At 43.5% G+C, this 144,179-nt stretch overlaps 3 protein-coding genes and 1 non-coding gene across 7 annotated transcripts; 3 read left to right on the forward strand and 1 right to left on the reverse strand.

Annotated features, from left to right (window-relative positions):
• Positions 1 to 28,023: 28,023 nt before the first annotated feature.
• On the reverse strand, positions 28,024 to 66,100 carry USP12 (ubiquitin specific peptidase 12). 2 transcript variants are annotated; one of them, XM_075084076.1, is made up of 9 exons: positions 65,712 to 66,100; positions 52,373 to 52,453; positions 46,644 to 46,857; positions 43,526 to 43,752; positions 38,281 to 38,357; positions 37,895 to 37,978; positions 35,232 to 35,429; positions 32,592 to 32,670; positions 28,024 to 29,853 (listed from the first exon to the last, which is right to left on the reverse strand). In XM_075084076.1, the coding sequence occupies exons 1-9, from the start codon at positions 65,757 to 65,759 to the stop codon at positions 29,752 to 29,754; spliced, it is 1,110 nt and encodes a 369-aa protein (XP_074940177.1). In that variant the 5' UTR covers positions 65,760 to 66,100; the 3' UTR covers positions 28,024 to 29,751. The 2 variants fall into 2 exon arrangements, with proteins under 2 accessions (XP_074940177.1, XP_074940186.1); XM_075084085.1 differs by lacking the exon at positions 65,712 to 66,100 and adding an exon at positions 65,256 to 65,510.
• A 17,400-nt stretch (positions 66,101 to 83,500) lies between these two features.
• Positions 83,501 to 88,950, forward strand: RPL21 (ribosomal protein L21). 2 transcript variants are annotated; one of them, XM_075084165.1, is made up of 6 exons: positions 83,501 to 83,647; positions 85,153 to 85,231; positions 85,867 to 85,928; positions 87,040 to 87,152; positions 87,815 to 87,965; positions 88,817 to 88,950. In XM_075084165.1, exons 2-6 carry the CDS (start codon positions 85,165 to 85,167, stop codon positions 88,904 to 88,906), a joined length of 483 nt encoding a protein of 160 aa, XP_074940266.1. In that variant the 5' UTR covers positions 83,501 to 83,647; positions 85,153 to 85,164; the 3' UTR covers positions 88,907 to 88,950. The 2 variants fall into 2 exon arrangements, with proteins under 2 accessions (XP_074940266.1, XP_074940258.1); XM_075084157.1 differs by having other exon boundaries at positions 83,553 to 83,676.
• Positions 87,210 to 87,342, forward strand: LOC142052201 (small nucleolar RNA SNORA27). The gene has a single exon (XR_012658770.1). It is a non-coding gene; the product is annotated as a small nucleolar RNA SNORA27 (small nucleolar RNA).
• Positions 88,951 to 94,298: 5,348 nt separating the features above from the next.
• On the forward strand, positions 94,299 to 97,653 carry RASL11A (RAS like family 11 member A). 2 transcript variants are annotated; one of them, XM_075084145.1, is made up of 5 exons: positions 94,299 to 94,619; positions 95,431 to 95,638; positions 96,391 to 96,447; positions 96,526 to 96,605; positions 96,807 to 97,653. In XM_075084145.1, exons 2-5 carry the CDS (start codon positions 95,605 to 95,607, stop codon positions 97,257 to 97,259), a joined length of 624 nt encoding a protein of 207 aa, XP_074940246.1. In that variant the 5' UTR covers positions 94,299 to 94,619; positions 95,431 to 95,604; the 3' UTR covers positions 97,260 to 97,653. The 2 variants fall into 2 exon arrangements, with proteins under 2 accessions (XP_074940246.1, XP_074940238.1); XM_075084137.1 differs by lacking the exons at positions 94,299 to 94,619; positions 95,431 to 95,638 and adding an exon at positions 96,015 to 96,309.
• Positions 97,654 to 144,179: the final 46,526 nt, after the last annotated feature.

A 144,179-nucleotide genomic window follows, 5' to 3' on the forward strand; every position in this document is an offset into this window, starting at 1 on the left:
GGGGGTTTTTTTAGCCTGGAGGAGAGAAGACTGAGGGGGGATCTCATCAATGCCTATAAATATCTAAAGGGTGGGTGTCAAAAGGATGGGACTAGGCTCTTTTCAGTGGTGCCCAATGACAGGACAAGGGGCAATGGGCACAGGTTGGAACACAGGAAGTTCCACTTGAATATGAGAAAAAAACTTCTTTCCTGTGAGGGTGCCAGAGCAGTGGCACAGGCTGCCCAGGGAGGCTGTGGAGTCTCCTTCCCTGGAGACATTCAAAACCCGCCTGGACACGTTCCTGTGCCCCCTGCTCTAGGTGTGCCTGCTCAAGCAGGGGGGTTGGACAAGATGATCTCCAGAGGTCCCTTCCAACCCCTACCATTCTGTGGTTCTGTGATTCTGTGACTTCTCAGAGACCCCCCCCCTACTGTTTTTCTGGCTAGGAGGTGAAGTGGGAGGGGCCTGGGGTCATCTCCTGCTTGAGGACATCAACCCAAACTACTGTGGAAGGTCTGGGGTATACAGGGCATGATGCATACAAGCAATTTGGTGTTGCTGTTGGAGGCTGGTCTGTGCCATAGCCGGGTGCATCAGGAGCACGCAGCGCACACCAGGAATGGGCCACAGCAAGCAGAACCTTGCTGTGGAGACCAGTGCTGTGATGGAGCTGAAGGCCATGTGAGCTCAGTGGTCCTGCTGGCACAAGGATGTCAATGACGGGCACGGGATGTCTGTAGAGGTCTGTGCATCCTCCTGGGCTCCCAGCCAGCACGTTGCAAGGCACCAACATGGGGGTGTCCTGAAGCAGGGTGAAGGAAGAGAGAGTGAAGAGTTGATGGAGATGACAAAGTGATTTAGATAGTGCTGGAGGGAAGGGGACAGGTGGGAACAGACAAGCCTGCGAGCCTGAGCGGTAGGGTTGGGGAGAGTAAGTCTGCTTGAGCAGGAGGGTGTGCAAATAACTGTGTACTGGACCAGGGAGGCAGGGATGCGCACACATGTGCAGGCTAGCTGGTTTGATGGTGAAGGTGAGGGAAAGCAAATGCCAGCTTTTGCAGAAAGGGAGAAGGGTGAGGAAGAAGTAAAATGGGACCAAAAGGGGAAGCAGAAAATGTGACCAAAAGGGGGAGGCAGAATATGTTTCCCAAAAGCAAGGGCTGGGGCCAAGGCTAAGTGGGCACTGGAAAGCTGCAGGGAGGCCAAAGTTGGAATTTTTGAAGTGGGGCTTTCTAGAGTGTGGGGAGGAGGTGAGTGGCTGCTGTTGGTAGATTTGCCCCAAAAACTACTTTATGCTCCTTGGTGCTTCTTTGGCAAAAGAAAGGGTAAGTTCATCTGAGAGGAGGTGCCAGGAGGCTGGTATGCATGTAAGGGGTGAGACACTCTTCTGTTACCCTGGACATAGATCCCCATGCTCCTCCCTAGGCTGCACTGGCACAAAATTATATCAACACAACTGCAACTCCAAGTACTTGAGAGACCCATTTTTCATCCTCAGGAACTGGGGCTCTTTTCTTGAGAATCGTAAAAACTCGCTGAAGATAAGGCCTGGAGATGTTACCATCGGTCTTTCTGCCAGTGCTGAATTATTCTTAGAGCACATTCTTATAGCTTTATTTAGTTGCATTTTAAATGCCCAATAAAACAAATTCACTGTCTAATCTGTCTTCCAGAAAGCTCTGCTGATATACAGATTAAGTTTTAATTTTGCAGATCCCACAAGCATTTCCTGTCCTCTCTGAGATGATTTGGACTTAAGTTTAAGCAAAACAAGAACTAAATTAGTAGACTCATAGCTCTCAGTCAGTTTGAATTTTCAATATTGGCAACACACCACTGTTGTTTAAGTTCAGTTTGGTGCAATAACTCTAGCTAACGTACAGTAATATCTCTAAAAACATTCAGTGTTACAAATACAAGCAATAGGAGAATGAGCAATAAAAAAATCAATCATAGCTCTGACTCTCTTTGCTTCTTTGGGGAATTGCCTATTAGCATGGAGATTGCACTTTGCATAGTACTTGATATATCCCGGGCTTTGAAAAGCCCAAGAATAAATGGGCTTAAACTTGACTAAGTTGGGGCTGACAATCAGAATTTTAAAAGTGCTTTGAAAAGTGAGAGCCTGGGACAGAGTCTTCCTGGACAAGCAGGAAGACCAGACCCAAGTTGTCTCCCTTGATGACTTGAATGACTTATGGAAACGATGAGGAATTTGTCAGCCATGGCAGCAGGGAACGTGCTTTATGTCTCTGCTCCTGGAACCACTCAGGTTTGCTGATTAGAACAGGGGGTTAGTCAAATAAGGAATAAAATGAGAAAGCATTGTTCCTACTCTCTGAGGAATGGAGAGGAGGTCACATGGATGGTGGCACTTCCCAGGTGCTGTCAATGTTCTTAGCAATGTCTTCCCTGTCATTGCACAAGGTTTGTAGGACAGCAGTATGTACAGCCTCCTCCCTCTTCTTCCTTCCTTCCCTCTCCAGAGCACGTACCAGCAGGAATTGTCCTCTGCTGAACCCCAGGGACCTCACACAAGATTTCACTGGGGACGTGGCAACTAATTGCATGGCTTTGTAGCCAACAAGCTGCTGGAGAAACCACAGGGGATGTCCATCCACCAGTGCTTGTGCGTCCCAACTGCTAACCCCACACCATCTCCACCAGCTGATGGCAGAGATGTTGCTGGTTGCAGAGGAACGTGAAGACTTGCCAGTGCTGGGTCCTGTTCCAGGTTGCAAGAAAAGAGCATGCTGTACTGGTTACAGGCTGTTCTTCATCTGCTTATCCCCTCCAAGCTAGCTTGACCCCTTCTGCTCCTGCTGTCTCCAGTCTGTCTGTCTCCTAATGCCCTCCTTCTCCTCCCTCCTTTTATCCTTGGATGAACTTATTTCTGTCTGGCATTCAAACAAAGACCCTTCCTTTCCCTCATTGCTCCTCTGTGCCAGTGTGAGAAATACAAAAAGCAGAGGGTTGAGAGGCTTTCTGGCCATGGCACCCAGAAGCTGAAATAAACTATCGCTGAGGAAGTCCTGATCCAGCTTTGACCTGTGGATGAAGCACGGGCTGTTGTCCTATAGAGGTGGCCTGTGTGCGGGATGGGCAACACACCAGGGATGTGCCAGGAAGGCAGGCTTAGCACCGGCATAGAGCATCCACAGAGCTGCTGAATTCAGAGAAGTCTCTGGGGAACATCTAAGATCTGAGAAAGCAGAGGCTGATAAATTTCAAAAGCATTGATGGTTTGTGGTGGTGTTTTGAGTGCAGAACTTCTACTGTTAAGTCCTGCAATGTACAAAACCATCATCTGCAAAACATTTCCGCCTAATTTAGTTCTCGGAAACAGCTGAAACACTACAGTCCTGTTACTAATAACGAGTTCAAGGCATACCACCAGCATGGGAAAACTCAGTTCAAATGGTGCCTTCATGGCAGAATTGTAAAGCCACCAAAATCACAGGGATGGTGTAAATGAAAGCCTAAACTACAGGTGGCACCATGTGGAGCATACTTTGAAGTGACAGCTACAAGTCTGCTAGATAAGCTAGTGCCATCATGCTCCGTTCGTCCTTGACATCCACTAGCAATGAGTCAGTAACAGCAATTATTTAAAAAAAAAAAAACAACTAAACAACCTTTTATTAAGTCATCAAAAAAAGCACATTTTCCCAAGCTGAGTCACCCCAGCATGACTGTCCCTCTGACTAATGAGGCTTTCATGCCACAGCCCCTGCCACAGTATCCCTGCTCTGATGATCTTCCTGCTGCCTTGTTCATTACTGCTTTATCCTTTGCTGGCTTTCATGTGTAACAACGACTGAAGCAAGGCTGAGGGAATGATGTGCCTGCATTTAACATCAAACAGGGTGTAGTTTGTGGTGGTTCTTATCAGTCAGGTGAGGCATATTTTCTGGATGGGACTGAGAATTAAACAATAGAAAGAAAATAAACCTAGTGCAAGCCTATGTCTAGATACTTCTCCAAGATGAAATACAGCACAGCAAGTAACTTCCACAAGGAGACAGGGCAAAGTGGCATTGCTCGATCTGCATCAGTGCAGTTCACTACATCCTTCTTCTACTCATTTGGGGAGAGATGGTCCCCAGCTCAGGACAATCCTTTTAGGCAAGACTGAGCATTACCCTGCTGTACAGACTCTTCCTGCAATGAAGATTTTATTTGTGTCTAAATTTATCAGCTTTAACTCTTCGCTGGCTTTTTCCAGGGTAGGTATTAGCTGCAGGTGGACTTGGAACAGACTGAGCCAAAATTGATTCACTCCATTTCCAGGCGTGAAATAAGGGGAACTACCATGGTTTCCAGCAACAGAAGCTTCAGAGGACCCGCTTCTGGAGAAATGTTTGCACCCCTGAGGCTGCTGGCTGATGTGACTGGCATGCCACGAGTACTTATGCTGCTTTTGAATCCCGCACAGCTTTGGCCAGCTTCTAAACCTCAGTACACATTTGTTTGGCAGAGAGGTCTCAGTAGCCCCATCTCATTCCTCCCTGAGCCTGCTACATTCAGAGACATCCCTCTGCACAGCTTCATTCCCTGCCACATCCACATACAGCTCCAGTCTCCATCTGCACTGCTGGGCTTGAGCTCCGAGGTGCTGCTGCTGCAGGAATGAACTGCCCTAGCACTAAGCAGGGCTGCAGGCAGGGGTAGGTGGGCAGCCCTGGGAACTGGGCAGGAGATGGGTAAAGTGTCTGTGAGAGGCAAGTGGTGCCAGTGAGATGGGGAAAGTAGAGCTGGTGGGGTAAGATGGGCAGAGACACTGAGCATGGAGGTGTATGATGGCTGTGGGATGCTGCAAAGGAATGAGGGGCTCTGGGAGGAATGGGGGCTGATGGGAGCTGTTGGCACAGAGAACCCTCAGGGTGATGTTTGCCGGCTTCTCAGGAACTCGAATGTCCTTTTACGACAGTGGGTTTAGTACATGTTGTTTTTGCATAACAAATTTTCCCAAATGATCTCTCAGGGTATTCCTGTAAGGCCTGAGTGCGGTGGGTTGAGTGCCCCTTAATAGGACCAGCTTTTGAAGGGATAAGATGTACTTTCAACTAATTGCCTGTGTGCTCAGTCACTCCTCACTTCTCAACTCCTCGAGCCTTATCAGGAAGGCAGAAGCACTTGCTAGAACTTTCAAGGAAATTATACAGAAAATGGACTAACATTGTTACCATTCATAGAGAACAATCTATTTAAAATAACATAATTAAAGGCCCCAGTTACTAATTACACTTTATTAGTTGGTGGATATGAGTTTTCTGAAGAAGCAGCATATGTAGATCTATTGCTTATACCAAATCCACAACTTGAAGCGTTACTATGAATATTATATTATTGGGTATGTACCTGTATATGTGAGCTCTGTGACTGAAGTTTGTCAGCAGCTACTGGAAATGTAGTCATTTTGAAGACAGACAAATCTTGTTCTTTTTCTCCATCTTTTACCCCAAGCAGGGAAAACATTGGTAGCAATGAAGGATACAGGCACTGGGGGCTGCCTGAAGTGGTGGTAAATCTTGAAGGGTGCAAAAGAGATGGTTGGTTATGGTGGGTGCTAAATAAGCCCAGCGTCTCATAATTGAATCCCTGTCCTTGCCTGAATCAATAGTAATTTCCATAAAACAGAGAAGTGTGCAGCTTCCAGTAGCCTGCCATGCAATCCCAGGCACTCCCACTTGTTTGCTTAAGGTCATAGAGCTGCTGGAAGGCTACATCTCGCACCTTTTGCAGGAGCTGTGTCTGTTTACCTGCAGGAGGGCTTTGCTGTTCCTGTATGGCTTGGCAGGGCTGCATTCCCCAACTGCTTGTGCATCCCCTACCTTCTATCCAAGGGCTGATTTGGTGGGGTGAGAGAAGGGTGGCTCTGGCTCCTGAGACCTGGGAGAGGCTAATGTGGGGTTCTCCTATCCCCAAGGGAATGAGGGAGGAAGTTGTGTGGGGCAAAAAGAGATGCATCCTGCCAACAGCCCCTGGAAAGCCTGGCCGCTCCCCACTGAAGGCCAATTCCAGTCCTCAACCCCCTAGAATATGTGCCCCACCATCTCCCCCCACACTCCTCCCTCCCTACTGCTGGCCTGCTGCCTGCAACAGAAGTGACTTTGCCTGCGCAGCTTACCCTTTCTTACTGAATAGATGTGCTTATGAAAGCAAAACTGTTACCTGGATCCCCGAGAACCAGGAGACACAAGCACAGTTTAAAGTCCCCTGGCTTGTGAGTGATGTACTTCACACCTCCAAAGAATGTGACTCTGGGCTTGTTTCTGAACCCAGAAAGCTCAAAGGAGTATTTTCTACAGCCTCATATTCTTGAAACAGTCACATGTTCCCCTGCCCCAGTCTTTGCTAATTCTCTTTTGTTCTGCTTGTGAAAATCGTTACTGTAAAATACAGTTTAAAAAAATTCTAAACAGACAAATGGAAGAAAAAAACTACCCATGACATTAGCAAAACAGATACTAATAGCCAGATATCAAAGGGATGCTGCCTTTGGCTACACACTTGAAGTACTGCTGACGTCAGTCTGGGGCACATTTTAGCCTCCTATGCTTTGCATTTAGGAAGCTGAAGTACATTACATGTAATTGGTTCCACCTACATAAAATTTGCTGAGGAGAAAAGCAACAAGGTGCAGGTTCTCACCATGACTGTAGGCACCAGGCATATTCCTGACACCCCAGCAGCTTTTCTGCAGGCTGGCCTCAGATGAGCGTCCACAGAGGAGTGCTGGTAGGAGCTGTCACGACTCCCAGCCACCACCTCCCGGTCCTTCCCCACCTGAACCACAGACACGGACTGACTTCAGTGTCTGCACAGGAAGGACCAGGGTCCCATACCCACACGCCACATCAAGCAGATGATGAGGAGCACATAACTTTTACCAGGGGCTGTAGTGACAGGACAAGCAGCACTGGTTTTAAACTGAAGGAGATTTCAGTATAGACTGGACATAAGGAAGAAATTTTTTACAGTGAGGGTGGTGAGACACTGGAACAGGTTGCCCAGAGAAGTTGTGGACACCCACAACTTCTGGAAGTGTTCAAGGTACAGGTTGGATGGGGCTTTGAGCAACCTCATCTAGTGGAAGATGTCCCTGCCCATGGCCTGTCATGGACTAGATGATCTTTAAAGGTCCATTCCAACCCAAAATACTCTATGATTCTATGAACTTTCACTTGCATTTTCAGCCCAGAAACTGAGCAGGTGCTATCCTGGACATTACAGATTGCACCAGAAAATACAGATATTGCTGAAGAGAGTTTTTCCTCACAGCTGTCCCAGTGCTGATGGCACTGGCGTACTGACTCAGCTGGGTGCCAGAAAACACCTATGGTGGACACAGGACCAAGAAGGCAGCAAGGCCAGAGCACTTCAGCACTTGGATCTCAGGTTCCTGTGACTCAGCCAACAGCGTTAGCCATGGAAAAAATATGTTGAAGGCCCTTTCTATGAAATGTGTGACTGCTGGCTTAATTACTTTAATCAGAAAACAGGTTAATTTAAATAAATAATATTGCTACAGTATTTATAGTTGCACTAATGCTAGCCCAGCAGCCAGGTCAGGATCCCATGTGAGATGATGGGAGGAAAGGGAGGCAGACAGGAGCATCCTGCTCTTCTGGCGGAGAGGAGCAGGGACTCCTTCTTAGCAGGAGCCTTGCAGTAAGAGGCTTCATGCTGGCAGACAGTTGGCAGCGGCTCTGGCTTGCCAGTGCTCCCACCATCCTAGAAGGACAGGGCATAAATGTTTTTCACCCCTCTGGCACATTGCTGGGCCCTCCAGCAAATTTGTATAGCAAGTTATTGGCCCACTCTTGTGCTGTCTTGTACTCCCCATGTAGAGATGGTAATGCCAGAGGGTTTCATAAAAACTTCATGTTTATCTGTACATTTTAAGAAGCGAATGCCCAGTTCTCTGATGTGGTCCCACTGAAGTCATTCTCCCAGAGGGGTGAGGGACGCTGAAGTGGGCTGTATAGAGGTAGCATAATGATGTTCTGTCTTCTCACTGCTGTGCTGCTCCTCCAGTTGAACTGTAGTGAGATATTTCACTCACGTTGACTCATTTTAAGGTGCTCCTCCTCTTCCCTCTTTCCAGTTGCTGTTTTTCCCAAGCAGAAAACCCCCCAGCACCTCTCCAGCTTCCCAGTAAGAGCCTTTCTTGGAGGAGACACTAGCAGTGTGACTCGGGGAACGCCCAGATGGGTATCTGGACTGAGCGGACAGAACCTAGTGTTTGTGTGCTTTTTTTCCAAGTTATTCTGCAATACCCACCAAAAAAACCCAGAGTGGTCTATGGTTTGCTTGCAGCGATCAGCTCACGTAGCACTCATGCCAGCAGAGCTTCTCCTTCCCTCCACACCCCTTCCAAGCATCCGTGTATGGATGAGCACTCCTCCACCCTTCACACACGCCAGCTCAGCACAACCAGCGGAAGAGCAGGACAACAAAGGACAACCCCGAACCAGTCATTGAATTGGATGAACCCTTTGCTCTGTAGGGATCTCGCATGACAACTGATTTCAGGCCCTTGCAGACCTACAGAGAAAAGGCTGTGTGTGCCATGTACTGGGGCTCTGATTCTTCATGCACAGCAGGAGCTCCTGATCTTTGCTGAAGGCAGCAGGCAGTACAGGTAGGTTGGACCTTTGGAAATCAGATCTTTTACTCTTCGACTGTATCTAAAGGGAAGTTGGCCTATATCTGAAGACAGCAGACAGAAGAGGGAGGAATGAAATTACATTTGTGCTCAGTCTGACCTACTAAACTAAACAGCCCTATGCGTAATGTAATATCTTCGCCTCCTACAGACTTAGATTTAAAAAAATGGTTTCCAAAACCTTCCTGTAGGTCTTGTTGTATCTTTTTCTTGTCTGTGCCTTAAAATAAACATGCTGCTTTAGCTAACACAAGCTGGGTCTGGCTGCCTCTTTGGGGAGATCCTAGCTGACCCTCTGGAAGGGAATGTTAACTCTGCCCTATCTGCCAGGGGATGTGAATACCCTTGTCTAGATGAGAGGTTGGCTACCAAGCTGTGGGCCCAGGGCAGCAGCTGGGGCTCTGCAGAGCCATAGGGAGATGCCTAATAGGTGCCCACCTGCAGCCAGCCCCGTCTGCCCCGTGTCAAGCTCCTCCGGGCTCCCACAGCTGCAGGCAGCACCTCCTGCTCTCCCCTGCAGGCACTCATTGTCACACCGCCATGTCTGGATGCCTCTCATTCTTTAATTACTTCACAGAATCACAGAACCACAGAATGGTAGGGGTTGGAAGGGACCTCTGGAGATCATCTTGTCCAACCCCCTGCTTGAGCAGGGACACCCAGAGCAGGGGGCACAGGACTCTGTCCAGATGGGTTTTGAATGTCTCCAGGGAAGGAGACTCCGCAACCTCCCTGGGCAGCCTGTGCCACTGCTCTGTCACCCTCACAGGAAAGAAGTTTTTTCTCATATTGAGGTGGAACTTCCTGTGTTCCAGCTTGTGCCCATTGCCCCTTGTCCTGTCGTTGGGCACTATTGAAAAGAGCCTAGTCCCATCATCCTGACACCCACCCTTTAGATATTTATAGGTATTGATGAAATCCCCCCTCAGTCTTCTTGTCTTCAGGCTGAACAAACCCAGGTCTCTCAGCCTTTCCTCATAAGGGAGATGCTCCAGGCCCCTGATCATCTTGGTAGCTCTCTGCTGGAGTTGCCCAAGGTGTTCCACATCCTTCTTAAATTGGGGGCCCCAAAACTGGACACAGTACTCCAAATGTGGTCTTACACTTCTCTCACATAATATACCTGAAATAAGCATGTCTCTTGTGAAGCAGGAATAATTCACAGAAAGGTCTGGTAAGTGACAAAGGCATTTGCAATGCACACTTCCAGCTCCTGTACCCTCTTATCTCTCTTCCCCCAAGGGAATAAAATACTCCATGGTGGGGTGGCATAGACAGAGCAGGGAAAAGACATGCAAACCCAGAGTCATGCCCTCTGAGCAGGGACCTGCACGGAGCATGCCAGCAAAAATGCTTCAGCGAGCAAGTGACCCAAACCTGCCATCTCTTTTCAAGGCTTCTGTCTCTAACCTGAAAGGTGATGCACGTCTCCACATGTCTTCATGCTTGCACTGAGGCACTGGCCAGGGAATGGGAGGCTGGCTGAGCATGTAGCCTGAGCGTTCCTCCTGCTGAACAGGGGCATGGTACAACACATAAGGCAGCACACAGGTGGAAATGGAGAAAGGGGAAATCTTCTCATATCCAACCAGTGTTCTCCTCTCAGCCAGAGGGACAGGGGTCCTGTTCATCATCTCTTTGTATAGTTTATACATAATAGACCTGGACAGAAATAAATCTGTAAGGGATGCAGTGGTTGACTATCACTGGTCCCTGCAAAAAACTCTGTCAAGCTTCTGGGACACAGGGCAGAAGCTCTTTGAGGTGGAAGCCCTCTTCACCCCAGCCCCTAAGGACTTTTCATCTCATTCCAGATTGAGCACATCTCTGCTCAAGTTTCAGTCTCACTGTCAAGACTGACTGAAAGCAGTTTTTAGCATTTTCAACACAACCTATTCTCTGCCATGGTTTTAGCTGAGATAGAGTTAATTTTCATCACTGCAGCTGGCCTAGTGCTGTGCTTTGGACTTAGTATGAAAATAATGTTGATAACACACACAGATGTTTTGGTTGTTGCTGGGTAGTGCTTGTACTAGTCAAGGACTTTTCCAGCTTCCCATGCTCTGCCGGGTGCACAAGAAGCCAGGAGGGGAGGGGGCACAGCTAAGAGAGAGCAGATTCAAACTGGCCAAAGGCATATTCCATATCATGTAACGTCATGCCCAGTATGTTAACTGGGAGGAGCTGGCTGGGGGAGGGAGACAGCAGTCGGGGCTCAGGGATGGGCAGCGTTGGTCGGCGGGTGGTGAGCGGTTGTATTTTTTGTGCTTCTGTTTTTTTCCTTTTTTTTTCTTTTTAATTTTATTATATAATCATTATTGTTATTATTATCATCATCATCATAATTATTATTATTATTTTAATTAATAAACTGTTCTTATCTCAACCCACAAGTTTTTTTGTGCTTTTGCTCTTCCAATTCTCCCCCCATCCCACAGGGGTGGGGGGAGTGAGCAAGCAGCTGCGTGGTGTTTAGTTGCTGACTGAGGCTGAACCACGACATTCTCCCAGAGGCTCTAACTGCTATGGGAAAACACAGCTGGCAGCTGTATACCCACAGCTCATCGCAGCTACTTATATACCTCCTGCTCATTGCAGCCTAGAGGCCTTTTCTTGCTTTTTTTCTGGTATTTCTACCTTTAATAATAGAATCATCCATCTTGATAGTTTGGCAATTTGTAAAACATCAATCAATTAAGAGATGGGTTAACCACACAGACCTGAGCCATCATGGTGCTAACGTGCCTGTCTACTCGCGCATCTGCCGTATGGTTGCCTGGAGAACTTCTCTCCCTGGTACTTCCCTGCAGTCACTGCTTTCCTAGAAGTATTTGCCAGAAGAACAGGTTATATTTTTCAGAGTTAAAGAAGAGGGGGGCAGTCTGTTTTGCTAACAACAGCACACAATCCTCAGCTGCTTGGGAGTGATGAAGAGCCCTGGTTTTCAGTCTCTGCTGTGCTGAGTTCCCCCTCCTCCCCACCGATGGCAATGAGCCCACAGACCACTTGTATTTCCCTTGACTTAGCCAGACGTACTTGATGGGCCGACCCAAGCCCATCACCCAGCCAGCTGGTGTAAACCATGCTGGGAGGGATCCTCAGACATGGCAAGTGAAGGTTTATGACTGAAAGTCCAAGTCACTGCCTACTCCAGACAAGCAAACTGTGGCAGAGTGGGTGAATAATTCATATTAAGTGGAAAGATATTCATGGACACAACTGTAAAATCGTTTCCACGGGTTTATCATCAGCTCTGCCTACTCAGGTCTTTCTGCCTTTGATGACAGCTGTAATATTTGTGGGACTTTAATACACGCATCTAGCCTCAAAGCAGAAGTACGATTTAGGGGGTTAGGGGAGCACCTAAAGAAATGCAAACGCTGGCCAGACTTGGCTGCTTCGGATTGCTGCCCAGCACAGCTGGGTGGGAATTGAAGCTGGCTTTCAGCTTTGTGCATAGCTGCAGCACCATAGCACAGCCTTGGACTACCCTAAAGCAAGTGGGCTGGTCTCAGCCAAGGTGTCGCACTTGGATGCTGACCTTAATTTTAACCATGTTGTCCACAGCAGGGGGCTCAGAGGTCAAGCCAGCTGTAGAATCCTGGGATATTTGCTTAAACCATGAGTATGCCCTAGTTTAGGGTGTTTCTAAGAGAGCTACACACCGGCAGAGCACTGCAAGGTCGATTGATGAGAACTAAGGCCCTAGCACTGATACCAGGGCTAATATTTTCATATCATACCTGGAATCAAAACATCCTGCCATTATTTAACCCTGCCCCACCTCTGACCATCCTCCCTGTGCTGAGGCCCCTAATGGAAGCTTCTCAGAAAAAACCCAGCGTGAACGTAATGAAGGACTATAAATAATCAGCAAAAATGAGCGCTGACGTGTGTTTTGACAGAGCTATTGGAGGAAGAATTATTTTTTAATGGAAAATATGAACTAGGATGGAAGTAAAATGAGATTCAGCCTAAAAAAATGCATAGTCCCCTCTGTACAGGGGCAGTGCTCTAATAAAGGACTGAACTATTTGAAGAGCTTGGGAGGGCAATGAGTTAAGGAGACATTCCTGGGATTTGGGGCAAAGTCATGGACACATGGCAGGGAGCTGTTTTTTCCATCTTCAGCTCTTAGAAATGGTTTTCGCTCCCCAATATCTCAAGGAAAATGAAAATTATGAAAACTTTAAAATAAATAACTAGTAGAAGAAGGACACTGAGTTGTTGGAGTATGTCCAGAGAAGAGCAATGAAGCTGGCAAAGGGTCTGGAGAGCAAGTCTCAGGAAGAGCAGCTGAGGGAGATGGTGTTCTTTAGCCCAGGGAAGAGGAGGCCAAGGGGAGACCTTATCGCTCTCTACAACTGCCTGAAAGGAGGCTGTAGGGAGGTGGGTGTTGGTCTCCTCCCTAGTAACAAGTGGTAGGATGAGAGGAAGTGGCCTTAACTTGCGTCATGGGAGGTTTAGATTGGCTATTAGGAAAAATGTCTTCACCAAAAGGGTTGTCAAGCACTGGAAGAGGCTGCCCAGGGAAGTGGCTGAGTCACTGTCCAGGGAGGTATTTAAAAGACGTGTAGACGTGGTGCTTAGGGACATGGTTCAGTGGTGGACTTGGAAGTGCTGGGTTAATGGTTGGACTTGACGATCTTAAATGTCTTTTCCAACCTAAATGATTCTATAAAGTATAAACATGAATCCCCAAATAACATCTACTTCACAGGAAATTTTAAAATCTAAAAATTGGCGTGTTGAAGCTTTCTGACTCAGAGGAAGTTTCCAACATTTGTGTATTTGTTCTCAGCTGGGATAGAAAGGAAATAAAATCCAAATATCAAAATCTCCTGCAAGCTGTTTGCATCAGTTTTTCCCAGCGTAATAACCACCAAAGCAAAGCAAATCTCTGTTAAAGGTAGGACCAATGTCCAACATCTTCATCCTACCTATAAATTAGAAAGTGTGGTGTGCTTGTCTCTGCTTGAATTAATACCAGGTAATTAGCACATCCCTACAGTAATGCTGCACAGGCACCAGCTGGAGGGATAAATTACAGCTCGGGAGCTGATTTCCCAAACAAGCCACTGCAGGCATGCAGCACAGGCTGGGGCTGGAGCCCGGCCAAGCAAGGAAGCGGCGCTACTGCCATCGGCTGTGGGGAAATAACAAGTGCAATTTTCAGTAACTGTTTATAAAAAATAGCAATATTTTTTCATGTTTCAGTGTAATTGGAATGAGTCCCCTTGACTTTGCCAGACTGCTCTTAGACGTGTAACAGCTTAAAGTGAATGGGTTTTGCCATAACTTTAGGTGTTTATAAGCAAACGTCACTTTACTGATTGGTCAAGGGGGATTTGTCAGGGGAGGAATACCACATTTTGAATTATCACTGGGGAGAGAGGTGCTAACAACTGTGCTCAGGTTTTTAGTACCTAATTAGCAGCATGCTGGAACTGTACCTCCTCTCATTACGCCTGATTACAGCCTCATGCCGTTTTGTAAAGAATTAACACAACGTTTATGAAACCCTTCCCCTAGAGTTTGTTTCTGAGTTTTTTTGCCTTGCTGCCAAGCTGTTCACCTCCCATGGGGGGGACAAGAGCTGATGTTTTGACAAGGAAAAGGGAGGTGGGAGTTCTGGGGAGATGTGCCCCCCCAAGGTGGCGGTTAGCCCTCCTGGGGGAGACACCATAGCAGTGGGCTGGAGAGGCAGCTGCCGCCTAAGGCAGGAACAGTAGCAGCCCATGAGCAAGCAACTGGGAAAACTCCTTCTCTCTTCATTGAAAACCAGTGCATCAAACTGGAGCGTTGTTTGGATGATAATAACTCACTCCCCATCATGAACACAAAGGCACAACTTTGCAGGGATCCATCCTGCATCCCCTCATTACCTGTCAACAGAAAAACAGAAATTCTCAGCACTGGTCGCATGCTCTCCCTTAGGCAGAAAGCACTCCTCTAGCAAGCTTGTTTCTTACTGCAGAAGAGACGGGACAGGCCTGCAGTTAAACCCAGCAGCGGTATGACAGCTGCATGCAGTAAAGCTGTTGTAACACAATTTTAGTGCATCTTTTCCTCCTTGCCTTACCCGCTGTCTGCTGGGTTTCATGGGTGATGCTGGTTGGGCAAGCTGCCTGGCCCTGAAGCTGAGGATCGCAGGCAGGACAGCTGGAGCACTGCACCCCACAGCTGCCTCCCCAGGAACCCCTCGTCAATGCCCCTGGCCTCCACAGCCTTGGCTTAATTAGAGCAGCAGGAAAGACCAATGTCTCTGCTCTGCAGGCCAAAAGGTGAAAATAGCAATGTATTACATGGAGCTGAGAATGAGGAATCCCATGGTAGATGGAAATTACCACCACCAAAGGAAGAAAAAAAAAAGAATTAGAAATAATATTTAACTAATGATATCACAAAATAAAAAAAATGTCATTTCCGTCACTGTCACAGGGAATGCAAGTATGAATCTGAGCTCAACAATAATGAATGTCTCCTATTTGAGTGCCTAATATCCTCCATACATAATGATTGCTATGATTGCCCTTCCACAGCATATAGGGCACCAGCCCAGCATATAGAGATCAGCCTGGTCCTCCCTATAATTTAGGGATAACACAGTAACTCACTGGGAGTATAAATGGATGTGAGAGGTGCAAATTTAAAATTAGAAAATAAGAAAAATGATTATAGTTTTAGCAGCAGACACAGTGCCTCAGATGATTTTACAGGTGAGTTTCAGGGATAATTTTGCTTAGGAAGAAGGCAATGAAGTGAAGTCATCTTGCCAAAGCTTTTAGTTTACAAATTACTAAATTTTAAGAAGAGGACTCATACTATACATAAATGGAGATGAAGGGAAAGGTATTGTGACTTTGTTAGGAAAATCAGCTGACACGGTTGTCCAAGCTAGAGTGCAGATAGCGATGAGGAGCAGACCACTGATAGGTAGGGACTTATGGAACTAAAGCATGTAGCTTTTGTATAGTACAAAAACACTGCACAGGAGGGGGGTATCCAGGCTGAAAACAGAATAAGTAGTAGTGTCCTTTCTGGCAGGCAGCTTTGCTCAGGCCCTGGTGAAGGGTAACCCAACGTTACACAGACTGGAATCATAGAATCCTATCTACCCTGAGTCTGTGAATCTGCAGGTCTCAAAGGTGGGACTCATGAGTCACAAGCCAAATGCTGGGGTTGGTGGTTAGACTTGAATCTGCAGCAGAAGCATCCTGCTGCTGAGCCCAGGCAAGGAGAGGCCAAGCTCTTCCAGTCTGAATGCAGAGGGAACAAGTCTGAGACCAGCTCCAGAGGAGGAGGGAGAGAGAACAAGAGAAGAGGAGAACAGGACTAGAGCCAGTAGGACGAGTCAGGTTGGGAGTCGAGGCTGAGGAAGGCAGAGGGAAGAATGGAGAGCAGAACCACATGGGTACAGACATCTGCCCTGAGACGCAGGTAGAGAAGGGAGGTGGGGAGCAGGTCATAGAGAAACTGAGACTCACAAGCACAAAGAAATGGGGACCAGATTCAGGGAGAGTGAGATGAAGCAAAGCATGGGGAAGGAGACTAGTCGGAGGGCAGGGGAGGAAATGACTGGTTCAGACTGACCATATATGAGGTAACATAAGAAGTGTGAAGGCAACAAGAGAGAAGGGTACTGAGATCAAATAAGTAACCTAGTTAGAAATGCCAGCAAAAGGGACCTTGAACAAAGAGTTGTGTACCACAGGAGCAGCTGAATGAAATTTATAGCTCAGTGATACTGTGGTGGGTTGACCTTGGCTGGATGCCAGGTACCCACCAAAGCTGCTCTATCACTCCCCTCCTCAACTGGACAGGGGTAAAAAAACACGATGAAAGGCTTGGGGTTGAGATAAGGACAGGGAGGTCACTCAGCAATTACTGTCACAGGCAAAACAGATTCAAGAAAATTAATTTAATTTATTGCCAATCAAAAGTCAGAGTAGGGTAATGAGAAAATAAAAACAAATCTTAATAGCACCTTCCCCTCACCCCTCCCTTCTTCCAGGGCTCAGCTTCATTCCCAATTTCTCTACCTCTTCCCCCCGAGCGGCACAGGGGAATAGGGAATGGGGGTTGAGGTCAGTTCATCACACAGTGACTCTGCTGCTCCTTCCTCCTCAGGGGGAGGACTCCTCACACTCTTCCTCTGCACCAGCATGGGGGTCCCTCCCACAGGAGACAGTCCTCCATGCACTTCTCTAACATGGGTCCTTCTCACAGGCTTGCAGTTCTTCATGAACTGCTCCAGCAGTGACCCCACAGGGTCACAAGTCCTGCCAGGAAACATGCTCCAGCGTGGGCTCCTCTCTCCATGGGGACATAGGTCCTGCCAGGAGCCTGCTCCAGCACAGGCCCTCCACGGGATCACAGCCTTCTTTGGGAAGATCCACCCACTCCAGCATGGGGTCCTTCATGGGCTGCAGGGGGACAGCCTGCCTCACCATGGTCTTCACCACGGGCTGCAGGGGAATGTCTGCTCCAGGGCCTGGAGCTCCTCCTCCCCCTCCTCCTTCACTGACCTTGGTGTCTGCAGGGTTGTTTCCTCTCACATATTCTCACTCCTCTCTCTGGCTGCTGTCATGCAGCAGTGTTTCCCATTCTAAAATACATTACCCCAGAGGCGCTGCCACTGTCACCTATGCACTCAGCCTTGGCCAGCGGCACGTCTGTCTTGGAGACGGCTGGCATGGGCTCTATTGGGCATAGAGGGAGCTTCTGGCATCTTCTGACAGATGTCACCCCTGTAACCCTCCCCGCTAGCAAAAACTTGCCACACAAACCCAATACAGATACACAAGAGGTCAGATGAATAATAGCTCTCTGGTTTTAAAACATGGAAAATGGAAGCCAGACTATTCTCTGTGGTACATGGTGGGTGGATGAGAGATAAACACCATAAATTGAAGAGAGGGAAGTCCAGACTTGCAATGAGGATCTTCCATATTGAGGACAGTCAAGCACAGGTTGCCCAGAGAGGTTGTAGAGTCTCTGCCTTATGCATTTGCAAGACCCAAATGGAGAAAGCCTTGAGCAACCTGGTCTGACCACAGATGCCATATGAACACAGCTTTGGGAAGGGAATAGTTCCTGATCTTTCACTAACCAGTGGGTTAATTCCCCAGAGTTAAAAACAAACAAGAGGCTGGCATGGGAAAACAAAAAAACTTGCCCTGGGCATGTGTGAGACAACAGGGGGTTAAGTGGGAAACAATCTCCTCTAGCCTGGGGAGTCAGAAACTTGCTCCAAGGTCACCTATTTTCTTCAGAAAATCTCTGTGAAGCCTGCTTGCAACTTCATATGACTCCTCTTTTCATACCAAACTGTTCAGAAGATAATAAACCTATCTCTTGCTCTGTTAGCTCAAATGCCATGTTTTTTAGACAGACCTAAAGTTTCCATTCCTTCTAAGGACTGATAAATTACCTGCATAAGAAAACACCTCTGCTTCTCCCTCTTACCTGTCATTAAAAACCGGAAAGCTACAAATTCCAATGAATATTATCAAGTTTGTAATGTCAAGCATGCAAAGGGCAGAAATGGGAGGAAGGTAATCTGGTAGTGGTCAATGGCTCAACATGCAGATGGAGACTGGTGATGAGTGGTGTCCCTCAGAGGTCTGTACTGGGACCGGTACTATTTAATATCTTTATCAATGACATAGACAGTGGGATCAAATGGACCCTCAGCAAGTTTGCAGATGACACCAAACTGAGCGGTGCAGTTGACACACCAGAAGGATGGGATGTCATCCAGAGAGACCTAGATAAGCCGGAGAGTTAGGCCGGTGAGAACCTCATGAGGTTCAGCAAGGCAAAGTGCAAGGTCCTGCACCTGGGTTGGGGCAACCCCCAATACCAACACAGGATGGGGGATGAAGGGATTGAGAGCAGCCCTGCAGAGATGGACTTGGGGGTACTGGTGAACGAAAAGCTGGACACGAGCCAACAATGTGCGCTCGCAGTCCGGGAGGCCAACTGTATCCTGGGCTGCGTGAAAAGAAGCGTGGGCAGCAGGTTGAGGAAGGTGATTCTGCCCCTCTGCTCTGCTCTGGTGAGACCCTACCTGCATCGCTCAGCACAAGAAGGACATGGAACTGTTGGAGCGGGTCCAGAGGAGGGCCACAAAAATGATCCGAGGTGTGGAGCACTTCTCCTACAGGAACAGGCTGAGAGATTTGGGGTTGTTCAGCCTGGAGAAGAGAAGGCTCCAGGGAGACCTTATTGTGGCCTTCCAGTACTTAAAGGGAGCTGTAGGAAAGATGGGGGCAATCTCTTTAGCAAGGCCTGTTGTGACAGGACAAGGGGTGATGATTTTAAACTAAAGGAGGATAGATTTAGACTGGATCTAAGGAAGAAATTTTTTACAATGAGGGTGGTGAAACACTGGCACAGGTTGCCCAGAGAGATGGTAGATGCCCCATCCCTGGAAACATTCCAGGTCAGCTTGGACGGGGCTCTGAGCAACCTGATCTAGTTGAAGATGTCCCTGCTCACTGCAGGGTGATTGGGTTAGATGATCTCTAAAGGTCCCTTCCAACCCAAACCATTCTATGATTCTATGAATCTTAATCCAGCCTCCTGATGCACATGCAGTAACACCCAAATGCTTAGACTGAAGCACTGTAGCATCTGAAGACCTTACACAATTACAGCAGCCTCAGATGTTTATGTTGTCTTAAACCCTCACGACTACCCAGTAGCCTAGTGGGATCTCCTGCTACTGAAGAATTCACATAGCAAAGTTACACCTGAATCCTAAAATCTGTGATCCCCATAAACCTATCCCATGAACCAGAAGGCAAGCAAACCAACTGTGCTCTTTCCTCTGCGGCTGTTTCACCACAAATTGGAGAATGACATTCCTACAAAGCATTTAAGTTTTGACAACTCACTGATTTCTGACAAAATTATCTTTTCTGGAAAACTCCTGCTCAGTTGTAACTCTGAAGACACAACTGCAGAATGCAGTAGGAGCTGAGCTGACCCTCTTCAGAAAGCGCCATACCCCACTAGTGGATTTTACCCTGGATTTTACTGGTTTGATGATATCCATTCTGTTGACTCTAATCAGAGAGTGAAGGATGGGATTTGAGAAAGTTGAGGTGGATTCCGTTGGCAATCAGGAGTAGCACAATAGAACCAGTATTTTACTGGAAGCTTGCACAGGGCTCAGAGCGCCAGGGTGCTATGTTTACTGTGACGAGTGCAGCTTGGTTGATGGCCCACTGCATGCTCGACAAGCTGGAACTTCTCCAGAGCACTCTCCTGCAATCTCATGGTTTGCCCAAGCAAATTGCTGAATTTCATTTTTGACACAGAGAGACATGTTTCAACAGAACTAGGTTCCCTTTTCTCACAAAGCTGCTCATGCAGCCCTGCCTTTAAAAGCATGTATCACTGACCTGAATGCAACTACTTTTCCTCACAAAAGCGCTCTAAAACAAAAATTCCCATATACACCATTAGCCTTCAGTGAAATTCCTGACGACAATCAAATACTGAACACATATTGTATGTGCCATTGCCTTGAGAGTACTGGTTTAACAAGAGTGTTTGAATTCTGCAGCAGTGTAATGTACTTCCTCCAACAAGACAGCCAGAGCTGTACAAGACAGCAGTTTTCAAAAAAACTATTTAAAGAAGATAGAGCTTCTCTCCCACGTTTAGTATGTGAAAGCTCTGCTGTTGATGTTAGTATGTTTGTATGAATAGCGTTGATCATCGATAAATCCGTGCTCACATAGGTTTGAATATGCTATGCTGTCACACCGTGCTTAGAACATTGCTATGACAAGCTCCAGTGATTTTAAGAAAACTAACACTTAATAATGCAAACATTTCTTTTCAATTATATGGAACTGGAGATTTTCACCACCATCCATGAGATGGATTCTTTACCTTCTGTGAAGCTACTGAAAACTTCTATTAATAAATCAGGCCAAAATTGTCAACTCTATGTAAAAAAATTAGGCTTCCAACTCTGTATTAGGCTTCTCCATTAAAATGACCTTTCCAAAGACATTGAGATCATGTAGCTCCTTTTAATTTTAGTGGACTTTTACTGTTAACACTGAAGAAATATTCAGAAGACAAGTAGAATTTTAAATCACATTGAAACAATTAGCTTCAGGCAGTTGCATTTCAAAAGTTTTTGTTTTCAAATACATCGCCTGCTTTCCAGAATAACAGTAGCAGTTTGAAAACATCCACACTTAGCTACTGCAGAGTTTAAGCATTTGCATGTCTACGTTCAGCTTACATTTGCACGAGTATGTCAAAATGTTTTTTAATTCCTTCTCACACTTTAGGAGAAACATGCAAGAACTGACAGATTTGTGGGAAAAAACCCTCACGTTGGCCATTAGCAAGAGTCGGTGATTTACACATAATTATCTAGACATCCACAACAGACCAATCTGCCAAATAAATGGAATGCTAATGTGACAGCTGACTTCTAATCTCCACATCTTCCTTACTACAATTTAAAAAATAACACAAACAATGGGAAACCAACATTGATATAAGGACACTTAGAACTTTAATTCACCTAACATAATCATCTATGAGAAGTATTTCAGTAGATTATGAATCACAAAATATCAAACTAATTTTCAATGAAAAACTTCTCCAGCCTCAAAATTCACATAGACCTTGCTTACAGAATGGGGAAAACGCTTCATTACCTTTAATTTCACCAGAAAAGGTAAGTCATTTGCATTAAATCAGCATCTCCAAGATGATGCTTAGAGAGAGCTGTTGCATTTTGAGGGTCCATACACTCTTTTGGAGCACATGGGTTTGTTCCCTCTGATATTCAAGACCGCAAACTTTCAGTGCTCCTTGCTTCCACAGCAATTACTACAGCTTTTGCACTATACTATCTGTGGTCCTTATCAACAAAGGTACTTAAAATACATAACTCCTGTTAAATTTAATGATTAATTGGAGTTTTGTAATCTTCCTGCATGCTGACCCCTACAATCTTATCCAGCCCTTGAGGCGACTAAACAGAAAATGCAGTGCTGCTTTTCATACTTATGTAAATAGCCATGATACATCAGGAAGTGCTTTCTATCCATGCTCTGCCAACAATGGAAACTGGAGTCAGATCATGGCTTAACGAGATAATCTTCATGAGCAGATGCTAAATGCCCCTCAGTTAGAAACCACCAAACATGGCAAGTTAGAACAAGGATGACTTGAATACAGAAAACTCCAAGTATGTGCCCGAGTCCTAGAAGCTGCTGTACCTGTTGCACACAAGTGGAAGAGCTGGCAACCAGCTTACGTAGCCCTCTACCCAATCTTATCTCTAATTTTGCAAGGAATATTTTAGAAGATAGAATTTTAATGTGCACTTCATGTAGGGGAACAGTGCCAAATTCAACAGTGTCTGCAATGCGAGGCTATAGCAGAGTAAGTGGCAGCAGGCAGGTCTCCTCCAGGGAGGATTCACGGCGGCTCTCTGAAACACGTATTTTCTTGAAGGGAAACACTGATGCAGGCCTGAATTATGCAGGACTCTGGCGAATGACACTCATCGCCCCCATAAACCCAAGATTTCTCTTTTTTGGGGACACACGGCAGCTGTGTTTTCACATTATCCCTTCTCACTTTCCAAAACTGAAGTTGATAGTTGTGCAGTTAAAGACAAATATTAATGTGCTGTAACTATTATCATGGGTACGTTCTTTATGGAAGTCTTCAGTTGCACAAACAGCTGTGTTTTCTGATGTGTGCAGATGTATCTGCCATACAGCATAAACACTAGGAGATGCCATTTTTTAGACATGCAGGCTCACAGTGCAGGCTGATAATCTGTATAATACAGACTGTCCCTATCAGCCTGCACAAACAGCCTTTTTTTTTTTGTCTTCTTCCAGTCTGGGAGAATGGTCATTGTTTTTAGAAGATTTCAAGGCTCTGGAGCTTTTTTTCATCTCATTCTAATCTTTATTAATAACCTTTCAGTATGCTACTTAGCTTTATTTTTAAAAGTTACCAAATTTGGCCAAAAGCAGTGGTTCACTGCTTTGTATTAACAATTACTATTACTCACTGAAGCACAAAATTGTCATGCATTCTATTTTGAATGCCCAAGTTCTTTTTTAACCTTTTCTTCTCCCAAATATATACATTATCTTGCACACGATCCCATAATGAAGAAAGACAAAAGACAGCTTAGGAACTTAGTCACTCTTGTTTCATTTCTCTGAATTATGAATTTTTCTATATGTAACATACAGGAAAAAAGAGGCTAATTGGTGTTGAAATATACATGTGGAACGTACTTCTTGATCTCAGCCTGTATCCCTTCCCCTAATTCAGAAAAAGTTACCCAATTTCATTGAAGAAAAAAAATAGGGTGAGTGAATACATAGCCTATACATATCAAAGTTGTACCTTCAAAATGGTCTCCCTACTATTCAAAGAAAGGGAATAAAAAGGAGCAGTGGCCTATCTCAGAGCCTTGCATGTGCTTATCAAGTACAGTCCTGCTGAACGTAGTTTTTCTCTAGACATTGGCTGAAGGTTCGTGGTGGCTGCTCTGCAAAATTTGGGTCCTGCTAGAATACACTGGGATTAGCACACACAGCAATACCTCCCTGGTATCTAGCTACTAACGGGTCTTAACACAAGCTGCACTCATTCTGATAGATCTCTGTGTGATATTGCCTCCACACTGAACCCCAAGCAAATTCAGAAATAATCTATATGTTATCTTCTATAAAGCAAATGTTTCCTTTTTCAAATGTTTATGGTTGTGTAACAACCCTAGGGAGAAACATGGAATGCCCTTCAGAGTCTCCTTAAAAAGAGGAAGAAAGGCATACATCAAGGTTGCATCTGTTCAATCCAATGACTCCAAAAGAGTGTTTTTGATATTGAAGAGTACTTTCACCAGAGGGGCATGAGGAGTAGAAGACAAAAAGCTCCAGATATTTTCAGTGCAAAAAATCTTAAACATTGGTCTCATCTCTGACATACAGCTCAGTAATTTAGCAAACATTGCCTGTAGCTGCCTATCAGCAGTCTTCCTTGGCATGAAAGATGCAGACAGAAGACTGACGTGACATAACATTAGGATGATCAGCCTCTAGAAACACAAATAAATGTGCACGCATGAAAGTATGTAACTCGAGCTGAATGTCGTGAGCATATCTCATGAGAGCCGATTAAAGCGGCCATTACAATAAAGCAACATTTAGTGAGAAAGAGCTGAAATAACGTAATGATCACAGCTCAGAGCGGTTATGTGTATCAACTTGTGTTATGATGTGATGGCATTCAAATTCTGAGCAGGCGATACTTGACAGCAGTGAGATTTTCAGGCATCCATGGATATTGAATCACTTCATAACGTAGCATGCTAATAAAATATTTGGAGATCTTCAATTTTTTTCTAACTTAAAATCAGTAACAGAAAATACAGAAAGCGGTCCTAGTGAATAGCTGAAAATGCTTTGTAGATCAGACCATTAAAAGATTATATTCCATTTGATTGACATATATGCATAAATTGTTTCTGGAGGAGCACTCATTAATACAATCACATCAACCTAACAAATTCGTGTACAGATAGAAATTTCAAATACAGGCTTAAATAGCAAACTAAACACACTCAAAGGCACACACTTCAATACACTCTTCAATAAACAACAAAAGCCTAGCACGGCAGGACATACGGAGCATCCCCTAAATTCTCCGAACACCAGAAATCTGCATTAAATGTAATTTATTGTCTTTTGGGGAAGTGCTGCTTTTATATCCAGCGTTAGCAAATAATTGTAAAGCTGCTTCTCTGTATTCTCTGCCAGGTCCTGCCGTGCGTTTTCTCTCCCAGATTACATAACCTGCAGAAGGCAGAACACGGGCACGACTGATGATCCTTCTGTAATTACAAGCTCTCTAATGCTGCCAACACGAGTTCCATACAAAGAGCTAGGTAGAAAGTACCTTGCCCTTTTCAGAGCCCTTACAATCTCTTATGCAGGCAGCAATCACAAGCCATTAGAGGGAAAGAAAGAATATAATTTATTTGTACTTTTGGGAAGAAACTGGAAAATATTACTCAGTTCAATTCAAAACTGGTGATGTTTGCAAATAATCCCCCTTATATATCCAACACATTCTTACACAAGTTTCCCCAAAGGGATTAATCAACTATAATAGCAGATTCTTAGGTTTAGCCTAAAAATTAACTCGCTTAAGAAGAAAAAAATGGTAAGAGGCAGGCAATTTTGCAGAAATTTTTTAATATAGACCAAAGAAAGTTTATTTCTGCCTCAACACACTCTATTATTATGACTGGAAACATCAGATTCCAGAGATCTCTGTATTTAAAAGATTAAGCCTGTGTTTGTTTGCATGGTAGTTGACTTGCATAGTTCATTTATAGCAATCAGTCAGCAGCAGAGCTGCTGCAAAATGAACAACCCTTGAATACAGATTATGTAGAATACTAATTTCAGTAATAATTGAGTACTTGGACACTTGCACGTAAAGAGACTAATGTATTATACATCTCACATTATGCTGTGAGAGGTTAGGACTTTGAAGCCTTACAAGACAGAAACCGTAAGCGTGCATATTGCATTATCAAGAGGGAAAACAAAGACTGAATTTCTAAGATACATAAACTTAAGATCAACCCAGACAAATGTGGGGTGCAAAGTGGACAGTTTACACTGTAAAACCACTCTTTGAAAGCAAATGAACCGTATCTGGATTATTTAAACTTCTAGAAAAAAAAGTCACAAGAGTATCTGCAATATAATACTGCAACCCACAGATTATTAACATGTACTGAAATGAAGTTCTCTCCTCTTACAGATAAGGTAATGGAAGAGGTGCATGTACTGCTGGTTTAATCTACAAATACATCTAAAGGGATGACACGCCAGTTTCAAATAACTGCTCTCAGGCAACTTAAAAAAAAGGAAAAAAGAAAAAAACCCAACCCAACCAACCAACCCACCCACCACCCAACCCTTTTTGGCATCCTCAGCCGTTGATGCATTTTCAATGCTTTCTACAAGCTCCCACTCTCAGCCTCTCAGCTCAAGCTGAATTCTGTCATTGAGCAAAGTCAACAGTTAAACAGAAAAAAAGATGTCACCTCTTCATGTGTGTAAGTAGACAAAGCTTTGTGTGTAAGAGGATTCATCCCTGCTCTTCTGTAATCCACCTTGTGGAGGTATACTCTACTAAGGGACAACTACTAATTTTGAATTAACAGTTATGAAGAAAGTTATGAGGATCTGTTGATGACATTAACTGTACACAGGTAAGATTTATCTGTAAGGGCAATTGGAAATTTCTGTAGAAAAAAGGTAAGAAGAAACAAAGCTAAGTAAGTTCTGGTAAATGAAGGCTGAAGATTTCACATATCAAAATTTCTTTCAGTTACAAGCACTTAGTAGTAAGTCTATACATCATCATAAACCTACAGCTGAGAGCCCGGACCAAATAGCACAAGATAAAGTTCCTTTAATACGGAAATTACAAAGGTAACTGTAGGCCTCAAATACTTCAGGTTTTAAAATTTACAAACATCACCACAAAAAAGTAACCAAGTGATACAGACTCTCATCTGTATATGATCCCAACAGTGCATATGCAATAGTGTTTGTGGAAACACTGAAACAGACACGGAGAACAAGCCAGGATGTCCTGTCTGGCTTCAAGCTGCTGCTCCAGAAGGATGCAGATCATCTGTGCACCTTGTGTTATACCTGCCGTCCCACACAGCTGTCAAAGGGTATGGCAGAAGATCCGAAGTGGCATCAAATCCCTATGTGCGAACATCTGAATATCACCTGAAGATATACGATCTGATTTATGAAAACACAATTCAATTTAACCGTTTGTACGTGTACCTGAACACCTAAAAGTCACTATTTTCATGCAGTTAAAGGTTATGGATGTGGGCGTCACAACTACAAATATGGCAGGGTATGAACTGTAAAACCGTCAGTACGTACACTCATTACAAACAGCAGCATATACTCCAAGTGAAGAACAACTTGATACCAAATCATACACGGACATTGTAACCAGTGGCATTGTTTTCTCCTGATGCTGGACCCCCATCTTTGGTCAGACTCTCTGTTAGGTTAGTGCTGTAAACACTGCTATTTTTCTTTCCTTCTCTTTTCCATCCCACAAGGTGGCGACCCAAGAAATCCCTTAGGCAACTTGGCTGCATATTTTATAGCAAGGTGCAGATTTTTTTGAGGAAATGGAAGTCATGAAAGAACAGTATTTCACAACACTCCCTTCTCCTCTACGTCAGAAACCAACAACGTCAAAACTAATTCTAGAGAACTATACCACCAAAAATATGGTCCTCACCAAACTATTTTTGTAACAACACACCTAGGAAGATATATTGTGTATTTGAACACACTTCTCCCTCCACGGCTGAGGGCAGCTAGCTTAAAATGGGAAATTCCAGATACTTTTTAGGCTTGAAAACAATGAAAAGCACAAAAGGCAGCTGACTGACCATTCAGGCTCCACAAAGGATACAGTACTTACCTTTAGAGAACATACTTTATTTAATAGAAGTTTTTTGCTCCAATATACAAAATAGGGGACTGTAGTCCCAATTAACATTTACATAGTTACACAGCGAATAATTCCCACCATTTACAACTGATGACTTCCCCACACTCCCCAATGTATTACAGCCAAGAAAAAAACCACGCTATCATGTTTTACATACCAGTTATATTTTGCACTTCCCTGCTTCTTTTCATTGAAGTTGCAGTTTCTGATATCAATTTAATCAAGAACTTACAATTATTTCAGCTGCACTAAAAGAAAATGAAATATATAATTTGAAATACTATCTCAAAAACCCTATACAAAATAAAAGTCACTATCTTATAAAAATACATTGCAGGAGTAAAACCAGTGACACAACAAAAATGTTTTAAAATTTGTTAGGGTATAAAATATTTAGCAACTAGCCTCAGCTTTTAAATACACCAAAATTAAAAAAAAAAAGAAGAAAAAAAGGACCAAATATTTTCAATTAGCAAAAAGTAATGTGAGAGTTCTTTTACAATACTGTACCTTTAGTATGCAAAGGACTTCATCCTTCTAATGTGCACCATTATCCAACGGATTCACCCCTCAACCCTTTTCCCACTGAAACCTGAAAAAAGTTTTTAAAATACTTCGTAACCTTTAAGAAAAATCCAATCAGTTTTTCTGCATCTCCCACAATATTTAAGCTTTACTTTACAATGCTGGTAGTTTAATCATGACACATAATTCTCTAGAAAAGAATTGTAGCCAAACCAAGGCTTTAGAAACCTTGCATTTTACAAAAGCCATTTGTTACAATATGACAGTTGCTGAATAGCCCACTTTATTTTGTGACCCTGTTAAAGATTTGTTCAACTGAGTGAATAGGTGAAGTCGTTTCCTGAGCTAAAAGATACAAGTAAGTAAATAGTCAGTTATAGCAGCAGACAGGAGACATTCTTTTTAAAAGTTGGAACAGTATCAATAAAATAACCTTAGAAAATCACAATTATGTAAAAATCACTAGCAGAAGAGGGAGTGACAAGGACATCCAAGACCTGATTGCCATAATCTGGAATGCACATCTCATGACTTTCCAGAAATTACATTCAGCTACTGTCAAACAACGTACTGGTAAGTGGAAGAATGTCATATCACAATAGTTCACATTTCTTACAGATCAGGTGTTTTGTCAAGATTTAATTCTTAACGCTGTTTCACAAAGCTAAAGCAGAAATTTTCACCCTACAGGACTTAAACATTATTACTTTTAAGGGAATGTGGTATCTTCAATCTCATGAAATTCAAAACCTATTTCTTTTCATTACTCAGGCATAATTTACACTTGAGACCCTGAGTGGTTTTTAGGATAGTTGCCCATGCCACTGGCAACACAAGTGGATCCATTTTAGGAGAGGGAATAATATTCTGAAAATGGTTTACATCCATTCAAATCATTCTAATTTGCTTAGAGTATAAAACATTAACAAATTATTAAAGAGCTCTAATGACCAGTATACCACCACTGCACCATCATTTTCTTACAATATGCATTCTTAAAGTCTTCTATGTAATAGTCTGATCACTTTTTTCACTCACTAATGGAAAAACGATATTCTAATTTAATTAAATAAAGTACCTCACTTAGATACCAGTTCCTCCAGAAGGAAATCTCTCTTCTGCGTTATTCATTTTTTACAGACATTGTAGGCATTGTTTTTAGAATTTATATTGGCTCTTCTTTAACATTTAAACATAATTAGTTTTAATTCAAATTAATATATAAAATTTCCAATACTTGTTAGAATAAAGGACAGTACACAAGATCCTAAGTTACAATAATTTATAAATAAAAATAAACTATTACAAACCAAATCTTTCCCCATACGGAGATTAAAAGCCATAATCTTGACTGATTGTTCCCGATCATACATTATAAATAACGTAAGCTTCTTCAGAGAAGCAAAACATACTTGCCCCCCTGACACCAGTTTATATCTTTAGTTAAACTACTACCATCAAGAAGGCAATTGTGTTGGGCCCAGATATATCTTTCTGCTTACATGTTAACCCTCCCAGCCTCATTCTTTTAAACTTAAGCACAGGAAACTAAGTTCACAAAGAGTCCTTTACCTTTTATACACAAAGTCTGTATGAAATACAGAGTTCTAATGCTCCTATTGCACCAATCTGGCAGTGCAGTTAGAACCTGATTCAAATTCCACTGAATTCCATGAAAGGCTCTCCAGTGACCTTAATGGGCTTTGAATTAGGACCACAGAGATAGTACTACCTAACGGGAAGCTCCTGCAAGAGTGGCTGGTATCTCTCTTTTTGCTTATACGATGCAGTGGAGATGTGTAGTCAGCATGATACCTGAGCAAATAAAATGAAAATGATACAAAGGTTTTAAGAATCCCAAACTCTTTGCTTAGTCATGTGCAAACTGTGCTACTGCCCCTGGAGCTCCCTGCTTTCCTTTTCTTCAGTGCTTGCTCCATTCCAAGATAGAGAAGATGTGAGGCATAAAAATCTCTCTTCACTACAGTTTCCCCTCAATCCCGAGACTGATAGAAGAGGATGTAACCAGACTCAGAGTTCTTTGAGATGTCTGATGTCAACCCGTAGAATTCTTCAATAGCTTGTGCATCAATTTTCTGTATGTAAAAACCCAAAAATTAAGTAAAAATATCTTGTGTAACATATACATGGCATTAAGTTCCACTGTAAAAACTATTGTCAAACAAAAATCACTTTCACATCATTACATAAAGTAATAACATCCAAATAATTTTTAAACTTGTTATGTTTTGATTTTCCCTCTGCGTCAACTGCACAGAGGGTAGTAAATATATACACATTTCTGTGAAACATTTTATATACAAGTGTATATAAACATGTATAAAAATGTATATAAACATTTTATATAAAAATTTTTAAGTATGACGTGAACCTACTACGAGTGCAACCTTACGTGCATTGCTTGCATGCATTTCACACAGAAAAGTTTTAAAGACAACAATATCCCATTGAGACTTTAAATTCAGTATGAAGAATGCAAGTACAGACTATCATTTCTAAATCTAAGCAGTGTAAACCAATCAAGTGCTCAGGAGAATAAGGAGGAGGCAGAGAATGAAGGCTAATGTTTTCTATGTTTTCACACAGAACGTTTGCCTCTGATCCTCTTAGCTTACAAAGCCTCCTATAACCAAGATTTTTGTGAAAAGATGCAAAACTTCTGCTAAGATGACGAGAAGAGTACTGCCTGGTTTTCATTGTCATCATTTTCAGGTACAAAAGAAACTGAAAGCAAGCTCTCTTGCCACATTTTAAATCAAGGGCAATTAGGCTACAAACAACAAAAAAGTGGAAAGATAAATTTTTCTTCACTTATGCAGGTTTTATTGAATTTCACTCCCATTATTTGGAATAAAACCTCTCTCAGGAAGGAGTGAGCCATTCCAACTTGATGAACCATGGGCCTAAATGTCAATGAGATGTTTTAGATCTAAGAACAAAGAAATTCTTTCCTTCCTTTTTAGAAGGGCTAAGAGAAAAAAATACATTACTGCCAGGTGTTACAGCTTTGGTACTGGACAGATTGTCCCTGATGTTTGTGAAATGATACAAGATCTACTACAGCATACTCTGTTCTTCCTGGAGGAAAGTGGACTTTTGACCCTATCAAGACATTTCAATTTACTGTGTATCTTGATAAGACACAGAGGCAATCCCTTCACTTTGCCAATAGCTCTGCGTATTTCTATGTTTCTCGTTTCCTGTGTTAAAAACTGTCCATAATGTGGCTTGGAGAGAAGAATTCTTCAATACCCATACTCATTCTGCAATTAACAATGTACATCTGTGCTGGTTTTGGCTGCAGTAGAGTTAATTTTCTTCATAGTAGCTAGCATGTGTTTTGGATTTCTGCTGGAAACAGTGTTGATAACACAGGGACATTTTAGTTACTGCTGAGCTGGGCTTACACAGAGTCAAGGCTCTTTCTGCTTCTCACCTCACCCCACCAGCGAGTGGGCTGGGGGTGCACAAGAAGCTGGGAGGGGACACAGCTGGGACATCTGACCCCAACGGACCAAAGGGATATTCCATACCATATGACGTCATGCTCGGTATATAAAGCTGGGGGAAGAAGAAGGAAGGGAAGACATTCAGAGTGATGGTGTTTGTCTTCCCAAGCAACTGTAACTGTTATGTGTGATGGAGCCCTGCTTTCCTGGAGATGGCTGAACACCTGCCTGTTGATGGGAAGTAGCAAACGAATTCCTTGTTTTGCTGTGCTTGTGTGTGCAGCTTTTGCTTTACCTATTAAACTGTCTTTATCTCAGCCAATGAGTTTTCTCACTTTTACTCTTCTGATTCTCTCTCCCACCCCACCAGAGGGGAGTGAGCGAGTGGCTTAGTGGGGCTTAGTTGCTGGCTGGGGATAAACAACGACAAAGTCCAATGCCTGTCTCACTCATTTTTCTTCTTTTCAATTATGCAGTTCTTGTGTATTGTAAGGAAAATGTAAACTATTCATTTTATAGATTTAATTAATTTGAAGTCAGGAAAAAGACTTGGACAGCACAGTTCTACTTCTGTTCATGCATAAGCATAGACAAGGGGGGAAAAAAGAAAGACGACAGAACAAGCGAAAAACCTGAGATGCTATAAGGACACCAGCAGTTTCTGCCCTTTCTCTCAATAAAGAATAAATGATGAAACAGAAGATCATAAAATCAAAACTGGTGAAGGGAATTCTGCTGTTCCAAGAAATTAGTTAGCAGCTTTTTTTTTTCTTTTAATAATAAGAATTCCTGGAAGCATGGCTAATTCTAGCAAGAACACCACCAGAGGCGAAAGGCTCCTGTTTCAGGGATTAACTTTTAAACTTTAGGGTGAAATACCAAAAATCTGAAGTTTCTTCCTGTTTTGATACTTGTTATACTCTTGTCTGAAACAATCCGGAACACTTGATAAAACAGACTACCAGACTGACCCATTCCATTAGAATAATAGAAAATATGAACAAATGGCTTGCTCCAATTTCTTGCCCTCAGAAAAGAACCGCAGTAAAATAAATTTATTTGTATCTTCATCTGCCATGTCTTGTGGCCACAGGAATAGCTTATTAAACAAAGGTGAAAGACAGTGGCCATAAACAAAGAAGCTTCTTTTAAGAAGTATGAAAAATAAAATGCAATTCAAAGTATTGTATAGTCAAATTGTAAGGCACAGTTCTGCACTCACAGTTATTGCTCATTTAGACTGGGGTTGAACTCTCTTTTCATTAGCACACCAGTCCTTTTACTTCAAGTAATCGTATGCACAAGGGTGGGTGCATGTGCTCTGGTTGGTATGAGAAAAACGTCCAGGGTTACATGGAGCTTACCTCAACAATATCATCATCAAAAAGCAACCAAAAATCATGACTCTTCACTATTGCAATATAATGTCCTCTGTTAGGGCCACTGTAAAATAAAATTAGAAAAGAACACAGACAATAACACTCATATATGTAGAAATGTATTTCTTTTTTTTTTTTCCCTTGAAGAAAAGCAATACTTAACAGTAATTAAAATAGCTACCAGTACAACTTCCGTTTGGATGTTTCTTTTCTTTTTTCCCTCCACTTACGTCATCTTCATAATGCAGTCTTACTGTCTTTATATAAATTGATCTTGATTACTTATCTCTGATTGACTTTGGTTGATTTGATTGACTCGATTGATTACTTAAATCTTACTTTTTTTATACATTAATGTTGTGCTTTATACATTAATATTGTGCTAAAAAAAGGATTACAATTTCAAATGAGGAATAAGCAGCACAGTCATTGAAAATATCAATGAAATTGAAAAAAAAAAAAAAGAGACAGACAGAAGTGCAATCAAGAAAACGTTCTGATGTTTCATAAGGACAGAACAGACCCCAAACTATTTCTGATCGTCAGAAAGAAAGAGCTGTAGAGCTGCTGTTCATTTACAGTCTCAATCAGGAATCTCTTTATCTGGTCCACTGTAAACAAAAACTGAATTAAACTGACAGTCTCAAGAATCCTCACAGCAATGAGAAGGACTCCCAGTTACATTAAAACTGTTATAATACACAGTTCTTCAGTTTATGGCAGACAATAAATTGCACCACAACTACGACAGAAAAAAAATACAAGTTTAAAAGTGTTCTACTTCTAGTCAGATTTCAAGTAAATAAATAATACACTTTCTGAAATAGCTGAACCTTACAACTGAAAGTGGACAACTAATTGAAGCAGTTCTGGAACTGTCTTAACCAGCTAAAAGCACTCATACAATTATTATGCCTAGATCAGGGAGGGAAGGTTGCCATCTGTGAGGGACATGTCTGTGTACCAAATCACATAGCCCAGTGAAAACTGGGTTCATCTTCTTCCACAGCTCTGAGAATGGGTAAGTTTCCAAGACTGCAGCTTGAATGAAGGAGAAAGAAATGGTCAGAGTTGGACAGAACAGTCAGAAATGGGCAGGTTCTATTTTCCCTAAGATCCAGAACAAAAGTTTCCCAGAAGACTATGGCACAAAGGCTTATTTTCCAAAACTGTCCTGGCCAACTTGAGATCTAGTCATCTTACCTCTGTTCTAATCCTTGGTCTATCTAGGTAGGAACGGGAATCGGGGTGGAACAGAGGGCAGTAGCTGGCAACTAGAGGGCAGGTCTGCCATTTTGAGGGACTTCAAGAAGTTGGAAGAATGGGCTGATAAGGACCTCATGAAGTTTAACAAGAACAAATGCAAAGTCTTGTGCCAGACTAACTCCATCCACCAGCACCAGCTGCAAACCAACTGCTGCCTAAGTGGGACCAGGAGATCAACAAGATGAGCTGTTAGCCAGCAGCACATCATTTTGGTGAGAGCGATGAGCACATATGGGGCTGTACTGTAAAAGTAGAGCCATCAGTAAAGTGATAATTCCCACCACTCTGCATTCTGTGACCCAAAACTGGACGGGGGATTCCAGACATGACCATGTCAGTTTAAAGGAGAGACTGATAAACTGGAGGAAGTTCAGTGGCAGGCCACTACATCTGTCAGAGGGCTACAGCACCAGATGGATGAAGAGAGGCTGAGCGAGCCAGCTTTATTCAGCCTGGAGAAGACTAAATGAAGAATCCAACTACTGTCTTCCTCTACCCAAAATGGAAAAGTTATAAAGAAATCACAGCCAGGCTCTTCTCCGAAATGCACAGTGAAAGCAGAAGAGGCAGTGGTCACAAATTGCAGCAAGGAAAATTCTCACCACATTGGGGGGCGGGGGGAATAAATCACTGTGAGATCATAGGTGGAGTGGAACAAATTGCCCAGAGAGGCAGTGAAATCAGCATTCCTAGTCATTAAACTGAGCCAAGTGCAACCTAATCTAACACCAGTTAGCTCTGCTTTGAGCTTTAAGTAGTAGACCTCACAATGTGTATTATTCTTTGATTCTAGATGTTAAATTGTAGTTTTCCACTTCGGGGCTTTTATCTACTCAATCATCAGTTTGTAGAACAGCCTTGATTTTAAGGCATGAAACCATAAGAAAGTTTGCTGAATACAGAAAAATCAAATACAAATCTAAGTCATATTCCTTCCTAAAGCAAGGAAACAAAGTAATCAACAAAACTCATAATTTACGGATTACAGAAAATGTTGCTCAAGCCTTAAAAAACCCCACCCTAAAGGAAATGCTTTAAAAAGGAATCTGTTCTATAACACTTTCCTTCCTAAGAAAATTATCTTTAAATGTTATTACAGTTATATGACACTGCATGAACTTAGCTAAGTTCATACAAGATCCATCATGTGAAATACAGTTATCACCTTCCACAAAGAATTATGATGGCAAGAAAGCCATACGTTCTGTCAGGATTGGTAGCATCCCCCCACAATGCTTTCTTTCCTAAGAAACTTTTCGAGAGGTCTTTAAATGCTATTAGAGTTATGTGATGGGTGTTTCGGTTTTTAAACCTAGTTAAACTTATACATAAATCCCTTGCATAAAATAGAGTCGTTACCTTCCACAATGAACTACCACAGCAACAAGGTCGTACATTCTGTCAGGATTGGTGGCATCTCCTGAGGTGTTAAATAAACGAAGCTCTAAAGGAAAAACTACTCTATAAGAGAGTTTTGTGTATCGATGCAGCTGATCCATGTATTTAAATCTCTTCAAATGGAGAGCTAGAATCATAGGCAGCTTTTTTACTTTCATCCTGGGGAAAAAAAAAACAAACAACAAACCAATGGTATTTCCAGTATCCAGCCAAAATGTTCAGTTGATATCAACAAACAGGAAACCTGTTTTACTGAAGTCTTTAAAAAAGTTTTGCAAGCATTAGAAGAAGCTCAAATAATCATCCGTTTAACGAATATTGAACATGTCCTGTGTTGCTAAACTAAGGGTGGATTTTAACAACTGAGACAATTGCAAATGTATTTAAAATAATAAGCTATAATATATAATAATAACAGCCATGATGAACCCACATAATAATTTAGACACAATGACTGCATAGCACTGAATTAAATTTTTAAACATACCTCCCCATAGCTTTCCTGAGTTCCCAAAAGCAAAACCTAGATCCCACTTGGTATAGGGCAGAGGTATTGCAACAACGTTGTTCCAGAGATCCTGTTCCAGCTGAATTTCTCAGTAAACTAGCCAAGTCAAACAAGCTTTTTAAAATAAGTTTTGTTACACCACTTTGTTACAATATGCATTACTCCAAGTTTTCCTATCAAGCTATTAATTTAATATTGCCAAGGGATACAAATAGCCCACTGTTACGCACCTTACCTCATGCTACCCAAACCAGATACTGCTGTGCTCTAGCACAATAATTTTGCACAAATGTTGCAGCATTTTTTTTACGGCAGTCAAAGCCAGAAAGTGATAATCTAATTTTACTGAGGGCTCACTGACCGCTTTCCCTAGTTTGAGGTATTGAGATCTCGCATCAATGCCTACAAATCCTGACACAGCTGGCCTGGCAGCAAACAGACTTCCACTCTCTGGGCAATAAATTTGCCCATACTAACACAGCAACCCAGCTAGGATGCTCCGCTTCTTGGCACGGCTAACTGCCTTAGATGAGCACTCTGCTGAATTTTTCAAAATGCCTTCAGCCCTGAAAGGTAGCTCAAAAGTCTCAACAACACAGCCCAGGTTTCAGACACGTCTACTCGGACCATGTTTTCAGAACATCAGGAAATGTTTGTACAGGACAACCCTTTTTCAAAAGATAGGGGGATGGAGACAAAATCCTTGAAAACCCACTTTCCTTCCCTTTTTCTCATTCAACTTAAACTGAGAGTAACCTGTAGGAAACCCTGCTAGACTCAGATTTTCTCCATGGCTCACAAGCAAACTAGGAAATGAAAAAAGCTGGAGAAGAGCAGAAAGATGACAGATGCAACCATTTTTAGGGAGAGTTACATTTTTATTATATTACTGAGATATGGATACAATTTCTGCTCTATTTCTTTTTTCAAAATGAAAGTCCTCTCTTATAGTGCAGCTGTGTTTGATAATAGCTCTTTCACTGGTGAAGAAATTCAGTACACCACTTTTGCTAGTTGAGTAGACACTATCACAGATAAGCTCCATGTTACAGAGATGGAAGAAAATTATGACCATAGTGAAAGTGAACTTAAGCCCCACATGAAAAGCAAAATATAAACAATAAAAGCTGTGTTTTGCCAATATGGCAGTGCCTGCAGTACAGGCTTATGTCAACACAGCTTATATTTGTCAGGTATCACATTACCTCCCACACAGAAAAAGAGCTACGGCAACAGAAACCAACAGGACAGACCTGGCCTCACAACCCTCTAATACACACCAATTAGTAAGCTTAGGCAATGTGTGAAGGCAGACATTGCAGATGAGATATGCCAAAAGCCATGTACTCAATCTATGGTAAACCAAACAACCATAATTAGTGGTATAACCAGTAAAGCATGTCAGCGTTCCCATCCCTTCAACTCATCTACGAGCAACCAAATACTTTCTCAGATAATAAAGACCACACAGTACACAAAATCAGAGGTTTTTTCAAAGGTGTAAACTAGACTAAAAGAATGATTACGGCAGACAAGTATTGTTTTTAAACATAATGAATTTCAGGTTTCCATGGAACTTCTGATGCTTTTCAGGAGCACTGTCAAGCAGAAGTTTAGCATGACTAATTACACTTTTAAGAAACCAGAAACTCACTTAACAAAAAAAAGTTACAAACCTCATTCTGACTGAATCAGAAAAACAGTGCTATCAAACTGATTCTTACAGCAATTCAAAAATTATTTTGTTACCAAGACAAAACCAACTTTAAAAAGTCACATGAAATCAGTGACTTTTCATCATTACCCATAATCTTTGATTAGTCACTGGCAGTTTGTTTTAACTTGTCTTTTAAACTTATTTTTGGTCTTAAGACCATTCTTTTTCTCATTTGTAAAATAACTAATGATCAAAGGAGTCCCAAAATGCTTTACATGGATTCTCATTACTCATGGAAGTAGGCTCATCCAAGTTACTCTTAGGTGGAAGAAGAGTGAGAAAAATTAAGGGAAAAAGAACGTTCTCCCCCTGCCTCATAACATACGCACACAAGGAAATACAAGAGTATTTTCACAAAATGCATAGGTGATTTTTTTCCCCTCCCTGAGTCTGATGTACCTTTTATGTGCTTCTTGCTTACTGCGACATTCTTCACAGTAATACTTGTATTCACTGCACAGAGTTTCTGTATTGCTGAAACCCCTGAATAAAAAAAAAAAAAAAAAAGCTATAAATACTAGTTTCTTATCTGAAATAGACATATAAACATGTACTATATAAACATAATTTTATACTCTTAAATCTACATAAGCTAAAATTTGCTAAGCTTGTGAGCTTTTAGTTTTACTTCCTGCTTTCTAGGTAACATATAGATAAGATAAACATAAGATAAAAGACAAATTATGAACATTTTTGTCGTATCTTAGTAAAACTAAGTAAAACTACGCAAAAAATAAGGAAGGTAGTTTTTCTAAGTAAAAACTAAGGTAGATTTTTGCATCTACCTTAAACAATGAGTGATTGAAGTATTCTGCTCCACATCAACTGAAAGGTCTAAGAAGTCTTCATCTTTGCTGCTTATCTGCAGGAAAAAAAAGAACCAATAGATTACAGTTAAAACTAGTTATACTAATATACCTCTGTTTTTCAGTACCATTTTCTGTTGACAGAATGCATCTTTTACTTTATAACAGCCTTTTAAAAATTGTTACTGGTGGCCTTTCTATTTCAGAGATTTGCTAGATCTGTCTCTGATTTTGCTCAGAAAAGGAAGAGGGAGGTGTGTATGTGTCCATGGGGTATATAATATCAGTTGTCATCATGATGTCATTTCAGCTTAACAGTATTAATGCCAAGTTCCCTCTACACCTCACTCTTTTCAAAAGAACACAATCACTGGGATTCTTCTAGTTAGTGCTCTCACCTCTGTTCTTCCCGTATGATGCCCTCCAACTGAAAGTTATGTATTTGTATATCCTAATGTCCCTCATAAAGAGCACCAGTATTCTCAATCCTCTTGTCTAGATTCATACTTTGAGCAGCAGATAGCAAATTTGTTGGTAAATGAGAGCGTGGGACTTGGTCTGATAGAGGCAGAAGAGTGCATAGCCATTTCTTACAAAAATGCAAGAATAACAATTAGAGTAAAAAAGAAAATCCTAGAAGCAGAGAATAAATTCCATCACAAATACTCCAAAATGGTGATGGACAAAATCCACAGCTGCCCTGAAAACCAATTCTGTTATTAAAAGGTTTAGGAAATAGCAATCTGCAGCCTTAACTTTTGTCTGCTGTTCCTCTCTTTATTTAGAGATACTCAGTGCCACTGATGGGAAGGTCCTCTGCCTTTTACAACTCCTAGGTACAAAAGTAAATGCTTTCAGAAAAGATGCTTAGCTGCAGTTTCTTGATGGAAAGCAGGAAAAGTTAAACAGCTACAGGAGAACTAATGTAAGTTCATCTTTAAGACCTGAGATTTATGTTTTTTCTTCAACTCAGAATAAAAAAAATTTAGAAAGTTTTCTCTGATTACCAAGAGATGAAAACCACACAGTTCCTAAGGGCAGCATACGTGGAGAACAAAAAGGAAAAATACAGGTGGCCAAGACAAATATTTCTGAAAATTAATACCATTGAGCAAATCCAAAAACTTATTAAGTTGAAAGCTTCAGTTAATATCTGTGAGAGGACTGGGCAAGGATTCTTCCCACCCTTCTGTAGCTGATCTTACCAAGAGTAAGTGCACATGTACAAAAAATACGTCACTATGCCGATTTACATCACATCTACTACATTATTTAGATGCTGAAGTGTAATGTTTATACTTTTAAAGGGATAACAGAAATATATGGAAAACTTCCAAGATGTTTTTAGGATGGAAAGAAAAAAGCCACCTCCTTCAGTGTGCACTGCACATTTCTTGTCTTTAGCGGTGTACTACTGTTTAGCTGTGTGGACAATTCTTCAAAATATCCCACTGCAAATCACTTTTGGAATTATCAAATTTGAGTTCGTAACACTAAGAACTTTGGTGGAAATAATTTAAGCCTAGGGAGTAAGAATGGATCAGAAAAAAAAGAAAATAGTTCTAGAAATCACTGTTCACTGTGATCACTGTTATTCAGACATGCAATTAGATAATTCTTCCTCTCAGTATAATCAAAGAAAATTCCATGAAACAATAAAGATTTCACAGGCAGCCTTACCCCATGCAGAAGCTGTAAGGGAGGGGAGGATGTGGAGAAGAGGAAAGGGATGTGTTGTACTTGGTTAAAAACAGATTGGGACTGAAACCAGAAGTTTGCAAAAAGAATTCTTCCATTCTTAGTGATAATACTGATAATACTACCTTAAAGAACCTCTCTCAGGTTATCCAGACCATTGTACACTTAGGATCATGAGGAACTGCTAAAGGCTTTATTGAAAGAATAGCCAAGTAGATTTTTTCCATCTATGTTGACAATGTAGAAATTGCTATTCTGAATTTTCAAGATTTTTTGAACATTACTATTTGAACAGTACTTTTTTTTTTCAGCATTAACTCATAGTTTTAATAAAAAAAGATAAATTATTAAAAAGTCACCCTCCACTCTAACCAGCTCCCTTCCTCAACCTCTTCTGTAGACAGGGATGTTTATTTGAACAGAACAAGTTCCTTAGGCTAAAGTCGCCAATATTATATATTTCAATCATCTATAGAATGAAAAAAAGATGGATGCAGTGAGAAAACCTCATCACTTGCAGAATCAAGTCCTGATGTGTTCAGAAAGCCATCTGAGTGCTTCGAACAGGAGTATCTGAGTAACAGTGACGAATTTGGGTGTTCCAACATTCTGGCTAAAGGTGATGGTACGTTGTTCTCACATCAAGGACATAATCTGCACTCCAACACCTCAGCTATCCTCTGATGACCAATGCCACACAGAAGAGAAAACTCAGAAGGCTAACCCTCATGCAATATGTATTTCTTTCAGTCTGGATTTTCACTAGTTACGTGAGTCAGCTCACTGACAAAAAGGCTTTTGCAACTGTAGGCTCCTATATGTGCTAAGACAGAAACTATTTTTAAATGAAGCTGAAACAAACGGGCATGATTTATCTTGGTTTCAAATTAAAAAAAAAGAGAGAGAAAAAAAGTAGGGCATAGTTAAGGCTTCTATAGTCTATAGTACTCCTGTAAGAGATACTACTGAGATTTTCCTTATTGCCAACTCTCAGTCCAAAGTACAATTGAGCCAAATAATTTTATGCCTTGTAGAGTCATTTGAACACAAGAGCAAGACCATCAGCTGGAGAAAAACATTATTGATATGTTTAGTGCTTTTGACCCAAGATGACTTCCTATTTTTCTCTGTGGAAGTACTGCCTGCATTTAGCAGCTTCAAATTTAATCTTAATGAAGTCAATTACATTATTGTCTGGTTTACTGTTATTCTTTCCTTAAACTGTTAGAGAAATCTGTAAAACCAATGAACTTCTAGATAATTTTTATCTATGAGCCACAAAAATTTGCAACAGTCACTTCATGGTACTACCTCTATCAAGCAATTGGGAAAGCATCATAACAAGAAATCACATTAAAAGCATGCAAAGACAATTTACAACCTGTTTTGTAACTTATCCATTTTATAGTATGGCTTGACCCACGACGTGAATCTTTGTTAAAGAATCATATTTATGTTCCTTATATTCCACTGTTCACACTTAAACCGAGGATAAATCTTTAGTCAGTTAATTTTTTATCTTAAGATGGGCTAATGAGACTGTGTCCTGGAAAGTTCTTTTCTATAATCAGGACAATTGAAATTAGAATAAATCTTGCTATGCTAATTTTAGGAATATTGAGTAGGTTTGGCCAGTTAAAAGATGATTATTCTCACTTAGAGCAAAGATATATTATGCTTTATATTTAAGGATGCAATAAGTTCCAATTTAAATAAAAAATATGCTAAGGTTATCATCTTATCATTTAGAAGCACTAATTCATCCACTATTGCTGTGTAATCTTCTACATTAGCTATATCCAAGTATGCCTGACATTTTAAGTCATATTTCTAAACACAGAAAGACTCTAAATGCCAACAGCTTCCAATAAACATTAAAACAATCATATATGCTCACTATATTTGAAAATAAGAAACTATTCACAGTAATATTACTTCTTTAATGTGTTTCTAAGTGCCCATTTTCAAGTCACTGTGTTTTTTTAGACACAAGCTGATATACTGAATAGACAGAAGCTGATAAAATAGTTTCCAGATTATTAGGGCTTGGAAAAAAAAAGGCCCTAATATACTACAAACCAATGTGTATTAGAACACTGAATTTAAAATTCAACTGTCCAAGGAGGCAGAGTGGCAAACAGACATGGTGCATCCTGTTCAGCAATAGCTAACAGAAAAATATAACTGAGCAATATTAGTAGAACTCTCAAAATTGTGATAGGCCTAATAACTAATAAAATATGCTGGCAAAGAGCATATCAGCATTTTAAATTTGTATTAGGGACTGTACCTAGATCAAAATCCTGACAGCAGTAATTCACTACGCCATCGTGAGGAAAGGTGATGATGTCAGTCATGTTAAGAGACTAAGCTAAACTCATAGTTCAAGAAGAAAAAAAAAATCAGTTCAAGAACTGAAGAGAAGCAATTGACATTTGCCATGAAATAGTTATTAGGGAGGGGAAATCTACCAGGAAAGAAAATATGGTAGCTAGAAATCAGCACCTAAATTACTCAAAATACCATCATCTACTGAAGTCTGCAGTTACATTATATATGACATTAGGAAGCTATTTTCTTTGAAATAAGAGAGGTGGGTGTTTCTAGAAGGTGGAGAAAATTACTTGTGAAATACATAGATTTAATCTGATTAATTCCTCCTTTCCAATGTCATGCTGAAATATCTGCATTGCCTAATTAAGTTAAGGAAAACAGGTATGAAGAGTCATACAAAAAATACAGTCAATTAGCTTTTACAATATCTGAGACAAAGACCATGACAAAATTACTGTAATTTTCAAATTGTTCTGCTTTTTCCTTTTTCTCAAGCAGATAAAATTCCATTACAGTTTTTCTGAAATGTATGCTTTCTCTAAATCTAGAATTGAGAATCTATTCTCAAATAAAAATTTAGGATAGGTTACTCAAAGAAGGACTTTATTTCTCAGGGTCTAGTATTAGCAGAATTCCTGTTGACAGGCAGTTAGGAAATGATTACTTTTCCTGCACATTAAGTTATGTTCTATGAGAGTCCCAGTCTACTGTCCCAGTTCCCAAAGCCAACCATAGTATCTCAATTTCAACAGCTTTAAATTTGAAAACTAGAAATGGGTGGAAACTGATTCAAAATACTTGTTTATGAAATGTATCACTAAGCATGACATTAAATGATTAAGATATGAAATTTGAGAAGAACATATCCCCAAGTAGCAGGCTGCATTGCTCTTAGGAATACAAGAATTCAGAATTTTCTAATCTAAATTTTGAAGCTGATGATGACCACACTGACAAAAGTTCAAGTGGGCATTTTCTTAATATTGATGAAAAGCCTTTTCCTACAATTCATGCATCAGTTACTGAAATTTTCTCACTAAAAAAGAAACAATGCAAATGTTCATACAAATGTAAGATTTCTAAAGAAACTAATCTAGTATGTTAGTCTGCTGAGATGAATGAATCATGAAACATGAAGTTCTGAAACATGGAAGGAGGAAGGATTGATTTTACAATGTATATACAGACTTACAGTTTCACACGTAAGACATCTGGTTTCATTAGTTAATGTTCCCTGAAAGATTTCATGAACCCAGGTTGGGTCTGGCGGGCTGTTATTTTCATTGTCAATGTTGCCATTAGGCAGGCGACCATTTTGTTTCTCTTGTTTTCTTTCCTCTTGCAAGATATCCGCAATTGTATTTAATAGATAGTTTAAGAACTCATGTGCATCCTGCTGCATGTAGTTATCAAAAAGCTCTACAAAACAACAGAAGATTTATTTAAATTAACCGGTTAGCGCTATACTACAAAAAAGTTCTTAAGAGAGGGCAAATTTTAATACCAGTCTTTATTTCACGTCTTGAATCATTCATGACAATACAACACCAACCCAAAATGCATACTTCATAAACTAAGCCAAAAATATAGGGGGTGGGAAGAGGGGAAAGCCAGTCAGCTTACATTCACAGAAATCTCTCAGCTGATCAGAATTAACAAAAGAACGAACCATTCTGCAAGAAAATTAGGGCGTGATTCAACTACCTAAACACAGGTGTATATATAGTACCACCTGAAATGTTATAACTTATCCCATCCAGCCTCCAGACACCAGACCACGACGATTTGGATCTCCTACAGGGGCTATGCTATCTCTGCCAAGCTTAGGTCAATGTCTTTAATAACAAAGGGCATCCCAAATGGCACTACATGTTGACATTTTCCAGAAATGAACTGAGAACTTATGACAGGAAATGTTTCATCGTCCATATGTTCTATCACAGGTAGAAGATGAACAATAAATGCTCAAACACTGCTTTATTTATTCTCACTTTTAGTGTTTTAAGTCCACTGCTGCTCTGTTATAAGCACAGTGTCATCAATGCTAGCAATGAAAATAAGATTAAGACTAAAAACTTAGAGGTACTAATATTTTTAAACTGTTTTCTTTCTCAAAGCTCTTTAAGTAAGCTAGTATTTGTAGAATCCCTGTCAAATTAGTCTAAAGTTCTAGCCACAGCAAGAGCAAACAGGTTTCAAATTAGGACTTCAAGTAATAAATAGATCTGCCTTTCAAGATCTTAAGTATTGCTTCTGATTGGTATACCTGGCACCTTTATTACTGGTGGGCTTGCTCGATAGATAATAATGGATTCACTATGCTTTCCGCTTCATGCCCTCAGTTTATCAACATTTCCAAGCATAAGAGTTTCAGGATTAGTTCAGTGGAAAGGGAATAATTTCACTAGCACATACTTGCAATATATAGCAATGATACAGATTAAAGCATAGAGTTGAACTCCCTTTCTTACAAGTCTATTCCCTTGTTTATGTTCACATTGGTACTACGCTGAAAACGTTTATTGTACTCCCCTGGGATATCAACCTGAGAAATCCTCTGCTGCTACAAGTCCTCACATTAGGAATGGGACTAAGAAAACCATAAAGGCATTGAATCCAATTTAGTAATAGTTACTTCTCTCTCTGACCAGGAATTGTTACAAGGAAATTTACCTGCCAATTTAAAAAGCATTTTATATCACTGGATAATATACAGTTCTTTTAATGTGCAATCACTTCAGTTAACTATAACTTGTAATTTGCTTGTAGTCCAAGAATATACTAAGAGACTAGCCTTCAGTGGAGGGATAGTTCCTAGGACTGGAAAGATGAATGAAAAAGATACTCAGTGAAGCTTAAGTTTTGAAGTGCATATAGGGACTACAAGGAAGCTTTACTATCATTCAGTTGGTGGCAGCCAGGAGTAAACTTCAAATAGGAAAAAAAGAAATCCTGAGTTACTAGAAAAGTAGGGAGGAATCTGATGCTAATCTAGATCATTTGGAGAGGTTAAGTAGTGCCATAGGTCAGCCAAGAGTATGAACCAAGTAGTTTATTTAATGAACTGCTACACTATTTTTGAGAAGTAAGTTCAACTCCGAATCTAGTAAGTCAAGGCAGAACTAGAGCTACAAGTCTCTTGAGTGAAAACACTTGAGAAATTCTTCACAGTATTACATCATGGACTTCTCAGGGCTATGTGCCCAGCCAGTAAATTAGCATTAAATACAACAGAATGAAAGCTACACATCGTTCATTTTATCATTAGATTAAATTTAAGTAAACATAGTAGTATGCCTTCAGCTGACTTCAACCCAGCAGCTGCTTCCTGGCCAGTTAAGCTTTAAGGTCATTAATATATTTATACTCAGACTTTGAAAATAAAGATGGAACAGCAGCATTGTAGTCTGGAATATATTAAGATTATGTTCTCAGTTATCACCCTGGTATAGCTGGATACTGACAGGAACAGAATCTAGATCAGTGTTGCACACCTACCTGACTCTTTTAACTTCTTTAAAGCTCAAAATTATATACATTTACAATAAGCACTTAATAGCATATATGATGTCCATGTAATTGCTTCCTGACAATTTAGCCATTTAGTTGTAGAAAAGGTGAGAGTATCATCCTTAAAAGAGATCCCAAAAGCCAGCAAGAGCTGAACGTTCACATCCGATTTCTCTAATGAAGGTTCTCCAATTGCCTTCTGCTTACAATTTTAGTGTCATGACATAATTAAGCATTAAAAAGAACACTTTCTAAAAATAAATGCTCCTGTGGTTTACTTCTGCTTTCCATTTGAACCATTCTCTACATTTGTCATAGTTAAGTCAACGTTCATTGACATAATGAACTATTTCTTTAAATATATCAACACACAAGCGTACTTACTCAAGTATACTTACTGAAGAATTGAATGAGTTTTCTATTCTGCATAGGTAAGAGATCATACATTAACTGAGAGATTTTTTTATAGCAATATTACAACTCGTGCATTTGCTGGAGGTCTCACTTCAAATTAGGAATGTCACATTTTATTTCTTGTTTTTACTACAGAGATGGTCATCATAACATTGAAACACTTTTTTAGTCTGCATATATAGCCTCGGAGAGATTACAACATGTCTATTGCAGCAGTGTTAAATATGGCACCTCACACAGTTTATTTAAATCTAGGGTCACCTCCTTTTTATACTGCAGGACCAAGAACGTTTTTCACGTGCAACAAATATGTAGGTATTCCACCATGTGAACTTCAGAATTAAATCATAATTGCTATGATTATTACACAAGAAAAAAAAAGTTACCATTTTCTTTTCGTAATCTTGTTATGAATTTCTTGGGAGGTATTACTCCAACTTTTTTCTTCTGTGTGGCTATACTGTGGAAGAGATCAGCTAAGCATGTAAGAAGATTCTCTTTTTTCCTTGGCTGACTCTTGTATGCTAAGACTTTGTCTCGAAATGGTCGACAAAAATAAAGTGCCTGAAGAACTGAATTGCAGTAGCATGTATTCCCGAACTATAAAATAAGAGAGAGATTTATTAGCTTGCATTGTATTACAGCAAAGAGGTAAAATTAAATCAAAAGTATAGGATAATGCATAAGCAGAGGCAAATTTTTGAGAAGTCATTTCTTCTTGACTCTAAGGTACTAAAGCATATGTCTGTTTCGCAAAGGAGTAACAAGTACACTGCAAGTAAATGCAAGAAAAGCCTAGGTGACAGGATTGGCATTCAGTTCTCTTCAAAGATTGTAACGTGATTTGTTTAGGATTAAAAGCTACGGTACTGGTGGCAGTTTCAAATTGAGGAAAAGAATGCACAATTTGGACACGTGCATTTCAAAGGATGCAGGCCACTGAATTGAAATGGGGCAGCTAGAAAAGCATCCCTAACTCCCTTTGTACCACGATACTCCTGATGTCCCTCTTCCCCAGACTCCTTCCAGCTCCTAGGCACTTGAGTCTGGTGATCACTGACACTGTCTCCAGCTCACCCCAACACTGCAAACCTCCCTGTCACCTCTGAGAAGGCATCATGAGCTGTCAGTGGATAGAGCCACTCTCATTTTATGCTGCCCTCCCCTAGTGAAACCTATTATCTAACACTGAAGGTGTGAGAAAAATCTTTACAAGGCCCTCAGCAAGTAACCCAACCTTTCAGCTGCAGTCACTCAACCTGCAAATTGAATCCCATACCTGCTACACACATTCTGTAAAATGTGAAAATAATGTTCATATTTACATTCTACATAAAGAGAGCAGCATATACAGGTAGCAAATCCTAAGACTATACTATGATGGGAAGACTGTTATATAGCAAACAGCACATATAGAAATATTTTAAGAGCAGGTTCTTTCAACAGAGAAGAAGAACTAAGAGCTTTTACATCATAGGAATAACAGGGAAGTAACTGTTTTTTTGCTCTCCCTGGTTAAGACAGTGAAAAACTAGAGCACCGTGCAATTTAATCAGAAAACTGGAAAGTAATTTTTTTTCCTTTATTTTAAATTAATGAAATATAAAGAACTACTTTCTAAACACCCAAGACACACTCAAAGAATAAGAGTTGTATTTGTTAAAAAGATATTAATAAGTCTTAAGATCTCCATATTAAAAAGTGAGGAAATTAATGCCCATTATTTTTATTTCTTTAATGCTTATATGAGCTTCTTTGTGGTCCAGATATGCACTCAAGTAGGTCAATGAACTGAACAGGAAAACCATGGCTTTTTTTCCTTAAAAGAAGCAGATGAAATCACACAGTAGTTTATGTCAAAACTTTTAATATTGTAAGGTAACTGTTTATGAGTTTATAATTATAAATAGCCATAAAAGGAGAACTACATTAAAATGTTACAAACGTCTTAAATTTATACAGCAAGTGTCAAAAGATGAAAAGGCAGCAAATTAGAAATTTCGTGACATTCCAATTTTAAAAAGGAAGAGTCTAATGAGAAATTAATTAGAATGCAAACATGCAGTGAGAGATGACCAAATTATGAAGAACTCAGAACACTGAACAAAATTCAGGAGATAATTTAATATGAATATCTGTTAACCCACATGCCTATGGATAGGAAATAAAAGCAAGCAGATTAAGTACATAAAAGGTTTTCTTCAACCAAATTCAGAAAGACAATAGGCAATAGAAGAGTTTGAAAACAAACTCCTGAAGAAATATTATTTACATTTGTTTTATATCTAAAGCATCAAACTTCACCACTTCAAAACCTAAAATATTTTTAAAATAAAAGCTTCTAATCATAACAAAATTATAATGGTACATGTACTAAATAACAATGGGGAAAATGTGGGGAGGTTTCTAGACTAAGCAAATAGGGAATTGGTTACACGAATAAATGCTGGTCTTACCACCATTATTACTTCAATTCCCATCTTTGACTCCAGTACAAAAGCACACTTCTCCTTCAGAAAATGCCTAAGACCTTCCTCCAGTCTCCCCATCCTTGCACCTCTTACTGAACACCTATACTTCACTAATTCTGCATCTTCAATACTCAGCTCTCCTGCTAACCTGGCCAACAGATGCTTTCCTTCTTCCCTCACTTTACAGCTAGTGCTGCCTCAGAGGCATAATGCTTGCAAGAAGATGTGCCAGCACAGCACTGTATAGTATGTTTGCAACCATAATCTGTATGTTTTCTAGTGACAGTGTAAACACTCCAACACCACTCTGAAATATGAAAATGCACAGCACTGGAAGCCCATCAAACTGTTCAAAACAAGAAGGATATTTAGCTAGCTTTAGATTTCAGCTAGCTTTATTCAAAATATAATTGTAGGAAAATGAAACGCTTGTGAAGTCTGCCTCAGAATAACAGTAGAAAATGCTAAGACAGACCATCGTTGTAATTTTGTATCTTAAATTGTCAGCCTGTACAGGCTACTGAAACTCCTCTGTCTCATTCAGAAAAAGGTAATGGAGATGATAGAGAGTTATTGTAGCCTATGTTTCAACTGGTTTATTGATTGCTGCCTTGTTTCTGTGAGGATCATCTTAAGATGTGCATAGAAAACTTAAAAAACAAAGATTTCCTCATTTTTTTGGTCCTTATTGTTCTTCTGTTCGAAGTTTTGAGAAATTATATTATTTCCTTTCATAAAAATACTGCAGTCTGTATGTTTCCCACATGCATCTCTCTTTTTAAGTCTGAAATCGAAGTTGGAACACTCAAACTTGTGTGGAAATAAAAAAAAAAATAGACAATGCAACAAAACACCACACACTCACTAAGGCTTATAGCCTTATAGTTTGCTATAGTTTACTCTTCTGATGCAAGATACAGCTGGAAAGAAACTTGGTTGTTGAACCCCACAGATCTACAAAACCAAACAAGAGACCTACAAGAACTTAGATCTGCTCAGAACACTGTCTTCGTGCAGCACTAGGGTTCCTCCCAGCTCTGATGCACTGGCAGCTCTGACAACGTTTATTTGCTGCAATGGGCCATGCCAGTAAATAGGATTTCTCCAAAACAAACAGCTCCATTGCAAGAGACTGAAAAACCAAACTTTCTGCTCCAGAAGTCTGGTAAACTGCTGAAGAGCTACCAGAGTACCTCTTATGAGATTAAAGCGTTCATTATTTCATCCTCAATGGGTAAAATAACTGATTTAATTTGTGAAGCACAGAGACTTGAATAGTTTGCATTATCGCACTGTAGAGGTAAAGAATGACAGGCAGACTTACTTGATGTTCCTGTGCATGGGACATCATATTACTCATATTTTCATCTTACCACTTATCTTAAATATTTCCTGCTGATTTAGTGAATGGTATTGTCCTTTCAAACCTAAGCTGAATTTTCCATTTAGAGCTTTCATTGACAGAATCAAACATCCCATCAACCATCTGGTCTTCCATATGCTTCCCATAATGGCCCTTTCTTAATTCTTCTTTTACCTCTCAAATTGTTCTTTCAGGACACCCTCTGAATAATCCCTAGATTCCACCACAAAGCTGGAGAGGAGATAAGAGTGCTTCTACCTTCTCTTCTTTTATACTACCCCTGGATAAACGCTATGTTTACCATCGACAGATCTCTATTTCAGAATTGTCACCTTTATCTAAAATCCTGCCCTACATTCCAGACATCTCAAATGGCTAGCTATCACACAGTTAGAAGCGAGCTATTGATTTCCACATTATCTATGTTTTTTCCATTACTCTGGACAAAGTTAGGACAAACAAAATCGATAAACAAATTAGAAAAATTTAGCAGTAAATGTTAATAAACCTCTCAGAACTTAGCTTCTTTTAATTGCCATAAAACAATTAGAGAAATCAATGCAGGCAAAAATTGTGATTTCTGTCTCTTCTCAGTCTAATAGTACTCCTAATTTATTATCTAATTATCTAATATTTCTTTTAATTACCATGAGCTCTGTCATTCTTTCTGAAGGCCACTGGCCATAGTTTTCTAATGAAGAGGTCACTACCTTTCCTTTTCCTGATAGAATTAAATTCTGCAAGCTTGTTACACATTTATGGCATATACATACAGTGTTTATAAACACAATCTGTATAACAGATCTGAAAACCATCCAAGCAACAATATGACTGAATTTCCTCAGCCAACCACTGTACCTGAAAAAACCAGCACCAGTGCACCATAGATGTAATGGGATCCCATTTTACTATTCGTTACAATTCAAAGAATTTTGGTCCATAAAACTTAATTGTTTGAACCTAAAATAAGCAACATTCCAGTACTACACAGAAAGCTAACAGCACTCTGACATATCTTAGCAGCCTACCTCTTATGTGTATGGTTGAGGGCAATGACTTAAAGACAGATCTCCCCTCAAATTTCCTACGCCCTCTGGACTACAGAAAGCCAAAATTTGTTGATATTCGTTATATATTAGGAAGACTATCCTTTAATGAAACTTTTCTTAAGGGTACCAAATATGTAAAACTTCAAGATTAGGCATATAATACAATTTTACTGTTAAGTCTTAAATCCTCTCTGGTCTTGGAGAAGAAATTAGGAAACAGGTTATCTGTCAACAGAGTAACAGATTTGAGAAAAGAACAGCTTTGATGGAAAGCCTAAGCTCTGCAACAGAACTAACAACAAGCATTAACAGTTAAACTACTGTATTTCCTCTCTTCAGAGAAACAACATGTCATTTCAAAGGTATTTTAACTTTGATGAGAAAGGAAAAAAAAAAAAATCACAAATTTAAGTCATGGCATTTGCGATGCATGAAGTCAGCTTATCAGTAATAGCGGTTACTGACTGCACAGTGTATACCCAGATTGCAGACTCTTAGACTATGTCAGTGCTACGAACCTAGAGGTAGAGACATATGTTATAGTAGCAGGACAGCATTAGGAGTAATTAGTTCAATTAAGGAATGCAAGATGATAGCTCTTGATAAATCAACTTGGTTTAAATATGCACTTTCTGAAGCCCCAATAAAGAAAATAATTTAATACTTTATTTCAGAAAAACGCAATTTGTAACAAGATATACTTTTCATGTGTAATACCAGAAATTAAAATTTATATTATTCGTTAAAACTAATGATTGAATCAAACAATTCAGTGTGTTTTTTCCACCATTGCTTTCCCCTTTGGTCTCAGTATTTTTTAAAATCTTAATACAAATACCAGATGTGAACACTTCATATTAACAACAGATTTTCACAGATTTTTTTCTTTTATTGTATTTATTCACTTAGATTGGCATATGATGAACTAAAAGCTACATATTTTAAACAGCTTTTTGTTAAGGCTTATACATTTTAATAGCAAGAAAGTGATTTTAAAAATACCCTACAACTAGTAGAATGAAATAAAAGTATTAAATAAACAGTCCAATTTCAATAATTATTTCAGTTGCGTATTTCAACAAGTACACTGAATATTGAAACCCATTTCAATAAGTCTTATATTCAATGACTATATCTTTCAGTGTTGTAATTATTCACTCAGCTGCAGCCTTGTAATTTAACAAATCCACTTGTGGCATTTCAAAGCAATGAAGTTATGGACAGAAACTTACATTAACCAAACCAAAATAGTGCTCATTGACTGGAAATTGTTCCGGACCAATCTCTTTCTCCAAAGCTGAGGCATTGGCGCCCTAAAAGAATCAAAAGCAGTAAAATATTAGTGTTGCAGCTACGTACACAGTGAACTTAACTAGTTCAGGCAAAAAAAAAGAATCAAGTTTTTTGACAAGGATAAATGACCAAAACCAACCAACCAACCAATCCCCCCAAACCCCTGATCACAACTACAGACCTTGCTAACACCAAACCAGTATCTTCAAATCTCAGACCATAAGACTTTGGGTTTACTGAAGTAACTTACACGGAAGCTCTCTCTAGTCAGGAGGGAGGAAACCAAAAAGAAATAAGACTAAGTATTGAAAACAGATGAAACAGCTTCCTGTCTGTGCCCTGGAGAGCGGGGAGAAAGTAGAGTTTGTGACCCAGCCCAGCAATCATACATGGCAAATCAACCACAGTTGTTTATTTAGTCTATTGCTTAATGCAAAGACAAGCTCGTAAGCAGGAAAACAATAGCCATGAATGCAGAAAAATCAGCCCTTTGAGTTCTCTGTTGATTTGCACTCTCAGGATGTTTAGATCGTCCACAAAACCATTTCACACAGGTCTTAAAGTAGACAGCACGTCTTCTGTGCTGTTAACTTGATACTTACATACTTATTATAAAGAACCTAATGCTCTTTCACTACAAGAAAACATAATCCAAAATACCTTAGAGATGTGTTTCCAAATATGTTCTGTTCAAAAACATCTCAAAGTAACTTATATCATTTTCATGTATTTTCATGCAATTACACTGTTGTGATGTTCTGTATTATTTTCAGAGCGGAGCTTCTTTAATAACAACTGCATTAATGCAGTGTTGCAAAGCAGGGAATATAGGGCCAAATGATGAGCTCCTCTTAACAAGTGTAGTTTTCATACTGTGCAGCAAATCTCAGGAAAAGTTAAGAAATGCAGAACGTTCATAGGAAGCAGACTCATCTGTTCCACTTACACTGAAACTATAAAATGTTCAAAGTGCTTTGCTAAATACCTTGAACTTTGCAAAATTAAAAGACAACACAGTACAGCTAGTGTTGGTATACATTACAAATACTGCAGCCTTCACCCAACAAATCTGTTGTGTCTGATCCTCAAAAAGAAGTCAGAGAAGGTAACTTTGGTGACTCTGTGGTTCCAACTGATGACTGTTGACTGAACCAGAGCAATAAACATTGGGTTTTGAAGGGAATAAAGGGGTTTTATTTAGAGACAGAAAAACTACTCTCAAAAATTCAGAGAACAAAAAACCCTAGCTTTCTATGAGTTCTTATACTGATTGCTTTTAGAGAAAAGCACATGTATCCAAATCTAAACCCCTTTTGTTGCATACAACAACACTGATATATATCCTCTATCAAACTAATATGTGAGCATGAATATTCCAGTCTGAAGTCAGGCATAACTGAAGCTAAAATAGCACATAGTATACAGCAAAGAATTTTAAAACAGATGTGACTCCTGCCCAACAAGTTCTTTTTTTACACCAAACATGTAGCAAAGAGCCCTGGACATTGCAAAAATAAAATTAAATCAAAATCACAAACTGCATTAAAAACAGCACACAGGATTTCACAGATTAAGTACAGATGAGGGAAGGGGGATAGAATTAAAATTAGGACTGTATCAAAGTGTATAAAATTAAAATGAAACTCAATTATGTGGTATCTTCCATGACATGACTGTGGTACTGCAGAACTTAAGAGTGGTTACACAATCTAGCTTAGTAGTTCTGAAACTGGAAACACATGGTCAAATACCCATTAGAAGGTAACCGCTTTAACCAGAATAGAGCAAAAGATAGTGTAACTCCACACTTGAGACAGTACAGCTCTACTCCATCCACAACGTGGCCCCAGCTGCTTTTTCATCAGTCATATCCCCTTCAATTACAATAAAGCCTCTCCTTTACTGGGGATTTTGCTGCAGGGCTTACTACTTTAGAAGCTGTTCTCAAACGGCAATGTTGGTGGTAATGAAAAGGGGTATAAACCCTCATTTAAGATTAAAGCACTCCATGACTTCTGAATATTTAGTTTTGCAGCCTTATTGAAATACACCCATGAGCTCTGGCAAGGTGGATATAATTTACAAATAAACTAGAAAAAAAAGGAACTGTGGAGGCCTTTTTATCCTATTATTAAAATCTCTACTTCTTTAGAAAGAAATAAATCCAAGAGCAGGTTTTTAGGAAATTCTTTCTCTTTTCGAAGCTAGGGTGGAGTAACTGCTTTATTCTATCTTTGGAAGGAAGAATATTATGGTATAAACTTTGATGTTTCTGTTCTGTACAGACCTGAACACTGCATTTAGTTTTCTAGCACAATAAAGATCCTGACTTTGCAGTTAGAAGGACGTGCTAAGATACTCCAATATAGTTATGGTTTTCTGATTATTCAAGGCTGTTTCATTCAAGGCTTAGACTTTCACATGATTTCAAAGCATGGCTTTGCCTAAGTTTGAATGCAGTTGTTTATGAAAGTTTTATTACTACAAACCAACATGTTTTACACTGGTATAAAACTGAGACTTCCTTCTACCACTCTCTTTTTATCTATCATAAAGGATGTTATTCCTCCCCCCAAAGTAATCATTTATACTGTGTACAGCGTGTTGGTTGCAGAGAGCAAAAACGCAGTATGCAGCAGGGACTTGAAAGAGTATGCTAAAATGAATGTTCACACCTGACCCACAAAAGCTATTTTGAAACCTAACTATCCCTTGCTACAAAAGGTTTCCCATTCAGCATTACAGTACACATCATCAGCCCCAGCTGCCTCTTCCACTATGTAAATACAGATGCAGAGCAGAAACACTGTGACACCACCAACTAATATGGTGCCATATCATCTTTTGGACAAGAGGACAGAAGAGGTTTAAGGCAGAAGTGGAGTCTATCTCCTTCCATCTCTTTTAAGATGGACTTAGTGGGCTTGGGAGATTTCAGTCTGTGACGTATGCTGGAGAGTATAGAATGTCTTCCTCTGCCACTGAACTGCGAGGTGGCAAGATCCCAAAGTGAACCCCTCATTTTTGGGGCTCACTGAACAACCCGTACAATAGGTGCTCAGTCCCCACACAGCAACTTGGCTTTGACACTGCGCAGCAGACAGAAAGGAACATCACCAACTTTGGTCAGTACACCCACCTCCAGCTTCCCTACCCTTCTGAGCAGAAGCACACATGGTCATTACCCAGAAGAAGGAAGGAACAGAGACACAACGTAAATCCAAAAAAGCTAATACTGCAATAGTACTGGCATTTACCAGTTTTTGCATCATATTAGTGTAAAACCTATATATCACCAAACACTGCCTTACATTACCCCCGTTCCAGCACAGAGATAATTGTACAGGCATACAGAACATGTATTTGTCCTAATTAACACAATACCGCTTATAAAGGGGAAAGGTCAGCAACTAAGGTACATATACAAATACACAATATGAAATCAAGATTTGCTTAACTTTTTTGTGGTATTGAATTTGATTCTGGAAAAAAATGTTGAAATATCAATGATAATAAAAGAGTGTTCTCACACATAATGAAAGTCAGGTGTAAAGCTGAACACCGTATACTTCATCCTATGTTTAACTTCACACTGATAGGAAATAAATCATGAATAATCTTGAGTAAACCATGTTCAAAATCAGTTGAACATTTATTGCTTATCTCTCCCACCAAGTTAAAGAAAAGGCTATATTATTGGATTTATCAAAGATCCCCTTAGATGCTAATTTCTTAGTGAAGGGATATGAATCCATGTTTACCACGGAAGGCCCTTAATTAAGTTTCTCAATTTTTATTTTCAAAAGACCTCCAGGTTTCTATAAATTAACACATTTATCATTGACCAAATGAGTGTTTTATTTCATTTCAGTGGAATCAAAGCCCACAAAACACAGTGTAGCATCTTTTAATTTAGTACAGTTGAATTTTCCTGATTTTCAAGTTTTACAGATATACATTCTCCCACAGTTCTAAAACAAACTAAAAGAACCCTGACATTCTATATTTCAATGGAAAAGACAGGGGGAAAATATGAACTGCAGACATATGATGGGGTTGTTTGTTTGTTTGTTTAGTTTTTCACTTGCTAAAGCAATAATATTGTTAAATGCAATTTCCTATTTTATCATTGCCTTTTCTCACTGCCTCAAAGTTCACACTATTGCGGTGCTACATGTTGAACTAGTACTCCTGAGACATACTAACAGCTAACATATGGATAAGCTAATTGGAGCCAATCTGTAAAGCAAATCAGCTGTGCTTATGATCTAAAACACGCTTTGGGTTTCAGAGGGGTTTTGCCAGATTAGTTCTAGGCTGGCTCTCTGACTGAACACCCAGCTGCAGCTGAACTACATTGCTTGACTGAGGTTCCTCCGAAGGAAATTTAATTTGTGCGCTCTAAGACCACTCCAAGATGCAAACCAAATTACGGTAAATTGGGATGCCTGGGAGAATCACTTCAGAATTGCACACACCTTACCTGAACTAAAACACTAATGAAAATTCACCCAGCTCTCGTCAAAGTAAAAAAAAAGCCACCCTATATTAAAAGTACTGCCTAAAAACATGTCAGCAAGCAGACAAACAACTGCGGTTTTAAAGTGTCCTACCTTCTTGTTATCATACAACCTAGTAGGCAGCATTTCTCTTACAAAGACTTGATTCATAACCAGCCTAATGTTCATTGAAGATTACACTGGTGTTAGTCTTATTGGGGTGGGAGAGGGGGGGTTTCATCTATGCCTTTCTAGAATAAATATCAGTTGATAACTTGGTGGGTCATCTTTTCAGTAGTTTGCTGTAACAGCTTTATCCTCTAGCATTACTGAGTTGTGAACTTCCTGAGTAAAACAAAAAATGTCACCTTTAAAAGAAATTTCTTATCTCAAAACTTACATTTGTTGTCAAAATTCTTAAGATCCATTTACCCCTTCATACATGCACTATGCTAGATCCTTCCCTACAGTGCTCTCTACCTCCCTCAAGAAGCGAGGAACAATAAAAGGTGACTCACATAAGTAAACCATGTTCCACAGGTATATGTAAGTCCGATTTTTTAAACATGACCTTAGCTATAGGTAAGTGAACACCACCACCACCATCACCCACAAAACAGAACTTTTATTCTTCCTAGTGACAGAAAGGAATTACAAGTAAAACAGAAACTCAGTAACCAGGAATAGCAATGTTTTCCTAAACAAGAATAAAACATTACAAATGCAAAATTATTTACAATTAGCAAAAATAAACCTCAGTATAGAAGCACTCATTTACTAGTGGTTTCACTTTTTTTTTGCCACGTATTAGAAGACTCTTGTCTGTGCCACTAGTGAAGGTATACAGAATTTCATAGCCTATATTAATTCATGCACTGTAACTGATGGAATCTTCTGTTAAAGAAGAAATACGTAATTCTACTCTTCCAGTTATGTTTTACCAGAATATGTGAATTCCTACTTTTCCATGTACTTATATGAATCAGAATTAGGAGCAAACAGAATAGCTATATTAAATCAGTTTATATCTGTTGTTTCGACTGCAGCCAAAACAGAAACACATTTCTTTTGCTGCTGTTTCTAGCCCAGGAAGCAGAAGTGAAATATGCTGAGTGGGATTCAATAATCCATGTTGTTCATTTATTTGCAGAAGAACACACATTAGTAACACACAACTTGATAATCTAACCATGAAATATTTGGATAGTTTCAGTTCATATTTTTAAGATACTGACAAATACTGTTATTTTCTTAACTAATTAGTTTAAGGCATAGTCCTGTATATTCTAATCATGTGCAGCTAAGACAAAAGGCATTTTATTGAGTACAAAGCAAAACCAACTCTGCCTGGGCAAGAAAAATTGCACAAAATTACCTTCTTTTCACATTTGGTATGTCTACCACATCCATCTTTTTGAGACCCACCGAGCACACACAATATATTTCCTTCCCAGCAACTACAAATAGTCATGCTTCCTTCTGGTTTGAATACTGAAGTCAAAGATAAGTTGCTCTCACATATGAAGCTGAGACTCAAGAGAATTAGGGCTCTGGGCTTGGCTGTTTTGTAGAATGGATATTCAAAACATGAAAGTATGTAATGATACTTCTACAATTCCTCCTAATTGCTGCCAGACTTAAAATGGCTTTGTCTACTACCTGCCCAATACAGAATGAAATCATATTGCTAAAAGCTAAAATACTGCTGTGCTGGATTGACCCTGGCTGGATGCCAGGTGCCCACCAAAGCTGCTCTATCACTCCCCTCCTCAACTGGACAGGGGGGGAAAGAATATAACAAAAGGCTCATTCAGCAATCACTATCATGGGCAAAACAGACTGACTTGGGGGAAAATGAAATTAATTTTTGCCAATCAAAAGTCAGAGTAGGGTAATGAGAAAATAAAAACAAATCTTAATAGCACCTTCCCCTCACCCCTCCCTTCTTCCAGGGCTCAGCTTCATTCCCAATTTCTCTACCTCTTCCCCCCGAGCGGCACAGGGGAATAGGGAATGGGGGTTGAGGTCAGTTCATCACACAGTGACTCTGCTGCTCCTTCCTCCTCAGGGGGAGGACTCCTCACACTCTTCCCCTGCACCAGCATGGGGGTCCCTCCCACAGGAGACAGTCCTCCATGCACTTCTCTAACATAGGTCCTTCTCACAGGCTTGCAGTTCTTCATGAACTGCTCCAGCAGTGACCCCACAGGGTCACAAGTCCTGCCAGGAAACATGCTCCAGCGTGGGCTCCTCTCTCCATGGGGACATAGGTCCTGCCAGGAGCCTGCTCCAGCACAGGCCCTCCATGGGATCACAGCCTTCTTTGGCAAGATCCACCCACTCCAGCATGGGGTCCTTCATGGGCTGCAGGGGGACAGCCTGCCTCACCATGGTCTTCACCACGGGCTGCAGGGGAATGTCTGCTCCAGGGCCTGGAGCTCCTCCTCCCCCTCCTCCTTCACTGACCTTGGTGTCTGCAGGGTTGTTTCTTCTCACATATTCTCACTCCTCTCTCTGGCTGCTGTCATGCAGCAGTGTTTCCCATTCTAAAATACATTACCCCAGAGGCGCTGCCACTGTCACCTATGCACTCAGCCTTGGCCAGCGGCACGTCTGTCTTGGAGACGGCTGGCATGGGCTCTATTGGGCACAGAGGGAGCTTCTGGCATCTTCTGACAGAAGGCACCCCTGCAGCACCCCTGCTACCAAAACCTTACCATGCAATACACTGCCAACATGATAAACTGTATTTATACTGATAGTTCCAGAAAATTCCTGGTGTAACACTGTTTATGATATCAGGTGCCTTTGCTTCAGCCTCCTCTGTTCAGATGGATTTTCAGTATCATCTGTGCAACACATCTCATAATGACACTTATTAAGGGGGGTCCCAAAAGATCAAAACTATTACCTTCAGGGACTTTCAGTTAAAGGTTGAATTACACTAGCAGACAAGATAGGAAGTCCGTGAGATGTATTTAAAAGAGGATCTGACAGTGTCCTTAGAAATCTTTCACTGCCTAGAAAGTACAGACAACTATAAGCATTATATTCACCTTTTAGAAAACTCAGACTCACCTAATCACTCAAAACACAGATGGGGAGAGAAAAAAACAAAACAAAACACATTTGCTCAACTGCTTTTGTTGATAAACTGCACAAAACCCACAAAATTCCTGTTTCATAAAAAGAAGTATGTTGCTTTTGTAATTTCACATTTTCATGGAATTATAAAAAGAATTTGAGTTATGAAAAATGGTAAAAATGTTTTCCAGTTCTGGTCTACTTATGTTAGTACACCATTCTGGTTCTATGCTACATAAAGATCTAGACTATTTTTTTTTCCCCTCAACTAAAAGCTCAGATAGACCTTATTGAAATAAATAATTTGTTAAAAGCATTTAACTTTAGCAAACTTCCTAAGCTAGGAAAACAAAAGTTACCCCCTATACAGGGCTTTTATACACCTCTTTTCTTCAAATAATTTGAAATAGAAACATAGACAATATCAATAATGGACAGACATTCTCTTATCACATTTTTACAGAATCATTCCCAGGAGCTTTAATGCAAATTAGTTGCTTCAGTAGTTTAAAAAGTAAATACAAAGACTATTTAAGTCACCAATCTAAATATTCAAGCTTTTCTAGTAATAGGATCAGTTATTCCCACTGACACAGGTAAAAATTTCTGTCGGCAAGACTAGAGTCCAGGTTTATATTTCATTGTTTCTTTGTGCTTAGAACTTGCATGATGAATATATGTATACATACAGGTAAAAAGAAAAAGGAACATTTATATAATTGAAATTATCCAACTAAGTAATATACCAACTAAATAACTCTCTGTGCTGGTATAAATATTGGTTTACAGCTATACAGCTTCAGGAGTTTTTCCTTCATGTGTCATATTTGGCATTGTTTAAAATTAATTTAGAGTCAAACTCATATTTTGATGTAAATTTCCCTACTTATTCAAATTTTGATGTACATTTCAGTTGTACATTTTTGATTTAAATTTAACAAGTTTGTCTCAATTAACTAGTATACTAAGCAGTGTCACAAACCCAGTATTTTAAAGAGCAAATGTGCAGACTCATCTTCTATTACCAACTGTAGCATGCTACATCTACAAAAATTAAGATGACACATGCCACAATCATGCTTCAGTCTTAGTGTTGTATTTATCACAAAGTACTCTCCTGATAACAACTCCCAACAGATGAGTGAACCTCCTTACTGTGGTTTAAGTTCTTACCCCAGCTGCCCAACAAATATTTCTCCAAAATGTAATGCTCTTCAACAGAATCACCACAACAGAACACGTGCCTGAACACTCCAGTCCACTGATCAAGGCAGACTGAGGTCATGATGCCAGAGTGAAACGCAGTGGCTGAGACACAGCACATGTTCCTTCTTGCCAACTCTGCTACATGAGCAAGTCAGACAGCTGGATAAAGGAATACCATAATGCTATTTTCTCTGTGATACTTTAGTCCTCTCCTCCTCTTTCTCTTCTATTACCTCCTCACTTTGAAGCTGTTTTTCCACAACTTACTCTCCTTGCTGTAACTCTCAATTCTCACTTCTTCCAGCATGACTCCTGTACACTTTCCTGTGCAATCTGTTAAACTGATCATCAATTAATGTTTAGGAATTATAATTTATGCTTCAGAGGAGACAGTGCAATTAGAAGGAACAGGAGTGAGTACATCATAGCCATTTCTGGCTGACTGCAAACTCTGGCAAACATCAATTTACATTAAGTGCAGATTTCACAATCAGGTTTGAAAACCCTATTGAAAAAAAAATTCCTTAAGCAGTAATGAAGTCCATATATGTTTACCTATCTCACAGTTAGTTACAAAATCTTCCAGTAGGAAACTGTAATCAAGTGTTTTTCTAAAGCCTCGCTGCTATGACATCCGAGGTAGGTGCACTGCAACCTTCCCGCAGCTGGCCACTTACTGGGTCTGTTTCCTCTAAGCTGCTTTTTCTCCCCACATGCTTGTTAGAACTTAAGTACCTCCAAGACCTCTTCACCCTTGTCAAATGTGACTGAAACGGGCAAAAGGATACTGTCAGCAGTACCCTTAGATGGGAGACAGGCAGGAAAAGGACAACAGCCAGCCATTCAGCATGATTCCAAAAGTCTTACTCCTTTCAAAAACAAAACGAAAATTTCGATTATAAGATCGGCACAACCTTCTCATGCAGAACACACATCATACAATCCACATCTAGCTACAAACTGTATTTTATGTCAGTGTTTGGGGGCTGAATCGATCACTGAAGACATTCAGTGACAATGACCCTGTTTATAAGATTATAAACTGGCAGACAGAGAAGGGAACACACAGGCAAATACCTGAAACATGAAGAAAAGATTTCCCTGCCTAGTGCTACAACTTCTAGGTTAGTACCAGGTTTAAATTTCATTAAACTTTTTCAGGTTGTGCTAATATAATCAACCAGTTTCTAGAAGACACACTGAAAAACAAGTGCTACTACCTTTACAACTTCCCTCTGTATGTCTGAGACTGACGTCTTTGTAGCTTTTTGTAGCTTTTAAGCTACAAAGATAATTTCGGTCTTCACTTCAGCTAGTGTAAGACTTGATACCTTTCAACTGCTGGCAAGTGTTTGCTGGATTCTAGACAACAGAAGCAAAAGCCAGAAGCCCTAGATTCAATCTCTGTTTTATGGTGAGTATACCTTGGGGCACATTATCACTGCAGTTAGCATGGGTTCCTTTACTACTTCTCAGCCATGCATAAAAACCCCATCTAATTCAGTCAGGTAAGACTTTGCAGTTTAATGCATGGATGAGGGTAAAAGACCAAGTTTGACTTCTACTGCAAAGATATTAAAAAAAAAAAAAAAAACAACAGACCACACACTTTTAACCTCATCCATTTTGCAACATGAACAACTAACTAAACCACCCGAGGGCAAAGGTATTTTCAAGTGTTTTTCCACGATCTCCAACCATGTAATTAAGACTTACTACAGCACAAGGAACCACGGGAGTGGTGATGTAGGGCAAAGAAGTCCAAGAAAGCTCAAATGGGATACAACACTAGGTGACAGGAGTACAGGAAGAGCTCTGCCATCTCTGGTATGAACACGGGAGTATAGATAAATGAACTAATGAAGCACACAGAAGAAGTAACCCTTGGTAGACAGAATGTGCTTTTGTAAGACCATTTTAAAAGGCACCGTGGCTAACAAACTAAAAATACTGGATAACACTCTTCACTGTACCCACACAACCTGCCAGTACTGTAAAACATAATATATTGCTTTCTAATATTCAGAGCTTGAACAGCAAGGATAAGATGCATAAAATATAAGTGAGTCAGCAGAAGTAAAATTTGAATTTGGATACAAAAAAGGAAGTAATGAAATGCAGGACAGCAACGAAGAGCTTCTTCAACATAGCTCCAGACTGCTCTGTTACAGATTGCAAGTGTACGTGTATGTTAGGTTTGTGTAGGCACAAAGTGTCTCTTAAGAAAAATTTCCTGTTACTGGTTTTGTACTAACCAAACATGAGAAGAGAAGCAACAGCCTGAGAGTTTTTGTAAGAGACATGGGGAAAGGCAAGAAAACCCTGTAAGAATTTTTAGGAAGTTGTCTGGCAGTTTATCAAACAGTGGGTTGATGCAAAGAAGAATTGCCAGAAAAAAACAGTATTACTCAGCAATTATATTCCTTTTTAGTTTTCCAAAATATATGCTTAAACATGAGTATATGACTCTTGTTAAAATTAAGAAGATCTGCCCAACCATAACCACATTGCTGTAAACAACTCCACAGGAAATACCAAGTGCTTCTTCACACTATCTTTACTGAAATGTTTTTAAGCACAATCTTATATTATCTATTAAGTGCTTATCCTATAGTAGCTGTCCCATCTTACTGTACGATTAAAGCTCATGCATCAGAAAGAAACAGGAAAAATCTCATGCCTGGAGTTTATCCACCCCAGTGCACACGATTATGACTGCACAGATAATAACACCTAATTGCCATCAGAATTTCAGCCTCATGGATATAGACACTTCAGTTAATCATAAGAAGATTTTTAGTAGAAAAAATTGTTTCAGGATTGACCTAAATGTCAGTGACATAACGTCATTTCTAATAACCACACATATAGAATAATCTTAGACTAGCTGCTTGGCCACTCCAGACCTACCCCTCTATGCTGCCCAGAAGCAGGAAAGTGAGGTCCCATACTGGACGTAAGTCAAGAGGCCAGCACTGAATTTATGTTGACACAAAGGCGAGTGGTCAACTGTGGGTGAAAACATGTTAGCTAGAACTGAAAAAAAACCAAGATCATCCTAGCTCAAGGATCAATCCCATTGATCCCTCAACAGTCTAACCTAAAATCTAACTACTTCGGTGAACAGAAACTCCTGAAGTTCATGGTATATGCCCCCACAGCACTTGGCCATATAAAGATCTCGGTATGTATGCAGCTCATGAATTCAAGAAGTCACTCTCTAAGTCCAGATGAAAAGATGTGATCTCCCGTATCACAAAAAACATTACGCCAGCGGACTGACAACTACTTGAGCAATCTCACCCTGTGGGCTTACAGACATTCATTGAAAATTCTCACAGGCCACCTCTGAAACGTCTGTTTGAGATGTTAAAGCCTCTTTGCAGCGAGATTTATGAAAACCATAAATCAAGCTTCCAATAATATAAAATATAAGCATTTCCCACTGCTTGACATTATGATATGTAATAATCCCAGTCCAGCAAATTAACAAACTAGATGACAGAGTGCATTTTTCCCCTTAACCACCTCTTCCCTTCCCCTGTGGAAACAGATTTGGGAACAAGAACTCTCATTTGGCCACAGAATAGGTAAGAAAGAGCACAAATCCAAGATCTTGAGCTATGAACCAACACACCTCTTCCACGACAAGTAGTGACTTCTACTGACTAAGGGATTTTTCCTTCCTTAAATTCAGCATTCCTCCAGCAGTGAATCTACTGAGCTCCCCACCCCTCTTAAAAAAAACCCCAAGAGAGCCTTATCACATCTGTGCATCTGTTTATAGCTCTAATTCATCAAGAGAGGCAGTGATGAAAAAGCGATGGCTGGAAGAAGCCTCCTATCAGGACCCGGATCGATGCAAAAAAGTCGAATTGCACGCCGGCGCGTGGGGCGTGCTGGGCTGACCGGATCACGCGGGATGGGGCTCACACTTTTCCGGGTAACCACAGGAGCACCCGCCTGCTGATAGGCAAGGCAATTACGGCCCCACCGAAGGAGTAAAGTACTCGGAGAGCTGGGGACAACTTACCCAGTGGATCGGGAGGAAGAGGGTGCTTCTAGAAGCCCTGCCCTTACAAGACACTTGCAACAAGCAGCCCCGAGCTGGAGACGGGGTGCTAAAGCTCTCCCTCCAGCCTTTCAGCGCGCTTTGGGGAAAAGCTGGGCTCGGTAACCCCAGCCCAACCCAATCCCCTCCGCTGTGCCCGCATCAAGCCTGAGTCTCCCAAATCCGATTAACCCGCTCCGCTGCCCGTCCCCGCCCACGACAGCGCTCCCGCTCCGGGCCCCGGGACGCCTCCCCGCCACCCCCGTCCCCACGCACGGCGCCGCGCCACCCACCGCCGGGGCGCCGCGCAAACCCAGTACCCCGCCCCTCCCCACACACACAGCCCGGCCCCTCGCACGCCTCCCCACCGCACCGCACCGCGCCGCGCCCCCACCCGGTCCCGGTCCCGGTCCCGGACCCGATCCGTCCCCCGCTCACCATGGTACAGACGGAGACGATTTTGGAGACTGTCATTAGGATTTCCATCCGCCCAGCGCCATCTTCCGCCCAATCGCAGCGCCGAGCCGAGCGGGGCCGGGCCGGGCCGTGCCCCACCGGGCAGCAGTAGGAGGGGAAGGGGAGGCAGGCCACCGGGGGTGCCCTCACCGCCCCCGCCAGCGCCAGCCGCGGGCCGCAGGCGGCCCCGACGGCCCCAACGGCCGGGCGCGCGGCTCCCAACCGGCGCTACACAGCCTCGCTTCCCCTCTCCCCGCCAGCACCGCCCCGCCCCGCACCGCCTCCCGCCGGGTCCCAGCGCCGCCGGGTCACCGGCCGCCCCGCCGCCTCCACCGCCCCTCCGCCCCGCGCCCCGCCCACCGGCCAGCTCCGCCCCCGTCCTGGCTCCGCCCACCACCGCCTTCCTCGCCGCGGCCAAGCACGCATGCGCGGCACGGCCGGGCGGGGTGGGGGAGGTGCCTCGCTACCTTCAGCCGGGCTGTCGCGCCCCAACGTGAGTGAGTGAGTGAGTGAGTGAGTGAGTGAGTGAGTGAGTGAGTGAGTGAGTGAGTGAGTGAGTGAGTGAGTGAGTGAGTGAGTGAGTGAGTGAGTGAGTGAGTGAGTGAGTGAGTGAGTGAGTGAGGGAGGGAGGGAGGGAGGGAGGGAGGGAGGGAAGGGAGGGAGGGAGGGAAGGGAGGGAAGGGAGGGAAGGGAGGGAAGGGAGGGAGGGAGGGAAGGGAGGGAGGGAGGGAGGGAGGGAGGGAGGGAGGGAGGGAGGGAGGGAGGGATGTTTGGGCTCTCAGCGCTGAGGATTGCTTTGCTTTACTTTCTCCCTTCTCTGGCCCTAGAGTTGAAATCTAACAGGCGGCCACCAGGTGCGTGCTGGCAGCGGAAGGGTTGTGTGTGTGTATGTGGGATTAGTGGGTGTTTTCCGTAATGCAAGTGCTGAGCTGCTTCCAGGCAGAGAGTTCTCTTGTGGCCTGGAAAGGTAAGTGGAATGAATAGGCATAACTTGTAGCCAAATGACAAAAGCAAATTAAAAAATAGAACTAAGAAAACTTTTGCCTCCTATCAAGTTTATCACTCTAATACCAAGCTAAATTCTAAGTGACTTGTGACATCTGAGCAGCAGTTGTCTTGTCTAAGCCGTTCCTCTAGCGTCCCTCCCAGAAAGAGGGGCATGTGGAGAGGCATGTACCCATCAACTCCTCCTTTCCTTCCCTTTGCTTCGTCTCTAGATTACCAGCTCTTTGGTTTCTGTGAGTGTGGGATTTCCATGCCCCAGCCTCAGACATCCTGGAAAATAAAGCAGATCTGTAGAGTAGCCATTTAAATATCAACTACTCAAGGTGTCTGCTTGGGAATGAGATGAATCACTTTGATGCGGCTGTTTGTCTCCAGACTATAATGGAAATCTGGATAACTCATCCAAGATGTTGATGTCTGCATTAAAGAAGCATAAAGCTAGCCAAGATACAGAATCATTTAGGTTGGAAAAGACCTTTAAGATCATCAAGTCCAACCGTTAACCTGGCACTGCCAAGTCCACCACTAAACCGTGTCCCTAAGCACAACATCTACACAATACCTCCAGGGATGGCAACTCCACCACTTCCCTGGGCAGCCTGTTCCAATGCTTGACACAGAATGTCCCACCTTGTCTTTTTTTTTAATATGTGGGAAATATTTAGCAGATTAAGATGCAGTGTTATTAAGAATAATGTGTATGCACATAAGGTCTAGATCATAAATGCATCCTTTCACTGTAAAAAAGATATTTTAATATCTATAACATTAATCATGACACTTTATGTTCTTCAGAAGTAAGCGTTCTTTAGCAACTAAATTAATGGAAATGGTAAATTTACCTTCAGCTGAAGCGTAAAGAATACAACTTTAGAAAGTCTTATAACTGACTCTATTGCAACCTGAAATATCCTCAAGCAATTCTTTTATATAATATCTGTGGTCTAGAAGTGTATGTTTCAGAAGTACAGTATTTGAGAAATGAATGCCTCTTGGATGACTACATTCAGAAACTGTTGCCACAGAAACCATGGGGGAGGACAGCATCAGGAGAATGAGAGAATAGAAACAAAAGAAGTGGATTGGCCATTTATGTGCAAAAAAGCAAGAATGGATATTTGGCCAGCGAGAAGTGTCAAACTTTCAGATATCCAGCAGTTCATCTACTGAAATACAATGCTGCAAGATACATCTGTAATACGATTCCTCGCAGTATTAATCAGACATGCTACAAGAGATACTCCTATATAACCCAGAGTGGACAAAGTCTTCAAAAAATGACAGGAGGAAAACATGACAGCGTGCTGTCTCCCCGAAACAAAACCACAAAAAGCAATTGCACTATTGCAGAAGCTTGTAAGATTACTGGGGAGATAATTAAGTTTGGAACCAATTATGTGGCATCAAGTACAGGCCGTACAGGCCATAGAAAGCTGCAGGAATTTTGCAAGGCACTCAAACGCCAAGTCAGATATTGCCCTGATGTTTCTTCCTGCCCATAAATTAGAGAAAGAAGGCAAAATATACTTGGTGTGAAGTGCTCTTTCTGTCCATCGTTCCAAGGGAAAATTTAGATGCTGTGGAGTACTGGACCGCATTTCAAAAGAGTGGGGGACGTATGGCTGTGCTGGCCTGCATCTGACAGGTGTGGGCTAATCGTGGCTGGAGACTAAGCAGAACAGCTGAGAAGATGCTAAATTAGTAACATACAGACTGATTTTTTAAATGCCGTGTAAACTGAGGTGCTGTGTTACAAGCAAACTGAACTCATGCCGCATAGAATGGGGGAAATACAGAAATGCTTTCTATATTATCGACCATTAAAATGAGGTAAAGTATGAGGAAACAAGTAAAAGAATTGGAAATGATCACTTAATTGTCATCATTAAGCCCCTTGGGGTGACTGGAATTATTCACATATTAAGTATTCTAAGGTATCTGACCAGCTAAGGAAAAACAGTATGGGCAGACCAGGATTGTGCATGTGTTTGGTCTGCTTGAGGAGACAAAGCTTTGTAAGCAGTTACAGAGTCACTCTAATGCATATAGATCAGTACAGTAACTAACCCTGTCTGAGATAAGATATCAGTCATATCTTGTATCACTGGGGAGAGACAAGGTCCATGTGACAAAATGCGACAAGAGCACCTTTGCCAACTGGCCAGCCAACCTGCTGAGGAGGACTTTAACTAGGAACAAGGAAGTCTCTTCATCACAGACCCTGGGTTTTAGGGGAGTTTCAGCCTGCTCGATGTCTGCTCCAAGCACTACACATCAGAATGCAAGCAGTCAAGGAGATTTCTAAAAGGCGTCGAGGATAACTTCGTGATACTGACTGGGCAAACCAGGGGTGATTCATAGCTGGATCGACTAGTAACTAACAAGGAAGAACTGGGGGATGTAGTGGGTACTGGGGGATGTACTGGGCTGTCATGACTGCAGAGTGGAGTTCATGATCCTGTGGGGGCTGAGGAAGGAGAGCAGTAGACCTTAGCATTAGGACAGTTTATTCAGGAAACTGGTAGGTGGGATCCACGGAACAGCAGCTCTGAAGGGTAAAGTTGCTTAGGAAAGCTGACGGGAAAGCACAAGGATCCCAACACTGAGAAAACCAAATAAATGTATTGATATTTTCAGCAATAAGAAAGCAAAACTGATGTCCTGTGAAGAGCAGCTAAATAGGAAATTAAATTAAACCTGGGGTTATCATAAGATCTATATTATAGCAGGACACCAAGTTGCTGAAGAGTGTCCAGAGAAGGGCAGTGAAGTTGGTGAGGGTCTGGAGAGCAAGTCTTCTGAGGAGCGGCTGAGGGAGCTGGGGTTGTTTAGCCTGGAGAAGAGGAGGCTGAGGGGAGACCTTATCGCTCTCTACAGCTGCCTGAAGGGAGATTGTAGTGAGGTGGGTGTTTGTCTCTTCTCCCAAGTTACTGGCGATAGGATGAGAGGAAATGGCTTCAAGCTGCATCAGGGGAGGTTTAGACTGGGTATTACGAAAAATTTCTTTACTGAAAGAGCGGTCAGGCATTGGAACAGGCTGCCAGAGAGGTGGTGGAGTCACCATCCCTGGAGGCGTTCAGAAAATGTGTAGACGTAGCACTTCAGGGCATGGTTTAAGAGACATGGTAGTGTTGGGTTGACAGTTGGACTTGATGATCTTAGAGGTCTTTTCCAACCTTAATGATTCTACGATTAGTAAGTTCATCCCATTCAGATAGAGTGTGTTTTAATATAGACACAAGTAGAAATACTTAAAAATACAGTGAGCAGGTCACGTCTGCAGAGATTAGGGGCTGTGTGGTGGAGAACAGTGACCGGAAGGAAACTGAGAGGTGACAGTGGCCAAGCCAGCAAAAATTATTTTTCCAGTCTAATGCTATGGTATAAGCAATTAATGGAATCCTTGACTATATAGCCAGAGATGTGGCAAGTAGGAAAAGATGTTGTTTTCCTTCTATGTATGGCATTGGCGAGATCTTTGTGGTAATACTGCGCTAGCCTCTGATTCCTTGTTGTCAGAGGAATGCTGAGAAATTATTCAAGGCCAGAGAAGCTCCTTTGCATGGAGAGACTTAAAGAGCACAGTCTGTTTGTCCTGTCAAAAAGAAGACTGGAAGGTGACTACAGTGATTTTTAATCTTGCACAGTGAGAGGCGTAACAAGAAAAAATAACTATAAGCTGAAATGAAACAAATTCAAATTAGAAATTACGCACATTCTTAACAGTGGAGGACATTAATGGTTGGAATATGCTGCCAAGAGAAATGGCACATCCAGTATCTCCTAAGGGCTTCAGTTAAAGAATAGATGCTTTTCTCACAGAAGCACATTAGTTGAAACAGATAGGTTTAATTCCCTGCCCTGAAAGTCTCTCAGAGCGTGTAGCTATTGTTATTACATAGTATTTGAATTACCATAACACCTAGAAACACAAGTCAAAGGCCAGAGCCCTTTGCCTCCTTAGCGACTATGTAAAGACATTAAGAGAAAACCCCATTCTGCCTCCTGAAGAACTCACACTCCAAATGTACAGAGGCACCAATAGACAGAGAGCAGAGAGGAGCGAAGAGAAACTGTAACAAGTAGAAGCTGCTGCTGCTCATCCTGTGCCTCTCCTTGTTTCATAATTGGGTGGTTTGGCAGGAGCCCAGCTTAGTCTTGGGTGTGTGGGCAGGCTGGCTTCAGAACTTGAAGAGTAGGCATGGTACAGGTATGTTTGTGCCTGTGTCATCTATCTGCGGCTACAGATGGTTTTGCTGAGTCTGGGGCACGTCAGGTTTTTATTAATGTTGCTTGACAACAGAAGTGGTCCCATGAATCTATTTACCCACTCTGCTGACCAGTCATCCACCAACTGGTCAGACCATTGCTGCAGTCTCCGAATGCAGACATACCACATCTGTAGTTGGACTAGTAGACAGTATGATCATAGTACAGATCACAGCATAACAGGACTGTAGGATGATTCAAGTTGGACAGGACCTCTGGAGGTCTCTAGACCAACCTGCTCATAGCAGAGTCAGATCTGAGGTCAGAACAGGTTGCTTTGTGTATATATACATTTTTACTTGTTCTAGGAACTCTTAAATTTGGATCCAGACATAATAGTGGGGGGTTTTGGTCCTTGCAAGAAAACCATCTGTATTCATCATCTGTACTTTTACTGACACATAGCCCAGTGAAGGTCATCCACCATTCTCGCAATGCATTAACCAGCCTTGCCACAGAAATCCACCTTATTCTGTGGGCAACGGGTGTTGCAGGATCTGTGCTATGAGATAATAGAGAGTAAGACATAAAAGAAATTTTCCCCAATTTGTATTTCATAATTCCACAAAAACCTGAAGCTACATCAAATTATACAGAACTGGAATTTTAACATTATGTGAGTGAAATTTGATCCTTCTGTGAAACAGAAGAGACAGACAGGAAGTATCTTTGGAAAATCATATCAAACCATCTTGTACTGACTGACAGGTAATTAAACATCTATATTCATAGATTAATCTCTGTAAATTATGTTGATGGTACACCTTCAGAAAATACAACTATTTTCATAACAGTTATACATGCTTTCTGAGAGCCATGATGGGGGGGTGACAGTAGGCTAACTGGATAGGGGAGGATCTGAGCAAGTAGTTAAACAAGCAATGCGTTTTATTAGTAATTTCAAAAGAATAAATTCAGTCTTAGTTGTAATCATAAGCAAGACATTAATAAGTTACTATCACAGAAAACTACACAAACTATAAAAATTATGATACTATAATTGTACAGTAGATAAATATTATTTTATTACTTAGCACTTCTCATCAGTAAATCTCAGAATATTTTACACAGAGGTGTGAAAAATAATAATTATTAGACCAAATCTGTAAACAGAATAAATTAGGTAAGAGTTCTTTGACAGGGTAAAATTTGCTTATGATTATTTTTCCCTTACACTCATTTCAGAAGACCAAAGCTTTCCTCAGTAAGGGTGCTGGGTTTTGTTGGTTTGTGGGTTTTTTTAAGCAGAGGGTAATATTTATTTCTTCACATGGGGTTCACACATGGGGATATTTTGATACTTTAATTTTCACAGCTCAGCTGATACTGGGCGTCTTGCCATACATAGAGCTGGCAAACAATTAACCTGTTATTACACAAAGGATTACCAGCATCTGAAAAGTTAAATGAGAAAATAAAAAACTTTATACTACTAAACTGAATACAAATTTCTGCCAACAGCACTTAAAATGTACATCCTTTAAGAGAGATGTCCAATAAGACTGTAAAATGTAAGAATTCAGTTGTGTTGAAAATAACAGATTTCTACACTGTTACCACTGAGTCTTTAGGCTCCTAGAAGCAGGTGGAATTCTGACTGAAAATAAAGTTATACTTATTAGAAAAAGAGTACATTTATAAAATAGTAACCCTTTTGAAAGATGTCATTGTATTCTGCAAGAGGAATGTGTATAGTTTGGGTCTCAGTGATCTTGATATGAAAGGACGTGAGCTAGGCATGAAAACAATAACTGTGCTTTTTGACATTGTTCTGGACAGAATCTTTTGGAGAAATAGGGCCACAAGTATATTTAGAAGTAAGGTTGTTTAATATTGTAATGAAATACTTTCAATAATAGGAACTTTTCTTAAAAAATTAATGGCTTTGATCCTTGACACAGGCACTAGGGAAACCATTGTCTCAGTAACTCCAGTTTCTCCTTAGGATGAAAACATCAAGAGTCAGTGACAGTGCTCTAATGCTAACTTGGAAAATCCATTACTAGAGGTGAGAAGTACAAGACACCTCTTCAGTCTCTGTGTTCTCTACCAGAATACCAAGCAAAGCTTCCTGCTGCAGTCACTGGGATATTATTTTTGTGGTCTTCACAGCAGTTCTCCAAAAGCAAGATTAGCTGTCATGTAATAACAACAGTGACGCACAATGTGACAACAGGCAGCCTCCAGGTGAAGAATCTTTGTCACTACAGTCTCCCCCACTAATCAGTTCCCTACAGTACAAAATGTAAAGGAAGCTGAGAAGGAATATGTAAAACAGCATGCAGATAGCTACGCAGTGGAAAAAATACCAGTAAGAGGTAGCAAAAATACTGGAAACAGCTTTGTGGAGATAATAAAATTGCTAAAGAGCATTTACTGTTAATAGCCTGTGTTTTTCATGACACTAATGGGTGGTTAATTATTTTTGTTTTAATTGAAACATATGTCACAGCAATATTTTGTGCTTCCACTGATCTAAAGCTATTGTTCAAGTCCATGTTGCAATCAGTTCTCAAACAATGCTCTCTTTGTCAGCAATGCAGAAGTAGAATGATTTTAATTTCTTCTCTTGGAAGATTTATATCCTGGAAAACCCTCATTCCCCTCTGCACTTGCAGATGGTCAGTTAAATATTCCCATCTGGTTATACTTGTTTTTGTCTGGTTATGCTTAGTTTTTTTCTAACAAAAACAAAACAAAACAAAACCCCAAGCCCAACAAACCAGAACAACCAACCACTGGTTATTGCATGAGCAGAACTAATAAAGCTCAATTTCATATGGATCTGTGCCTTTATACTGCAGTAACCCGGGCGTCACCTCTTTGTCCCATGTGGCCTCATTTCCTCCTTCCATTTCCCCTGCGATTTTATTTCCTCTCCTCCCCCTGCAGCACTGCTTCGTGCATTTGCCCTCTATTTTACCCTTTCCCCTGCATTGCTGCTCTCCCTTGGATAAGCTGCAGCTGCCTTGAAGCAGCACATATGCTAATTAGCTCACAATACTACTTCGCATATTCCATGAAGGACTCCACAGCATTTCACAAATATTAATGAATCGATCCTTCACAATAACCCTGCTCCCTAAGTATGTGTTTTTATTCCTGCTATACATATGGAAAAGTTGGTCTAGTTTATCCTTGGTTGGTCATAGCTCGGTCAAGTTCATCCTTTGTTAATTCTCCATTTCACTTCTTCTTGACCGACCGCTAATTTATCTTTTCTGGCTGTAGTGTTTGTTCAGAGCAGCTGTTGTTGTCTCATTGACAGAGGTTGTCAGAGCGTGGCCAACTCTCATTATTTTATCGCAAGCCTTGTGATACTTGACAGTTCCCCTGCAACCTCAGTTCTCGGGTTCAGGTGATGAAGATTGCTTGAGAAATTCACCTTTTGCTTATTATAACAAGTTTCTGGCTCAATAAGCTACAAAACTGAAAAATGTGGTGGCAGGATTGAAAATGTTCAAAACAGGGTGAAAAAAAACCACATGTATTTTTAAAAAATACAGCTATTTTAAAGCACCTCTACCTTGTGATGTCATGGGGTCTGTCTCAGGTTCATCACGTAAGATACTGGCATGTGTAAGACTGCAGAAGCTACAGACCATTTCCTGTTTTGGAAGGGAGGCTGGCCTGCAAAAAGTAAATCACTCGGTGAAGGCTGACAGTTTCTGACCACAAATTCAAACTCTGCTAAAGCACCTAGGACAGAATATATATTTGGAATTATAATCACTTGTGAAAATGCTTTAATGCAGAGAACAGTGTGCTTTATAGTCCTGTAGTTTCTGCATTTGATTCTCCTTTCCTTTCTTTCAAGACAAGACTATGGAGGTAGCATAGGATTTTCTTTTAGCATCCAGAAGATATGTAGAACTAGAGCAAGACAATAATGTTTACTGAAAGATTGTTACAATCTGCTCAGTACTTGAGATTCCAATAACCCTGGTTACTTCATGCATTATTAAAAAGAGCATTTTGCAGCACTATTAAAATCATAAACATGCTGCTTTGTCTTTATGTACTCATACAGAAAAACAAATTTACTTCGGCATAGTTTGAAGATAAACTTAAATTTGTGCTTACTGGAGTTCAGCTAATACTAAGTAGAAAAAAAATCATTTACTTGAAATAAAACTAACAATATTTTGTATAGCACTTTCCTTCCAGCAAGGTTCTTTGCCATTTCATAAGCAATTAAAAACTATGTTAATGGCTCTGATGAGAACAATTAATGAGAAATACAAATGGCTACCTCAGGTACCAACCAGCTAATACAGTGCCATAGAGTATGTATAGAACAGAGAGTGATTCCACCCACAATTTTACTTTATGCTGTTGCATCCATCAGGCATGTTGCCTTTTTAAACTACAGCACCTGATGTTGAGAAGTTGGAATCACAGACAATCTCTGGCACCCATGGAGGACTTCAGTCCAATCTGCTCTAAGCAGGTCCAGCTAGATCAGGTTGCTCAGGGCCATGTCAAGTTTTAAATAGCTCCAAGGATGTAAATTCCATCATCTCTCTGAGCAACCTGGTTAAGTTTTTCACCACCTTTACATCTGAAATGTTTTCATTATCTTGAGTCAGAAATTGCCTGTGTTCTAACTTCTATCCATTGCCTCTTGTCCTACTGTGCACCTGAGAGTGGTCTGTCTCCATCTTCTCTGCACTTTCCCATGATATAGCAGAAGAGATTTAAAAGATTTCCTTCTCCTCTGCCAGTTGAGCAAACCCAGCTCCCACAGCTTCTTCTCATATGTCCCTGTACTTCAGCCCTGTGACCATCTTGGTGGCCCTCCACTGGGCTTGCTCCAGTACGTCCATGTCTTTTGTCTCCTAGGGAGCCCAGAACAGGATGCATATTCCAGATGTGGTCTCAGAAGTGCCAAATGGCAAGGAAGAATCCCTTGCCCTGCTGGCTAACCCCTTGCTAATAGTCCTGGGTGTAGTTGGCTCTGCAGCAAGGGCATTTTGGTGTCCTCCACCAGGACCCTCAGGTCCTTTTCAGCAAAGCCCTTGGCCTGTCCTCTTGCATGGGGTTATTCCAACCCAAGCACTGGATGTTGTGTTTGTCTGTCCTGAACTTCAAGGTTCCTGTTGGCCTATATCTCCAGTTTGTCACACTCCCTCTCAATAGCAGCCCTGCCCTCCAGTGATTTGACTGCTCCCAACAATTAGGTGTCACCTGCAAACTCAACTAAGAAGTAGCACCCAAAAAGTTGTTTTGTAATATAGTTTCGGTGAGATTTCATCAGTTCAAACCCAGTATGCCATTATAATAAACTGTTCTTATATGTGAATCTTTACATCAGGTATCACATTTCAGCAGCAAAGCTCATATTCAGATCTACTTAAAGCTCTTTGCCTACTCTTTGCCTTCCACAGGTAAACCTGTCTTGAAAAACCAATTGGCATAGGTTGAGCTTCTGTTAAAATTATACTTTATAGTTAATAAAACAGTCACATGCTAGAAATCAGATAAGGAACAGGTCAACTAAGTCTAGCCCTCACCAGTCTGCAGTTTTTTCCTAGAGTGTTATTTGTTTTGGCCTATCTATTTTAAAGTGATCAAAGGCCAATTCTGTCCTTTTTATTCCTTATAGACAAAAATTCTTTGAAGACACTGAAAGTTTTGCCTGAGCAAAATCTTCACTATACAAGAACTGACTTTGTGACACCAAAACCACCGAGAGGCCTGCCATTGCATGACTGTGAGATTAAAAAATTGTTTCCTAGTTCCAAGCTCACAGGTTAAGGACAAGCACTGAAACACTTACAGCCAGCAAAAAAGATTCAACCCCAGAAGCTTCAAGTTTCATGGACTGTGATCATCTTCAGTAATAACAGGGAGTATCTCAGAAATAATTGGTGCACAATAAATAAGCTAACCGGGACTGCTGTGTACAAATCTGATCACAGATCACAGATACTCAAGAGATGTAGGAATGGGAGCAAATGCATAGAGCCTGCTACGTGTCTGCAGCTCCAAGAACCTGATTTATTTAGCTTAGTAAAATGAAGGTGTATACGGACTATCATTCCTCTGTGTAAATAATTACAGAAAAAGAAAAAGGGCAAGCATTGTTGTTCTTCCAGCTAGAAGTACACATAAGCTCAGACATAAACAAATGAACAGAAAATAGCAGTATGTTCCTAATCATTAAGCCAGTTATTTCTTAAACTGTAGTTAAGAGCTCCCAAGAGGGCTAGCGAAGGGCTTAAGGCAGATTGTGAAAGATCAGATTTTAAAAAATATGTTTTAATATTAATTCTATACTTATATTCAGTACATTATCAAAAGAAAATCCCCACAAAAATCCCCACATTATGCAGATTTACTGCTGGCAGCAGCTCAGTTCCTCCATGACAGAGGAGCAAAAAGTTTCTGTAATTACCAGTGTCTGTGCCAGCCAACGAGTTGCTAATCACCTTTAGTCAAAACAACTAAATATACAGCGTGGTTGATGCTGACAATATGAGGATTTGCTTGTTCCTGGCTAGAGGGATTGGACTCAAGGGAGGTCACACAGGGACAGATGACCTCAAAAAAGTAGTAACACACGAAGTTTGAGAAAACACTGCATTAATGAAATAATTTTCCTGAGAAGCCACTCTGTTAGTAACAGAGGAAGCGGACATTAATTGCTTTTGAAATGAAGTTTGACAAATCTGAAGTTTGATAAATGGATTATATTATTTGGTACCCGTGAGAAGCTGGTCACAGCTTCCTTGCAAGTCCTGATGATTACTGGATGGTCAGTAACACAGTATTCACTGATGCACCTATACAAGTAGAATGCCATGTTATTCAAATATACAGCTGAATGACAGAACTTGTTAGTATTCCAGATTTTATGTGGCAGTTGAGATCATGATCGAAAAAAGGCCATTTGTTCAGCTTCAGTATCAGTCTATCTGCATTTAGTAACATCTTGAATTAGCAATTAATGTAAAAGTAACGTAAGTGTAACGAAAACTTTCACCCATGTGTGACGTGCTGGCTCCCATCACAATTCTTGGTCTATAGAGTTTTGCCTTTTCATTTCTCTTGAAGGCATGCTGTCATTACTTTCCGTTCCTCTCTCCATGAAACGCCTCACTGGCAATGCAGCTCAGTACAGCCACCTGTACTGGCACTTGTGCAATTCCACAGTGAGACTGTTCAAGGAGTTTTCCTGTACAGTCATTTCTGGGAGGTGGTTGGCTGATTAAACACAAATTTTATTGATTTTAACTGCCGTGAAACTAGGCTCGGGCTTATATTTACAGAATGGGTTTTGCGGAAGAGGAGCTGAACTGACTACCAGAAATAAAAGAGTTATTAGAGCTAGAATCATCAGGGAGCTAAAGAAACCATGAAAGGGGACAGAAGCATGAGTCTGAGATGCCCTCTAACAAGATCCTTTTGGAAAGGGAGAACAATGGAACAACATGGTCAACTTAAGAGGTGACACAGATGACTTTGGTTAGTGACTTTTTGATCAAAAAAGTGCAGGGTAGGTGCTGCACTTCTATGGATGGAAACCTGCCATGGGGTAACCAATTAACTTCACAATCTTGATTTTCAATTGAGACCCTTGGTGTTGCAGCATTATCACAAGAGGAACCACAGATTTCAATCCTATTTATTTAACACCTATTCTCAGTTATTTCTATTAAAATTTTGCTCCAGTCATAATCAGCTATCTTTTTTTTCATGTAATGAATGCATTATGTGAGACACAGGAGACCTACACCCTAGTGAAGGGGAATATTTTTCATTTTTCACCTCAAAGCCCTTTACAAACTCTCATTAATTTAAATTCCTTCCACACCCCTGCTGAATAACCTAACACAAATGGAATGTCACACTCGAGATCTCTGTGTGTACACTTGGTCCTCTGAGCTTAGGAGCCAGCCAGATCCCACTGTGCATTAAAATTTCAGTGAAGGATTCCTGACAACCCCATGTGCAGAATTGTCATAGCGCATTTATTCTTTAGAGAGAGCTGTTGTCCAGACAGATGCTGCAGAGAAGTGTCGGAAACAAAATGGGGCTCTCCCAAAAAAGACACCAGAATTGTCACTATGGGAGCCTGGGGACTGGAAATTGGTTTTTTGGCATGGGACTTTCCAGCCTGAAAAACAAAGTGATGTTTATATAGTCCCCACTTGTAGGACTTCTAATGAGCCCTCCCTTTCAAGCTCCTTTCCCCAGCAACTTTTGAATTGGCTTCCACTGAAGCTGCTTTCCCTGTCCTGCTCTACCTCCAAGCCAGGGGGAGTAGAAGGGAAACAGTATACCATGGTGTAGGAAGATTTCCAGAGTACATTAATGGGTGGAGCACCAGCCTGGGACCTTCATGGGATTTTAGATTTTCATGTTAGGCTGGGTGTTACCACTCATTTTCACCCCAGTTTTGAGGATGTGATGTTTCTGAAGAAGAATGAGATATTGTGTTTGCTGTACAGCACAGGAGAAATTGGAATCTGGATCCCACAACTGCAATTTGATCAAGGAAGAGCAATTTAGGCTGGGTTTCTGAGGGAATGAGGCAGGGCAGTAAGGGAAGCACCTGCAGTCTGGAATGTAGAGCTGTAGGTCTCCCACAAACCTGCTTGGCTGCTAGCTCTGGTTTCCAGACCAGAACTCACCACACAACTTGTGCACCTTTATCTGCTAGAGACAGCCATTATTAAGAAACCCTTTTGTGAGCAACATATAAAGGCCTTTCAGTCTTTAAGTGCTCAGTAAGCCACAGATTTGGGAAACCGGGTATAAAATGTCAGCAGATAGTATTGCCTTCTGGATCAGACCCATGCAGCACGCCCAGTGATTCAATGGAGGCAAACTGTGAAACACAGAATCACAGGATTATAGAATCATTTAGACTGGAAAAGACATTTAAGATCATCAAGCCCAACTTTTAAGCTAGCACTGCCAAGTCCAACACTAAACCATGTCACTAGGAACCACCCCTACATGTCTTTTAAATACCTCCAGGGATGGTGGCTCAGCCACTTCCCTGGGAAGCCTCTTCCAATGCCTGACTACTATTTCAGTGAAGACATTTTTCCTAGTATCCAATCTAAACCTCACCTGGTGCAACTTGAGGCCATTTCCTCTCATCCCATCACTTGTTACCTGGGAGAAGAGACCAACACCCACCTTGCTACAACTTACTTTCAGGTAGTTGTAGAGAGCGATAAGGTCTCCCCTCAGCTTCCTTTTCTCCAGGCTAAACAACCCCGGCTCCCTCACCCGCTCCTCAGAAGACTTGGCTTGAAACCCTTCACCAGCTTCATTGCCCTTCTCTGGACATGCTTCAGCACCTCAATGTCCTTCTACAGAGGGGCCCAAAACTGAACACAGTATTGGAGGTGCGGCCTCACCAGTGCTGAGTACAGGGGCACAATCACTTCCCTGCTCCTGCTGGCCACTCTATTCCTGATACAAGCCAGGATGCTCTTGGCCTTCTTGGCCACCTGGGCACACTGCTGGCTCATGTTCAGCCAGCTGTCGAGCAGCACCCCCAGGTCCTTTTCTGCCAGGCAGCTTTCCAGCCGCTCTTCCCCAAGCCTGTAGCATTGCATGGGGTTGTTGTGACCCAAGTGCAGGACCCAGCACTTGGCCTTCTTGAACTTCATAAAATGGGCCTCAGCCCATTGATCCAGCCTATTCAGATCCCTCAGAAGAGCCTTCCTACCCTTGAGCAGACCAACACTCCCACCCAACTTGGTGTCATCTGCAAACTTACTGAGGGTGCACTCGATCCCCTCATCCAGGTCATTGATAGAGATATTAAACAGAACTGGCCCTAATACTGAGCCCTGGGGAACGCCACTTGTGACTGGCCACCAACTGGATTTAACTCCATTCACCAGAAATCTTTGGGCCTGGCCATCCAGCCAGTTTTTTACCCAGGAAGCTGGCTCATCCAAGCCATGAGCAGCCAGTCTCTCCAGGAGAATGCTGTGGGAAATGGTGTCAAAGGCTTTACTGAAGTCCAGGTAGACAGCACCCACAACCTTTCCCTCATCCACTATGTGGGTCACCTTCTCATAGAAGGAGATCAGGTTGGTCAAGCAGGACCTGCCTTTCATAAACCTGTGCTGGCTGGGCCTGATCCCCTGGTTGTCCTGTACGTCACGCGTGATAGCACTCAAGGTGATCTGATCCGTAACCTTCCCTGGCACCGAGGTCAGACTGACAGACCTGTAGTTCCCCGGCTCCTCCTTCTGGCCCTTCTTGTAGATGGGCTTCACATTTTCTAACTTCCAGTCAACTGGGACCTCCCTGGTTAGCCGGGACTGCTGATAAGCGATGGAAAGTGGCTTGGTGAGCACTTTCACCAGCTCCCTCAGTCCCCTTGGGTGGGTCCCACCCGGCCCCATAGACCTCTGTGTGTGTAAGTAGTGTAGCAGGTCACTAACCATTTCCCCTTGGATTATGGGGGCTTCATTCTGCTCCCCATCCCCATCTTCCAGCTCAGGGGGCTGGGTAGCCTGAGAACAACTGGTCTTACTACTAAAGACTGAGGCAAAGGTAGCATTAAGTACCTCAGCCTTTTCCTCATCCTTTGTCACTATGTTTCCCCCTGCACCCAATAAAGGATGGACATTCTCCTTAGGCCTCCTTTTGTTGTTAATGTGTTTACAGAAACGTTTTTTATTCTCTTTTACGGCAGAGCCAGGTTAAGTTCTAGTTGGGCTTTGGCCCTTCTTATTTTCTCCTTGCGTAACCTCACAACATCCTTGTAGTCCTCCTGAGTTGCCTGCCCCTTCTTCTAAAGGTCGTGACAGTTTCTTTGAAATGTGAAGCTAAAGAAGGATCCTGGGGTGTGCTAATCAAGGTAAATTTTATGAATAAAAACATTACTGAAATTTCAAATAAACCTGTCATGCAATTTATTTAGGAAAAAAATATAGGAAATCCTGAATGTCTTACTTGGCCCCAAATAAAGCAGGTTCAATTAAGTTCACAGTTACTGCTCCCTTATGAACTAGACCTACGTACTTTATACGTGGACTTGAGTTTCAACATGTGAAATTTCTTCCCCATTCTTTCCTGCTTGATGTGGAGATTTGCCCTCTATGTAAATAACTGGCAAGAGTAAGGAGTTCAGCTCACTGAAAACGCCTATCTTCCTTTATTCAATAATCCTTTTTAGGATTTGGCTTTCTGTATTTACTTTGCTTGATAACCTCCCTGAAATCTCTCTATCTGGTGCCAATATGCTTCGTCACCTAGGACCTGCTCAGGCTTGTAACTCTCTTCACGCTTGGAGACCTAGGCTGAATGCATATTAAATTATTTTCTCTGCATAGCTATCAGGTGCTGTAAATTCTAGATTTTTCATGGTGCAGAGCTGGAATATAGACACAATTTTTTTTGTCCTAAGAGATTTTTTCCAAGAGATTTTGTGTGGAGGCAGGGCCTCTGTCTGTCACAACATGCCCTGCCAGCTGGCTTTGCAAGCAGAACCTGATAGTGTATTTAATCCTCCATATCCATTCTTGTGATCCATAAATATTAAACTAGCTTTAAAATGATGATAGAAAGGGCTTAAGTTTTGTAAGACAACATTAGAATAACTGTGAAGTTAGTCAGAGGATCAAATATGTTTTCATATGCCATTTTAAGTAATCATCCCTCCCCTAAATTAAAGAAGTGCTTCTTTCACTCAAAACAAAAATTCCTGCAGTAGGGCAACTTCTTGCTGAGACAAGTTTTGAACTGTCCCTGCGTGTTTAGCTCAGGGGAGGGAGGCCCTCTTTTGACTCACTCCCGCCTGCAATCAGCTTCCCATGCGATTCCTGTCTGCTCTAATATTGACAATACACAACACAACCAGTCACACCGTCAGCTCTAGAAGCTGCTCACTAGCCCGCTTAATATTCAGGCACCACACAGCTGATGCAACCTGTGGCCTGGGTAAAGGGTCTTTGTTGAGAACCCATACTTAATTTATCTTTGTGGAAAAATCTGACACACAAACTGGAGATTATCACATTATAACAGTAGGAGAGCCCATTACAACAACAACAAACTCCAAACCTAAGCAGCCTCTTTGCTTCTGCTGTTGGTTTGCTTCTCCCACCATGCCTTCCTGCCCAGGACCACCTGGATCTCCAGTCAGGCAGCTGGGACTGACCCGCAGTAGCAGAAGGCTGACATTACTGCAAATTTAAATTCCGGTGCACTTCTTTAATGTCATAAAACCACTTATTGGCTGTTCATATTTTACATTATCAAACACAATTCCTTATGAACGGCAGGCTAGCCATTCCACCACAGAACTCACTCCTCAGAATCCCTGACAAGACACTTCGCTCCTTTCCCCGCTTCCCCGCCACCAAACCTCTCCTAGCCCCGTCTCACGGCACAGCCATGAGGAAAACCGGCATTTGCCCCTGCTTTAGCGAAAGGGTCAAACTTCTGCCGAGCGTGTTACGTGGTCGTTTATCAGCATCGGCCTACAAGGGCTTCCCTCACAACCTCTACCTGAGGGAGGCAGGCAGGGAGGCGGGCGGGCGCCTCCCTGGGACTTTCTGTCAGGCGCGGCGCGGACAGCCCCGCCGAGGTCCCGCTGTTAAGGACGTCGGCGGGACCGCCTCTCCCTTTTCGCTCCGAGCCGCCATTTTGTAGGCACACACGGGGAGGTGAGCCTAGCCCCACTCGCCGGCCTTAGGTGCCTCCGCGGCTCTGGGTGGCGGCGGGGTGGGCCGGGAGGTTGCCGAGAGATGGGGGAAAGGAGGGAGGGGGCTGGTGAAGGCGGCTGGTGCAGGCGCGGGGGAGTGGGGCTCCGCCGAGGCTGCGGCAGGTGGCGGTGGGCCCGGTAGGCCCGTGGCCGCCGGCGTGGTGTCGGGGGCCGGAGGCCGGCCCTGCATAGGCCGGGCGGCTGGGGCAGCTCCCCGGGGTGGGCCCCGGAGCGGGGACCGCTGGCTGCGGCGGCACTCGCCCGTCGCTGCCGGACCTGGTGGCTGGCGTCCCCGCGGGCCTTCGGGGTGTCTGCGCTTTGGCACGAAGCGGCGGGGTGGGGAGGCTCCTGTGGCGATAGAAAGCGCAGCTCGAAGCGAAAGAAATTGTTACACTCAGAGCACAAACTGATGACTAGGGTTTATGTTGTGTCAGATGTAAAGCGGCTGATAAATCTGGGAAAGGAGATCTTGCCTTTTGGATGCCTTGTGAGGGGTGGCAGAGGGAACTGGGCTTACTCTGCCTGGAGCAGAGGGGGCTTTGGGGGGCACCTAACAGTGCTGTTGTCAAGAAGACGGATCCTGGTACTTGACAGGAGCACGTGGCAGGAACATGAGACAAGGGGCTTAAGACAAAATGAGACGCTCAGGCTCGATCTCTTCATCATGAGAACAGCCAGGCCTCCAAACAGGCTGCCCGGGGAGGCTGTGCAGTAGTTCTCCATCACAGAATGAGAGAGGTTGGAAGGGGCCTCTGGAGATCATCTTGTCCAACCCCCCTGCTTGAGCAGGGACACCCAGAGCAGGGGGCACAGGACTCTGTCCAGATGGGTTTTGAATGTCTCCAGGGAAGGAGACTCCACAGCCTCCCTGGGCAGCCTGTTCCACTGCTCTGTCACCCTCACAGGAAAGGTTTTTCTCATATTTAAGCGGAACGTCCTGTGTTCCAGCTTGTGCCCATTGCCCCTTGACCTGTTGTTGGGCACCACTGAAAAGAGTCCAGCCCCATCCTCTTGACACCCACCCTTCAGATATTTATAGGTATTGATGAGATTCCCCCCTCAGTCTTCTCTTCCAGGCTGAACAGACCCAAGTCTCTCAGCCTTTCCTCATAAGGGAGATGCTCCAGTCCCCTGATCATCTTGGTAGCCCTTTATCCTTGAGGGGCTTCAAGGACAAAGCCTTGGGCAACCTGGTGTGATCTCACAGTAGACTTTGCTTCAAGCAGGAGGTTGAGCTAGGTGACTTGCTAACATCTATTCAAAAGTGAGTTACCCAGTGGTCCTATAAATATTCTTTTCTGTGAATGTCTAAGCTAAAAGATATTGCTTGAATTCATCTGACAATTTGGAAGGGTGTCATTCTGAATAGGCTTAAAAACTTGATTTTTCTGACGCGTCTGAAAATGCTATCGGTGAAGTTTTTAATGAAAACTAGTAGTTCTGATTAATTTATATTCATTTTTACAGTTATCAGCCAAAATGACGAACACAAAGGGAAAGAGGAGGGGAACACGTTATATGTTCTCAAGGCCATTTCGCAAGCATGGTAAGTATACCTTGTACTAAGAACGCTGCATTATGTTACGGACCTGTTGGATGTCAACAGTCCCTAAGCAGCACATGTAAAACATGGCTTCTGTCAAAGGATATCTGACAACTTGGGCTAAAAACTGTAGAATGATATGCAAGTGAACTCTCGCCTCTTACAGCTTATGTGTTGGTATTCTGGTTGCTTCTGGTTGCTTGTTACAATGCTAATTCTAGTAATGCTTGAAAATTAATTTGAAGGCGAAGAAAATATTTCAACAGTTAGACTTAACTTAAAAATGTACAGTTTGTTGCCTCTTAGTAATGAGCAGTGACAACAGCTGTTTTCACAATAAAGTAGTAAATAGTTGTAATGTCATCTCAACTTTTATGTTAGGAACGAGATTAAAGCTGTACTTTTCCCTTGGTTGGATTTCTTTTTTAAAATCGGACGCATGTGAATATGTAATTACTGCTTGAAAAAAAAATATGGTTTAATTTCTCAGTTCTACATTTTTGAAATTGAATTTAAATTTGAGGCATTATTAAGAAAACTTTATCAAATGCATGATCTGTGTCCCACATCCCATTGGGGGCGTGTACCTGTGTGAAACTGTGAGTTTCATCAGTATCCAAATTTGTATCTCTTAACAGGAGTTGTCCCTCTGGCTACCTATATGCGCATCTACAAGAAGGGTGATATAGTTGATATCAAGGTACTTTCTACAGTTCTACTGTGTTAGTGCTAGCTAATTAAAAACTAAAGCAGTGTAATCCTTTACAGTCTCCAGTTTCTTCAGGTAGTCTTGTTATTTGGGTGATGTGTGTCAACACAAGTACCTGCTGCTCACTTTTGAAGCAATAACGGAATGACAGTGCTACTGAACCAATAATAACACTTCAGTGTCACATGCTGGGTTTTGTGTTTTTTTCTAATATATTTGTGTGTGTATATATATATTTTTATATACATTCGGCTGTGCTGTTACTGTGTGTTCAGCTGAAAAAAGTGAGTGAAAGGCGGCACCGTATCTAATACTCGGTTGCTGTCTTGTGCCTACCAGCGGTGCTTTCATTAGGAGCCCAGCTGTATTTTAGTAGATGTTCTGTCTTGCCTGATTTGCACCTGCTGTTCAAAAGAGTCATAGTTATGTCTGTGTCTCTGTATCATTGTAGGACTATACTTAAAATAATTATGTACAGGGATGGTGATTGCAACGCCACATTAAAGCTAGAATCCAAGAAATAAATGTAAGGATACATCATGTATATTAATACAGGGGAAAAAGGTGAAGCAGCATTTCCCATCACTTTGTATTTTCTAGAACTTGTCCTTTAAAGTCAACTGTACTTTCAAAATTAAGTTGTGAATCTGAAAGCCTTTCACCAAGGATTCCTACTTTGTTGAATCCTTTAGTTTTGTTTGAATGCAGAGTTTTTGTATCAGTCACACAGAAGATGGTGTATAAGTTGCTTGTTTGTTATTTGACTCTTGAAGAATTGTACTCTTAAGAATTAACACTTGATGCACTGGAGCTTGATGATGATTTGTCTCCTGTGATTGCTTGCTGAAAGCAAAGTGATCCATCATTTCACCGACACTGAAAGCAGCCCAGAATTTTCATAGCAGAATTTGGTAATCTTCAGATATAAAATGCTTAGTTATAAATTCTAACGTATGAATAAAATAGGAGTAATCTTAAAAGTAATTTCAAAAGTAGTTTGAAATGTGTACTTTAAATAACTTCTGAAAGAAAAGTACTTGATGTTGCCTTCCCCCCCCCCAAATTAAAGTTTACGTTTTATTCTTGTTTTACCTTCTAACAGGGTATGGGTACTGTTCAAAAAGGTATGCCCCACAAGTGTTACCATGGCAAGACTGGAAGGGTATACAATGTTACTCAACACGCTGTGGGCATTATTGTTAACAAGCAGGTTAAGTAAGTGAAATTCTGTGTATTGAAACTTTGTATTTGGAAAAGTTGATCTGTCCTTGCCACCCTCCTTTCACTTTGCCAGTTAGACAGTTATTGTCTTGATTGGTCATTCAAGGTGGGTAAAGTATATATCCTTTTTATAACCCAAGCAAATGATGCTCATTTGACTTGGATCCTGTCAGAGGAAACAGTTTTTATTTTTCTGAGCAGTGCTTAAAGTCACATTGCCTAATGGAGATTTTCAGCCAACTTCCACACTGATACTGAAACCCTTTTTAAATATTAATTTGTAGCTCTATCCAGCTGTATTCAGGTGGGTTTTCTACAGTTTAGTCAGAAGAGGACATGTTGTGTTTCTTCCAGTAACTGGACTGGAGTGTAGCAGTAATACAATTCCTCATTGGTATGCTGCAAGGTTAACATTTTGTGTTTTCCACAGTCTTAATCCTAAATTGTCAGCATATTGTAATATATTGATAAACTTTCAGTTATATAAGTTATATCTGATCTGCATCTGCGGCAATGTATTTTGAGTGATTGCCCTTTTAAAGAAAATGTATCTGTTATTGAGCTTGTGAAGTTGCTCATGTGAGGGCGGTAAAACCACCTTTGAAGTAACCTTTTTTTTCAAGTGCAGTAGATTAAAAACTGGTTTCTTTTCTCAGGGGCAAGATTCTTGCCAAGAGAATTAATGTGCGTATCGAGCATATTAAACATTCCAAGAGCAGAGACAGCTTCCTGCAGCGTGTGAAGGAGAATGAAAAGAAGAAAAAGGAAGCAAAAGAAAAAGGCATTTGGGTTCAACTGAAACGTCAGGTAATATTTTTATTGTAGCTGACACATTGATGATTCAGTTCACCAAAAGAAACCCAACTAGAACCAAACCGATTGAGTAAAATGTTGTCTTCTTCCAGAACAACTGAGGTTGTAAACTGAGCTCTTTCTGTCTGCCTTTAAAAAACAAACACACCCACCTCACATTAATGAAGCTGCTTACAGTATTCTGAAAAATCCAGGTCTGGCAGATTTTGTTGGAGGTGCCTGTTGCTACCACCCTCCCTTGGGTTTGCAATCCTTTGCAGGAAGTTACTGGGTTTTTGGGGTTTTTTTTAGGAGTAGTGTAGCAGCATGCAGTGTGTCTGCATCTGAGCTGTCTGGTATGTTTGGTGTCTGAACAGAACTGCACTGTTCCTGGGTGGAAATTGTAGCCTTGGCTGTGAACAAAGGGACGGGTGCTTCCTGTTCTGTTGTTCATCTCCAGCAGAAGCTCTTGCTGATTTCTGGGATCAGTGTTGCCTTTGGTGTAGTTCAATTTAGCTACAACAGTTTCTCTTGCAACCCTTTAAGAAGAGCATAACTACACTTTAGAGAGGAGATAGTGGCTGTTGCTTCCAGAACCCTAGGGTACTTAACTTCATGATAATTTGGATTAGTAAATTGCAGAGGGTAAAGCGTAGGTGTTTTCATTCAGCCATGAAAGTCAAGCACGCTTCCTAGCAGATTATTTTCTTACTACTATTCTTTGAATAAAATTTTAAAGAGACTAGGAATGGTAAAAGTGCTGTAATGTTTATATAATAATGTGTTAAATGGTTGTCAAAATGAATTTTGTGTAAAGTTTCTTCTGACTTTTAGTGCCATGAGTTTTCCTTTCTTTCTGTTTACAGCCTGCTCCACCAAGAGAAGCACACTTTGTGAGGACTAATGGCAAGGATCCAGAGCTGCTGGAGCCAATTCCCTATGAATTTATGGCATAACGCACATTTAAAAAAAAATAAACTGAAGATCTGGTTTTGGACAAGTGTATGTGATTGTGGCTGATTCCTTCAGGGTTTTTTGGAACAAATGCTTTAGAAAACTTTTCTTTTACTGAGGTTTGTTTATTCAACTTGCCCTACATGGTGCTTGCTCATTCAAATCATCTGCAGCTTTTGATGAGCAGTTTAGTCATTTATATAGACCAGAAATCCTGGGACACTGAAATTTGCTAATGCTTAGTGATGATCATCCTTTAACCTAAGAGGCAACATGAGAGGACATGGAATATTTCACCAACAAACTAAGAGCATAGACCAAAAATTGTGCAGTCTCACTTGAAGGTTTATTTTTTTGTGGGAAAAGGGGTAACGGGCTTCAGATTTCATTGGTAAAAGTTTTTGTCTAAGATACCTTGGATTAATAGGAAATAAAAATTTGTGGAGACAATTTTTGAAAACAGCCTTTTGAGAAATGGCTATGGGCAGATTTTGGTGTTTCACCATTGTAACCTGTAAAAGAAGGAGTTTTAGAACATCCTCAGGCCAATAAGTATTCTTATTAAACAGTAGTAGTTTAGAAACAAGGCTTTAATTCCAAAACTGCCAGCCTTTGTAACTTGATTTTTATAATTTGAATTGGCTGGCATAGCTGAACACTTGCATTTTGTTTGCTGCACGTCTGTTGGATCTAAACATCTACCTGGATGTTCTGATGTGCTCCTCTCATCGCATTGATTTTATTGATAGTCCACAAAAACCCAGTGCTACCTGCCCAGTGTTTCTTGAACAGAGGAACATCTTCAGCCTAATGCTTACTAACCAGTGCTGGTTTTGTGAGCTTTGTTTGAAATGTTGTGAAGCTTGCTAGAGAAACTGCTGAAGGTAACCCACATAGTTAGCTTTGAACATGCACGAACTCAAGCTTAACTTTGTTACAGATACAGATAAATAATACTTCAGCTTTCTAAGAGTGAGGTAAGGCATTGCTTAGCTACCTCAAGTGAGTGATATAAAACTGTCTACATGTAGAGAGATTAAAAAATACTACAGAAGGTGGTGACCTCAAGCAGTATGTAGGTATTGACTGTTGAAAATGATTGAATAGTCAGTTGCAGGACAGCTAGTAGGTTTGGGAGTAAGAAATGGAGAGGTAGTGAGGTTTGCTTCTTCCCTCAATTCTGAAGTGCCTTAAGCACAAGTGTACAGATGGCTTATAAATTAAGGGATTAATGCCTGTTTGCATTTACCTAACATTCAGTTGTGGGTATTCCCATTCTCGTGGAATGTAGTTTTTGGACGTTGAAGTCTGGCGTGGCCTGGTATTTAAGGGTGATGGGCTTCAGGCACTGGAGGTTCAAAGTCACAGTGAGCAGGTGCTGCATTTGAAGTTTCTCAAAGCTCCAGTCCTGGAAGATGGAGCAAGCTATATAGTTGGAATGACTTTGGAAATGCTATGAAGAAGATGAAAGGAAGCTTACCTGTCAACAGACTGATACATGATACTAGTGCTCTGTTTTGACACAATACGTATTAGGCATGGAGTGCACCACCATCTCCGAAGCAAGGTTTATGAAGCTGTCTTAACATTCACTGTTGCAGCTTATGCGCTTAGCTTGTATGATGAAGTGGGGTTTTCTTGGAACAGTGTACTAAGCCATAGACCTTTATTAGCTTCTTTGGCTTGTGGATTTCCACAGCAATTTAAAATCGGTATTTGACTCACAAGATAAGCATTGTTTTCCATTAGGCGTTGCGTCTGAAGGAGTTAAGTGGGAGGTTTTACTAGGTACGATCTTTGGTGATGGTATTTTAAATTTTCTTCCCGTGCATGCTTGTCTAAGTTATTTTGGTTCTATGTTTGTGTTGTACTTACTTGTCAAGACTCAAGTGGATTAGCTGTAGCATCAAAATGATTAACACTAACTAGAAGTGGTGAGTAGTTCTAAACTTTTGAATTTATTTTCAACCATTTGGAATAATAAGACGAGACAGCATGCAGTGGTGTCATTTAAGAGCTGTGCTTCCAGAGACACTGCATTGCAACAGTTTTCAATTTATTTAGTCTCTGTGTTTTTAAGGTCATTATGTCGACAGTGGATGCTCTTAAATGCATATTTGGAAGTTGTGTGTGGGCTGGGAGGAGAAGGATGGAATGCTTTCCTTGGTCAGGATTCCCAGAAATGACTGAAAATGAAACTGGGTTTGTGTAGCAAGAGAATAGCCTTTTTTGGGTTTTTTTAACATTTGAAAACAGGACAAATTAACTAAGATTTAACTTGTCTTGGGTTTATAGATGCTACCAGTTAGTTGCTCTCGGTGCAGTGATGGTTTTGCTGCTAATCTGGGGTTTGCAGAAGCACAGCTCAGATATTCACAGGTCTCAGGATCTGCTGTTGAAGTTGACTTCCCATGTGTTCAGCTGCCCTGTTTTTGCATAGCCCTGACAAAAGAGGGAGATCTGTGAATTGAGAAAAGTTGCTGGAAGAGCTACTTGTCAGGACATCTGCAGTCATGAAGCTGGTGTTGAAATGCATCCTTCTTGATACAAGAAAGTAGTTTTAGGAGTTTGCAGAAGATTTGGAAGGGAAGGGGGTGATTTCGGCAGTTCAGCCTCTGCCCCTCTGGGTGGAGGAAGTGTTTCCGTATGGTAGAGTTGCAAGTTACTCTCCGACTCGCTATAGAGGGGGTTTTACACAGTAGACCCATAGCTGTAACCAGTTCTCTCCAGTCCTGTTCTGAGGCTGTACCTAGCAAACCAAACCTTGGAGCGGGTGTGCCAGCTAAAGGCTAGGTGTTTCTTTTCATACCATGACAAAGTTGAATTTTGTTCATTCTGCAGTGCTTTGAATTGTGGGGAACTGTTGTGAAACGTGTAAAGCTATGGGTTTCCCTTATAATTGGACATACCTTGAGCTAGCAGAATTCAGGAATCCCTAGTTTAAAAGCCAGTTTTGCAGAAGTTCAGTATTGTATGTTAACGGTCTTCCAGTCCCCTTCTAGCACAGGGACTTCATTTATCCCAGAGCTGGTGGACAGGCCGTCCCTATACAACATGTGGAGAGTGACGTGCTTATGGATTAGTACAAGCCGTTACACTTCACTGTAGTGCTTTGTCTCCATTACATTGAGCCTAATTAGGGGGTGGAGGCTGAGCTGTCTCCTGCTCACCAGGTTTTACTGCCTTGAACCATTGCAGCTGGTTCCCTGCCAGAGGGCCTGCCAAAAATCTGTCGAGAAGAAGCAAGGAAGACTTCTCCTGGGCTGTTGGCTTCATCTTTTTGAGCATATCAGTGACACCAAGGCCTGAGGTTTCCCGAGGGCTGTGTAGGCAGTGTTGGTTGCTAATACTGTGCTGTGGCTGGGAAGAGTCAATGAAAGGGCAGAAAGGACTGGGGAGGAGGAACCGTGCCAGTGCAAACGGGCTGCAGGCTGAGGACCCCGGGAGGGAGCAGGTGAAACGCACATGCCTGCGGGGGTGAGGGGTGTACAGACACCTCCAGCCCCATGACTGGGGGGAGGCAGGTAGACAGCTGCCATGAGGGCGTCCAAACAATTCATGCTTTCGTAATCTTCTGTTGTATGTATCAGACTGGGGAAACCATGTTGATGTTTGTTCCCTTGTCCTTCTTGGTGTAATCCTGGACTTGGCACGTTCATGGCCCTCATGATCAGAAGGACAGCTGGCATCCCAGACACAGATGGTGTGCTAGAATGTCCTGGTTGGTCCAGAGAATGCCAAGAGTGGTGCATACACCTGCCAGAGAATGTGTTCCTCCTTACCCCAGCACAGGCAGGAGAGGCGCCGTCTGTCCTCGCAGAGACGGCAAGGTGCAATGGGTTCCTGTAGTTCAGGGTCTGTGGTGAAAACATGTGGTTAAGCTGGGCTCATTGTGGTTTGGGTAGCACCTCACGACTTGGGTGTGGGTAATGTCTCCCATGGTGCAGGGGGCACCCTACTGCAGCAAACGGTTTTCTCCTTGCATAGGAAGAAGGTACCAGCAGTCCCTGCAATGCTGAGGGTGGTGGTATGGAACACGTGGATTATGAGCTTTTCAGGTCCATGCACCTACCTCAGTGGATGTACTACCAAGGTCTATTTAAGAATCAGGTTGTAGCTGCTGGGATTTATGTAGTCATAACCATCCTTGCTCAAGTGGGAGGGTGATCGCTCCCATCAGCAGCACCCATACAGCTCAGTAACCCAGAAAAATGCAAAGCTCTGAGCTCTGGTTGAGGTTGCTGATTTAATTTTCCAGTATTTGGAGGAAAAGGTTTTGGGTGATGGCCCCTGGGCCCTCAGTCGGTTTTTTGTCCATGCCCACTCCAAACTGTTAGCCACTGACCAGCAGGAACTGAGGAGTGCAAGGAATAGGTGCAGTCCGGAACGTGGGCTTATGCTCCTGGAAGTTTGTAAGAGTGGTGAAGCCATGCCAGCTCACAGTAAAGGTTGTCACCAGTGCTCCTCCACAAGGAAAAGCTTTGCTCCTGCTGCTCATTATCTCACATGGTCCTGCTGATCTTAAGCCCAGAACCAGCTGACTCCACAACATCGGCAAAGACTCCCAGGAAAACACTGCATTTTGCTTTAGAGGAGAAAGGAGCTCCAGATGCTCTCAGGATGTCCTCCCTGTTGCAGCCACAGGAGCAAGCTGCCTACTCCCACCCCCAAAGTGCCTGCTGTTGAATGTTACCAGAGCTTGGATCAGGGAGGTGGGTCAGGCGGCACTGTGGTGTCCCTGGGATGCCATGTGAGTGGGATTGAGTCGTGTTGCTGTGTGAAAGGGTAGACCATAGGATGGTGGCATGAGCCATCTGCATGGCATGGGTGAAGGGACAGCCTTGTGTTTCCTAAGTAGGGCCTCCAGCTGAGAAAGGAAAGGCTCCTTGGAATAGCTGTGAGGCGCTACATCCCAGGGCCTGCAGACAGGGACAGCTAATCTGAGCCTCCACATGTGAGGAATCAGCCCCAACTGCTTCAACCTACTGAACTGCCTACCAGAGTAGGTCTTGATGGAGAGTCAGCCTGTTGCTCCCTGGAAATTAATTCCTGTGTGGGGTCTCCTACCTAGGTGTATGCAGTCATCTCTGTGCTTGACTATCACCATTTGCCCTTTGGGGGTGCTCTCAGCAGCGAGTGAGGCAGCATCAGCTCTACAGCTGCCTGGAAACAGGGAGCTCCTCAAGTTTTGTGGGTGGTGGTTGTTTAATACTACTGCTTTCACAGCTCAGTGCCTGGGAATCATCTGTCTAGAATGGACTCATTTCATAGCGTTCTTCCAAGGGCACACTGAATGTACTCTGATAGTTCTTTTGTAAAGAAATGTATAAAAATAGCCTGTGTTGGCACTGTGAGTGAGGCCAAAGATGAGTTGTGGTGCATGACAATGGGAGCAGATGACAATAACATGAACCTCTGGAAACCAAAAGCTTTTAGTGATACAAGAGAAATCTTGTTTACAAAAAGAAAAGGGCTCACTGGCATGATGGGAAGTGAAGTAGAAATTTTAGAGGCAATCTGTTTTTGGGTTAAAAGTGGCCTTGATGTTACCATAGGGATTCTTAGGCACTAAAGTAACACAAATAATCAACAGCACTTCTTCCACCGTGCTTTTCTGCTGCAGGTACTTCTTGAACTGATGTTAATTAGCATGGTGTTAACTACTGTGAAGTATGTGTAACCCTTCAGCAAAGAGCGGTGTGGAATTGTTATCAGGTAGAACATTTCTGGGGCACCAGGGGAGAATCTTTAAACAGGGCAGAACGTTGTTTTGGGGGGCTGGCCTGTCCTCTGGTTGCTGTGGGATGCAGAGCCCAAGATAAGCCTCTGTTCCCTGCTCGAACTCTATGCCCATGGGAAGCAGGGAGCAGCTCCTCCCCTTCCTCCCCACCCTTGCCCCACAGTGCCGAGGGTTGACTTCCCTCAGGAACACCTTGGCTCTGGTAGAGCAGATCTGACCATGTGATCCTGGTGCCCTTGTTCTGAGTTTTCATGTTGCTGGAGGGACTGGGGTTGAGGATGTCCAGAGAAATGTATATTGGGTTGGGTACCTGGGCTCTGGCATGGATGTAGGGAGAAAGTAAGAGCGAGGGCAAGAGGAAAGCGAGGTTAAAATATGACTTGTCATTGCCTGCATCTTCTGAGAGCTGCGTTGAAGGGGAGGGGGAAGGCAACCAAGAGCAGCATCGCTGCACAGCCCCTGCCACTGCCAAGGTTCAGCTCAGCTGCCTGCCTGTGGACGTCCAGGGCCACCTGGGGTGCCCTTGGGCATCAGCCTTGCAGACGGGTCCCCCAGCTCCCATGGTGGCTCTGCGACACCACAGACCCATCCCCCTGCTTTGGAGTATCAACCTGCTGGCACCTTCCATGTGATTTCCTGCTGGCTTGTGTTATCTCCCTGATAATAACAAAAATAAAGTAGTCCCTGAATGGATTATTTTTCTTGTAAACATTTACGTGCTTGCAAAGTGCGTGCTGCAGAAATGGTTTTGCTGAGAAACTGAAGCATCTACATTGCTGTTTGCAGGTTTGAGGCTTGCTCAGTGCCAGCCCGTGGTGGAGTGCCTTTCTTCGAAACTTTCTTCCACTTTAAAAGCCCTCAGGGCCTAATCCAGACCTCGAGGCATTGTGGACCACTTTGGTTTCAGTGCTGCCCGTTGCTTGATCTGCAAGCTGAGATTTCAACATCAGCTGTGGAGGGATGTATCCAGGTGTGGGAAACAAAACAGTCCGAGGTAAAGAAATAATTTCCCTCCTTCTGTGCCTGGAGTCCTGCTCTGCATAAAGCGGGAGCCTCTTGTGGTGCTGGTCGGGACTGGTGGGGTGCGGGGGCGCACCCTCCCAAACCCAGTGAGACCAGTGTTGCCGCCTGCCTGCCTCGGGAGGGGGTGATGGACGGTGGGGTGCTGCGGTGCCTGCCCCCAAACCCGCTCACGCTGCCTGTCCGGGCTGTCCCGCATCCCCACTGGGGGCCACCCCACACCCTGGGGAGGGGGAAGGTGGGAAGGCGGGGGTACAACCAGGGTGGGCAGCGGCGGGGGGAGTGCAACTGAGAGGCAAGGTGGGCAGCCAGGGGGCACAGCCCGCGGCGGGGGGGTGGGGGGCGGAGTACAGCCGGGGAGGGAGGCGGTACAGCCGAATGGGCGGCCCCGCGCTGCGGGGGCTCCTCCGTTGCTGGCGGAGCCTTTAAAAGCCGCCGGCGGCCGCCCGCGCTGGGCGCTGCGAGCCGTGCCCTGCCGAGCCGAGCCTGGCCGAGCCGAGCCGCGCCATCCTGCCGTCCCTCCCATGCGCCTGCCGAGCATGTCCCAGCCCTTCCTGCTGGCGCCCATCGCCGAGTGCGCCCCGGGGCCCCCCGGCGCCCAGGTCCGGCTGGCGGTGCTGGGCGCCCGCGGCGTCGGCAAGAGCGGTGAGTGCGGGGCGGGGTGGTGCGGGGCCGGCCGGCCGGCCGTCGGTCCGGCCGTCCTAACGCGGCCGCTCTGTGTTTCAGCGATGATCGTGCGGTTCCTGACGAAGCGGTTCATCGGGGACTACGAGCCCAACACAGGTGAGGGGGCGGGCGGCGGGGCGCGGCGCGGACCCCGCGGCGGCGGCGGCTTGTGCCTGACGGCTCTCTGCTCCCCAGGCAACCTCTACTCCAGGCTGGTCCACCTGGAGGGGGACCACGTCGCCGTGCAGATCCAAGACACGCCGGGGTGCATCCAGGTACGGAGATGCTTCGGATCGATCCGTTCTCTGACACCTTAAAGGCTTAGGTTTTGAGCCCCAGCTTCCTGTAAGGCCAGGCTTAGTCTCCTAAGACAGAGCTCAGGCTTCCCTTTGGACCTGTTTAGCGGTGCTACCTATGATACAGGCTCTATACTTTAACGACCTGATGCCAAATTTGTGCTCTCTGTCGTACCGCAGGTGCAGGAGGACTGCGTGCAGGTGCTGGACTCCCTGTCCAGGTGCGTGAAGTGGGCAGAGGGCTTCCTCCTGGTCTACTCCATCACAGACTACAGCAGCTACCAGTCAGTCCGACCTCTTTATCAGCACATACGCAAGGTCCACCCAGACGCCAGGACTCCCATCATTATTGTGGGGAACAAAGCAGACCTCCTCCATGCCAGGCAAGTACAGGCGAAAGAGGGACTACAGCTGGCAAATGAACTGGGCAGCCTGTTCTTGGAAATCTCCACAAGTGACGACTCCCAGGGCGTCTGTGATGTTTTCCAGTACCTTTGTAAGGAGGTCAGCAAACTACAGCACGCCAGTAGCATGGACAGGAGGCGGTCGTCCATCATCCCTCGGCCCAAATCTCCCAACATGCAAGATCTAAAGAGACGTTTTAAACAGGCTTTATCTTCCAAAGTCAAATAACCCCCCTGATGAGATCCTGCGTGACTCAATAGACTTTTTTTTGTAAGCTAGTTAATAAAAATCTTTATTTTTGTACTAATGCCAGCAGTATGGAAGTAAGTATGTCGAAGCTTGCCATTTCCTTGCCATTCTCTCTTGTTTGACTGGTTGGGTTATTTTTACGGGGGGAAAAAAAAAAGTGCTGCATAGCAACTAAATAGAAATAGTTGAAGAAGAGGATTTTTGCCAGGAGGTTTTGATTCCATTTCTGTTTTGGCTGGGATTTGCTGTTTTACTCTGCTGGAATGACTTTTTTTGAGCCTCAGTTTCCTGATTGTAAAATGGAGGTGGTGATGATGTAACACCTGCCTTTATAAAATGCTTAGAAAGCCTTTGATGGAAAGCTTTATATGGAGAGAGGAAAAAAGAAAAAAAAGCTCTATTAAATATGAAAACATAAAACTGTCTGTAAGAATTCTGATTATAATAGGATTGCTTTCCTCCCTCAATGACTGCTGTTTTGCTTGCACCTGTAATTGCCTGAATGATGATAAGCTGCTAGGGATGGGTTCCGATTTCTGATGTACTTTAGAGATCTATTCTGCAGAATTAATCTTTTGACCCCAAAGCCTTTAATGGGAGGTTGAGTTTCTCCTACAGATTACTGTGGGACAAAGTGCTGAGCAATCTGCAGCAGTGGAGTGTGTGGGATGGCTGTTGCTTTCTCTGGAGATGGGTGATAGGAAGGACTGATGCGTAGGTTCCCTTTACAGAAAATAGCTACATTTAAAAGAAATCCTATCTTTGTCTTCCCCAGGGTAATTTTGTAGCCATTGGAAACAGGTTGAGGTTGGACTTTTCCCTCTCATTTCATGTAAGCTGTACACCATACTAGAATGTTTTTTAGGTGTTGCTGGATGTCTAAGCATGGAACGTGGGTTTTGCACTTCAAATGTGCCTCTGAAGAATGTGCATTGTGTTGGTTAAAAAATAAAGCTCTGCTCCATGCTGAGCAGAAAACGTGGAAGTGGAGTAATATGTACAGGGGGAAACCTGCTCACACACAACTCCAGTCAGATATTTTAAAAAATTATTTTCTTTTCATAGGTTAAGTCCAGAGACACTTTTCTTCTTGCCTTTGTTAGGAAAGGCAGGTAAATGCTGTGTAAGTCCCTTGTAGTTAGTGGGCAATACCTGTTGTTTCTGACCCCTGGGACTTGAAGCTTTCTGGGACAACTCCACTCGTGATCTGCAGATGAAAATCTTCATGATGGTGGTAATTAAGGGAAGGGTGACTGAGCAAGATGATGCTCTGCAAGGAAGCATCAGAGGCCTGGGTGGGGGAGTGGGATGCCAGCAGCACGACTCCCTGTCCTAGGCCATGTGCACATCAGTAGTCCAGGCATGTTACCAGTATATCTCCTCTCTGAAGGCCCTGTGCTACCCTACCAAAGGGAGTGGGAGAGCTGAAGGGAGGCAGCTCCAGAACTGCAGGACCAGACTGAAACTGGGACTGCAAACTGGGTCCAAAAGTCTTTAATTAATGGAAGAACAAAAGCATGGTGACAGCCTGGACAAATAAAAGTACTGTTTATCACATATTTTAAATATTTCTTTGCTAAGAGTTGTTCTGCCAGGCCCAGGACTCTGGGCTGGGGGCTTGAGGGGAGCTACGGGGATGGGGTTGTTGAGAATGACAGACTCAAACTCATTACACAGGCCACGCATTCATGGGGAAATTTGAAGGGGAGTTTGTGAAATCACAAGTGGGATATTTATGCAGCATTTCACCATCCTGAAATCAGGGATAACAAATTGTTTACAAGAGAAATTACCACTATGATACAGTTTTGGTAATTTTTTTAAACTGTAGTTTTTGTCTTTGGAAATGACAGAACTTGATTTTCTATTCACACATCCAGTATGGATTTTCACTAAGCAAGCCGCTAAAGATATCCGGCTCATACATGGGCACAAAATACACTAAAAGGGCAGGTAACATGTACTGGACCTCTGCATCTCACCATGGTCACTGAAGGTCAGGTGAAAAAAAACAATAGGCACCAATCTCTGGTCCCTCCTGCTGCCCCACTGTGAGCCTTTAGAAGCAGCCATGGGCAGCTGTCCTGGCTGTACAGTGATACAGGGGCAGAGTTTGGGCAGGAGGCTGCCGGGCACATGAAGGGGAGAGATGGGAAGGAGGAGCAGAAGGGTAAATACAGCGATTTTCCTCATCTCTCTCTTATGGAAAGAACTAAAGAGTCACCCCTTATTATGTAGGCACCCATGTTCAGGTGGAGGTGCAAACCCTCCTATTTCCTCCCTATGCTGTTGGGCTGGCTCAGCTGTATGCTGGGAGCAGGACGATGCCCCTCTGGGATGTTAATGAGGAATCTCACTGGCTAAAGCATGCCCAGGGCAGGGAGGGAAGGCTGCTCAGACCAGTCTCCAGTCTAAGGCAGCAGTTGAGCTGGGGCGTTCTGGATAATGCTTTCGGGTACAGATACATAAATGAGGCACTTAAGCTGTTTGTCACAATATGCCTCGGCTGGCACAGATTTATCTTCACCCAGAAGTTTTCAGCCCTTGCAACCCTGAGCTGACAGGCAAAGCGCAGAAGGAGCCTACTGGCTCCCAGCTCATTTTGCCCTGGCATTTTCTTCAGTTGCAGGTGAGTGGACAAAGAGGGGCACACTGGGGTAGGGAGGGAAAGCCACCTCTCAAGTGCTAGCAAGGCAGCTCCAGAGCCTTGTTTCTCTTGGATCACAGCTACTCGCACCCTCCCTACTGAATACTTGTCACCACTGGTATCTAAGCCTTTCACCCGGAGGCCAGGGCGGCTTCAAGGGGGTGAGTGGGGCATGGCCTGGCCTTTCTCCTTGATAAAAGGAAGATATGCATCTGACTCCTTCCTCCCACCACCTCTGCTATGAAACAGAATCACAGCAATTTCCCCTGACAGGACGGATGAGTGGGTTTTCAGAAGCAGGGATGTGTGCGGCATCACACACTATTATGGCTGCTACTACATCAGCATCTCCCCCGTGTTGGGCTATTTTGTCTAGTTATCTCCCAGCACTGTAATCACCCAGTAATGCTTTAAGATTTCATGAATTTTAAAATAGCTGCTGCCATCAACCTGTTTCTGTTTGCTTCAGTTCAGGAGCTGCAGATCCCTAGACAGAGGTAGGGATATTTTCTTCAAAAAGCTTTACAGATGTCCCATCACTTTCTGCCCTGCTCGAGGAGCCTGGGCCCAGGCTCCTTCCTCGCTGCCTCCTGGCAGGGCGCAGATTATCAGCACATGCAATTGTCAGTGCTGCATGTCCATGCTGTACTTCTGTGGTTTGTTTGGATGAAGGTCTGTGGAGAAGATGGACTGTGAACAAAAAGGCCCATGTTCACATCATGGGTAAGGGCTGGATTCCAGCTTCAGACAGGGAGCAAAAGTGGTTGAGGCTCAGATGGACAGACAACTGGAAGCAAATCTGCATCCCATGTCTGGACATCCTATAAAGCAATTTTAGTCCTGAGGGACTTTGATAGTTTTTGATGAAGCTGCTGTTTATTTAGGAAGGTCTGAATAGGTTCAGAATGAAGTCCTTCTGAGAAAATTGACCTTTTGCAGCAGTTGTTGCACTTTGTATATGATTGTTGGCTGTTTGCACCAGTAAGACAACAGGATGTCTTCAATTGCTCCTAAAGCCAGGATCCAAAGCCAGTTGTCCTTCTAGGAGCAACATCTCTGGGGGTGATGCTGTTGCTGCATCACTGCTCCAAGGTACCATGCAATCCTCCAAAGAGCTGTCTTCCTGAGAAATCTTCAGAATTATGTCCCTGAAAAGTTTATTATGAGTTAGAGCATGGCTCACAAAACAGCAGCTCAGTGAGAATTTTGGTTAGTTAGTGACAATTCAAACTTCCCAAAACCCCACTGATTCTCAGACTTGCTCTTCCACGGCTCTCCTTTTTCCATCTATCTAAAAAGGAAGAGAAAGCAATGCCTTTTTACTGAAAATGGTTTTAAGATAACTGGTTTATGAGGTATTCTTACTACATTCATTGCTTGATGCTTTTGACTGAAAGAAGCATAAATACATATTGTGAGTTGTTATGCCAGTGTGTGTTGTGGAGCATAACCAGTTATATACTATCTTCCCACACTATCAAAAGAAAAATTAGGGTATAGAAATTGAGCATCCATTTCACTGGCCTATGATACTTGACTTACAACTGAAAAGCTATGTAGTAAGGTTTGCATAATGATTACAGAGCCCCACAGATGCTACAGTTTTTAAAAAGGCACTTGGTTGTTTATTATCCATGCTTCCCTTTCCTGGGCTGAAAATAAACATCCATAGGAGAAAACCTCACCCAGAGGCCTTCACAGTATGAGCTGCTGTGCATAGGTGGCTGCTTTAGCCCCATGCCTCATCCTCTGGGCTTTGCTATGGATAAGTGCTTCGGCAAAGGCATCTGCCCATGAGCCTGGGCTTGTGGTGCCACAGTTCAGTGAACTGTATTTTGCTCTTGATCTGTGCACACTATTGCCATTAAAATGTATCTGTCCAGGAAATTGTGCAAGGTTATTTAATAGCCAACCTGCATTACTGGGAAGTTGTAATTAATTCTTAAAGCTGGAATATTTCTCTTCTAAGGTATTTGGCTCTTTCCACATTACTAAAAACATCCTATTCTCAGGTTTCAAATGGTCCTTGTAAACATTTCATAGTAATTTCCCCTGCCTTGGGATGCTAAGTCAATATCAGCAAATATTGTTTCTGGACGCAGCTCTGAGAAGAGCGGACTAAACTCTCCCCTGGCTGGGGCAGTGAGGTGAATTACAAATGCCAGTCCTGCAGCTGATACTTCCTTCCCCTCCTGCAAACAAATCCCAGCACAGTCAAAGCAATGCTCCTGCTGTCTGGGGCTCACAGCCCTGAACCCTTCCAGGAGCCTTTAAGAACATGGTTTGATCTGAACCACGCTCAGCAAGCAGACTTCCCACTCATACTTTTTCTTTTGATATTAAGAAGTCCAAAGGTGTCTTTAACCCCAAGAGACAGAACTGGCAGAAGCCTGAGGAGTGCAGAGGCCATGGAGAAACCACAGCAACCCTCTAAGGTCTGAAGCAGCTAAGGAGGTGTCACCTACCTGTAACACAACAGCAGGCAATAAGTATGGATGCTATTAGTCTCATTTGGGTGAAAGTAGATGTATTGTACTCAGCTGCTGGGAAGGAAAAGGACTGGCTCCCGCTCTATGATGCCCAGTACCAGTGATAGGAGAAACTGTCCCCCCCCAGCCGTTAGCCCTGGGTCCTGCCCAGCAGCTGGGGGGACTCCCCTCACCTAAACTGAGACATCTCAGCAGCTTCTAAGCAAAGCATCTTCTACAGCCCATGAAGAGAAGGAGGCATCTCTGATCATTTTGTTCCTCCACAGGGAGGAACCACCTTGGGCAGCCCCTGCCCCGGTCAGTGCACCCCAGCAATGAGGAGACCAGCCCATGGTCCAGCTTTACAGTATTTTGTCATTCTTCACCATCTTTGAGCAACCACATTTCCTCCACCTGCCTCTGAACTGAGCTGGGAAAAAGCTGGCCCAGGCTTTAGACATGAAGTAACCACTCCATCAGCACAGGCAGGAGGGACATTTGAGGATTTTATACCAGAACTATGATTTTTTTACCCTTTCATGTCTCAGATAGAGCATAGAGGCTAAAACACAGAGCTTGCTTTGGGTTTATTGCATTCTTCAAGGTGTCGTCCAGTATTCCATTCAAGTGGCAATGTCCCTGCTGATTAAGGGTGCTTAAAACACAACGTTGGTCAAGAGAGAATTTTTCCGTCTGTCCAAGTGCTGCTCATGTATGGCCTATTAAAAGACCGCCTAATGGACCATTTCATGGCTGTTGCACAACAAGGTTTTGGCTGTTATTTAGAATGTGCGGATGAGCTACAGCACCTGCTCTGTGCTAGGGCCTCCCCATCCCTTGGCCACCCAATGACAGGAAAGATGCCAAATCATTTCAAGGAGGGTGTCAAGTAAGCATGGGTGCTTCTGGAAGCGAGCACAAGCAGGTGCAATCCTGCAGACAGACTTGACTCCATTTTCCTTTAAACAGGTACCAGCAAGTGATTTACTATTAAAAAGGTATACAAAATGTCACATCTGGAGGTTTATGTAGTTTTCTGACACAGCAAATGGGTGCACATGGAGCATGACTTCTGGAGTCCCTTTAGTATTTGAATAGGAAGATACGTAAGAGGTAGTCTGACTCTCACTTGCCTATCTCATGCCAATGATCCTGGTGTAGAAGAGCCTATATAAAAATAAGGACTATTGATTGGAGGCAGAGGTCTGTGCTAATTCAGGCTCATATCTTGAAGATAAAATATGCGTCTGATTGTTGAGGTGCCTGCTAATTTTAGCTCTGGTTTTGAATAATGGAATAGCGTTATCAGTCTGATGTAAAATTGTCCATATTTCTTATGCAAAATTGCCATCTCTGTAGTGAAACAGCCTACTTTGATTTTGCCTAGATACTAAAGAACAGCGGACAATAAATATGCATGCAATTAGGCTAATCCAAGTGAACAAAGAGGCATTGCCTAATATAGCTAAAATTCCAAGAACTCATGCATCAGATGCAATGAATTGTTTTCCCTGGATTTTGATTGATTCAGGGATTTCTGAGCAACCTTTCTTAGAAGATATTGTAGTCCATTTGCTTTTATTAATGAGATGTTCAGATATGAAGCTGGTAAAACATAAGCAAGAAGCAGAACATGTGGGCAATGAGCGGCGTCGCTGCCTACATCATCCCCTTGCACAGTAAGAGGAAAACACTGGAAGAAACTGGCACTTCCGTGGGTCAACCTCCTCCCCACCATGCTGCACAGACACGTGCCTCTGAGATGTAAAAAGGAAACTGATCATTATAGAAGTTTCTTACTTACACGGAGGTAACACAGAGGGCTCCACCTTTCACTGCTTTGTCCCCTCCATGGTCTTCAACATCATGCTAGCAGGGAGCTGAGCTGGGAATAATGACTTACAGTCATGGGGGAGGCTTCCTTTGGCAACTGACCTTAAGTTTCCACAGTTGTCCCTATGCTGTCAGCTGAAAGAGGGCTGGTGACTGAATTCCAGCCCCAAGGCCCTGTGGACTTGTCTGCAACCACTCTGCTTAAAACTAATTGTCACTATATTAGCCAGGTCTACATGAAATAGCATTCAATTTGGGGTCTGTTCTGGGCCCTCTGGGATACTCAGGTTCCTAATGACAATCTTTTTGAGTTTTTTTGTCTCCCACTGTTCAAAATATCCAAGGTGACAGGAAAGTTGTGAGCCCATGAGAATGGCATTTTTATAATGCAAAACAGGCTTTGCATTGTATGCCACGAGGTGTGGCATGAAGCTTGTGGAGGCGTTTCAGGATGCAATGCCCAATAGGTCCTGTTAAAGATTGAGTGGGAGGAATCTAGCACCACCCTTTCCATGCTGTCTTTTGGGGACAACCTGTGGGAATGAGTTGTTCTCAGAGCAGTGCCTGGGCACTGGCTCAGCGGAATCTGGCTGGGGCCACCCAAGGCAGAGCTAGGCAGTAAGCTGTCAGCTGGAGTAGGTGGTCAGAGGTCCATTTCATGATCCTCCTTCAAGCCCCTGAAGAGACAAACGTGTTCACTCCAGCGAAGATCACAATTTTTCTGTATAGTTTGCCACTAATGTGGAGAGTTTGGCTCTATTGTCTTTGTCATTCCCCTTCATGTAGGTGCAGGCTAGTTTTAGACCTCTCCTAAGCCACCTCTTTGCCAGACTACCCAAACCAACGTCCCTCAGCATATCCTTGCAGATCACGTGCTCTAGGCCACTGACCATCTTGGCAGAACTCCAGTGGACTTTCTCCAGTTTCTCAATGACCTCTTGAAATGTGGGTCCCAACATGGGACAATATTTCTGTGGCAGCCTCACCAACGCTGAGTAGAAAGGGAACAATAACTGCCCTCTGACTGCCAGTCACATTGCTTCTATGCATCTCCAGTATATGGTTTGCATGATTCACATTAAATTCTCACTGAAGTCTCATAATAGAGCCCAGGGCCTTTCCTGCTTGGCTGTTGTTACGTAGGCAGTAGGATGCCACCCTACACCAAAGCACAGGGTTTGCACTGCTGCTGTTGGACTCTCAAGGGTTTCTATTGACTCAGGTCCCAAGTTTCTCAAGGTCCCTCTGGACTGAAGCTCTACCAGCTCTGCCAAATAGAGACGGATGTCATTGCTTCTAATCTATTACCATCTGTAAATGTGCTGAAAGTGCCGTCTGTGTCATCAGCCTGGTGACTGATGAAAATATTGAACAATATAATCTGTGTCATTCCCTGGAGTCCTCCATTTGTTGCTGGTTGCCAGATGGCACATCACAACATTGATTACTATTCTTTGACCTAGAGGTCCAGCTAATTTTCAGTCCATCTAACAGTTCGTTCATCCAAGTCATGTTTGCTCAGGTTTTGTGAGAAAAAGGCTGCAGGAGACATTCCAGTTGTCAGAGCTGTCCCTGTGAGTTTCTGATGATGGACAGCAGCCATGAAGTCACATCAGCATCCTCAGGTGAATCCCATCCGCTCACCTGGATCTGAATACTTACAGCTTCTCTTGGTAGACTCTCATTTATGGCTCCTGCCATTGATTGTCCCTCTCCTTTCAAATTATGCTGGACATGTAAGGTGTGAGAATAGACTCTGCCAATGAAAATCTATGCAAAAAAGTCATTGAATACTTTGGTCTTTTGCCTATCATCTCTCAGTGGGTTGTCTCCCCCATTCACTAGTGGACACACAACTTCTCCAAATGTCCTTTTGATGCTAACATATGTGTAACATCCTTGCACATTTGTCTCGGTCCCTAGCCACTCTAAGCTCCAGCTGGGCTTTCTCCTTTCTCATTTCATCCCAGAATGAATGAACAATGCTTGCATGTTCCTTTTAGTTGCTTGTCTATGTTTCCAATTGCTGTTATCTCTTATTTTGCATGTCGGTTAACTGAGAAGATACTTGCTTAGACAAACTCCTGGTCTTTCTGCACAAGCGGAGGTTTGCTCCTGAGCTGTCATTTTCATACCCCTCAGGCCACTGTTACTCTTCTCTGACTTCCCATGCCTTCAGCTGGGCTTAGGGTAGCAGGTCACAAGCATTCCTCCTTAGGATCCCACCTCCAGACTGCAGTTCCCCATCTGTTTGCACTTCGGGCTCATGGCACCAGCTCAGAACTCACCTCATTTCTGAGAACCACAGGCTTAGTGCTGAGGAACCCTCCTGCCCTCAGGCATTTCCATAGCTCATCTCCCTCTCAGTGGGGCTTGTCTTCTCTCCTCCACAACAGGTGTAGAGAAGACAAGAAGAAATGGATCTAAGCTGCAGCATGGGGATTTAGGCCAGAAATTTGGAAATAATTTCCAGGAGTCTGGACAGTTAGCTCTGGAAAAGGAGCACAGCAATCCTATAAAATCTCAGAATTTTTAAGAACAGTCTACAGATATATATAAAAAAGAAGAAAGAAGAGGGCAGTAGGGTTAGGTGTTCCTGCCCTGGGGCTGGCAAAGCTGGACAAGTTCCTGAGCCCTGCTCAGTCCTGGCTTTCTGTCATCTTTTTTGTGTACCATCCCCTTGGTTCAGCTGTGAATCTCTGTCCATTTCAGCTCCTTTCTCCACACAACCACGTGGCTCACACTTCAAGGGCCCCCCCAACCCTCCCATTTTCCCAGCTAGAGAAGTGCATTCCCTTCCTTCACTGTCAAGGAGCTCCACCTCTTCATGGCTTGAAATGCAATGGAGCCACGCAAGTGGGTGCCTGTGAGGGCATAAGCCCCTTGGAGAAATGGCCCATTATCCTCCCCTGGGGAGCTGAAGGCTGCCCACTGACCCATCAGCCGGCCTTTCCGGAGCACCCAGTGAAGTGTGGGGAGGGTGCGCTGCCGTGTATGATATGAATATCAGTATAAGTTTTCCCTTGGCAGAGCTGCCCTTGACTGGCATTGGGACTGCTCCTAGTGGGGATGGATCCAGCACCCTCCCTCTGACTGATGGGGCAGCCATCTCGGGAGAACCCATAGCCTCAAGTATGACCATCAGCTGTGGCTTGGACACTACTGAGGGGTTTTTTTAGATGACTTGATTTAGAAAATCACTCAGCAAATACCAGCAGGAATCTGGTATAATTGTCATAATTTCCACTCTCAATAGTTACTCCTTTTTGATCTCTCCATTTCAAAAAGCAATAGAACTGTGGTCTGTGGTCCTGTGGTCAGGAAACTTTCTCCATCTCCTGGTCAGCAGCATATCATGGAAACCTTGAACCAGTTCATCAACCATTATCAAACGCGGGATGTGGGTCTCTGTACATGCTGGAGAGGAAAGCCCAGGGACTCCGGGTGCAGCTCGGCTCCCCAGGGGAGGCTCCAAGGGCTGCCACCCCTACGAGGACAGAAGCTGTCTCACCTGCGCTGCTCACCCTCCTCTTCCCTGAAAGCTCCAGCCGAGCCTGGGCTGAAGCTCTTCACTTCAGCGTGTGCATCTCCAGGAAAAACAGCAGCATCTAATCTCATTCACCCTTCCCCGGCCCTCCTGCAGGTTAGGTTTGCCCCATGGGAGCCATTGTTAAGGACACTTGCTGCCATCCCAAGTCACAAATCAGTATCTCTGCCCCAGTTAGCTAAAGCAAAATGTGATAAAAGCAAAACCAACCCCAGACCTCCACATTTCCTAATGAAATCAACCTATTCCTTGGTGAGCTTGTGCAATCTGCAGTTTCACAGCTCCTCAAAAGTGGTTTATAAAAATATTAACTGCTTTGTTTTAGTTTCCAGTGAACACTCAGTATTTGTTGCAAAAGTGTAAGCAAGGTGGGATTGTTTTGGGATGGTATTTTGCACACTGCAAAGGGTGAGGGAAAGGAAGATGATGTTTCTTTTGTGGGGTGAGTATTGTACATATAACAGCATGCACTGAAGCAAGGAAATTGTGAACCTTACAACTGCTGTAAGAGTTTACAGCATTTAATCAGCATTTAAAATGGGGTAACCTCAGGAGGCCTCCTGCAGTTTGTCAACAACAATTTTTGTCCTAAGGACAATTTACAGCAGCAAATTTCTTAATGAAAGATTTCCCATAGGGAATGGAAACTCAGATGGCTTATATTTCTTATATTTCCTTTCTTCTCCTGACCATAAGCTCTGTACAATCTATCTACAAGCCGGTGGACTGAGAGAAAATTTCATTACTGACAGACATTGACAGTGTTTCTCCTTCTTGAATAATAGATTTGTGTAGCCGTTTCTGCTGCTCTCAAGAAAATGCAGCTTTCCTCAACAGAAACCCTCCACAAAGGCAAGCCAGACGTTTTTCTCATTAATTTTTCTAAAATATTTCTAAAGTTATGTATGTTTACATTTGGAGTACAAGTCCCATGGTGTGACTTGGACTACATAATTGTTGTAGGTCCCTTCCAACTGAAATTTCTATTCTATTCTATTCTATTCTATTCTAAAAATAGACCTTTACATAAAAACCCTCAGCTCCTGGAGATTAATCTCTGCTGTCATTCAAGACAAATTTCTAGCCTTCACATGCAGAAAGAAAAGTGATTGGCTATGATATAATGTGACCCAAAGGCTCAGAAAATGAGAGGACAGCCTGAGATCCAAAACTTATTTTTCAAATTGTATGACTTTTAAGTCAATCTACTGATGTGGAGACAGAAGAAGGAAGGTGGAGGATGGCTTGCAGTGATTTTCTCCCTTCTCCAGCTTTCAGTACTTTAAGGAGATGGTCATGCAATCCATGGGAGGGAGCTGGGGAAAGTGGTGTCAGCAAAAGTCATCGGCTCATAGAAACCTGGATGCTGAGGCTCTTGAGAGGGCCCTCCTGGGACGTCCAGACAGGGGCTGTCTGTGTTTTGGGAAAGGAACTGCTGGTTGTTGTACATCATCTGCTTGATTTCCTGTCCCCCTTTTCTTCCTCCAGGATTGTTGAGCCCTTTGATTCATCCCTTATGCTCAGAGAAAATGTTACTCACTGGGGACTCGGACAGCTTTGTTTAATTTTCCCAGGGCTGTGCTCGGAGGCTTGAGCAACTTCTTACCAACAACCACTATAGTCTGAACCAGGCCCTTGTTGCTATCAGTCAACACCTGGCAGAGGGTTGCGCTCAGCTGGGAGATCCAGAGCAGGTGGCTGAGGAAGGAAACCTGCAGGAAGAAGAAACCTGTGGGCATGAGCCTGAGCTGGGGGTTGGTGTCTGGGCGAGGTTGCATGGAGAAGTACAGGAGGTGCTGGCACCATCTGAGCACTGAATCAGAGAAATAAGCCTCTAAAGAGGGTGGGATGTGGGCATTAAAATGAGCCTTAAAAAAGCCTGCCTCCTAAAATGAGCTCAATAAGCATCACAGGGATCAATGACATGTGAACAGCCATGGGAGCCTCTTACCCCAGGGCTAGTAGGGTCCATCCCTACCAAAAATTTATAACACTCAGAGAAGTCTTTCTGAGTCTTATTTGCCTCTGTGCATAGGCTAACACTGAGCCCAAGAATCACCAGGCACCTGAGGAGTATATATCACTGCAGCAGGGAGTACCCTTGGCTGCATGGTGGCCCAACATGGGGATTTTGCTGGCTGTCCCCAAACTCAGAGAGACCGGCATGTGGAACTCAAGTCAAGCACAGAAGAGGGAGCACAGAAGAAAGTTACAGGGTCTTCCTATAAGTGAGGACTGTTTTTTTCCTGTTTTTCAGCATAAAATAAATAAACATTTTCATCTTGCTAGCATTATCTCAGTAATGCATAGCTATACTCTTCTTCTGTGTGTAATATCATTGTGTTAAATGTCTGTTGAGTTCTGTGTGTGCACAACATTTTCTGCTGAGCTCCTCATCAAGCAGAAGCACTTTCTGCAGGCCTGCTGAGGACAACCTCCTGGTCCTCTGTGGTGGGGTGCAGGACAGTGCAGCCCAGCTGCACTCCTTGCCCATCCCTGTCCCTGCTCCCCTTGCTAAGGTGCTGGCTCTCCTCATTGCCCCCTGTTTGTGCCAGGAGGGTGGGCAGCAGCCCTCCAGCCCAGGCAGGGCTAGGTGCCCTGTCCTCCTGTCATTCCCCAGTGTGAGCTATTGGGGTGGAGGTGGTTTTGTTTGCTGTGTAGGTTGGTGTGGGTTTTTTCCTGGGGAAGGAGATGAACAGAGGAGCTGATGGGTCAGCAGGTAATTGGGTTTGCCTCTGCTGCAGTGGCCTAAATGGGTGATGGATGGTCCAGCCAGGCAGAAAGGAGGTGCTGTCATCACCTGCTAACACATCTTCCGGGTTCTTTTCTTCAGAAGCCCCAGTTGCATTAGGCAACCTCAAACACCATGTTTTCAACTCCTGTGTGCTTGACCCCTCCTTCAGAGCCACCTCTGATATGCAGCTGCTGCTTGGGTTTGGCAGGGTTGGGCTTAATGCCTGTGGAGCCCAGACTTGCCTCTTTCTGTCAGTAGGACACGGTGGCCCATGCACCTGGGCTGCTTCAGTTTGCCCTCCAGAAATTTCCGCTAGTCAGATGAGGAGAGAATGTGAGTAACTTGCTGGTTTAACTTCCCACAGATTACTTTGAAGACACCAGTCAAGTTGCAGCTGGCTTGTGGCTTTTAAGAAAAGTGCTAGTAGATTTCTGCAGCGTGGCTGCTGATGCTCGGCTGAGCCAGAGAACCTGGTAGAGAGAGCGAGATAAACTGGGAAACGCTGCTGTGGGCTATTTCACCATCACTTCCCTACAGAGGCCAACACTACACACTACACTACACATTTCCTAGGCCATCTGCCCACTGCAAACACCCTGCAAGGACATCACGTTTGATGAGTGGCATCGGGAGAAACTTTTTCTGTTCCCGCGCTCTACTCTGCCATCCTCCGCTGACTAAGCTTCTGCCAAGGGCAAGTGGTGATTATGGCACCAGCAATCACAGGTGTAGGGGGGAGTGTGTGTCAGTTCCCTGCGCTCTCCAACCCCCACGCTGTGTCCTTACACAAGTGTTGGGGAAGATGCCTGACACAAACATTTTCCACTTAAAGCAATGAAACAGAGTCTTGATGACATCATTTGCCAAGCAGCTGCAGATAAACAGAGCGGGTTTTTTTTTTCCAAAAACAGGACCACGCGTTGTTTTCCTCCTACCAGACCCAAGTGTACCCCACACCGACACCATGCTCGATGCCAGGGGAGCTGAAGGTACTTGGGACATGGAGGGTGTGACCAGCACCATAACGGCTATGCTGTGCATCTTGCCTGGTTGGTATCGTCAGTAATAACACAGCTGGTATGCTGATACACCCACACACTGCAGGAGGATTTGGCTTCTTTCCTTCCTCCTTGTAAGACGTGCAAGCAACTGGTCAAACTAGATTCCCAAACCTGCTTTAGACTGCTTCTGTTTGCAAAGCAAAACCTCCACACAACCCATGGGAAGGATAATTAAGTGAGAGGACAGGGTCAAGGGGCCCTAGGAAGGTACTTTTCACAGCTTTTACCTTCTACTTGATGAAACTGATGCTCCTAAGCGGACATGTTGCCTTTCCAATATCCAGGCAACTTCGGTATCGAGCTGCTAAAATCAGAGACAAGTGTTTTCCAAAATGGTAGTGAATTGCATCTGTCACCCCAGATTGCTCAGCTTCCCCACCTGCTTCGCTGAGCAGCCGGCCCATGAGCTGTGATGCCAAACCTTTCTGGGTGCAACGCCTTTAATCCCCAAGGCCCCAGCTATGCTTTGCAGAGAGATGTTCTGATGGTGTTGCATCATTCCTGAAAATTGTTCTCTGTAATAAGAGCAGAATTATATCTTGGAGCATGAAATCTTACCAGTGCTCAAGGCTGCTTGAGAAGTAAGGCATTATTTTACTGACTGTGGTATCTGATTGTTAGAAACGCACAGAAGGTTGTACTGAAGGCAAGAGCCATTGTGGAGACTTAAGTGCCAAAGCAATGGTTTTATTATAAATGTATTCCTAAATCTTCTGTAAGGATTTATCTTTCTATGGACATAGAAAAATTGTGGTTTGCACTTAATGTGCTTTCTCATTTTTTATTATTTTCAGGTTCCTCCCACATATAGTCTGATAGCTATGCCGTGTCTTCTTGCAGTCACTGGCTGATTGCATCATGAGAATCGATGTTGTGTTCACAGCCAAACATAAAAGTGAACCAAAAAGTCAGGGTTTGACACAAACAGATGTCAGAAAATGGATACATAAGTCAGCTTTTTTTCTTGCTTTTTTCCTTCTTCTTGTGTTTTGTTTTTTTTTTCCTGTGAAAACTGCCTTTATTTTTCAGGAACAGCAAAGTGGTAATGGTTCTTTTATGACAACACAAATAAAAACAATTTCACTTATTACAGTTAAGAATGAGACCCAAGAAAAACTACTGTTAAGTATAAACCTGTTTTCATGCTACTGCTCATTTCACAAGAACTTGACAAGTTGGGCACTCTTTGTGGCAACCTGAGGGGGAGAGGGATTACATATGCCATACCAAGATGACAGAAAATGCTTTAAATGTTTAACTTGGTTCTTTTTTGAGAGCAACTAAATCTTCATTGATTTTTCTGGAGATCAAAGCCGAACATACATAACTGGAAAGAATAGCCCCAGGGAGAGCAGAAAACAGAAATACAGGCACTTTACATTGATTTAGCCATCATGTTCTACTGGACAAATGGAATATAGCAAGAAGAACAATTACACATGGTTGTTCCCAAAGGTGGCCTTGATATTTACAAGTACTTACACACAATTACAGCTTTAAGTACAGTAGCAAATGGTAGAGGTCTGCCCCTCACTCTTTATCTCCACAGAGTACTTCTTAGTCATCCAAAGAATGCCACAGAGGTGGGCAAAGCATCACTATGTTCCTTTTTATAAGGGAGGTGCTAAATGGATGGAGAGAAAAAAACCTAAGCAGATACAAAGTAAAAGGAGGAAGGCCTTTCCATGCAGAAGAGATACTTTCCTGGGTCTTACTGGCTGCTGGCATTTGAACTTTCCAAAATCGTCTAACTCCCAGTTCCTGGGGAGCACACTCAAGGTACTGCCTGAGGCACCAAAGAAGTCAAGATTTGAGTTGGGGTTTACCACTTCGAGCTTCACATTTTGGGCAATGGAGCATAACCAAACCAGCCAGCTGCTGAAAAATATCTCCTGAACAGAATGAAATGTTACAAGCCTAGTTAAGATCCATCCAGTGATTTTAGAGAAAGAGATGCTACCAACAGATTATTATCTTACTTTTTGTTCCCAGTGGAGAAAGGATGAACTCAGGCTGCCTTTGACTTCATAAAAATATATTCAGGGGTCAGGGATGGAAAGCACTGCACACTGTGCCTAAAAGAGAAATATATTTGCTTTCAGCCCAGAAAACCTGGTAGGTCCTATTTAGGACTGAAACACTGCTTCTCAAACTCTTATGCACATAGCCTCACCTCTGTTTGTACTTCTTGATTAATCTGTGGGCTTTCAACCCTATCCTACTTCCAGGATCATAAGCAACCTCATATCCTACTTCATGTGATCATGAACCCCTTTTTGGATCTGGAGGTCTAAGGATATGCTAATGGCCTGAGGATAGACCAGCTATCCGTGTACTGAATACCCAGAGTCTGCATGGGTTTGACCATACTGCTAAAGACAGTGGAGACTAGACTAGTATTTATGCAGACTAAATACTGCTGGAGACAGACCCCAGCCTCACTGCCACGCTGCTCTGGGTGTTCCCACTGCTCAAGGCTAGTCCTTCTGTAAGAGATTTTCTTGGAAAGAGCTAGTTGAAGAGATCTAAATTAGAGCCAGGGAGTGAGCTCAGAGTGTGGACAACCACCCAGGTGATCCAGTGCTTGAGCTCTCTCCCTGGCTCTCTTTTACTCAGTAGTGTAGGTTCCTCCTTTAAGACTGCTTGTTCTTACACTTCTAGTCCACTTGTTTATGTGATTTTCACATAAACACGTGTGGCCCTTGGCCAGCAAGGTCACCTGTTTCTTAGACAAAGGTCCCTGCCCGAGCTCTGTTGCAGGCATGCCTGTGCCGTGCCAGGCCATGTCCCCTGCTGAGCCCTTGCTCTTGCTGCTCCCTGGCAGTGAGTGTGCACACTCAGGACAGGAAAACAAGAAGAGGCCAGGATCTTTTGACCTGTTTGCCGATATGAGGTGTTTGCAAATCTGTGGAACAAAGAGCCGTCCTACGCTTTGTCTCCATATTGGTCCCCTTCAATTAACTGCATTGGATCCTGTGACATCTTAGCTTATGTAATTGCCTGAAGGTATAGCTGTAGGGCCGCACGCTACCGAGCTGCTGCTCCTCTGCCGCAGTTGTGGAATCCTGTTTTTGTTGGATCGCTGTGCGATAAAGGCTTCATTCACTCTCTAGTGCTGTTGTTCCTTTCCAAGTGGCTCTTATGTTTCCTCTCCCTTATTACACTGCTGCAAGATCTTTATTATGGGGAGCTAAAATAGAACTAATTCACTGTTTGCTAACAACTCCAGCATTTGTGAGGCAGCTGCACACTTACTCTCCATAAAACAAAGAATTCCCATCATTGTGGGCCTAGCTTGGCCGTCTCTGGAGCCAGTAGGATTTTGTTTTGATATGAATTAAGCCTCAGATGCTGAAGCTGATATCAGTAAATACAATAAGAACAAGCCCAGCTTTCAGAAATGTTGTGTAGGATAGACAGAAGTACAGTTGCTTCAGAGCTGGGTATAGGGCATTCTGGTCTGTCGGGCTGACCTTCATGTTCACAGCCATCAGCTGCCCTCCCAGAGATGATGCTGTTAATTAGCACATGTATTGCCTGCTGGAAGCCAGTGTCTGCTGTGGAAGAGCCACAATGTTCATGAGCAAGCAACTGTACCTCATATTTTATGAAACTGTAGTCAATTTGTCATCACAACTCCGCTGAAAGGAGTATTGGGCGGGCAATGATAAAGCTAGAGGAACTGCCTGGTCTAATTCTGCAACCCAAAGTGCATGGCATAACTTTAACTGCAGCTGATGGTTTTGGAGTTGGTTCCCTCTCCTGACAGTGTCACCAGCTGTAATGTTATTATGCCAAGCTATCAATCCCTGTTGATTCCGTTGGTTGTCCACTGCTTTGGGCAGCGATATCCTGAGTTTCCAGGCTGGCTTCCCAGGCTCCTGAACATCCATAAATTCTGTATGAATGGCCTCTGTGGATATATAGTGGATCTGCTACTTCCCTGACATTGGAGAGCAATTGTGCCAGTGTTGGTATACTGAATGGTCTGAGCGGAGACCCTGGCAGTCTTGTCTGTAATTGTTTTGAATAATCTAGTAAAGCTGACCAAGTTTTGGGATGGACATCTAGATTTCCATGAACTTTTCAATTATTTAATCAGAACTAAGTCTACCTTACTGATTGCAAAGAAAGCCTGCTCATTGCTTTGACTGATTTGGCCTCGTTCATGAACAGCATGTGGTTTTGGAGGGGCCTCTACTTTTTAAGAAATGGGCTGTGTTTGAAACCTTTCCCTCCTGGGCTGTGCTTTCCAGCCACTGTTACTAGACCTGCACTCGTTCGCACACAGCACCTAAGAAAATGACCCAGTGACTCTCAGACAAGGAATCTGGCAAGGTTTTGCTCTCAGCTTTCCTAGTGCATCTCTGCCCACATGATATTTTTGCTCTAACTAAGTGTAATTCACAATAAATATCTGCTTAGGTATAAAACAATCACATACCTCATAAAATGTCTCCAGTTAAATTGCCCATGTTTGTGTGGGAGTGTTTTCTTTTCTGCTGGCAAAAGTCCTTATAAGGAGTAATAACACTAAAGAATCTGTTAAAGAAAAATGTTTATTGAAGGTTTACTATTTCACAGGTTTTACTGTAGAATCATTTACGCAAAGCTCTGAGTCACAACCTGAAGTTCAGTGTCTGAAATTGCTGGCACAGTGAATGAATTTTGTGCATGACAAAGAGATCAGTAATCTGCATGCATTACAGTCAATTCATAATTGCTTTAAAATCACATGGCAAATGATTATAATTAGGACAGGAGCTGCTAAAATCAAGAACAAAAGAAGGCCAGAACCTGAAGCTATTTGCTGCTATGTTTCTCCTCCTTGAAGGTTTATGAAAGACGTCCTAACTCCTAATTGGAAAGCACAATAAAAAGCATCAGCGCCCCTTCCAATTGCCGCAATGGCAGTAAGTTTGGCAGAAAGGTCTGTGAAGTGCAACATCTACTTCTGGTACATGTCACAGGGACCCAGGCATAAAGACCCAGAATAGACAGGTCTAGACAGCAATAACTTCAATGTCCTGTCTGGATGGTCAAGCCTACCTAGCAAATTGAAGTGACCTCTGTCTGCGTCTGGGGTGTGCAATGTCCATTAATACAGACCTTCCCCTAAGGCGTTCTCTCTCTAGTAGCAGGGAGAAGAGCTGTCTGTGTGTAAAGGAAACATGTCTATGGGCAAAAGATGCCTTAGGAAAGTACATGCCACTCTTGAAAGAGGTGACTATCCATCAGTTCCACAGACTGGAGGAGGACTGAGACCGCAGCTAAGTGACCAGAAAAAACAGAACAGGACGAAATCTTGAAAAGAGATACTTTGGTGATAGAGGCTAAAATCAATCAACCCACCCCCACCCTGATAGTGCAGACACCGATCAATTACTAGTCAATGGGTTAATGCAGTGGTGATATAAGAATGAGCTCAGTCCCAACCATTGGCTGTGAGCTCTCACCATGGCCCCCATCTCGCTGGTGGTGCAGAGACACAGTTACTTCCTGCAAAGTCCTCAGTGCCCCAGGACACGGGAGACGGCGGACCTCTTGGCAAGGTGTGGAGCTGAGGGAGACACTGGGAAACCTTGAACACATGTGAAGTGGCGATGCAGCACATCAGCAGCTGAAATATTGCCCAGGTTTTTGAAGCCATCAGAGCAAAGACGAGGTTTTAAGGGGGACTTCATTGCAAGCTATAGCTGTTGCCTCTAGGTATTGCCTCTGCACAATGGGCAGGGCGGAAGGCAGTGCCTACGTGAACGGTGGGCTGTGGGGAAGCGCAGCCCCTCTGCTGCCAGCAGGCAAGTTCCCCCAGGCCCATGGTAATGAGAAACTTTCTGAAGTTAGCTCTGTGCAAGAGAAGGATGCTGACTCCAAGTGCGTAGGCATAACTGAATCAAAGAAGTGAACTCACCCAGTTTACAGCAGCTGGTACAGATCATTATTTAACTGAATCAGAGCAGAGCAAATGCTTCCTACCCCATAAATCCAGATGAACCTGATTAATTCCTGGGAGATTTTGTTATCAAGAGATTACATTTACTCCTCTTTTGAGGATTTGTTTAAGGGTCTTTTTTGGCAAGGACAGCTGTTATGCTGAGCCTGCTTTCTCACTTGTCTAGCTATCCCCAACACTATGTGTACTTCACCATGGTCATGTGCCACAGAGGTGCCATTTTGGCAATGCCAGCCCAGGGAGTGAGGCCACAGGCTAAACCCTGCCCAAGAAGGGGAGCATTGCTCACCCTGTGCTTGTCCATGCAGCAGAGGAAAACCCATTGCTTTGCGTCCAAGAGGTGCCAAGGCTCTGGCATCCCAGCTTCGGTTCTGTTCTTAACCACAACCTCCATCGCAAACATAAGCCCAAGAGAGGGCTAATATTTTCTCCTCACAGATGAGACAGAAGTCATATCAGCAGGCAGTTGCTGCTGCCAGGAAAACACGAGTCTCATAGCTGGGAGGCTGCTAAGTCCCTCAGACAAGGAAGTTTTCTCTCTTCTAATGACTCCAGGATGACACAGCAATGCCTCTTACCTCCTAGCCTGCAGTGCACATGAGAATTGCTTCAGGGCCCCTCTAATATATGCTAAGACAAGATTAATCTGAGATAGGACCTTGTCTCGCTTTCTGAGGCTCTGACCAGGAGGACTTTCTCCAGGTGACATATTCTGGATCATGCCATCTTTTTGCTCTCAGCAAGCCAAGGAAGGCAATGCTCCTGCCAGTTTTCCCCTTCCTTATGCCATGCCCTCTGTAGTGAGCGAACAGGAATGGCTAATTCATGCCTGCACGAGGCAGGCCCTGTTCTTTTCCTAGAACTAAGAATACTGCTCAGATGTTTTGGTGGGGAATTTAATAACCTTCCTAAATAGCACAAGAAGAAACACATCAGGGCCTGGAGGCATCATATTTAATACTCACTGTCAAGCACGCTGTCATGCTCAGATTTAGCATCCCTGCCAGCCACACAAGAACTAGAGAAAAGAAACTTCAGTAGGATCAGGATTCATTGATAAAAATCCAGACAACACAGGATCCAGACTGATGCTTTTTCAAGAGGCATGTGCAAGTCACTGTAGCTGTTCCTAGGACATGAAGTGTTTGAAGTCGTGCCCAGAGGTCAAGGTGCCTATGCTCTGACAGTTCAGCAGCAAGGAGGCCATGCAATGTGCACCATCCTGGCAGACGCAGCTGATTTCATGACTATGGAGACAATGCTAGTTAGGAAGAAATATATGTGCTGTCAATCACCAGTGTAAAACCAGACGTTGCAAGCTTACCTATGTGCCTTGCTGGCTGATCAAGTGACAAATCCTTCATCTGCAGGAATAAGAGAGTTTGACATACAGCTTTTTCTTTTGACACGGCAAGGAAGAAGTCTGATGTGTCTGTTTCAATTAATTGATTAAGTGCAGGATAAGGCCAAGGGAGCAATGAACCAGAGATCAAAACCACTAAGTACAAAGAGGAACTTTAGATTCCAGATGCTTTGAATTTCTGCATTTGTAAATAATTAAGATTATCCTTAAGGGGTTGTGATAGTGTTTTTTATTTCCCCAGCTAAACATAAAACATTCTGCCTATCAGTTTAGCCTTTGCACACATATCAAGCTCCGCAAAACCTTCAAGCACAAAACTGGAAGGGTACTATGCAAAGACCCCAGAAAGTAAGTCCTCTGAGAGAACTCACAAGCCGAGCAGTGGGCGCAGATGTGAGCAGCTGGGTACTAACTCACTGTTCTGCCATGAAACTGATATGTGGGCTCTGAAGGTATTTTAAAGTCACATGTCATAAAGAATGGGGTGGTTGTTCATTGCTGGGATCACATGGTTATCATGTAAGACCAGAAAGGGTGCTTGGCAAGGCTTTTCCATTGTGGTCTCATTAAATGCTTATGTGTGTTTCTCAAGCCTCTCTTGCAAACCAGACTTGATGCACTGCACTACATTATAGCTCTGGTGCTTGTGTCTTCTCTTCTTTTCCCCACATCTAGAATGAGATTAGTCTCTAATGAGGTGTGTTAGTTTAGTGAGATGGAAATAGTAGTCTAGGGCAGCTTTAATCCAAAACTCACAAGCTTATATGGGTTCTGTTCATCTGTTGGAGAGACCAACAATCAGCAAAACAGACACAGGCCTTGGGTTATATCATGCTATATATCAAAAGTGCTAAAGGCAGGTACTCCTGGAGCCTTGCCATGTTTCCAGCATGCCCTTGGAGCCACTGGACTTTTGTTTCTTTATGGAAAAGAACAGTAATAGGCACTACAAATGAATGGGATATCTATACCCCACATGACAGAATCTTAGCAAAGGTTCAGAGGGGCTTCTTACAACCTCAGCTGCATCCTTCAAGTCAGTTCAGTGCGGTTCAAGTGAACTGAGTCAGGGTATGCCATTATTCAGAGGGACATCAAGGCTGTGATGAGTTGAGGAACAGGGAAGGAAGGAAGCAGCAATAAAGGCTACACAGCACTCTTCAGGAGCACTCTTCAGCAGCTGAACCTTGAAGACTAAATCTGACTTGATTCCCTGACTTTCTTTCAAGTGGGGAGAAGACAGCTATGAAAATGAAAGCCAAAAAGAAGCCAGACTGGAAGAGGTCTAACACTGACCATAGGAAACCACTGGATGTCAGGGTGCAGTTGGACTCACTGCCAGTGAGGAGGAGAAACATCAAACATCTTGGAGGTATTTGACAAGGATCACATCTCATGGAGAAGTTATCCTGCAGATGTTCCTAGCACCTTCTTCATACTTGGCTTGTGGAAGAAGATTCCCCAGGGATATCATCATTAGCCATCTAATGGGACAGATACTCAAAAGGAAATTCCCGTTCAGGGCATCTTCAGTTGTGGAGGAAGATGCAGGTCCAGTTGTTTATTCAATAGGAATGTCAGTAGAAAAAGCATGCTGCTGAAATAGCTGGGTTGCTTTACGGAACATGGCGCATTATTAGAGTTATACAGACTTACAGTCAACTTTTCTGCCTCCTGCCAGCAAGCTTTCCAGTCTCACATACCAACACAGTTCATGTGCAGGTTAGATTTATTGAATTTCTCTCAGCTAGTGGCTACCCAGCCTCATTTGGTTTAGTCTTAGGTTTTCCTCGGGTGGTAAAGGCATGGCTTTCTACATTTTTGAAGAACATTTAAGCAATTTCCAGGAAATAGATACATATCTGGATGTGCTCTAGTGTTACCTAAATGGTCCTTAAGAAATAGGCTGCAGATGTTTTCAGACAGAAAATCCCAGCATTTCACAAACAGTCTCAAGTTCTGTTTATTTAAAAAATGTACTTAATAACCCCATTGTGAGCATAATCATAAATAAAGTAAACTGGATGCATTTGCTATGACACTTTTAGCTGGAACTCTTCCGGATTTTATTTACTTTGGAGTTCAGTGAGAGCTGAAGACCCAAAAGGTGACCTTCATAACTCATTAATCATCACAAAACACCTCCTTGAGGGCAAGAAGTATGAAAGGTATGTGCAGTGCTGAAAGAGGGCGGCTTGCTTCACAGGAGATTTGATAGTCTGGGCTCTGAGCCAGAGGATGATTTTTCTTAAAGAAATGGTCCACCCAGCCCCCATGTTCATGGTGGGCCCATCCAGCCTGGTGTGCACAGTTGTCCCCCCTCTGCCCTGCCTGCTCCTCCCAGCCTGACACCTCCTGCTCACTCTGCAATGGTCAGGGCTCAGCTCTCAGCAGCTCAACTGAAACAGATGGACAGTGACTTGGCTTGTTACTCCAGCTACGGTTTAGCTCTAATGCTGTCAACTCTGCCGGAGATTGTCCTTGCCTTGCTCATCATCAGACAGTGTCCAGCACAGCCTGTCTTCTCCCAGGCCTCCTCTTGGTCTCTGGCTACACCTATGCAAGTAAACTGGAAAGGGATGGGACATGGGCTTTGACCACCAGCCTGCAGCTGTCCTGGTGGGACATTTAGCAGCACACTGCCTGACATGGTTTTGGGCCCTGGCAGATACCCCTCTATGCAGCAAAAGCCTGGGCACAGTTCAGCTCCCAACAGGCCCAACCTACATATAGCCCCAATGGACTGTATGGATGTACACCTTAGCTGTAAGTGAAGGCATGTTAGCCAAGGCAATGCAAGCTGTGCTGTGCCACTTGCCCTCAAAAGCTAGAGAAGAGGCCATGGACATGTTAATTTCACACATACAGCTGCAGTCAATGGAGTCCATCCTTCTGCGCTCCTCTCATGCTTGGTTGCTCTTAAGACAAGCAGACACAATCTGTTCCGGTACAGAAGAGTCAAAAGAGGCAATCAGGCATCCCAGAAGAAAATTCGTTTAGCCTCTTGGGCTTAAGAACATGAGACTTGTGAGATCTCAACTCATGATAAAATAAGCCTGACAGAGGGAAGGGCCCAGATCTACCATCACCTTGGAGGTGAGGCTGCCCTTGTGCAGTGTATAAGTGTTTCAAGGATCTCAGTAAGCCCCTCCATCAGTGCTACCAGTGGTAATCTTCTGTCTCCCCACCATGCATACAGCTATGGCTGCTCTGGCTTGGTGAGTCCGCATGCCATCTGCAGCCGGAGTGGGATGCCAGCTCCACCAGCACACATCATTTTTCACCATGTCCTTCACTTTTCCCCCATGCATCCTCCTGCTTTCTGATCCATGCCTGTAGCCACTTCATTATCTGACTAGTGCAGAAGCAGCCTGTGGTGAGTGTTGCAACTGCTTGTGTGGTCTCCTGGAGTTCAAACACACTGATATTGCTTTCCTCTCACATGACAGGTGTCATATCTTCAAGCTTGTGCTATCTGAAGCAGTGGCCAACATCTGTCTGCCTTAACAGTGCTTGTTGTGGTTTAGCGGCAGCTCAGCCCCACACAGCCGCTCGCTCACTCCCCCGCCGGTAGATGGGGGAGAGAATCAGAAGGGTAACGCTCGTGGGTTGGGATAAGAACAGTTTAATAATTAAAATTAAAAGAAACAACAGTAGAAATGCAATGTAAAGGAGAACAATGAGAGGCGCAAAGCCCCGGGGGAGGGGGGAAGGGAGGGGAGAGGGGGAACGAACCGCCGAAACAAACCGCACGCGCCGCAGCCGCTCGCCGCCCGCCGACCCGACGCCGCGCCGCCTCCGCGCTGCCACTGCCCCCCCCTCAATATACTGGTCATGGTGTCACATGGTATGGAATGAACCTGCCATTGGCCAGACGGGGTCAGCCGTCCCCACCATGGCCCTGCCCCTCCCAGCCCCCCCCCCGCCACGCTGCAGAGTGCGGGAAGCTGGAAAGGTAGCCGACCCCCACAGTGAGGAGAATTAACCCCTTCTCAGCCAAAACCAGCACATTCTCCACCCCTTATTCCATACCATTTACACCATACCCAGGTCCCATATGATGCAATACAACCGTACCAACCACCTCCCCTCCCCTTCCCATCCTTTTACATAATACACAGACATCATTCCTTAGTTCATGGACCTTCCCTGTAAAATGTCCATTAAAATGTCCATTGAGTTCACCCAGTCCATGACTCTGGGCTCCATCTGTTGTATCAGTCTTTCCGGGTGGGAGAGATGGTGTGTGGTGGTGGGTTGCTGCACGGCTTGTTTCATAGTTGATCTTCCATGGGTTGGGAGGCTCGTACTCTGATATCATTGATACAACACAGAGGTGACACACAGTATTATATAGCAGTTCACATTGTGCCATTCAGTTCATTGACTGTTTTCACCCAAAATCAAATCCCCTTGAGGCACACATCGGATTTCTCCATCCTCCCGCATCACCCACCAAGTGCACCCAGGTCCTCGAGCAAAAGCAATCCCACGAATGGGTTTGCCTTTGCCGGAGGCAGGAAGAACCCAGACTGTTTTGCCCAGCATACTTTTTGTGTGCACTACAGGGACTCTATCCCCTTCCACAGTATGTAGGGTTTCTGACTGGGCAGGGCCAGCTCGGTTGGCAGATCCCCTCGTGTTGACTGACCACGTGGCTTTTGCTAAATGTGTATCCCAGTGCTTGAATGTTCCACCCCCCATTGCTCTCAGTGTAGTTTTTAACAGTCCATTTTACCGTTCAATTTTCCCAGAGGCTGGTGCGTGATAGGGGATGTGATACACCCACTCAATGCCGTGCTCTTTGGCCGAGGTGTCTATGAGGCTATTTCGGAAATGAGTCCCGTTGTCTGACTCAGTTCTCTCTGGGGTGCCATGTCGCCACAGGAATTGTTTCTCAAGACCCAGGATAGTGTTCCGGGCAGCGGTGTGGGGGACAGGATATGTTTCCAGCCAGCCAGTCGTTGTTTCTACCATTGTAAGCACATCGCGCTTGCCTTGGCGGGTCCGTGGGAGTGTGATATAGTCAATTTGCCAGGCCTCCCCATATTTATATTTCAGCCATCGTCCCCCATACCACAGAGGCTTTACCCGCTTCGCTTGCTTGATTGCAGCGCACGTTTCATATTCATGGATAACCTGTGCAATAATATCCATGGTCAAGTCCACCCCTCGATCACGAGCCCACCTGTATGTTGCATCTCTCCCTTGATGGCCTGAGGTGTCATGGGCCCACCGAGCTAGAAATAGTTCACCCTTATGCTGCCAGTCCAGATCCACCTCAGCCACTTCAATCTTGGCAGCCTGATCTACCTGCTGGTTGTTTCGATGTTCTTCAGTGGCCTGACTCTTGGGGACGTGAGCATCCACATGCTGTACCTTTACAACCAGTTTCTCTACCCGGGCAGCAATATCTTGCCACAATGTGGCAGCCCAGATGGGTTTGCCTCTGCACTGCCAGTTGCTTTGCTTCCATTGCTGCAGCCAGCCCCACAAGGCATTTGTCACCATCCAGGAGTCAGTATAGAGATAGAGCACTGGCCACTTTTCCCGTTCAGCGATGTCTAAGGCCAGCTGGATGGCCTTTACCTCTGCAAACTGGCTTGATTCACCTTCTCCTTCAGCAGTTTCTGCTACTTGTCGTGTAGGACTCCATACAGCAACCTTCCATCTCCGGTGCTTTCCCACAAGGCGGCAGGACCCACCAGTGAACAGGGCATATTGCTTCTCATCTTCTGGCAGTTTGTTATACTGTGGGGCTTCTTCAGCACGTGTCACCTCCTCCTCTGGTGATAATCCAAAATCTTTGCCTTCTGGCCAGTCCATAATCACTTCCAAGATTCCTGGGCGACTGGGGTTTCCTACTCGAGCCCGCTGGGTGATCAGTGCAACCCATTTACTCCATGTAGCATCAGTTGCATGGTGTGTAGAGGGGATGTTTCCTTTGAACATCCAGCCCAGCACTGGCAGTCGGGGTGCCAGGAGCAACTGTGCTTCAGTACCAACCACTTCCAAAGCAGCTCAAACCCCTTCATATGCTGCCAATATCTCTTTTTCAGTTGGAGTATAGCGGGCTTCAGACCCTCTGTATCCCCGACTCCAAAACCCTAGGGGTCGACCCCGTGTCTCCCCATGTGCTTTCTGCCAGAGGCTCCAGGTAGGGCCATTCTCCCCGGCTGCAGTGTAGAGCACATTTTTTACATCTTGTCCTGCCCAAACTGGCCCAAGAGCTACTGCATGGACTATTTCTCTTTTAATCTGTTCAAAGGCTTGTCGTTGCTCAGGGCCCCATTTGAAATCATTCTTTTTCCGGGTCACTTGATAGAGAGGGCTTACGATCAGACTGTAATTTGGAATATGCATTCTCCAAAAACCCACAACACCCAAGAAAGCTTGTGTTTCCTTTTTGCTAGTTGGTGGAGACATGGCTGCTATTTTGTTGATCACATCCATTGGAATCTGACGACGACCATCTTGCCATTTGATTCCTAAGAACTGAATTTCTCGTGCAGGTCCCTTCACCTTACTTTGTTTTATGGCAAAACCAGCTTTCAGAAGGATTTGGACTATTTTCTCTCCTTTCTCAAAAACTTCTTCCGCTGTGTTGCCCCACACAATGATGTCATCAATGTATTGAAGGTGTTCTGGAGCTTCTCCCTGTTCCAGTACAGTCTGAATCAGTCCATGACAAATGGTAGGACTGTGTTTCCACCCCTGGGGCAGTTGATTCCAGGTGTACTGGACACCCCTCCATGTGAAAGCAAACTGTGGCCTGCACTCTGCTGCCAGAGGGATTGAGAAGAATGAATTAGCAATATCAATTGTGGCATACCACTTGGCCGCCTTTGACTCCAGTTCGTATTGAAGTTCTAGCATGTCTGGCACAGCAGCACTCAACGGTGGAATGACTTCGTTCAGGCCACGATAGTCTACTGTTAGTCTCCACTCTCCATTAGACTTCCGGACTGGCCGTATGGGACTGTTAAAGGGTGAGTGGGTCTTACTGATGACTCCTTGGCTCCTCAGTTGGTGAATGAGTTTATGGATGGGGATCAGAGAGTCTCTGTTGGTGCGATATTGCCACCGGTGCACTGTTGTGGTGGCGATTGGCACCTGTTGTTCTTTGACCTTCAGCAACCCCACCACAGAAGGGTCCTTTGAGAGACCAGGCAAGGTAGACAGCTGTTCAGTTTCCTCCGTCTCCAAGGCAGCTACGCCAAAAGCCCACTTGTAACCTTTTGGGTCCTTGAAATACCCTCTCCTGAGGTAGTCTATGCCAAGGATGCATGGAGCCTCTGGGCCAGTCACAATGGGGTGCTTCTGCCACTCATTGCCAGTTAGGCTCACTTCGGCCTCCAATACAGTTAGCTCTTGGGATCCCCCTGTCACTCCAGCAATGCTGATGGGTTCTGCCCCTATGTAGTTTGATGGCATTAAGGTGCACTGTGCGCCGGTGTCCACTAAAGCTTTATACTCCTGTGGGTCGGACGTGCCAGGCCATCGGGTCCACACAGTCCAGTAAGCCCGGTTATCCCTTTCCTCCACCCGGCTGGAGGCAGGGCCCCTCTAGTCCTGATCATGGCAGTCACAACTCACTTCCTGTAAATGTGAATCAGGAGTCCCTCTATTACACTTAGAAATAAAATCTGCGCTTCTACTCCTCTGTCTGGGGACTTGCTCGCTGGAAACTGGAGCAGCAGCTTTCCTGGAAGAGCCTCCCTGAGTGACTGTTCTTCCTTGCAGTTCATGTACTCGTGCCTGTAGGGTCGAAGTAGGCTTGCCATCCCACCTCATCATGTCCTCTCCGTGGTCATGCAGGTAGAACCATAGGGTGGCCCGTGGTGTGTATCCCCTTCTTTGAGCCAAAGGACACTTATTCCTAACAGCTGAGACACTGCTCTGTCGAGATGGGGAGTAGGACAGATCTTCTTTGAGTTGCTGGACCTCTTGGGATAGTTTCTCCACAGCAGAGACAAGCGAGGAAGAGATATTTGTGTCGTAATCCCAGAGTCTATCTATCACCTCTGCCACCGTTGGTGTCTCGTCATCCTTCCAGGACATCACTGCCAATGAGTTTGCATGCGAAGATGGTGCGCTCCGTACAAACTTCCGCCACATGGGTCGTGTGCACTCGGCTTCATCTGGATCTTTGGATGACCGTTGATCGTCCGGGTCACCATAAATCACCTCAAACACAGCTAATTCCCTTAGATACTGGATGCCTTTCTCCATAGTTGTCCATTTTCCTGGGCGATATGTAACATCTTCTTTAAAGGGATACCTTTCCTTCACTCCAGACAGGAGTTGCCTCCAGAGGCTGAGGGCTTGTGGTTTTTTTCCAATTGCTTTGTCAACGCCCCCTTCCCCGGAAAGGGATCCCAATTGTTTGGCTTCTTTTCCCTCTAGTTCCAGGCTACTGGCCCCATTATCCCAGCATCGGAGCAGCCAGGTGACAATGTGCTCACCTGAACGACGGCTATAATCTTTTCGCATATCTCGCAACTCACTTAAGGACAGGGATCGGGTGGTCTCTATTTCATTTATTACTTCTCCCTCCTCTCCCCGCGATGGCCCTGGTTCTTCATCATCCCGTTCTAAACGAGTTGATGTCCGCTTCCAATATTTTGTCTTGTGTATGGGGGCAACTGATACTGGTACGGGTTTATTTTCTGAGCTAGCTCCGGTACTTGTTGTGGGGGTTTGAGTGGCTGCAGTGCCTGTTGTCACGGCTGGAGTGTCTACAGTGCCAGTCACTTTGCATTTCAATCCAGAGACATTCTCTTCCCCCTGGGGGCACTGAATACTGTTGAGCAGGGCTCGGTATGCATGGGCCAGACCCCAGCATGTTGCAGTTATCTGTGTCTCTCTGGAGTTCCCAGCGTAACAACATACTTTCTCCAAATATTCTACTAGTTTTTTAGGATTCTGCACTTGTTCAGGGGTGAAACTCCAAAACACTGGGGGTGCCCACTGCCCTAGGTATTTGCCCATGCTATCCCACATGCCCTGCCACTCGTAACTATCAAGCCTCGGGGCAGATTTCTGGGTGATATTCTTAAGTTGCTTAGTCAAAACCAAAACAACATGCCCAAAAACTAACAATAAGTGCACCTTAACCACCCAAAGATGTTCAAGATACAAAAACGTTGTTGTAACAAAGGCACAGACATCATAGAACAAAGTTGCAAAGGTATTATTCTGTATTTCCTCCATATAAAATCTCTCAGAGGAGGAGGTATAATTGCTAATTGCCTCAACAAGGTGGTATCCGAAGTACAGTAACAGTTTCAGCAAAAACCCCAAATACCAGATAAAGCTGAAAACGAGTGTTTGTATAACAAATCTTGTAGGCAAAACATTACTAATCACAGCAGAACACAGCAGACTCAACAAACCAACACCGATCTTTAACGCCAACTGTAAAAAGGACAACATGGTCCTTGAGCCCCACGTTGGGCGCCAAAAAGACTGTCGTGGTTTAGCTGGCAGCTCAGCCCCACACAGCCGCTCGCTCACTCCCCCGCCGGTAGATGGGGGAGAGAATCAGAAGGGTAACGCTCGTGGGTTGGGATAAGAACAGTTTAATAATTAAAATTAAAAGAAACAACAGTAGAAATGCAATGTAAAGGAGAACAACGAGAGGCGCAAAGCCCCGGGGGAGGGGGGAAGGGAGGGGAGAGGGGGAACGAACCGCCGGAACAAACCGCACGCGCCGCAGCCGCCCGCCGACCCGACGCCGCGCCGCCTCCGCGCTGCCACTGCCCCCCCTCAATATACTGGTCATGGTGTCACATGGTATGGAATGAACCTGCCATTGGCCAGTCGGGGTCAGCCGCCCCCACCATGGCCCTGCCCCTCCCAGCCCCCCCGCCACGCCACGCGGCAGAGCGCGGGAAGCTGGAAAGGTAGCCGACCCCCACAGTGAGGAGAATTAACCCCTTCTCAGCCAAAACCAGCACAGTGCTGTACAAAGAGATATGAAGAGCCTCAGCTCTTTGTTGTAGGCCATGTTTTATCAGAAAACATGGCCCAAGCTATAGATCTGTAGAACTAGCAGTACACTCCTCAGTCCATACTGGTACACCTAAATAAAGCAGATCAGTCTTTAAAGGCGCCCAGCACCGCAGATCTCCCTGATTTTGTCAGTTGTTCACTTAAAATTAATGAGAATGTGATTAGCACAGTACAACTCTTCATAACTCATTAACCATCTGGGGTAAATCCTTGTTTCCCAAGCAAGCCTCCTTTTAGCCTAATTTGCTACAGAAACGAGGCTCTTGTGATACCGTGGTTTAGGCAGAAGAGCATGTGTGCAGGTGTTCCTCCTTATTACTGCACTATCAAACTGTGATTGACATGAGCCAATGTGTCCCAGAGTTCAGTTTTTACAAGTTTCACAAAAATAAATGGCTAAGTATAGAAGAAAAAGAGACCCTGTGAATGTGGGGGAAGCAGGAGGAAAGGACCAATGTCTTTGCAGATACCAGGGAAGCTCTGTGGGAGAGGTACCTCAGCCACTGGGATGTCTTGGAGTTGTCATAAAATAATCCAGTGACCCAGAAGAAACCCCCACCAGGAAACCAGCCCTACGTTGCCTGCTAGCCACTTCACCTATGCTCCCACCGTAAGTCATATTTTCTCAGAGTAAACCTATCACCACAGCTATCTACATCCCCCCACTTGTCCAAGTGCTCTTTTTTACACTGGACAGCAGATAACAAGAATGTGACTTGGCCTGGAGGAACCCAAGCTCATTCTGGAAAGTCACATAAGCCCTAAGCATTTATAGGGAGGAGAAGTGCAGATACAAGAGCACATCTGGAGACACTGGAGTGATAGTGGGCAGCAAATCAGCCAAATATTTGCAAAAAACCACACCTGAACTCCATTCATACACATGCGTTATGTCACAGAAAAATGAGTGAAAAGTCCTTTTTTTAATGGGCTTGATGCAGAATAGACAGAGCCTTCTGGTCCCACTCCAGCACAGCAGCTGGGCAAGGTTTATATTTTAAGGGCATGCATAATCTCAGTAAAGCAAGTAGGATTACTTGTGTGCTTAAAGTTAAGCACACGTTGAAAATTGCTTCTCTGGCTGTGGGCCAGGGTGCTTATCATGCAGGTCATCCTTGCTGCTTTCACAGCTTCTGGGAGCGTATGCTGAGCCCCAGGACCACTGTCTTGGTGGGACGACAGAGTCCAGATAAAGCCACAATCTCAGGAGAAGACCAGAGTGATCAACTTACAAGGGAAAATCATAAAGCTAAATAGGGTTTGTCTAAAGTACAACATAGTGTGTGGGCAGATGTGAAAATAGTCTGCACGTACCTGAGAAGAGTAAACACCGTTGATAGAGAAAAATTGCTTAAACAAACACACTGGCAATGTAATTAGGGTAAATGAAAGGTAATTAAGGAAAGGAAAGTTCAAATTAAACATGAGGAACATATTATTGATGTGAGAGTTTATACTGTGAAACTGCTCTCTACTGTTTTGCTAACTTCTGCAGTTCTGCTTCTCATAAAGTCATCAGGCTGGAATTGAACAAATTAACATTAATGCTGTGGATTTTTCATTTGTTTTAGTTTTAATTGAAATGTCCTTGCATGGTTCAATATATTTCCATCACACATCAGACCACTCAATGCCACCTCTACTAGAAGGGAGATAATGAGCCAATTTATGCTCTGAATGATACCAGTATCAATCTTCTTCACCTTCACTGGTTTTGGGCAAGTGATATTACAACAATGAAAATCAGATGCTGTTCCAGGCTGTTCAGGTTTAGGTGATGTCACTCATTTTGGATGTCTACATTTTTTTTTAATCTTTCAGTGTCAAAGAGCTTGTTATATCTTCACGTAATTACTTCTATCATCTAAAAATAGTTGACATTTTACAAAATTATTCACACAGCTCTTTTGCGTGGTGAAGCAAACCACACATTGGGATGTTAATACAAGCAGTCTGCCTAAATCTTGTGTGTCATCAAGGGAGAGCCAAAGACTGATCCCAATGCCACAGCCTGCAGTGAATGCGGGCCTGCCCCGTGGCTTTGTGTTTCAGCTAGCTGCTGGCTTTGCTTTCACAGAAGACATGTGGCTCCTGAACTGAGATCCATGAGACAATTCGGTCCCAGTGGGAGGACTCCAAATGCCTATGTTGAGCTAGATGGTGGTGTCTAGAAGAGTTTGTGATGAAGCTGTCATCCCTTGGCAGCTGTGTGTCCTGGCTTTAGGCAGGGCATATCCCGCTTGTGCTCCCATCCTTGTCTTTTAATTCTGCTTTTCTGCACAGAAGTAGCCCGTGCTGCAGGATCACTGGGAGTGCAAATAAATGTCACCCAGGGCTCAGACCCATGTGGCTGGCATGCAAGCTCCTGCAGCAGCTGCAGAGGAACCATTCCCACCGGCACCATCAGCTCCTGTTTGCCTACAAAACCCCCATGGATCTCTTGGGTGTGTTGCACCACCTTTGGGTGAGATGGACTCCTGCAGGGACACGGTGCCTGGTCTGGGTACAGACTATGCTGTGCCTACCTGGAAGCTGGTGTGCAAGGGTGAGGAGAGAGCCCAGCCCAGTCCTTGCGTGTGGTTCCCCCCCAACATCCCCACCCTGGTGCAAGGGCAGAGGGACAGCATGTCCCCTCCCAGAGCAGTGGGATTACCCCAGTGCTCTGCAAATACTACTCCTCCCCTGGTGGGAGTTAAAATGTTAGAAGCCCTATGTGTATTTTATGGCTTGATTCATTGCTGTGAGTAACTTTCTCTGCTGTTTGCCTCCTTGGGGTTGCTAGAAGAAGCTGCCAGGACAGCAACGTTTGAGGCTTTGTTTTTCTTCCATGGTAATCCTTTTCTTGGCAAAAGTGCCTCCTGTCTACATAAGCAGCTGGTGGCTGAGCAAATAATTTCAGGGGGGCTCAGTTTCCGAGGAAGCATTGCATATGCCCCTTACTGTAACACTCCATAAACACTGGTGTCACTGCAAGATCGGATGGCAGTTATCACTGTGTTTCATGATAAACACAGATGGTGTTTATGTTTAAATATGCCAAATGCAGTAATGAGAGCAAACTTTGAAAGGATTTATTTTTATGTTGTTTCCATTCTGGCCTCTGATAATTAAGGCTGCTGTGACCTGCCTTTTGGAGGAGGGAAATATATTTATGCGGTGCTATTCAGGTTTCTAAAATAACTCAGGGAGGTTTTGTTTGGGTTTTTTTGCTGAAGGACACTGAGCGCCTGTTTCCCAGGAGGTTTTATTGCCCTGTATTGAAAACTGTAGACCAAGGTTTACAGAGATAATCTGGCCATTAATTTATGCATGTCTTAACTGCTTCTAAAGCATCCTTTTTTCATTTTATTTTTCTGTAGAAAAATGAGGTTATTGTAAAAGTTGGAAAAGTTTTACTCTGTTCTATGCAGGTTATTACTCCAAGCTCATGCAGTAGCATTGACCACCAGGGAGGAGTGTGTTCAGCCATGTATCTATGTTCTGGGGCATGTGTCTTCTCTCAACCCCTCTGGAGGTGAGCGCGTTGGGAAGCCCTGCTTCAGATAAACACTGACACACGCAAGTACGCACATCAGTGTTTATGCTAGAGTTAAGATCTGAGAAACAAATCCTACACTCTCTGAAGAAGGTGACAGTATTTCCCAGAAAGCTCCCTCCACAGCTGCGAGCATCCCTGCTCTTTGTCCCTAAGGAAAGGAGCTCCTTCTCCTGCAGGGCCAAGTTGGGGCTGCCTCACTCAGACACTGTTGCCAGCCTTCTTGGAGGAGAGCCTGCTTCTCTGCAACACAAACACAAAACTTCCCCCAGATTATGGTGTTTAAAACCTGCAGGAAATCCACGTGTGGCTGCTCGGCTGGTCTAAAAGGGCAATCTGACTGCCTGAGCTGGAGCAGAGAGTACCCCTATTTGTTTTCTGCTTTCAGGGCAATGCATGGGAAATCTTTCAGAGCTAAAGCAACCTTGTGCTGTTATCATTGGCACAGGATGCTTAGACTGAAAGAAATGGGCTGTGAGATTTCAGTGGGGTCAGTGTGGAAAAGATGCTAATGTGGCATATCAAGCAAGCTATGACAGACAGCTCCAGAGATGCCTTTCCTCCAAGGGCCTAGCACCAGCCATGCTGGCTGTGGGACCTCAGGATTTAAATTTTGGTCCTTGTTATCCCACTGTTTTACTGCACTAAAGGTCACAGACTCCCAGGCACCTCTTCTGTTAGCAAATACAACCCATAGTAGAGCCTCTTACATTGAGTTCTTAAATAGATGTGCCTAAATGTCACTGTTCTGAGACTGCATGCTCTGTTGGTACAGAGCTACTGCAGGGACAGCAAATTAATCAGAATAAAAGAAAAATATATAATTTCTTTATGTTATTTTTAGATTTTGAAATAATCCTGAGGTGACTACATAGTGCAAACAGCTTTCTAATCATTTGAACTTCCAAGGTTACTGACTTCTTTAGGGAAAGCTAAAGTCTCACAGCATATTTTATGTCTTTGAGATAAAAATAATATTTAAAATCTTTATTCTCTCTTCCTGTGGCTTGCAGGTACTATGAGGAAGACAGTAGGATGTTTTTTTCTTCTACAACTCTTATAATTTAAATCGTGGCCAACAAGAGCTGTGTGTAATGATACTTTCAGGAGTCTATAAGACAACAGCTATGTTAGAGACAGCTGTGTCTGTTTTCTTCTCTACTTCAGCCCACCCTCTATAGCTGTATTTATAGACTTGCACAAGAGGCCTAATTTCCTGCACTGCCAAGCATCTTCAGCTTCCACCTTTGAAAACGAGCATGGATTAGGGGGCTGAACCCAGGAAGCAGGAAATACTGACTTCCATGGCTACTCAGCATCACAGCATCAGTCGGCAAGACATGCAAATGCAAATCCCAGAGCAGGAACTGCTGATTACACCCATTTCTTTTTCAGTGCTACATTTAAGTCTATAGGATGCTACTGGTCTGTGGAGTCTGTCTCCCATAAAAGCTGACCCAGATGAAGACATTAACTGACTTACTCTTCTAGGGTTAATACAAAAGTTACTGTTGAAATGATGACTGGATCACCTCAAAGAAGATGGTAGATATGGAGGTGTTACATGCGTTGGGTGAGAACCTATGATGAAAGCTTGGGTATAGGTTCTTTTGCATGTGCAGAAACCAATGAAAAAGGCCTGGCAAACTGGTCACTCACAGAGGCAAGCTTAAAACCAAGTCCAAATTAGTTGTCAGAGTAGTAATTAAACACTCGAGAAACTTAGGCTTTCAGTCCTGGTTGTCCAGGTCCCTCTATGACCTTTAGCAATCCACCTTGTACTGGGTTCTTATCACCAAACTTTAGGTATCCAGATTCCCTCTGTAATCAATAGAGAAAGGCACTTCAGAGATAATTAATCCAACTCACCTACAGGAATACACCTTGGTGGCCTCTACACCTGGCTGGTTGATGTCTTTCCTGTACTGGGGAACCCAAAACTGAATGCAGTATGTAAATGTGGTCTAGCGGGTGCTGATTACAGGCAATAATACCTTCCCTCAATCCCCTGCAATGCCTCTGTTATTTAAGCCCGTATGAGGACAGGCTGAAGAATGGTCTGTGTGCGTCATCCTTTTGCTCAGCTCATACAAAGTCCTGCACCTGGGGAGGAACCACCCCATGCACCAGTACACACTGGGGGCTGAACTACTGGAAAGCGGCTCTGCTGAGAAGGACCTGGGAGTGCTGGTGGACAAGCAGCTGACCCTGAGCCAGAAATGTGCCCTTGTGGCCAAGAAGGCCAACAATATTCTGGGCTGCATTAAAAGGAGTGTGGCCAGAAGACTGAGAGGAGTTATCCTCCCCCTCTACTCTGCCCTGGTGAGACCACATTTGGAGTACTGTGTCCAGTTTTGGGCCCCCCATTTTAAGAAGGATGTGGAACTGCTTGAGCAACTCCAGCGGAGACCTACCAAGATGATCAGAGGACTGGAGCATCTCCCTTATGAGGAAAGGCTGAGAGACCTGGGTTTGTTCAGCCTGGAGACAAGAAGACTGAGGGGGGATCTCATCAATACCTATAAATATCTAAAGGGTGGGTGTCAAAAGGATGGGACTAGACTCTTTTCAGTGGTGCCCAATGACAGGACAAGGGGCAATGGGCACAAGCTGGAACACAGGAAGTTCCACCTCAATATGAGAAAAAACTTCTTTCCTGTGAGGGTGACAGAGCAGTGGAACAGGCTGCCCAGGGAGGTTGTGGAGTCTCCTTCCTATGAGACATTCAAAACCTGCCTGGATGCGGCCCTGTGCCCCCTGCTCTGGGTGTCCCTGCTCAAGCAGGGGGTTGGACAAGATGATCTCCGGAGGTCCCTTCCAACCCCTACCATTCTGTGATTCTGTGTGATTCTTTGATGGGCTATGGGGTATTTCCTGCCTTGCAGACTTGATCCCATTTCCACCCCATGGCAAGAGCAATGCTACAGCTCCCTTCTACGTGGACCTCCAAGCTTCCCTGCAAAAGTGCAGATGAGTTTTAATGTTTAACATCAATCAGAACTCAATTTTACATCCAGTCTCAAATATGGGAAATATCTGGACAGCAGTTTATTAGGATGTGAGCAAAATCTGCTCAGCAGAAGAACTCTGGTCCACCTTGTCAGGAGGGTCCCAACATTTTCCCTAAGGAAGCCCATGATGATAATGCTGAACTTAGAATAACTGGTTTCTTAAAAGGAACGCTGGAATTTGGTTTGATTTTGCAATGACTAAGTAACAAAAATAGTCACAGCCAAACACTAATCCAAAAGAAATGAGACATGAAGGATTAAGACATAGTGATCACTAGATTTTCCATGTCACTTGATTTTAAACAGTTGTTAGGAACTAGGGGAAACAACAGAAGTGCTTGTCTTGCTATAAAAATGAAATTTTTGAGGGAATGCCAACTGCCCTAGAGCATCCTGAGCTGAATCTTAAAATAGGCTATTGAAGCACAGTGCAGAAACATGAAAAATATTTTAAAAGCAGTTGGAAAAGACTGGAACTGAAGTCCTCTACTAGAAACAGAGAGAAGAGGTCCCGGGAGCCGTGTTTAACTAACCCTGACAACCTCAAATCAGGCCGATTTCCCTGGGCCCGTCTTGCCCTTGTTTCCCTTGACTGCTGGCACCATCTTGTGGCATCTGAAATAATACTATTTGTTGAGAAGACTATTTATTGAGCCTGGCTGAGCAGGGGGCTGCTAGTGCAGCCAGTGCCCAGCCAATTTCTTCCTCTGCAGGAAAGGAAAATGCTTCAAGGGAATGGATAAATCAAAACCACAGCAAACTCTATTCTGCACTCAGAGTGTGATTATTAGGAACTGTTAATCAAAGCAACTTGCCCTAATCTCTTTCTTATCCAAAACAGTCACGTTGCACTTATATCCAAATTCCTGGCAGTATCATAGCTGGGCAGATTTCCAAGATTTTTCACATAACTGGTATTTTACAGGATATGGCTGACATTTATACAGCTGTGAATTCCAAAGGACTTAAAAAGCAATAATTATAAGGTACCATTAAATTGTCTCCCAGCTGGAAGATGTCAGCTAGGCATGGGTGACCAGAACATCCCATGGGAGAACTGAGAATTTTACAAAAGGACATCTGAGCTAAACCCTGTGGTAAAAAAAAAAAGTACAGGACCTTAAAATGCAGGATCTTTCCTTATAGGAGCTTTCCTTGCACAATCTCATCCAAAAGAGCACCACAAAATAAGCTGCATTAAATTTCAGCCAGTGTAGCATTTCAGATCAGGCATTAAAGCCACTAAACACTCTTCTTCCACATGGTTGACAATCTGAACAACTAATTTTCTGCATGATTTCCATTCTGCTATTTCCAGAAGGAGTTTATTTCATAATTCAAAAGATGAAGCATAACATTACTCATTTGTATCACATATAAAATATACTGTGCTTGCTTGTAGTGTTCCAATTTTTAACACCGACTGTTAACTATGGGATAGCAGTGATTAACAGATGAACTCACACTCTGCTTTGGAGCATAGGGAAGCTTGCTTAGAGATCAGATGGAAGTAATCTGGAGAGATTTAGAATGGAAAAAAAATAAAAGCAGTAATAAAGGCAGTTTAACTGGACTTAGAAGCAACAGTTGAGATCTATAAATCTGCAGAAGATATAATCAAGGAAGATTGAGCTGAGGATACTCAGAAGGAGCATGGGAAACTGGAGAAATTATAGGCCCATTAGGTTGCACTCACCAACAGGCAAAATCTCAGTAGAAATTATGAAGCAGGGAATAATGAAAGCCGAGGAAGTGGATGTAAAACAAGAAAAAAAAAGAACATGGATATACAAAAGATAGGCTGTCTTTTTTGGTAGGGGAAAAGTAATATTTAATCTCTGTGGGTATCTGAAAAATGTCACACGCAATGCCCTAGGAGGAATTATTATGCAGCTTGTAGAAAATGGGATCCAGCACAGCACATACATAAAGCCAGACTTCGGAGCAGCAGTACATAACTTGCAGCATTCTTCAAGGACTGGCCTTGGACAGTTCCTTGGTGGCCAAGGCAGGTAACAGGACCCGGAATGGTATCTGGAGATGCTCCATCAGTACATAGGAATATCGGGGTATTGCAGGGGAAGAACTGGTGGCCTCGGAGACTGGATCAGCAGCAGTCAGATGGGACTTAACTATATTGAATGGAAAGCCATAGTCCTGGGAAAAGATGCTAAGAAATTCAGAGCAATTGATGAGTGCTCATCTTTTGGGAATGACCAACAGTGGCAAAGTGGTGGTATCACAGAGTGTGTCTACACTCGTGTTGAGGCTGATCTTGAAGCTGCCTTCCCCCAGCCTGAATCAGCTGTCCCATCCTCAGCTCACTTTTAAGCCCATATCACAGCTTGGCACGTGATCCTTGCTGGTCTTCCAGTAGGACTCCTCCTGTCCCAGTCTGGTGCTTTAGGAGCCAACTAGAGGTGTGGAGAGGTAACATAGGAAAAGAGGACAAGCAGATTAACATTTATGGCATTGCAGCTATTGCAGTGGCTGTGAGTGGTATTATACTGTGTGAATGCCAAAGTACTGCTTGCACAGCCTCTTCAGCAGCCTCACCTTGCCTAAACAAACACAAATTATATGCCAGGTGCCAAAATAATAAAAGGTTTTAAAATCACAATACTTGAAAGAACAAGCATTATTTACTTTCTATTCACCTATGAATTTGAGCCTTTGAGTACTGTATTTACAATTTTTTTCTTTGCAGCTGCATGGGTTAAGAACTCGCAAGTAAACAAAGCAAGCGTCAGTCTCATGCAAGAGCCAAGACACAAATACTGCTCCAGCTACCACCTTCTGGCCAGCCTATGCCTGTGGCCAGGCACTTGGCAAGTTGTATCCAGGCAGGGCAATTTGTTGAGGATGGATCCAAGAGTTATTACCTGAAGCTTAACTATAATATTGCATCACACTAGAAGCCACCAGCTTGGAATTGCTTTTTTAAAAAGGACCCAAGTATTTCCTTTTTGCAAGTGTTTGTCGGATTATTATTCTGATTTTCTTTGGAGGCAGTTAGGCATCTGCTTTTTCTTAATATTGCCTTCTACTCTCCAAAAGGTAAAAAACATTAGAGAAATGACCATTAGCTTGCCATTTTAAAATAGGTCCTAGGACCAGTGGCATATTTTTATGTAAAGAAAACTTCACTGGTTTTACTTCATATTTAGTTTTGCTCTGGACTTGTTGTGAATTTTCAATTAAAGAAACAGATCCAAAATCTAATCTTAATTACAGGGGAATAAATCTCAGGGGAATAAATTACAGGGTAATAAACTCCGTTCATGTTTAAAGATTTCCCATAGCTTTGTACTGCTCCACTTGAAAACCAAGTCTTGGCCATTTGTCAAAACCTAGAGAAGGGCCCTGACATGGGGCACGCAGCCTTCATGCAGTTATAAAAATAATTTATTGGCTTTTACGCTGAGACAGGTAATTGAGCAGGTACAACAGCACACATTCTCAAGTATCACTTTATTGGCATGGTTTTATTTAGTTGTAAAAGCATAAAATGAAACTGAAGACACGGTCGGTAGATGTCACCCGTGCACCAGGTGCCAGCATGCAAACCTCAGCCTATAGGCACCCAAAATGCCCCTTTCCCACTGCAGGCAGGAGGCAAGGGCAGGCAGGGAGGCTTGAGAGGAAGGTTTACTTCAAAACCAGCCCATGGAGGGTGTGGGGATGTTCAGAGGATGGCCAGCTGTGGTGGCCCAGGCAGCCCCTGTGCATCCTCTGACTGCACACCTGGGTGAGCCACGGGCGTCATGAGTGGGAAAAACTCCTGTGACTTGTGTTGGACACGGGGAGAGCACCCAAACGTCTGCCTCCACTGCACCTGTGCAAGCAGTGAGTCCAAAGGGGAGGAGCTGTTGCTGTCAGCTCCGCCGGGCACAGGGAGAGCAGCACCGAGTAGGGTCCCAGCACCAAGGCGAGCTGGTCTCCACCATCACCTGCTTCTGTCCCTGCTGCCAATGTGAGTGGCGGGGACAGGGCTGGGGATGTCCCCGCAGAGTGTCACCCCTGCAGCCCTGTGTGCTGAAGAACTGGTGCTCCTCAGCATGACAGCCTGAGCTGCTAACCCCCGTTCCTCCTCTTTACACGTCTCACGGAAATTAAACTTCCAGCCTGTTTTTTCCCCTTCAAAAATCAATTGAAAGCAGCTCGGTGCTATCCAGCTTAATTATTAATAAGTGCTGAGCTGGCTAATGGTGTTTGTTCAGTGTTTCCATAAAACATTTAAAACCAAAATGCTGCAATCCTTCCCAAAGCCTGTCCCCAAGAGGCTCATCAATTCCAGACATAAACATGCCACTCAGCCCCTGCATTTTTACTGCAAGAAATTTAGAAATAGCCAAGTTTACACCCTGCTTTGCTTATCACGAGGTTATTTGGGCTTGGCCCGAGGTTTTGCTGCTGCTGTGGTCTGGCAGAAGGCAACAGCTTTGGCTGAGCACCTCCTGACTCGCACCGGTGCCCGGTGCTAGAGATGAACTGTGCTGTCTAACCAATCCTGTTATTTTACCATCTAATGGTGATTCTGAGCAAAACGTCAGGAACTTCCAGCCTAAGCAAATGGAAACAATGTCAGCTGGATACACCAGTGACTTCGGCTGTTGCTTCTGGTTTCCTGCTGAAAGCTCTCAGGTGCTGAGCAGGAGCCTGGGGAGCAGGGCTCCACACCAGCCTCTGTGGAGCTCCGTGTTCTGGTGTGCAAAATCATCTGCTGTTTGAGCCATCTCTGTGGTTTACAGGAATGTAGGCATTGAAACACAGGACAGAAAAATTTTAATTTAAAAAAACATCAGCCAAGCAGTGTGAGATATGATCTTCCCTGATTATATCAAATGGATCAGAGCATGACTGATGTTTCTAGGGTCTTTTGTGTCAGCTAAATGGAAAGATGATTTTCTATGATGCTGACTCTGCTAAATAATCCCTCCAGGATCCCTGATCATGTGTTGAGGGTAGCAGCCACAGTTACATGTTGGCTGCAACAGGTTGCTAACTATAATTTTTCTAGACAGAATAACAGGGTTTTATTAGACTAATTAGTGTGGCAGCAGGTATGATGTGGGGTACAAGATCATGCTGGCACTCACAAGCCACCCCACGACGGCCTCTGACAAGCAGGGCCTGAGATGACTTCCACGAGGTGGGGCTCTGTCCCCAGATCTTGCAGCTATTCCTGCTCTCCTGAGGCACTTCCAGCTTCTCCGTCTGAGGTGCTGAGGGCAGTGGCAGTGGTCCTGGCGGTGGGAAGGGAGATGAAATTTTAATGGGCCGGTGATTCGGGATGCTCGGTGTGAGGATGCTCAGCATCAGCTTCCTGAAAGGTGTGGATTCCCTGCAAGTGCTTAGCATCCCCCCACCTCTGCAGCACAGCCCTGGGGGCAGTTCAAATCAGCCCCCGAAGTCCAACACAATTTTTGCATATGAAAGCATGAGCTGGTGCTTGGAGCAGGCCTGTGGAGGCCAAATCCTTCCATTTACTGAATACTTTTCCACCCCAGGTACCGAGGATGTTCGGTCAAGGCAAGATGCTCCATGCAAAGGGGTTTTCTTAGCAGAAATTATTTGTTTCAGATGGCAGACTCACAGACATGGGCATTTTCCCCATTTCCCTGCACTTGATACGAGTCATGTTAACATCTCAGTAAACGTGTTTTCTTTTCAGCTGCACTGCTTGTAACAGTATTTGCCTGAATTAGAGTGAGTTTGCTCTGCAAACTGCATTTACCTTTCCCAGATACAGAGCAGCTGTTCCCTGTACGCTCTCGCAAGGTCCTTGTTTGCACAGACTTTTGTCAGCAAATACACCCCCCTGAATAAGCCACTCACTTCGACTTTCCAGCACTGATAGGGGAGTTGTGAGCCCTGCAAGACACCTTCATCCTTGTCTTTTCGTTTCATTAATAGGCACCCGCCTTCGAGACGGCGCCAACAAGGCTTTGCTCATGCCATCAATCATGGCGCTAGGGTTGACTGAGTCTTGCAGAAGTGTGAAAGAAAGAAGCAGATGTTATTAATTCTTCCTCTGGTGAAAGCTCTTCAATCACACTCTGCTGACACCGGCTATGTATCCCCACCAGCACAAACATGAAGGTCGCCAGCTCCCAAGTGAGTACTCAACAGAAATACCTCCCCACCCCGGCTCCCCCAAAGGATGACAGCATTTTATGCAACTCAGGTGGAATCACAGTCTGTGGAAAACACCAAAGCAGCAGTGCCTGCTGTGATGGTGGAGGCAGAGGAAGCTGTGCAGGGGGCTGGCCTGATCCCCAGCAAGCAGGGCTGAGGGCAGAGCAAGGGCTGGCTGGGAGCCCTGCAGCAACAGAAGCTTCCAGGCATGAACAACAATCTCCAGGAGTCAGAATATTCTGAAAAATGCATTCATTTCAATGATGCATGGGCACATGTCCATCAGATGTGACTGACAGATGCTGCCAGCTTGTCTTGCAGGCAGTGAGGCAGCCTGGACTCCTGGGCTCTGCTGAGCCATGGATGTCCATGACAGACGGGGGACCTGGTGGCTTGTGAACATCTGTTGCAGAGCTGTAAGATGGAGCCCAGGCTCTGCAGGAGTCAGAGCTCTGGTGTCCAGTACAACCCACCTTGAGCATGGATCCTTCATGTGGAGGTGTCAATGTCACTGTGGGAGGTATGGAAATGCTGACATGTTGGTGTGTGCTGGGGTCCTCATTGCCCCCACACTTCTTGCTGCACACACAGGAGCCTGCACTCCTGACTCCAAAACTGGCTTTCCAGTCTCATTTGTGTCTGCCAGGACTTCAGCCTGAAATTCAACCTTTGAGGAATGTATTGATCACTTGGATCTGATGGCAAGACAAGGGATGAGTCACCAAAGGGTGTCATGGGCTCCAGACAACTGTTGTCTTCTTCATACAGCTCTGAAAAGAATCTCATGGATATATGTATGTGGGGAGGAAAATACAGAAATCTGTAGAAGGCAAAGACAACCACTAGGAGCTCTTCACCTCCATCTTTCACCATCTGACATATGTCCCTGAGATACATGCTGGGGCCCCCAGAGCAGGCCTTCTCCTCCCTTCAATCCCAAATTCAAGAACTGCTGTTCTGGACACCTGTGGGAAGAACCGCTCTGAGTTTGCCAACAAGTGAAGTGTCCAACCACTGATTTCTCCCATTTCTCAATCTGCCTCTCAGTTATGCCACAGAATATTTTGGTTTTGAGGTGGAGAAGGAGGGAATACTGAGCACAGATTCATGCCATCTACTGTGGGCACCCCACTAACCTGAAGGTCAGAGCATCTGTTGGTACCTTTTTCCTACAAAGCTTAGGGAATAGGTGGCTCTGAGAGGGGTTAATCCAAGCATAATCACTATCCAGAGAAAGAAGTTGAAGTTTCTTCAGACTGCTTAGTGAAATGATGATACATCTTTGTCCCTACACTGATGGCATGGAGTCTTGCAGCTCTGCAAAGTAGGTGGTCTGGCTCATGCACCACTCTTGTGCATTCACACACAAGAGTAAGTGGCAAACACAGCTGTAAAGGACCTTCCCAAAGTGTCAGAGAGAACCTGGTGTAGAGCCAGCAACCACACTTCCATCTCTTAAGTCCCCCCTCCATGCCTTAACCTGAAGACCATCATTCCTCACAAATAACAGTCTGATGTCTGAGCTATGTGAATGAAGCCATCTGAGAGAGAAGGTGAGACACTGACACATGCCTAGCACAGGTCTGATGCACACTTTCACTAAAGCACTGCACTGGGGGCTAAGGGATCCAGGTGTCTGAGACATGTGTTCTGGGACTGACCGCCTGAGCAGTGCAACATGGAGACCTGGCATGGTTAAACCGAAGGCTCCATCACGGCTTGCTGCTTGGGAAGGACCATGGTTTGACAGTACTGAAGGGGGACACTGTCCTCATGCAGTGAGATCAAGTGAAGCTACTGACTGTGGCTAGCCTACCCCAGCTGGCCACAGCTGGGGATCTGGCTCTCGTCTTCCTAGTCCTGAGTAGGTCCACATTTACTGCTTCTTTTGCTCTCAGGGGCAGGTACACCTACAAACATACACATTGTGCTCTTCTGACCCCAACCAGAGCTGCCAGATGCTCAGGCCAGCTCACGATTCTTTGAAATGTATTTAAAAACTTAGTCTTCATCAAAGTCAAGTTGTTGCCTAAAATAAGAATGCAATTTACTACAGTATCCAATGATTCCTGCCGGTTGCCAGTAATTCAGCGCTCTCCATGTTCCTCAGAGAGCAAAAGCAGATGCGCTGGCAGATGAGTGCTCCGGGGAGATCTTCAAGGGCAGGTCCACCTTTCAGAGAGGTGTGGGAGGTCCTCCATCCTGGACAATCAGTACCCAGTGAATCTTCCCAGAACACGTTATTGTCCTTGCTCTGAGTTTCCTGTCACAGGAGATCTCCACTGCCTTTTAGCTGGAGAGGGCTGGCTGTAGCTGCCCTTAAACTTCAGAGAGGATGAAGGCAAGACATGGTCCTCTTCCCAGAAAGTGCCTGCAGCAACCCCACCCCATGAGCTGGCTTGATACTATCTGCAGTCATTTAGGCACACATTGCATGAGTAAAGAATGCTATACATCAGCCACACACTAAAAGACAGCAAAGTAATGGTATTTTGCTTAATCTCCAATGGCTCGAGCTGTTATTCCTGGCTTATCCTGGTCAGGGGACACATCCCCATCTCCCTGACAGCAGTCAGGCACAAAGCTGTTACATTA

Source organism: Phalacrocorax aristotelis, chromosome 1 (assembly GCF_949628215.1).
Source record: "Phalacrocorax aristotelis chromosome 1, bGulAri2.1, whole genome shotgun sequence".
Lineage (NCBI taxonomy): Eukaryota > Metazoa > Chordata > Aves > Suliformes > Phalacrocoracidae > Phalacrocorax > Phalacrocorax aristotelis.

Excerpts from the sequence above, each read along its gene's own strand:
- USP12 (XM_075084076.1), bottom strand. The coding sequence starts at position 65,759 with ATGGAAATCCTAATGACAGTCTCCAAAATCGTCTCCGTCTGTACCATG. Across the intron at positions 46,858-52,372 it reads ACTATTTTGGTTTGGTTAAT|TTCGGGAATACATGCTACTG; the intron begins GTAAGTTTCTGT and ends CTTATTTTATAG. Across the intron at positions 29,854-32,591 it reads TTGATGATGATATTGTTGAG|AAAATTGATGCACAAGCTAT; the intron begins GTAAGCTCCATG and ends TTTTACATACAG.
- RPL21 (XM_075084165.1), top strand. The coding sequence starts at position 85,165 with ATGACGAACACAAAGGGAAAGAGGAGGGGAACACGTTATATGTTCTCA. Across the intron at positions 87,153-87,814 it reads ATTGTTAACAAGCAGGTTAA|GGGCAAGATTCTTGCCAAGA; the intron begins GTAAGTGAAATT and ends TTCTTTTCTCAG. Across the intron at positions 87,966-88,816 it reads GGGTTCAACTGAAACGTCAG|CCTGCTCCACCAAGAGAAGC; the intron begins GTAATATTTTTA and ends TTCTGTTTACAG.
- RASL11A (XM_075084137.1), top strand. The coding sequence starts at position 96,189 with ATGCGCCTGCCGAGCATGTCCCAGCCCTTCCTGCTGGCGCCCATCGCC. Across the intron at positions 96,448-96,525 it reads GGACTACGAGCCCAACACAG|GCAACCTCTACTCCAGGCTG; the intron begins GTGAGGGGGCGG and ends TCTGCTCCCCAG. Across the intron at positions 96,606-96,806 it reads ACACGCCGGGGTGCATCCAG|GTGCAGGAGGACTGCGTGCA; the intron begins GTACGGAGATGC and ends GTCGTACCGCAG.